This window comes from Pseudochaenichthys georgianus, unplaced genomic scaffold (genome assembly GCF_902827115.2).
Source record: "Pseudochaenichthys georgianus unplaced genomic scaffold, fPseGeo1.2 scaffold_409_arrow_ctg1, whole genome shotgun sequence".
In the NCBI taxonomy this organism is placed as follows: domain Eukaryota; kingdom Metazoa; phylum Chordata; class Actinopteri; order Perciformes; family Channichthyidae; genus Pseudochaenichthys; species Pseudochaenichthys georgianus.
The window spans coordinates 88,067-232,245 of NW_027262974.1; the positions used below are offsets into that span (position 1 = coordinate 88,067).

Below are 144,179 nucleotides of genomic sequence, written 5' to 3' on the forward strand. Positions count from 1 at the left end.
GTGCAGGGATGACGTATTTCCGTAGGCCGTCCCTGAAGCCAGCATCACCAGGGCTCCCTCTACAAAAGCCAATGGGATTTTTCCATTGGGTTTTGAAATATTACAGAAATTAAAGGTGGGGTAGGTTCACTTCAGAAACACTTGTTATAGTCCATGGAACGCTCTTAACATCCCGATAGCAATGAATACATTAAATGCTTTGACAATAAATACATTTATTATTTACAGTTTTATTCACTGGTATATTTTATGTCGTAGAACAAAGCGTTAACATCTAATACTAAGAACTTTATTGAGTAGGTGTAACTGTATTAAGGGTTAAACGCATAACTTTATAACTTAGGGTTTAATGTAATTGTAAAACCATTGAGTCACTGAAAAGACACAATAACAACTCAGGAGGAAGCCAGTCTCGATTTCCTTTTGAGGGCCACCAGCTGCAGAGAGTTAACTAATTAAAGGGACGTGGCCCCACAGCTGTGAGAACTCAGCAATCAGGTGTCCATTTTAGGTAGCTCTTTCCTGGAGCGTCAGACAGACGAAGACATTAGAGTCCTGCTGGGGTCACGAGGAGGCAAAGAGGAGGCAAATCCTACTTTGATTGAGCTAAGTATCGCTGGTGTTTTATTTAGCTTTCTAGCCCCTCATGCTATAATCATGTGTATTTTCTCCATTCCTGTTCATGTGTCTTCTCGCAATTATCACTGGCCCCGTGTATCTCATAATCGCTATAACCGGCCTGCTCTCGTCTATCCCACGTGCTCCACTGAGATCCAACATCTAGTTTCAGGCGGCCTGTGGAACTGCCAGTCAGCTGTTCCTAAGGCTGACTTCATCTCTGGCTCCGCCTCCCTGCAGACCCTGGGTTTCCTTGCTCTCACTGAGACCTGGATTACTCCATCCAACACATCCACCCCAGCAGCTCTCTCCACAGCATATTCCTTCTCCCATACACCCAGACCCACTGGCAGAGGAGGTGGCACTGGTCTCCTGCTCTCTCCCACATGGAGCTTTCCCCTCTTCAAGCTACCGAACTTCACTCCTTCCACCTTTGAATTCCATGCCGTCACAGTAACCCATCCTATACAATGAACCCTTGTTGTTCTCTACCGTCCACCAGGCGCCTTGGGGGACTTCTTGGAGGAATTGGATAATCTCCTATCACACATCCCTGAATCTGGTCCTCCCGCTGTACTTCTCGGAGACTTCAACCTCCAGACGGGGAAGATAGATGAACTAACATCTCTGTTAACCGCCTTTGCTTTCTCACTGTCTCCGTCCCCACCAACTCATAAAGCTGGCAGTGTCCTTGATCTCATATTCTCAAGGAACTGCACTACTTCTAACCTCTCTGTAAACCCGCTCCACACATCCGATCACTTCTTCATTTCATTCTCTCTACCCCTTTCTAAACATAACAAACTCATCTCTACTCATCCTGCACCTGTCCGCCGTAACCCTCGTTCCCTCTCCCCCTCTACCTTTGCCTCATCGGTGCTCTCAGCCCTCCCTTCCTCTGACTCGTTCCAACTCCTGCCTCCAAACTCTGCTGCAGAAACTCTCCTCTCTACTCTCTCATCCTCTCTGGACTCTCTCTGTCCTCTCACATCTCGGCAGGCTCGTCAGTCCCCTCCTGCTCCCTGGCTAAATGACGCACTGCGTGCTAATAGAACCGTCCTTCGGGCAGCAGAGCGGAAACGGTGGAAAACACCCTGACGACCTCCTAACCTATCAGGCTCTCCTCTCCTCTTTCTCTGCTTCGATCTCTCAGGCAAAAAGCACTTTCTTTCAAGATAAGATCCAATCTTCCTATTCCAATCCTAAAAAAACTATTTTCCATCTTCTCCACCCTCCTGGACCCCCCCCAAAGCCCCTCCCCCTCCTCCCTTCTGTCAAGCGACTTTGTTAACCACTTTGAAAAAAAGGTTGATGATATTCGCTCTTCTTTTTCTGACTCACCGCTGGGTCACCAGACCCTCCTTCCACCCACACACTGACCTCCTTTTCCCCTCTCTCTCCAAGTGAGGTTCTTACCCTCATTACCTCTGCCCGCCCTACCACCTGTCCTCTGGACCCTATCCCTTCAAACCTCCTTCAGACTATCGCTCCTGATATTCTACCGTTTCTCACCCATTTCATCAACACTTCTCTAACTTCTGGTCACTTTCCACACACTCTCAAGGAGGCGAGAGTAAAACCTCTCCTGAAGAAACCCACTCTCAACCCGTCTGATGTTATAAACTACAGGCCTGTCTCTCTCCTCCCGTTCCTGTCTAAAACACTTGAACGCGCTGTCTTTAAACAACTCTCCTGCTATCTCCATCAGAACAACCTTCTGGATCCGCACCAGTCTGGTTTCAAGGCAGGTCACTCCACAGAAACTGCTCTCCTTGCTGTCACTGAGGAACTGCACACGGCTAAAGCAGCCTCCCTCTCCTCTGTCCTCATCCTGTTGGACCTGTCTGCTGCATTCGACACGGTGAATCATCAGATCCTCCTTCACTCTCTCCAAGAACTTGGAGTTTCAGGCTCTGCACTTTCCCTCCTCACCTCATACCTCAAAGACCGCACCTACAGGGTAACTTGGAGAGGGCCGGAGTCCGACCCTTTCAATTAACTACAGGGGTCCCTCAGGGCTCTGTTCTTGGTCCCCTCCTCTTCTCTCTGTACACAAACTCACTCGGGTTAGTCATTAGCCCGCATGGTTTTTCATACCACTGCTACGCTGACGACACCCAATTGATTCTGTCCTTTCCCCGCTCAGAGACCCAGGTCGTCGCACGCATCTCTGCTTGTCAAGCGAACATCTCTCAGTGGATGTCCGCTCACCACCTCAAGCTCAACCTTGACAAGACTGAACTGCTTTTCCTTCCGGGAAAAGATTGTCCCACTCTTGACCTGACTATCAACATCGGCCCCTCTGTTGTTTCCCCGACTCAGACTGCAAGGACTCTGGGCGTGACCCTAGATAACAACCTGTCCTTCACTGCAAACATCGCTGCTACAACCCGCTGCTGCAGATACACGCTTTACAGCATCAGGAGGATGCGTCCCCAGCTGACCCAGAAAGCCACGCAGCTTCTGGTCCAGGCTCTCGTCACCTCACGCCTAGACTACTGCAACTCCCTCCTGCTGGTCTACCTGCATGTGCCATCCGACCTCTGCAGCTCATCCAGAATGCAGCGGTTCGCCTGGTCTTCAACCTTCCTAAATGTTCCCACACCACGCCGCTCCTCCGCTCCCTCCACTGGCTTCCGGTAACTGCTAGAATCCACTTCAAGACACTGGTACTTGCGTACCATGCTGCGAATGGATCTGGCCCTTCCTACATCCAGGACATGGTTAAACCGTACACCCCAGCACGTGCACTCCGCTCTGCATCAGCCAAACGACTCGATGCACCCTCGCTGCGAGGGGGACCCAAGTTCCCATCAGCAGAAACACGTGGGTTTGCTATCCTGGCTCCAAAATGGTGGAATGAGCTCCCATTGACATCAGGACTGCAGAAAGCTTACACACCTTCCGGCGCAGACTGAAAACTCATCTCTTTCGACTCCACTTCGAGCGATAGAACTATTAACAAAGCACTTATATACTAATAAAGGACTGGCTTATCTAAAGCCAGTTGAGTAGCACTTGAAATGTTTAGCTCTATGAAACCTGATGTACTTATATGATTCTGTTTTCTTCAAGGTTGTATTTTGTTGGTCGAACGCACTTATTGCAAGTCGCTTTGGATAAAAGCGTCAGCTAAATGCAATGTAATGTAATGTAACTACATTCAGACCTCAGAATGACTTTAGTATGTAAATGACACAGCTCAGTTTTACTGGAGACATTCCACCATGGGCTGCTTAGGGCTGCTAATGTCAGTCAGATAGAACCTTCAGGTTAATGTTGAAATTGAAGCGTGGAGATTAAAGATTATAAAATAAGTTTCTCTATCAAACCTTGTTATGATGAGAAACATAATTATTTCATGAGGAAAACATAATCAAAAAATAAATAAAGAATGGGACACACTATCCTTTACAACCTGATAAGCATACATTAGGTAAGCATTACATAAAATCTAACATTTGTATACGTTTTAAATAATTAAATCTGGGCAAGGGCCTAACTTTGTTTTCAAAGTGGAACCACTTTATAACTAAGATATAATAAGGATTAGATTTTTAGTATGTGTCCCAATATGCAATAAAAGTGCCCTCTTGGTCTGAAACTGAGTGACCATGAATGCATCACGACTCTCTGCACATGTCCTGAAATACTGTGTCCCTCTGAGTCTGGGACGGGACGTGAGGAACTAGTAGGACAGTTTAAGGTCGTGTGTGTGTGTGTGTGTGTGTGTGTGTGTGTGTGTGTGTGTGTGTGTGTGTGTGTGTGTGTGTGTGTGTGTGTGTGTGTGTGTGTGTGTGTGTGTGTGTGTGTGTGTGTGTGTGTGTGTGTGTGTGTGTGTGTGTGTGTGTGTGTGTGTGTGTGTGTGTGTGTGTGTGTGTGTGTGTGTGTGTGTGTGTGTGTGTGTGTGTGTGTGTGTGTGTGTGTGTCCCCACACCACCATAACCCTGAAAGGACTGACCTAGTAAAGCATATTAGCTTTTGTATGGGAACCTTACTGTTTCATCAGCAGTCGAGTGCAATAAAGGACATCTTTTAAACTCATCTTCTCTTGTGTGTGTTTTGTTTCATTCCATTTTAGAGATGTTAGATCTGTGAATACTTAAATCATACACATATTGTTTGCCACTTTTTTTCATTTCAAGCTGCATTTTTCTATATTTTTACTTCAACAATGGGTCAAAGTGTAAAAGAGGTGGCTCGAGGTGACCAATCATAATGATCTGAATCTGCTGTTCCACTTGAACCCCCTTTAGCCTCTTTCCGTTCATTATTTAGTGTGAAATAAAAGACAGGGCTTTGTTTCAGTATCTGCACCTTGGATTGCAAGGTTCAATTCTAACTGTATTTTCCAAGTACTTGTACTCTGTGCAATGACCATAAACCTGATCGAATGAAAAGAAATAAGAGTTAGGTGTTTTTCTCAGAGCTATATGGAGTTGCTGAACTCAATGAATTCTAATGTTGCTCTGTTTCTCCTGCGACACAAAACTGTGCGTGTGTGTTTTGGAGTGCTTCCCCCCATCGGCCAACAAACTAAACACAATGATCAGAACATGCTTTACGTTTCATAGTAAGGCTATACAGCATATGGACACATCACAAACCCTCTGGAGTCTGAGGGTATTTTCTCGATGTTTAGATGTTTTCTTAAATCACCTTTTAAATGTATTTCTTCTCACATGGCACCCCATGTGTTACATATCAAAATGTTCAGGACAATCTCTGGTCTTGCTATATATGCACATTACTCACCTTGGAGCACTGTTTGATGAGATAAGTAGCTCAAAAGCTTAAAATGTTACATCCGATTTTCGGAAAATCTTTAAAACTCTTGTGAAAACACAAATGTACTCATGTGATCGAATTGTTTTGGTGTTTTAGATTTGGTTACCAAAGTCCTAGGATCACAAAAGCAGTGAAATATTTGAATTACACTGTATATAAATGTGTAATTCATGTCTAAAATGAAAACAAATTCAATTCGAATTTTGAGTAAAACAGGTGTTTATCACTCTACTCTCACCACAGCAGGGACTGAGATACATTAGGGCTGAATAGTGACTTCATATTACATACCAAGGTTCATGTAATGTGTACAAATACTAATTGAGCATTCAACCTTTTTTTTTTCAATCATCAATTTATTATAAATATGTTTTTTTCAACCAACTATTTATATAAATATAAGAAACTGGAAAATCTCACTATTTACAAAATTGAACATCAGAACTTTCAACCAACTATTCATTATAAATGTCAAGACAGTGTCAAGGTCTTTGTCTGTCTTCCAAGACAGTGGGTCTGACTGCTGTGTAGGTGGGGGTGATGGTGCATGGGCTGCTGTGTAGGTGGGGTGTACAAGTGCTATACGAGACCTCCACGAGACCCCCCAGTCAAGCTGCTGTGCCCTGGTTACAGTCTCACAGGAGATACCACTGGAAAGCTACTCTTCCAGCGATTCCGCGGATATCTGAATCATGTTTCTACTCCTTATAATCTAAAATATATGATTAATTACGTAAAATGATGCGCACCTGGACGCGCCGGCGCGTCCACCGACTCCAGAGGGGTAACATGTAGTCAGTCAGGCAGATGTGGAAAGTCACTGAAATGAACTGTGTCAAATCTATTAGGTGCCAACATTTTGTTTTCTTTTCACATTTGTGTTTTCTTCATACTTTATTATCTAAGGCTCATCTATCTATTTGTCTTTAAAATGTTGAGAGGAATATAATCCATTTGCATGTTTTTATTTTATATATTTGTTGTTTTAATGACACATGTTAGACTTCACGGTTCCTGCCAGATTCCTTACTAGTCCTTTGTTCATGTGCAATATATACTTTTTACTGTTTACTTTTGTTATGAATTGCTGCTACATCTTCTCTTCTTTGTCACTTTGATATACTTGATTTGTCTTTCAGTGATGTGGTTGCCTCTCTATTTAATATGGTAATCTACTCATTTCATTTGGCCTTCTTTCCGAACTCTCCCCTTTTGCTGTCACAATGTTCATTTCCCTGTGTAGAACTAAAGAGTTCTAATTGTGATTAGTTGTAAAATGTTAAAACGGACCTCAAATCCAGTTTCAGTTAGTATCTTGTAGATGTGAAAGTTTGGAGTTGTGCTGTCAGAAACCTGCAGATGATGTTACATGTATATATATGTATGTATATGATATACCTTTTTCTGCAGGCCCAGGAGGAAAGAAGTAGTACAGCGTGCAGTGTTGAAGGCACTGCAGGCCTGATCTGTGTTGGTGTAGTAATGCTGCCATCCAGAGGACATCATGTGACACAGGCTCAACCAATGGTGGAACGTATCAAGAAACACAGAGGCAGGGAAAGATAAGAGATAATATAAGATAGTACTTTATTGATCCCAATTTGGGACATGTTTGTGTCACAGCAGCATAAAAAGACATGGCATTGTACAATACAAAATTAAAAGACAAGAAATAAACAAGAAAGTATAACATATACATGTTGAATTCACAAATTAACAATAACAATATATAAGCAAGGCATTATATTTACATAAGTATGTGACAGATGGAATATTAAATATTAGCCTGAATATATAAATGTAAAATTATTGCAGTAGGCAGGAATGTGTTCCTGTATGGGTCCTTGTGACAGCAGAGCTGCAGCAGTCTGTTGGAGAAGGAGCTCCGCTGACTGTCCAGCTGCAGGTGGAGAGGATGGGTGGGGTTATCTGTCTGTCCACCTGCAGGTGGAGAGGGGGGTGGGGTTATCTGTCTGTCCAGCTGCAGGTGGAGAGGATGGGTGGGTTATCTGTCTGTCCACCTGCAGGTGGAGAGGGGGGTGGGGTTATCTGTCTGTCCAGCTGCAGGTGGAGAGGGGGGTGGGGTTATCTGTCTGTCCAGCTGCAGGTGGAGAGGATGGGTGGGTTATCTGTCTGTCCAGCTGCAGGTGGAGAGGGGGGTGGGGTTATCTGTCTGTCCAGCTGCAGGTGGAGAGGATGGGTGGGTTATCTGTCTGTCTAGCTGCAGGTGGAGAGGATGGGTGGGTTATCTGTCTGTCCAGCTGCAGGTGGAGAGGGGGGTGGGGTTATCTGTCTGTCCAGCTGCAGGTGGAGAGGATGGGTGGGTTATCTGTCTGTCCAGCTGCAGGTGGAGAGGGGGGTGGGGTTATCTGTCTGTCCAGCTGCAGGTGGAGAGGGGGGTGGGGTTATCTGTCTGTCCAGCTGCAGGTGGAGAGGATGGGTGGGGTTATCTGTCTGTCCAGCTGCAGGTGGAGAGGATGGGTGGGGTTATCTGTCTGTCCAGCTGCAGGTGGAGAGGATGGGTGGGGTTATCTGTTGTCCAGCTGCAGGTGGAGAGGGGGGTGGGGTTATCTGTTGTCCAGCTGCAGGTGGAGAGGGGGGTGGGTTATCTGTCTGTCCAGCTGCAGGTGGAGAGGGGGGTGGGTTATCTGTCTGTCCAGCTGCAGGTGGAGAGGATGGGTGGGTTATCCATCATGGACAACAGCCTGTTCAGTGTCCTCCTCTCCACCACAGCTTCAAAGGGGTCCAGCTTGATGCCGATGACTCCTGATCAGTTTATTGATCCTGCTGGTGTCACCGGCTCTGATGCTGCTCCCCCCCCCCCCAGCAGACCAGCAAAGAAGAGGGCACTGGCCACAACAGACTAGAAGATCTCCAGCATCTTGCTGCACACGTGGAAGGATCTCAGCTTCCTCAGAAAATAGAGTCTGCTCATCCCCTTCTTGTACACAGCGTCAGTGTTGATCCTCCAGTTCAGCCCATTGTCTAAGTGCACTCCCAGGTACTTGTAGTCCTCCACCACAACAACACCCTCTCCCAGAATGCACAGGGGCTGAGGAGACGTCCTCTTCAATGTTGTTGTTTTTTTTGCAGCTGTGTGGAAGAGGTGCTGCTGATTGGTTGCAGTGAGAAGGATGAGGAACAAGTGTGCCTGTGCAAATAATGTGTACTACCAAGCTTCTGCTGCAAGACATACATTTAGTACTGGAACAAAGCTCATGGTTTTAGCAATGGATGGTTGTGTTTTTAAAGTAGGTAATTTGACCACCCCCTTACCCTCTGGAAATCGTGTGTGTGTGTGTGTGTGTGTGTGTGTGTGTGTGTGTGTGTGTGTGTGTGTGTGTGTGTGTGTGTGTGTGTGTGTGTGTGTGTGTGTGTGTGTGTGTGTGTGTGTGTGGACAATTACTGCTTCTCATATGATGGCAGGTTGAAGCATATACATGCTACACTGCAGCAGAATAATAATATCTTTATAATATAATATTATATATTATAATATTATATAATTTAATTAAGGAATGTAATACATTTCCCCTGAAATAAGGCCAGTGGCTGTGTACCTTCAGTACATCATAAAGTGCAGGGATTCTCGTTCACCTTAGTAGAATTGCGTCACAGAATTGGACTGGCAGTTACGGAATTGACGTTAATGTTTAGACGTAGCAGAGGCCCGGTGGAAGGAAGTGGTCCCAGTGTGAACGAGAAGCCACCAAATCGCGACAGCAAGAGTGAATGACAGTGAGGAAATCCAACGAATGATTTGAAGTATTTTTATCCAAGACTAAAATTGAGAAAAAATACACCAGGTGAGATTATGTAGCACATTCTATTATTGGTCTTCCTGGAATAACATTGCTATTGTGCATGTGTTGGCCTTATTAGCCATTAGCTAGTTAGCAGGCGGCTGTCTGACATGGTGCATGGTGGCTGTAGCCGCTGTCCAGACGTTGTTTAGCCTTACACGCTGTACATTTCGGGTAAAGCCGTTTTCAGTTAAGCTCACGGGAGCAGGCAGGCACACTCGCACATGAAGTTAATGACCATTAAATAGCCAGGCTAAAAACTAGCTGCTCAATACAGGGACTAACCGTTAATGTAACGCTCGCTAGCCATGCTAGGCTAACTTGTTTAGCGTTGTTTCCATTGCAGTTATGAGTCTTAGCCCTGTTGCTATGTAAGGGGCTAATAGCACACTTGTTGGCTACTTTATTTGTACCAATACATCACGGTATCAGGTAAGATAACGCAACGTAAATAAGCTAATTATTTATGCTAACGTTAGCGCCCAGCTGTTAGTTAATGGGAGCTAGCGTCTTCAGTTAATACTTTGACACCATAGTGAGGCCAGGGGTCGTGTTGCTCTTTGGAGTCCAGGTTATCTCAAGCAGGCATCTCTAAATAGTTAATAACATAGCTTTAAGGTGACGGCCATGTGTATTACATCAGCTACTTATGAGAAATGGAGCTGCTTAGTTGCTAGCTAGCCAATGTTACTCAGCGTGGTCTCTACTTTAAGTACTTGTTTGACATACTTGAGTATTTCAATGTAATGCTACTTTATACTTCTTCACTACATTTCAGAGGCTAATATTGTATTTTTGTACTCCACTTAATTTATTTTAAAACTCTTTATACATATAACTTACTTTGTACATATCATATTAAAACACTGATCTACACAGTATTTCATGTATATACATTTGACAATACAAACTACAATACTCAAATGCTCTGACATGTATACAAACAGGATAATATAATAACTGTAATAATATATTACTGCATAACTGGGAGTTTTACTTTTGATACTTACAGTGCTTAGAGATGTACGATTAGCTGATACTTCTATACTTTATACTATTTTGAAATGCACCATTTTTCATTATGACTACTTTTATTTACAGTACATTTGAGTGCTAATACTTTTAACATTTGAAATCAGAACTTTTACTTGCAGCAGAGTATTGTAAGACAATAGTATTTGTACTTTTACTTAAGTATTTCTTCCAACACTGATTCTATGAACACAACACAGGACCCCCCTGACAACAGCCCACCCCACATACATTATGCATTTCAGAAATGCACATCATGTACACATGTTGTTCTTCTTTTAATACTTGAGCCAGTTTCATGTTCACCTCTCTGAATACCTTTTGCACATTTCTATACATCCTCATATGTGTAAACGTACCTGGAAATACACTTGATTCGGATTAACTACAATACTTGAGTAAATGTACTTTCCACCAAAGTGACTTTCCACCATTGAATGTAATGGTTACTGAGCGAGGAAAGGCTAATGCAGAATTAACACAGTTTCAGAGAATCAAATATATGAATGTCAAACAAGCCCTTGTTTATTTGGTTACTGGCTGGATATGATGCAGTAAAAAAGGTTTACTGCATGTTTGTCTTGCTTGAAATACCCCTAGCATATCTATCTCTTTTTCTGGCAGCAAGACGGTGGGACAGTGGCACAGGTGTTAATGATTCAGTCATTTACAACTGACATTAGGATCAATGTTACCGTGTGATCTGGTGTTCTATGAATACAAGGGATAGACTTCTAAGCACCAGACGTATTCATGTCTTCGTGTCAGGAGAAGATGTTTTGGAGTGAAGCAAAGGTCAAAAAGTGGCAACATGTTTTGACTGTTGTTCAAATGGCATGTGCTGATCCTGGTCGGTCATTTCTGATTCTTATAATCTTTTGGCCTTTATTTTGCACATAATTCATGTTCTGTTTTTATATACCATTTCAAACTGGCCTATACTGATACTTTGTGACATGTGACACTGATGATTATGTTATGTCGCTAATGTAATTGATATTTGAAGTTTAAAATAGATAAAGGCCTCTTATATGTCGTATGTCACAAGTGTTTTCTGGCAGATCAAACCTGTTGCCGTCGGCAGCTGGGGCTCAGGGTGTACAGACTGTCTGCAGGGTCAGTGCTTTGATCCCTTTGGCCCTTCCTATATTCATACTCTGTTTTCACTTTGACTAGTGCTATGTAAATAACATTCTGCAGGCACATGGCAAATGAAAGAAATAGTGGTTTTCCAAATATAGTCAACTGGTTTAATACACACAAACAAAAACGTTCACGGGCTTGCTATTTTGTGAAAGAAAACAGAGACTTCCCATGGAGGCAGTTTTCCAGGTGACCGTGCGGTCGTGTGGATCTTTTGCCCCTCTGTTTACACCTTTACAGATTAGATATGATGCGGACAGACAGTGTTTTCTCAGACGCACTGATCCACATACGTTCCTCTGAAGGGGCTCAGCAGTACATACACCGAGCAAGAACAGTCCAGGATTGGTGAAATAGTTGTAGTAACACACACGTCTGTCGTTATAGTACAAGTCCTTTGCCCTAACCCAGACGAGAGGAGGGCAGCACGCCTGGCCCCGGACAGCTGGGGCAGGGAGACCTAAAGCTGCCCAGGCAAGACCTCATGCTGCCACTAGTTCATCTATGGAGACTATGTCAAACACAATGCTGAAATGTGTTGCCAAACATACTTGGGGAGGAAGAGAAACACTGTTATCGTGATGGATCCATCCTTCCTCCACTCATTGCACCCAGCTGTACCCAGTACCATTTTAATTTTGCTCTGCGTTTAGTGGGCAGCTGTGGCTCAGGAGGTAACGCAGTCGTCCTCCAATCAGTGTGGTTAAATTCCCCTGCAGTCAACATGTCGTATCCATGGAGAAGATACTTAACCCTTAAAACAGTGTTTGAGTGAATGTTAGTGTCCTTGCACGGCAGCCTCTGCCTCTGTATGAATGTGTGTGCATGCTGACCTGTATATGTGAAAGTGCTTTGAGGTCGTAAGACTGCAAAACACTATAATAATGCAGTCCATTTATCATTGCTTTTGTCTTTGCAGAGCTGAGGAGGACCCATCCACAGTCCTTGACACTTCTCATTTGTGTAGAGGTGAGTGTAATTCTTATATTAGTCTAACAGTACTCCATTAGCATCAGCAGATGCAGTCTCTGTGGAAGCTAACTCGTATCCTTCCTCTACATACCTAGCCATTAAGTACACTGTAATATAGACTTCTATATGTCTGTCAGATCTGCATTGCAAACTGTATAACAATGTTCTCTGTTTGGTTCTCAGGTCTGTTACCTACTAAATGTGGGGCATCATCAGTACTTGATTGAGAGCCGTTTTATCATGAAGCCCAGATTAGGTGTTGTCTGCTTATTCAAAAAGTCACACTTATTACCTGTAAGTATATTTCCTAAGAAATTCCTTCTTATTGACCGAATAATTTCCCCCTTTAGAACTCACGCTGTTTTCTAAACCACATCTTCTTCTCAATATCTAAGCTACATCATGTTGCAGACAAGAGCCACAACATCATTTTATTATGAATACATTATGATGACATTAAACAGTTCTATCACCCAATACTCATTCCAGTGAATAGAGTGGAATGTGTCACAGTGTCAGTTATCCAGCACACCTGTCGCTAACAGCTATCTTCGACTCACTTCTCTTCCGCCTGACTTGCTGTTCCCGACGTGGCAGAGAAATCATATGGCGTGTCCCCTGGATTGGTCAATAGTGCATTTATTGCGTTGTGTTGGTTTTGAAATGTCAGCCATTGGTAAAGTCGGTGAGTTTTGAGCCCTGATCCGCGGTACTGAAGAAAAACAAGTGTCGTCACATGTTTGTTGTACAAAGGCATCGAGATCGACTCGGGTTCAAATACTTTATGGCAGGTACCATTAGAAGGTCCATTCTTTCATATTCAATGGAAGCATCCAATCTTGTATCACATTTCCAGACCAAGCAAACCACATTTCTACATTTCAAACTTAATTTGGGAAAACAAGAGCTCCAAAGAGGCTGTTATCAAGTTCTGAGCAGGTGCTTTATCAAACTCCAAACAAGCCATTTTCTAAACAAGCTTCACTCAAGCCCTTAGCAACCACTGTCATGTTCTCAACCATCACCTGCTGCCCTTCTCTCAGGGACATCCAAAGCACGTGATCTGCAAACAAGCGGCCCTTTCCCCAAACACGTTCTAATGCAGCTGTCCTCACGCTCTGCTCTCATGTAGAGGCTCTTCCATGGCTGCGGTCGCACTGTAAGCTGCTGTAGAGCTCTAAATAACGCTTTCAGGCCCTGAGAAGCCACTTGGAAGCCGTTGTCTGCTCCAAGTGGTTTGCATGCACACTAGAGCTCATTGTCTCTAATCAGGTGTGTGTGGCAGAAGGTCTCACACAGTCCTTCCTCTCCCCACAGTGAACCTCTGTAAAGGGTTATGAAATGAGATAAAGTGTACGACTGGAGGAGCACTGCCCCCCCCACCTCCACCTCTTTGAAGCATGGCAGGCCTACAGCTGGTCACCCCTGCCACTTCACCCATGGGGCCTTTCTTTGGTCTGCCGTGGCAGCAGGAGGCTATCCATGATAACATCTATACACCAAGGAAATATCAGGTGAGGAGGCGTGTGTGTGCCAGCTGCTATGTGTTGGATACGTCTGTCGAGGATAAGTCGACACAAAAGGCAAGAGGCGATGGAGTGTTGCGTCTGTGACGGTATAAGACTACAGTACTGAACCATTGAAGTAGAAGCATCAGCGTATGATTGATAATAGCTGTATAGAAAGGGGCTAGTTAATGCCAACTCGTTTTGGAGCTGTAGGACACATTCCTGTTGATTTGTTTTCATTGGTTAGAAATGTGTTTATTAAAGACCTGTCACCTTGACCTTTCCTCCACAGGTAGAACTTCTTGAAGCAGCTATTGAACAAAATACTATCGTGTGCTTGAATACTGGCTCAGGGAAGACCTTCATTGCAGTTCTTCTAACAAAAGAGCTCTCCCACCAAATCCGTGGACGTTACCAAGACAATGCAAAGAGGACTGTTTTCCTGGTGAACACAGGTACCTGCTGACGTGCAACAGATGCTTGTTTGCCTTAGTGCGTCTCTTTTTCTCAAATACCTTTTGGAACGCCACTGGTCATTGCCAAATTTGACCAAAGTTATTTTTCATATACATTTTGATGTATGTTTGATTTGACATGCTTCTCTCTGGCCCACAGCTCTGACTGTAGTTCAGCAGGCCGCTGCAGTCAGGACTCACTCCGACCTCGCCGTGGGAGAGTACACAGACGTGGAGGAGGCCTCGGCATGGACTGAGCAGCGATGGCGTCGAGAGTTAATCCAGAATCAGGTGTGCTGCTTCTTCAGTACATTAACACTAGCTTCATGCTCGTTCCATGCGTATGGATGTTGGGACCGCTTTGCAGACTTTGACAGGTGTAAGAATTGACCATTAGGTAATTGTACGTGTGTTGTTCTTTGACAGACTTGTTAAAGTACAATACATCAAATGACATTGTGGGTTTAACTCGGATTAATAACTCATTATATAACTCTAATTGAGCATAATTGGGCTATTTAGAGAGTGCTGCAGTGATGATGTATTGTTGTAGGCTGACCCGGAAGGTAGCATACCTGGGGCTCCCTGAACAAAAAGCAATATTATTTTCCCATAGGATGTTGGAGTATTGCAGAAATGAGCTCTGTGGCAAACAAAGGTTTATGATACCTACGCGTTTTGTTCAGCAGGATCATCTCCACATGTTAACACCCATTTTTGATTTCTTTTAAAGCGTTAATACAATAAATAAAAAGGGTTCATGCTAAAATGCTAACGCATGGCTAAGAAAGTCCTAAGATAAAGGTGGCTTATGATGCATGTCATGGCATTTGGTAGTTTACTTTAGACACTTGTTAAAGAGCGCAGTTTTTAAGACTCATAGAGACTTCAGACATTATCCAGTGGTGTGTATTTACTGACATGTTTTAGTTACAGAACAAAACATGAACATCTCTTAAGCTTGTTTCTAACCACAGACCTAGTTTCAGATATTTAACAGAAAACAGTTCTAACTCATTTCTGAGTTCTGGACTCCTTCCCGCACCACTCTATTTGCACCTTCATTCCAAAGTCATTGCTGAAATAACATGGTCTCCACTCTTTGTTAATACTCTCTTCTGCAGGTGCTGGTCATGACCTGCCACATATTCCTTCACGTTCTAAAGAATCACATCTTGCCGTTGTCTAAAATCAACCTGGTGGTGTTTGACGATTGTCACCTGGCCATCACAGAGCACCCGTACTGTGAGATCATGAAGGTGAGATTGTTTTTGTTTGAGTTGTTTTGTATTTTGCCGGAAAGCGGTCCAAGACAAGTGAGAATGACTCGACTCTGTTCCCTTTCTGTGCAGCTGTTTGAGGGCTCCTCATGCTGCCCTCGTGTCCTGGGTCTCACAGCCTCCATTCTGAACGGGAAGTGTGACCCGTCAGAGCTGGAGCAGAAGATCCTGAGTCTGGAGAGGGTCCTGAAGAGCAATGCTGAGACCGCCACTGACCTCGTGGTTCTGGACAGGTACAAAGCCCTTACTTCTGATCTATGTCTTTATTAGGATCCCTGTTAGCACGAGCATGAGTATTAGCTATTCATCCTGGGGTCCTCACACAAGCAGTCAAACACACATTCACACACTCAATGAAGTAAACACTCTGCACTTACAGACGTGTTAAATACCCCAAAAATAAATAATAGTAAGCAATGAATATAACATGTAATTATCTGCAAAGGAAGATATATACTTTTACGCTTGTTTTCATTTTTCTCGAAACCATTTAAAAAAAACCCAGGAGTGAACAGCTACAGTATATGTACGGTGTATGTGTGTCAGCTACCACTATACATAGTGACAAGAAATGTCCTTGGTAACACTTAATTCAAACGGAAAGGTGATCTCCCAATGAATGGAAATGAATGACCCAGATTGGCCTGCCAGTAACCTACTCTGTGTTGTCTTCAGATATTCCTCTCAGCCCAGAGAAGTGGTGCTGGACTGCGGCCCCTACCTGGATAAGAGTGGTCTCTCTCAGTGTCTGCAGGAGGAGCTGGAGAAAGCGCTCCACTTCCTGAACGACTGCAACCTCTGTGTCACCAGAGAGGACCGGGACCCCACCTTCATCTCCAAACAGGTCAGAGCTAGCAAGACTAACTATTGTTTTTACAATGTATTTCAATTTGTAATCACAGTGCTGTTCGGCCTTATACTCGGCTCCAGTATTGCTTATAGCTTTTTTGAGAACCGCTTCTAGAAACGACACACTTGACACTGCACTGACTGGGATCCAGACAGACACAGTTAGAGACTCGCTGTGGAACACTCAGCAAGACACAAGCTAAAAGAAGAAATCATCATGTGGACACAAACAGAACTCTTAATGTAAAAGTCTGTTGCTCACTAATGTGTAAAAAAGAAAATCTGTTTGCCATCTTCTTTTTAATACTAATACCTAGGGGTGCTCCGATCGGGGCTTTTGGGGCCAATCACCGGAATCAGTATCAGCCGATACCGATCATAGGGTGGGTGGGGGCTATGGGGATGTTTAAAACTCAGTTCATGGGGCTCGTTTTTATATTCCTTCAGTTTATAATCGTAACAGATGGAAAAGTTCAGATGAATTTTTCAATACATGATGCGTTTCCACAAACAACAACCAACATAATTATTACATTCAAATGAAGTACATTATTCAAGTTTACATTAAAGGAATGGTATGCTCATGACACTCATTTTTAAATAATTATCATCCGATAAAACAGACCAGTCTCTGCCAGTCTCTCTCTCTCTTTTTTTTTTTAATCCGATGACATTATCAGTGATTTTAAACTGATTATATACCGAAATAACATCAACACTGTGGGCGCCGCCATTTCCCGGACGTGACGTAAACCATGCGTTTGGTTTTCGAAGACACGTTGATCTCCATGTTATTTACTGTAGTTTCTCTCTTCAAATATGCCTCACCGTATCGCGAAATATTGCCACAATTCTGATAGGAACAATCCACGGAATGCTCGGTTCCATCTGTTGCCAAAAGGTAAGCGTAAGAAGTACATTCGGAGGCAGTGGCTAGCGAAATGTGGCCGGCCCGAACCGAAAGATTCACAGGCTCATGTATGCAGCGAACATTTCAAATTTCCGGACGACTACTCTGAGAGTATGATAAAACATAACATGGGATTTATGGAACAACCATTACTCAATGGAGATGCAGTACCATCGGTCTTTCTGGTGTCATCACCGACCAGGACACCAGTTCGGCCAGTTGAGAAATCGCCCTCTGCAAGTGTGAAGCGACGGAGGAGCAGAAGTAGTGCTCGGAGTAAGAATAAGGTATGTTATAGCGCATTTCCATTGCAGCGGCTAGTCCCGTTTTAACGTCCTTTAGCGTCCAGGCCAGGACAGTTTTTGGTGGCCTTTCCATATAGCGTAGTACCGGCTAGTGTGTATTTTCCCCCAGCTTTTCCGGCCCCATAAAATCGTGATTCTATGGCCAGGGACAACGAAGCTGAGTATGCTAAACTAGAGAGGGAATCGCTAGCAAGGGTGGTACTACATGCATACATATAGTATCTTATATCATCTTCCCATTATACACACATGCATTTCCAAACATCTGGACTACCTATGTTGCAAATGTATTATCTTTTCAATTTATACACGGCATCTATTGCACGTCTGTCCGTCCTGGGAGAGGGATCCCTCCTCTGCTGCTCTCCCTGAGGTTTCTCCCATGTTCCCTTTAAACTGTGGGTTTTCTTCGGAAGTTTTTCCTTGTACGATGTGAGGGACTAAGGACAGAGGGTGTCGTATTGTCATACTGATATGTATGGCTGAATTCCCCCATCCAATCTCTTCACATTGGTCAAAACTTGTTCCTCTGCTGACGAGTCCGAACTGAAATACTCCGCCATGTTTCCGTGTGTTGACAAAGTGAACGCATGGATGACGTCACGACCATCACGTGACTACTGAAAATGGCAAACATGGTGGCGGCCAGACGGAATATACAGGTCTTGATAAAAAAGAGCTATAAAATCATTATTTACCGGGGAATATCGCTGATTTCTTCAGGGTATGGTTTAAACATAACGTTTCACTAAATACTGAAGTTTTGATTAATTATCTAATGAGTGGACCATTCCTTTAACTTTGGATAATAACTCATGACATTTTAAACGAGAGTTGGAGAGTCAGAGCATTGTAAAGGCTGAAAAGATTAGTTACTTTTCTGATATTATTTCTAGTAATTTAAACAAACTGTGTTCTTTTTAAAACCATTGATGCTATGTTAAACTCTCCTTTATCCACTTGAATTGAAGCTTCAACTGAGGTGTGTGAAAGATGTCTGCTATTTTATAGACAAGATCTCCACTATTAGAGCCTGTATCCTGCCTCCATTGACATCACATGCACTGCTCTCTTCCAGCAGTTTGGACCTGTGTCGTTGTCATCTCTCAGTGACATTGTTGCTAAATTAAAACCCTCTTCTTGTCCCACAGACCCAGTCCCTCCTCCACTTTTTAAAGAGATATGGGACACTATTGGATCTAATGTCCATTGTCCATACAATTATAAATAGCAGCCTAGAGTCCGGTTCCGTGCCAGTTTATTTCAAACAAGCGGTTGTAGCGGTCTTTTATACATGCACACAATATTTTTGATATGTTTCAGTCCGGTTTTAAAGCGCTTCACAGTACTGAGTCTGCCCTTCTAACGGCCCGTCCACACAGCGGCGTGCGTTGAAGCTTGCCGGCGGGGGTGTCTGAAACTAATCACCAATCACATGAATCTCCCGCCCCTGACACACAAGCAGCGGTTTGATTGGCTAGAGCTTGTATTGGCATATGATTCCATTGGCTGACGTTTCTGCAGAGGCTTCAAAAGTTGAACATTGCTCAACTTTTGCAGCGAGCCACGCCAGCAAAGCTCCGCTTCGCTTCCCACAATGCAGTTCGGCGAAAAGTAACGTCACCCTATTCAAAGTGAATGGTGAAGCTTTCAACGCACGACGCTGTGTGGACGGGCCGTAAGAGTGTTCAATGACCTCCTGGTCACTACAGACTCTGGTGACTCTGCCATCCTTATGCTCTTAGACCTCACAGCTGCTTTTGATACGATTGACCACTCCATCCTTATCTCTCGTCGAGAGCACTGTGTGGGTATCAGGGGCGCTGCCTTAGAGTGGTTCAGGTCCTATCTGTCCCAGAGATCCTTCTCTGTTAGGCTTGGTGACTTTACATTGTCTTCTGCTCCCCTATCCTGTGGAGTTCCCCAAGGTTCTATTTTGGGGCCCATTTTCTTTTCCTTATACCTTCTCCCCCTTGGACTGATTTTTAGAAAACATGGCGTCTCCTACCACCTTTATGCGGACGACTCCCAAATATACCTTCCCCTAAAACAAAACACCAGCTCTCTGATGCCCCTGGTTGACTGTCTTAATGACATAAAGGCCTGGATGGCGCTAAGCCTTTTAAAGGAATGGTCCACTCATTAGATAATTAATCAAAACTTCAGTATTTAGTGAAACGTTATGTTTAAACCATACCCTGAAGAAATCAGCGATATTCCCCGGTAAATAATGATTTTATAGCTCTTTTTTATCAAAACCTGTATATTCCCTCTGGCCGCCGCCATCTTTGCCATTTTCAGTAGTCACGTGATGGTCGTGACGTCATCCATGCGTTCACTTTGTCAGTATTTGAGTTCGGACTCGTCAGCAGAGGAAGAAGTTTTGACCAATGTGAAGAGATTGGATGGGGGAATTCAGCCATACATATCAGTATGACAATACGACACCCTCTGTCCTTAGACCCTCACATCGTACAAGGAAAAACTTCCGAAGAAAACCCACAGTTTAAAGGGAACATGGGAGAAACCTCAGGGAGAGCAACAGAGGAGGGATCCCTCTCCCAGGACGGACAGACGTGCAATAGATGCCGTGTGTAAATTGAAAAGATAATACATTTGCAACATAGGTAGTCCAGATGTTTGGAAATGCATGTGTGTATAATGGGAAGATGATATAAGATACTATATGTATGCATGTAGTACCTGTTGTGGATGCACTGGGACACTTCCTTCTTTGTTGTTTGTGGACTCCAGGGTATGACATATTCGAGGCCATAAGTGGCGGACGCAGGTAACTCAGTGTGCCCAAACTGTCTAAAGCTATCTTATCTAAACATGTTGACGACTCTCTCTGAAACCAGTTAAATGGGCTGACAAGAGAGAGGCGCTCCAGAATTGACGTGGCAACCCCCCGTGCAGTCATACCGTGACTGCTGTGACTTGTGATGTGAATTCTCCGGCCGTACCTCCTAATAAATCATCAGTGCTCTGACATCAAAACTCCTGCTCTACCTTGTCTCCTTCCTGAGTCGGTGACTCCTCAAACATTGCTACACAGAAGTTTCCACTACAGTACCCACCCTTGCTAGCGATTCCCTCTCTAGTTTAGCATACTCAGCTTCGTTGTCCCTGCCCATAGAATCACGATTTTATGGGGCCGGAAAAAACTGGGGGAAAATGCACACTAGCCGGTACTACGCTATATGGAAAGGCCACCAAAAACTGTCCTGGCCTGGACGCTAAAGGACGTTAAAACGGGGCTAGCCGCTGCAATGGAAATGCGCTATAACATACCTTATTCTTACTCCGAGCACTACTTCTGCTCCTCCGTCGCTTCACACTTGCAGAGGGCGATTTCTCAACTGGCCGAACTGGTGTCCTGGTCGGTGATGACACCAGAAAGACCGATGGTACTGCATCTCCATTAAGTAATGGTTGTTCCATAAATCCCATGTTATGTTTTATCATACTCTCAGAGTAGTCGTCCGGAAATGTGAAATGTTCGCTGCATACATGAGCCTGTGAATCTCTCGGTTCGGGCCGGCCACATTTCGCTAGCCACTGCCTCCGAATGTACTTCTTACGCTTACCTTTTGGCAACAGATGGAACCGAGCATTCCGTGGATTGTTCCTATCAGAATTGCGGCAATATTTCGCGATACAGTGAGGCATATTTGAAGAGAGAAACTACAGTAAATAACATGGAGATCAACGTGTCTTCGAAAACCAAACGCATGGTTTACGTCACGTCCGGGAAATGGCGGCGCCCACAGTGTTGATGTTATTTCGGTATATAATCAGTTTAAAATCACTGATAATGTCATCGGATTAAAATAAAAAAAAGAGAGAGACTGGCAGAGACTGGTCTGTTTTATCGGATGATAATTATTTAAAAATGAGTGTCATGAGCATACCATTCCTTTAAAAATAAATGAGAGCAAAACGGAGGCCATTGTGTTTGGACCAAATGGTGATCCATTGACCTGAGTTCCCTGCAACCATATGCAAAACCCACTAATCTGGGCGTCAAAATCGACAGTGCTTTTAAATGAGAAACAGATAAACTCTGTGGTTGAGTCCAGTTTTTATCACTTGAGGCTCCTGTCCAAAATCAAACCGGTTTCATCCTTTTTAGACTTTGAGCGTGTTATTCATGCCTTTTTGTTTCTACTCTTCTAGATTACTGTAATTCACTTTATTCCGGCCTAAACAAGACTTCGCTGGCCCGCCTGCAGCTTGTACAAAACGCTGCGGCTCGGCTGCTTACAGGAACCCGCAAGCATAAATAAGCACATCACACCAATTCTGGCTTCCCTCCACTGGCTTCCTGTCCATTTTAGAGTTCATTTTAAGATTCCGTTTGTTTTTAAATCGCTTAATGGGCTGGCCCCTCTGTACACCTCCAACCTCCTAAAGGTGTACACCCCCTCAAGGGCTTTGAGGTCGGCTGATCAGCTGCTGCTGGTAGTCCCTAAAACCAAGAAAAAGACCAGGGGAGACCGAGCCTTCTCAGCGGTAGCCCCCAGGCCCTGGAACGACCTGCCCCCCCATGTCAAATTGTCACCCACCCTCCAAACTTTTAAGTCCCGCCTAAAGACCCACCTCTTTTCCCTCAGTTTGAGCGATGTTTTATCGATTTGTATGCTTTTATTGTCTGTCCACAGCCTTTATGTACCTTGTATTCATTCTTATGTGTGCCTTTTATCTATTATTGTAATATTATCTTTTATTATAATGTTATGTTTGCTGTGAAGCACTTTGGTCAACCCTCTGACCCTCTGACAGCCAGCGGCACAGCAGTAGCTACATGTGTGTGTATTTCGCGGGTTTCTAAATGTTTTGTGCGTGTGTGTTTATGTTGACAAGGAGGTTTAATAACTGTGTGCTACACAAAACGTGCAGTCGGTTTCATTTCCATCGCCGTTTGTAGTAGAGTTAGCAGGGTATTTTTATTTTAACTCTCGTCCCAAAATTATTTTGTATCCTCCCCGACACTATTTTTTCCGGCCCCGGGACGACGGGATGTCCTTAAGCTCGAGCCCTGAATGTAGCCCTGTAAATACGATGTCCTTTTGTGTTATCTGTTGATTTATGTTCATGTTGTAACCTACTTGCTGCCATGTTGGACAGGTCTCCCTTGAAAAAGACATCGATGATCTCAATGGGACCACTTGGTTAAATAAAGTTTAAAAAAAAAAATGTTCTTACATTTTTTTTTTTTTTAAATCGCGGTAGATTTTGTCAGTCTCACGACGGTATTGGGACGTTTATTTATCGCGATATTCGGTATATCGTATATCCTAACTGGAGAGATGTTGTTTTGTCATAACTGTGTCTGGGAACGCTACTGCCATGCAGCAATGACCCTTTAGAGGGCAGATAGGGACTGTTACCCAGGTGCTCAATTTAGATCCTGTTTCCTCCAGTTCATCAGTTCATATAAATGTCTCTGTCCATATCAGGTCCTGGGTGACTTCCTGGCCGTGCTCATGGTTTTAGGGCCCTGGTGTGCAGATAAGGCTGCAGGCATCATGGTGCGCGAGATCCAGAAGTACATCAAACACGAGCAGGAGGAGCTCAGCCGCAAGTTCCTGCTCTTCACCGACACCATCCTGCGCAAAGTGCATGCCCTGTGCGAGGAGCACTTCTCCCCCGCCTCCCTGGACCTCAAGTTCGTCACCCCCAAGGTCCTCCGGCTGCTGGAGATCTTGCACGAGTACAAGCCCTTTGAGCGGCAGCAGTTCGAAAGCGTTGAGTGGTACAATAACCGAAACCAGGACGACTACGTTTCATGGAGCGACTCTGAGGATGAAGATGAGGATGAGGAGGTGGAGGTCAAAGAGAAGCCTGAAACCAACTTCCCCTCGCCGTTCACCAACATCCTTTGTGGGATCATCTTCGTGGAGAGGCGCTACACGGCTGTCGTCCTCAACCGGTAGGCTGGCAACCACTACACACATAGTGATTTCAACTAAAGACAATGAAATGTTTGTTTATAATATTGTTGCATGTGTTTGTTGGTAGCTCTTAGTGTGAAGTGAATCGCCCTTATTTTTGCACCCTGTGGAATACACTATTTATAATCAATAACTCAGAAGTCCACTGTGAGGACTCATGGATTAGGGATAATATGCTGTCAGGGTCTTTTTTTCCTACAATGACCGGCCTCGCTGCATATTATCCTGCTTTTAACACGGCTACTTGCCAAATAAATCATCAATTTCACACAACATATTGATTTAAAAATGATTATTTTGCTTCAGCTAAGCAAAGTAGTCTGTTCTATTGCAAAACAACAGCTGGAACTGCGGCAACAGCAACTTAACTTAAAATGACAGCAGCACTGATGGAGGTTTTCAGTAACTGTCCAAGTCTGGACATATTTTATTTCAATGAGCAAGTCTTAAAACAATGCAAGAGCCAATACCCTGTTCCCTTTAGTGTCTACTTCCTGTCTGTCTCCTTCTGCCGTTCGCTTTAGTGTTTACTTCCTGTCTGTCTCCTTCTGCCGTTCCCTTTCGTGTTTACTTCCTGTCTGTCTCCTTCTGCCGTTCCCTTTAGTGTCTACTTCCTGTCTGTCTCCTTCTGCCGTTCCCTTTAGTGTTTACTTCCTGTCTGTCTCCTTCTGCCGTTCCCTTTCGTGTTTACTTCCTGTCTGTCTCCTTCTGCCGTTCCTTTAGTGTTTACTTCCTGTCTGTCTCCTTCTGCCGTTCCCTTTAGTGTTTACTTCCTGTCTGTCTCCTTCTGCCGTTCCCTTTAGTGTTTACTTCCTGTCTGTCTCCTTCTGCCATTCCCTTTGGTGTTTACTTCCTGTCTGTCTCCTTCTGCCGTTCCCTTTGGTGTTTACTTCCTGTGTGTCTCCTTCTGCCGTTCCCTTTAGTGTTTACTTCCTGTGTGTCTCCTTCTGCCGTTCCCTTTGGTGTTTACTTCCTGTCTGTCTCCTTCTGCCGTTCCTTTTAGTGTTTACTTCCTGTCTGTCTCCTTCTGCCGTTCCCTTTAGTGTTTACTTCCTGTCTGTCTCCTTCTGCCGTTCCCTTTAGTGTCTACTTCCTGTCTGTCTCCTTCTGCCGTTCCCTTTAGTGTCTACTTCCTGTCTGTCTCCTTCTGCCGTTCCCTTTAGTGTTTACTTCCTGTCTGTCTCCTTCTGCCGTTCCCTTTAGTGTCTACTTCCTGTCTGTCTCCTTCTGCTGTTCCCTTTAGTGTCTACTTCCTGTCTGTCTCCTTCTGCTGTTCCCTTTAGTGTCTACTTCCTGTCTGTCTCCTTCTGCTGTTCCCTTTAGTGTCTACTTCCTGTCTGTCTCCTTCTGCCGTTCCCTTTAGTGTCTACTTCCTGTCTGTCTCCTTCTGCCGTTCCCTTTAGTGTTTACTTCCTGTCTGTCTCCTTCCGTCCAGCTCTCTCTTCAGTTGTATTCACTGTGGATAGTTTAGCCATCATGAATCCAACGTTTTGTACATATATAAATGAATATTTAAGAAGTATTCCAAAGTGTTTTCTGATGGATAAATGGCAAATGAATATGTTTTTGTGGCTTCTTTCTGTGTATTGACTAATGATCAGTGGCCTTTGAGGAGCAGTCTGCTTTTGAAAAAGAGCAGATATTTGTTAAGAGCAGAGTATTTCCCATGTTTTGAGAATGCCAGTGCATCTTAGAGAAACTTCAACATGTATGTCTGTGTTCCTCCCTCAGTCTGATCAAAGAGGCGGGGAAGCAGGACCCGGAGCTGGCTTACATCAGCAGCAACTTCATCACCGGCCACAGCATCGGCAAGAACCAGCCGCGCAACAAGCAGATGGAGGTGGAGTTCAGGAAGCAAGAGGAGGTATATATGCTCATATGATTCACACTGCAGGGGTAGACATTAAGGGCCGGTGGAATTGTGTTATCACTGGCCCCACCATTGTAACCACTGGCCCGGAGCATTCGTCCAAAAAAAATCGACTAATAATGAAGAAAATTAACACATTTGTTGCAATAGTAATGTATGCACTAACTACATTACTACTTGTACTACAACATTTGAATCATCAGTTCTTCCTCATTTCCCTCAATTGTTCATATTTGGTTTATTAAAATAATGATATTGTGGTCATTGTTAAAAAATGTCTGCTATTATTATGAGTATTATTATTTGTATAATGCACTTTCTGCCTTCCTGTCATTAGGAGTTAGACATGTAATGGCCATGTAATAGATTAGATTAGAACCTTCATTATCCTAAACTGCTGGGACATTTCCCTACAGCCAATACCTTTTATATTTTCTACTCTTCACTTACTTGTCAGCACACAGTTGGTCGGCATTGATGTACAGATCCGACAGAAGACCTTGTTTATACTGGCATCATATTGAGAGGTGCAGTGACGCGTCCTGAAACCAGGAAGTAAGCTGCTGGTTCCCTCCACAAAAAGCAATGGGATTTCTCCACAGGGTTTTGGAAAATAGCTGGAAATAAGGTCTGTGGAAAACAAACCTGTTTGATAAATGCACGTTTTGTTCAGCCGGATAATCTCCACATGTCTACCCTACTTTTATAATTTTCGAATCATAAATCTAATCAATAGATTATAAAAGGGTTTTAGGACGTGTCACTGCACCACTCCATAGAAGCCAACTCCATCGATCAGATGGCTGAAACTTTCTCTCCCTCTTCTTCTCATGCTCCCTGTCACTCTCCTTTAACTCCTCCGGTGACTTTCTTTTATTTGAAGTTTTTTTCCCGGCGCTTGGCCGCTGGTATTAAAAACATTTTGACGAATGGTTAGGTGGCGCGATAGTCTGTAGTGAAGGAGCGTGCGCTCTGCAGCAAACAGCTGTTTTCTTTTCACCCAACAACGACAACCGCCTCACGAAACGCTATGTTGTAGCGTTGATAAACGAAGCAATTTAACACAATTGCTAGTCAAAATACCAATACCACAGGACCCTTTTTTTTTTTTTAAAAAGCAATATTTTTAGTGGCCTGAGCGGTCAAGTGGAAAGTACGTTATGCTGGCCAGGGGTGTCTAAATATATATTATAATATATCGACATTTATAATGTCGAGCCCTGCACTGTACATAAATATACTGTCATATTTTGATATATGTAGAGTTATCGCGTTTGATTGCAGGACCTAGCTACCACTGAGCTCCCTCACAGATTAGTCACTTTCTAGGGATGCTCCGATCGCCAATTTTGGGGCCGATCGCCGGAATCAGTATCGGCCGATACCGATTGCCGATCCGATCACCGATCCGATCGAGTGGGCGGGGCCTAAATGGAAGATTTAAACATCACTTTAAATCTTCCATTTAAAGTGATGTTTACTCCTGTGCCTCAGAAGAAAAAACAACACAGCACATTTCACCGGAGCCTGCAGCTCAAAGACAGAAAAGCACACTTCCCTGGAGAGTGAACCAAAACAACATGATAGTGTAACCTCACACAGCCTGCAGCCCAAAGACAGAAAGGGAAAGCTTACCAGTTGCACCCTTTTAGACATCACAAACACTGCCAGAGTTGGAGATGACAGAGAAACAACAGAACTGGAAAATCCTCTAGCTTCCCTGAAGTCACCATACAGCAACATCTTTGCTTTAATTCTGATCACACTTTAAGAAATGAAGTTAAACTCTGTAAACACAACGTTTTTCCACCAACAAACTCTCTTATGATGTGAAAACCCTCCACTTTTACTCTCTGCTTGGGGCCACACAATATAAGTAAGCGAAAGAAATTGCAGAGAATGTCCTTAGCCAATCACTAAGAGCCAATGTGTTTATCCAACTGCCAACACTAATGGGCTTGCACATGAGTTGCGCTTCTTGATGGGATTCATAGGTTTGTCCTGTCCCTTCAAGGTAGTGAACATTTACATTTAGTAGTTTAGAAAGCATTTCTTAAAGACTTTCTATTGCTTCGGCTCGCCTGTTTCTCTCACAGGTTCTTCGCAAGTTCCGTGCTCATGAAACCAACCTGCTGATCGCCACCAGCATCGTGGAGGAGGGCGTGGACATCCCAAAGTGTAACCTGGTGGTGCGCTTCGACCTGCCCACAGAGTACCGCTCCTACGTCCAGTCCAAAGGCAGAGCGCGAGCCCCCGTCTCCAACTACATCATGCTGGCTGACAGCGAGAGGACCAGAGGCTTCGAGGAAGATCTCACCACCTACAAGTCCATAGAGAAGGTGACACTTTCTTTAGTCAATGGAGGATTATTTGAATAGTGTTAGGAGAAATGTAGAAAGTTCAATTGTGAAGCTGAATGATGATGATGATGATGATGATGATGATGATGATGATGATGATATTACTCTTCTGAGCAGATCTTAAGGAACAAGTGCTCCAAGTCGGTGGAGGTAGGTGAGTATGAGCTGGAGCAGGTTCTGGACGATGACAACATCATCCCTCCCTACGTGCTCCGCTCTGAGGATGGAAGCCCCCGGGTCACCGTCAACACGGCCATCGGACACATCAACAGGTCGGTGAAGTCTTCAAATCCTCAATCCATTTAGGAAACGCTCCTAAATGAACTTTTTAAATGTCCTCTCTGCTCTGGTGCTCAGGTATTGTGCTCGGCTGCCCAGCGACCCTTTCACTCACTTAGCCCCGAAGTGCAAAACTGCAGAGAGGCCGGACGCACGCTTCCAGTCCACGCTCTACCTGCCCATCAACTCCCCTCTGAGAGTTCCTCTTAAGGTGAGGAAGAACATCTGCATTTGTAACAGTGTTGGCAATGGTTACAAGGCCTGTGTCCACATAGCAGCTTTTTCTGACCGCCAACTAGTGTTGTCACGATACCAACATTTTGGTTTCGATACCGATTCTTTTTCGATACTTTTCTTTTATTATTTTCATGATCAATACAATCTGTTAAGTGTTTTCTTACAACATGGTCTCTTCTTTATACTTGAGTTTATATGATTTCTTTGATAGTTAACTTTATATTTTATTAACATGTACAGTAATATAAATAATTATTATTGACAAAATCAATTATTGACGGCGACGTAGTAATCCGCAGCGAACCGCTTCAACACGTGTACTTCGGTGTATTCACGGCATTCTTTTTGTTATTCTACAGTATTGTTGTTTTATAGTTATTTGTTAATGTAACCCAATTTGTGTTCTTTGAAATTGAAAAGGATATCGCATTGTGTTTGTTACTTTCGTTGCAGTTGTATATGTCTTAAGTGTAATTTGGCTTGGCTTCCTATTTATGGGCATGCTTTTATTTTGAAGGCGAGTTAGCGGCGCTGTTGACAGGAAGTTGCTTTGGAAACAACGTGACGGAGATTAACTGAGAAAAGTAATATCTACATATAAAGACGGAGAAAGTAAACCATAACGTTTATGGTTAAGTGTTAGCACCCCCGAAGAGGCACAAGCTCTTACGTTGATATTGGAGATTTCAATCAATTAAATTTGAGAAAAAAACTGGGAAAAACAAAACGAATATCCGAATAGTACTCCAACGAACGAATATTCTGATATTCGGGTACAGCCCTAGTATGTACAGTGGGGCAAAAAAGTATTTAGTCAGCCACCAATTGTGCAAGTTCTCCCACTTAAAAAGATGAGAGAAGCCTGTAATGTTCATCCTGGTACACTTCAACTATGAGAGACAGAATGGGGAGAAAGAATCCAGGAAATCACATTGTAGGATTTTTAATGAATGAATTGGTAAATTCCTCGGTAAAATAAGTATTTGGTCTCCTCCAAACAAACAAGACGTCTGGCTCTCACAGACCTGTAACTTCTCCTTTAAGAGCCTCCTCTGTCCTCCACTCGTTAACTGTATTAATGGCACCTGTTTGAACTCGTTATCAGTATAAAAGACACCTGTCCACAACCTCCAACAGTCACACTCCAAACTCCACTATGGCCAAGACCAAAGAGCTGTCAAAGGACACCAGAAACACAATGGTAGACCTGCACCAGGCTGGGAAGACTGCATCTGCAATAGGTAAGCAGCTTGGTGTGAAGAAATCAACTGTGGGAGCAATTATTAGAATATGGAAGACATTCAAGACCACTGATAATCTCCCTCGATCTGGGGCTCCACACAAGATCTCACCCCGTGGGGTCAAAGTGATCACAAGAACGGTGAGCAAAGATCCCAGACCCACACGGGGGGACCTAGTCCATGACCTGCAGAGAGCTGGGACCAAAGTAACAAAGGCTACCATCAGTAACACACTACGCCGCCAGGGACTCAAATCCTGCAGTGCCAGACGTGTCCCCCTGCTTAAGCCAGTACATGTCCAGGCCCGTCTGAAGTTTGCTAGAGAGCATTTAGATGATCCAGAAGAGGATTGGGAGAATGTCATATGGTCAGATGAAACCAAAACTTTTTGGTAAAAACTCAACTAGACGTGTTTGGAGGAGAAAGAATGCTGAGTTGCATCCAAAGAACACCTACTGTGAAACATGGGGGTGGAAACATCATGCTTTGGGGCTGTTTTTCTGCAAAGGGACCAGGACGACTGATCCGTGTAAAGGAAACAATGAATGGGGCCATGTATCGTGAGATTTTGAGTGACAACCTCCTTCCATCAGCAACGGCATTGAAGATGAAACGTGGCTGGGTCTTTAAGCATGACAATGATCCCAAACACACCGCCTGGGCAACGAAGGAGTGGCTTCGTAAGAAGCATTTCAAGGTCCTGGAGTGGCCTAGCCAGTCTCCAGATCTCAACCCCATAGAAAATCTTTGGAGGGAGTTGAAAGTCCGTGTTGCCCAGCAACAGCCCCAAAAATCAGACAATGTGATTTCCTGGATTCTTTCCCCTCATTTTGTCTCTCATAGTTGAGGTATACCTAGGATGAAAATTACAGGCCTCTCATCTTTTTAAGTGGGAGAACTTGAACAATTGGTGGCTGACTGAATACTTTTTTGCCCCACTGTATAAATAAATACTAGTGACAGTGACGTGAGCAGTTATGTGGAGAAAACACCCCAGATGCTTCGCTGTCGTTTCCTGAATGATAACCGGTCGCTTACTGTTGTGACCCGTTATCCCCCGGTGTACCCTAGTCAGCGCCCCTAGTTACACCAATCAGCATGCGATTACCGTACAGCCAATCACAATGCGTGACGTCATTGGTAAGCAACGGACCCCGAACACATGTAGGGCGAACACATACTGACACAGGCACGGCTGCAGTGCAGGAAGTGGAAGCAGAGCGCTGAACACACACGGCTCTTATTAAAATGGCGCTTTCTGACCCGAGTACTTTTCCCCGTCATTCTTAAAGTACCGATACTAATGAAACTGAGGAATCGTAACGTTTTTAACGGTAGGGTATCGCGGTACCTTTCAAGTACACCGTGCAACACTACCGCCAACTTGTTTTTTAACGTGGAGTGATAGCATGCTGCACTCGGCTCCTTCTGCCATCAATGCGGCAGTTTCGCATTTCTCCAGTTTGTGTGTATGTCAAAGTACAGTATCTGTGGAGGGCCGCACATTTTAAATCTATTATATCGTCGCCTTTTTACTCCTTGATACTAGAACATACATCAGTATTTACATTGACATTAGACAATGCATATACTTGGTATTATTAATGATACTGTATAATACAGAGCACTTCTATAAATGAATTTTACTACAGCACTTTCCGACAGAAAAGTTGCCACACGGGGCTTTAGGCCTTGACACTCGATAGATTACATTAGTGTAAACGTATAGAATGTAGTAATAACTGAATCAGGTTCTTCCTTTGATCAATGTGTCACTGTCTTTGCAGGGTCCTATAATGTTCTGTGCCAGGCTAGCAGAGAAAGCAGTTGCACTTCTATGTTGTGAGAAACTCCACAAAATAGGTAAAACCAGAATGAGATTTTTCAGATGCATGATGGGAAACTATTGAATGTGAGCCCGTATAGAACTCTCCCCTGCATCCTCTTCATCTTGTTATGCTGCTTTCTTTACCCCAGGTGAGCTGGATGATCACCTGATGCCGGTGGGAAAGGAGACGGTGAAATATGAAGAGGAGTTGGACCTCCACGATGAAGAGGAGACCAGCGTACCAGGCCGGCCCGGCTCCACCAAGAGGAGGCAGTGCTACCCTAAAGCCGTAAGGAGGCTCGCTCTCTCTCATTGCACACACATTAGCATCTCAAAGCAGAAGCCATATTTCTACACTTCATTTCCATGTTTCTTTATGGGACAATCCCTACATTTCTTTTACTGGCTTTTTGGATGGAAAATGTGTATGTTATGTATTAAAAAAAAAGATGCTCATCATCTTCTACTCTGGTTTGGAAGTTGCAATTATTGAGCAGAAACGTCTAGTAAGAACTAATTCAGAATCTTTGATTTGAGCATAATAACAGATTTCTATTTCCAAATACACATTTAGATACGTGTCACTTTAAGGTCTTGGCATTCATGTTTATCTTCCTATCGCTCTAAAAACATTAGAAATGTTCCAAATGTTTAATGATGTCTTATTATTTATGACGTGCTTGTTACAAACGGCGAGCATCCTGTTGAATTGTTCAATGTTTTTCTGCTTCACTTCCCCTCCTCAGATACCGGAGTGTCTGCGGGACAGTTACGCAGTGCCAGAGCAGACGTACTACCTATATGTGGTCGGGATGGTGCTCACCACCCCCCTCCCTGATGAACTCAACTTTCGCAGAAGGAGGCTGTACCCACCGGAGGACACCACCAGGTGCTTCGGCATCCTGACTGCCAAACCCATACCTCGAGTACGTCACCTCCCATTATTCTCTCACGTCAGACTCTTAAGGAAAGAAAGAGAGAAATGGCTGTCATTGGTTGTAGATGGTAGCTGATGCTTCTTTTCTGTCCAGATCCCCCATTTCCCGGTGTACACCCGCTCGGGTGAGGTGACCATCTCCATCGAGCTGCAGAAGTCCGGCTTCACGCTGACCACCGCCCAGCTGGACCTCATCACCCGCCTGCACCAGTACATCTTCTCCCACATCCTCCGCCTGGAGAAACCTGCACTGGAGTTCCAGCCCACGCTGGCTGACTCGGCCTACTGCGTTCTACCTCTGAATGTTGGTCAGTGCAATCACTCTGTCAAACGTATTGCATTAATCTCCCCTAAGAAGTGGCACTCCAACGTCATACTATGTCATACTATGACGTAATTAAGCCCAATAAGACTTGTTTCCATTGACTTGCATTGGACACTAGATGTCTGGTAATTAGAGTATTGTATATATGTGTTTTTTTACTACTACTACCTTAATCAACTACTCATGGTTAAATTATCATCATCATTGTGCGATTAAAGTCGATGGACCTTGTTCTACAGTTTTCGGGTATTTCAGATCCAAGACTATCAGGACTGATACCAGTGTTTCCCGGCAGGCGATACGATATGATTATGCTTTATTGTCAGATCGAGTCTGACATTTGTCTTGCATCAGAGCAAAACAAATGTGTGGGCTGTTGTCGTATACCTGCTGTAACTTCAGGTGATGCTTCCAGGATACATGTGTTACCCTTGCTCCAGAACCCATTGAGCTGTTGATGGTAGGGCTGCCCCCTAATAGTCAACTAATCACTAGTCGACTAATAAAGTCTAAATCGAGCAATTTTTCATTAGTCGATTAGTTGAAAAAATAAATAATTATATATATATACAAAAGATAATTCTATAAAGATAGAAAAAAGCTCCATCCGTGCGCTGCATGTGACGCGTCAGCCGGAAACCCCCTCAGACTTCATTCAGAGCGGAGCCTTGTCATTGAGTTAATTTGGTCAGGCAGGAAATCTAAAGTGTGGATCTTTCTGAGCGAGTAAAGGACGAGTCCCACAAGGTGACATGCAAACTACGATCTCCTCCATATCCACGCTATCACAGCGCAGCTTCCTGAATGCCGGCTTCATAACCAAACACGGAGCTTAATTATCCGACGACGTGTGTTGCTTTCTCAGACTGAGGAAGACAGCAGCAGTGAGTCAGGCAGTATCAACATGTATAGACCTATAATATATAATCATTCTGACCTCAGAAAACAATAAAGCTTTCATTTCATGATGAGGGATTTTTGTTCCAACTTCAAGTGTGTGTTTTGCTCCGCTCAGCGGTCCGTCACAGTGCACAGAGCTGCAGGTCAGATCATAGAGCTGCATCATGTAGAGCTGCAGGTAGGGGTGTAACGGTTCACGGAAGTCACGGTTCGGTTCATACTTCGGTTTGGGGGTCACGGTTCGGTACGGGTTCGGTACAACAAGGAAAAGCAAAAAAAAAATTGAACAGTAGTGCAAGTTTTGGTATGAAAATAAGGAACTCTAACATTTGGAATCATTAACTGTATTACACAGTTAAAAACAAACCACAAACAGTAACACACACACACTCAGATGGCCATATTATTTATATTGGCTCATGTCAAACAAAAAGGTTAAATAAGCTGTAAAACTAAAAAGAATATTAATATTAAAATAAATAATAAGAAAGTGTTGCGTATTGACTCTTCTTGTCTGTCACATAAGTATTGCGCTAAGGGGAAATTATTTTGACCGGAGAGATTTCGATTTGCCGGTCTTCAGCACATTTGACCGGTTATAGTCCGGTAATTACCGGATAACGGAAACTCTGGTTGTTATATTCAGATATGAATAATGGAAGCTAGCTCTAAATGTGTGTGTTCTCGCTGCTTGTTCACACACATAATAAGAATCCTTACCGGAGCTTCTGCTGTTTATACCGCTGCGTCCGTGCGCTGTGACTACATTTCATTTATATTTCAAAGGTTCATTATTAGTTTTATTTTATGTGAAGCACAACGTACCATGCTGTTATAATATCACTATCAGCCTTTGAAAAAGTAAATAAAAATAATAATATAGCTTTATAAACATAATGTATCCTAAACGTGTGCCGATTAGTCGACTAATTACCTTAATTACGACTATTGGTCGACTAGAAAAATGTTTAGTCGAGGGCAGCCCTAGTTGAGGGTGTCCAAACATTGAAGGTCCAGGTTTTGGAGCCATACAAAAGGATGGTCTCGATGGTTGTCCTGAACACATTGAGTTTCATTGTGTTCAGCACATCAGAAGTCATATTTAAATCATCAGGTCCTAGAAGTTGAAATATGTGCTAAAAGCTGAATCCAAAGCTTATTGTCCTCTCTATTGATTTGACTGAGCCGAGAACGGCCAATACGCTACTGTGAACGAGCAGATTGGAGGCGGGGCTTACAGAAAATGCTATGCGCATGCTCTATGGGCCCGGATCCAGTGAAGGTCTGATATTTTTGTTCTCGACAGTTGGCCCATTTTGACTTGAAGTGCCACTGAGCAACTGTCATTGGAATAAATGGGTTCCCTTCATACCTTCGTGGTGAAGGTGTTTATCTGTTACCTTAGCCCAGGGGTCTGCAACCTTTCTGACCCCTTTTCCACCAATTGCTTTTGTCTGGAGCCGCAACACATATTTGATAGCTTGATAGCTTATAAAGTTGTATATATTGTTACATCATAGACAAAAACTACAGTTTTTTTGCATTTATTATTTATTACATTATAGAAAACCGTTTACCTCAAATAAGAAACAAATAACTCCTATAAGGAGAATAAAATACACAGGCCTACTTTAAAATAAATCAACAGCACTTGGGGAGTCCTCTGCATATTTGAAGAAAAGGAATGTAATTCAAATGGTCCCACTTTGAAATAAATAAAACATATAGCTGCACCCTAAAAAGAGTTAACTGATGGAATGATGACTGAAGATCGTCAGCTGTCTTCCTCTTCCGTGTGTTTCCTCCAATACGTAAAGGCACCTTCGACCACTTCTCTCCACATATCAAACATACCGGTAAGCCAGCATCGTTTGCTCTGAAAGTAGATAACTCTAACCACGCAGAATTAAATCATGTGTTCCTCCGGTACTTTTATTTTCTTTGATTTATCCATAGTTCGCTCATCGAGCCGGGGGTCAGGTTATTCGCCTGCAGGAAAAGGCGCTGGTGCGGGACCGTAGCAGGATGTGACGCATATTTGATGTGACCTAATTAAAACTGTGCTTTTTTAATCTGTCACAATATCACCTCAAAATAAAGATACGAAACATTTTCAACCATGTAACAAAATATAAATAGTCCTACAAATATTTGTATTTTATTTCCTTCTTATTTTTGTCTAAGCTCAAGGGAGCCAGAGCAGAGGGCTTAAATAGCTGGGGGTTGCCGACCCCTGCCTTAAACCATCCTCTCTCTCTGCTTCTCATTCAGTTGAGGACTCCAACACACTAGACATGGACTTTTCCTTCATGGAGGACATTGAGAAGTCTGAGGCCCGCACCGGCATTCCTACCACTCAGTACACCAAGCAGAACCCCTTCAGCTTCAAGCTGGAGGACTACCAGGATGCTGTCATCATTCCACGGTACCACTGCGCCATGTGAACCTTCAAACCACTTTTACTATGCTTACGATGTCTGAGCGCCACAATGACTCTCCCTGCTCTCTCCCCCAGGTATCGTAACTTTGACCAACCGCATCGCTTCTATGTCGCCGACGTGTACACAGACCTGACGCCGCTCAGCAAGTTTCCCTCTCCAGAGTACGAGACGTTTGCTGAGTACTACAAAACCAAGTACAACCTGGACCTGTCCAACCTGAACCAGCCGCTCCTGGATGTGGACCACACCTCCTCCAGGTAGCAGCACAAGCTCTCCACTCATTAGTTTGCTCTATTTGCTATTTTAACTGATAGGAATTTTCAAAAGCTCAAGGTTAATTCTTATAGTTTTGTCATTTGTCCTGAGTCTGTGCAAGAGAACAGGTTTAACAAAGGGTCTCAAAGGAGAACACACATTTTTCACATCCAAGTGTGCTTCAAGATGTTTGAGAATTAGTACAACAGGGGTGCCCGGGGTGCCAATGGCCCACAGCCAATTCTAAAAGTATAATGGAATTTGGCCCACACATGGAACTTGTGCTTGACTATATTATACATCTTAAATATATGAAAATATGTTACACAGTATTCCTGTGTTAATAAGCCCACTTTTCAAACCTCGAGTGAGGGGCTCAGCCCTTTGTATATTTGTCTGTATGTGGCCCTCATTGAAAAATGTTTGGACAGCCCTGTAGAAAAGTAGTATAGCACCTTTTGGGCCCAGAGAGAGAGATGTGTTGAGTATGAGAAATTGCCTCAAATGATGTCGCTTGAGGCAGCTTTGGTCGGGACTAAAGTGGTCAAGTGTAAAAAGTAAAGTATGTGGGGTTGTAAAGTTAGAAAGTAGTGTTCTTACAGAGATCTGCTGCTGGAAACATCGCCTGCTACTATCTTAACACCAGAACTGAACTGGTTGCATTGTGGGTGATTATGGTCAGAATCCAAGTAATACAAAAAGCTCAGTTTTTTGTATAAATGTCCAATGAACTGTACAGTTCTCTGTTAGAGATGTTCAGAATATTTTGATACAATATTTCGATTTAGCAAAGGTCACATTTGAAAGCAAAGTGATATCAAGTCCCAGTGTAATGACTGCACCTTGTCCATGACCATTATTTTGGTCATGTTCCCTCTGCTCTCAGACTGAACCTGTTAACCCCTCGGCACCTGAACCAGAAAGGCAAAGCTCTGCCGCTCAGCAGCGCAGAGAAGAGGAAGGCCAAGTGGGAGAGTCTGCAGAACAAACAGGTAATAAAACAGTGATGCCACTAGGCAGGTCCAGGAACAGGAGTCCGGCTCTCGTACCAACAGTTGGTAAAACTCAGGCACCAACAATCTGATTGGCCAGCACCAAGAACTGAGAAAGATTTTTTTTATTATTTGAATACAAATTATATTATGAACATAGCAGCTTAAGGTAAAATGTCCAATCAAATCTTAAATGGAATACAAAAAATGCATATAATTATAGGAAATTCAAGTTCCAATATGCACATCTACACAATCTCCTTATATGCATGTTTATTACAGTGTAGACAGAGGTGTATACATTGGAGTAGTGATAATAATTAGGGCTGTCAAGTTAACGCGTTAATAACTAATAATTAGTGGCGTTAATAAAAAATGAACGCCACTAATTATTTTAACGAGATTAACGCATGTGTACTTTTTGTCCTCGGCCGCCCCGTAGTTTCAGAGCGCATCGAGTTTAAAATACATTCTACAAGCTGATGCTGACAGCGCCGCTCCTGCCGCCTGCTTGTGGCAGACCACACTTCCACGCTCACCAGCAGGCACCGACTGGCCATCGGGAGGACCGTGTGTGTGTGTGTGTGTGTGTGTGTGTGTGTGTGTGTGTGTGTGTGTGTGTGTGTGTGGCGCGAGCGAGCGAGGCATACCTTACGTGTATTGCTGTTGTTAGCATCTGGTGCTAGCTAGTTGCGCTAACGGATATAAGGAGCTGTTTCAATGAAAACAGAGGAGCGACATTTCGCCGACAACTGCGCCGAGCACTTGACTTGATGCAGGAAGCCAGACAGTGGGACATTGTAGGAGAAGTCAGCACACTCAGCACGGATAGTGCGCAACATGATTGCAGCGTCCAGGCAGCTCCGGTTCGAGCATATGCCTTGAGTTGCACATAGCTCCAACGATCCATCACGGTGTCTCCACACACACACACACACACACACACACACACACACACACACACACACACACACACACACACACACACACACACACACACACACACACACACACACACACTATATTGTATTATGGTATGAGAGGTTCCAGGTTGAATTGAGGCGAATATTTGTAATGTTCAGAGGTTGTTGCGTTTAATATTCATTAGAATATTTGTCATTGTTCAAATGATAATAAACACACATATAAAGCATATTTGTCCACTCATATGTTGATAAGAGTATTAAAAACTTGAAAAATATCCCTCTATGGTGCATTTAGAACAGATACAAAATGTGCGATTAATCACGATTACCTATGGACAATCATGCGATTAAATATTTTAATCGACTGACAGCCCTAATAATAATATATGAATGCTTAACTGCACAGTTTAAAAATGTTTGACTGCTGGTGATGAAGTAAGACCATTGTCTCAGAGTGCCTGATTTAAAAGATTTACTTTTTATTACATGTATGCATTTTCATGATTGACATTTTTGAACAAACGCTATTATGGATTGATCATGACTCGTATTGAACTGCAATGAAAACCATCTAGAAGCCAATGTCGTCCTGGTATGATTCTTAAATATTAGACATGAGCTTCCACACTCTGAGCTGCAGCGGTGTAACATTGCATTGTGTCTGTCAGATCCTGGTTCCAGAGCTGTGTGCCATCCACCCCATCCCCGCCTCTCTGTGGAGGAAAGCTGTGTGCCTGCCCAGCATCCTGTACCGCCTCCACTGCCTCCTGACTGCAGAGGAGCTGCGGGCCCAGACCGCCAGTGAGGCTGGAGTGGGGGCTCAGACCCTCCCCCCCGACTTCAGGTCTGGTTTTACCCACTAAAGCACATAAACACAGGATCAGTGCTTAACAACAGCGAGACATTGTCAGTTATTCCAATTTATTTTCTCTACTGTAGCACGAACTCTGCACACGACACGCCCTGCTTATTCTCTCAGTGATAGACTGCAACAAATGAAGTATGCTGCCCTTTGCTACTCAGTGTGCGAAAAAGTACACGTCCCACCATCCGGGACGTGTTATTTACAATATCGGACAAGTGGATCTTTCAATTGACTTGTCCGGTGGACAAGTGACGTTTTTCGCCCTGATTTATTGATAAATTATTGATACATTCAGTTTACAAAAGGCAGAACTCATTCGCAAATTGTACGTGTCCGCCATTGTTCGTTTAGAAGTGTTAGTTTCGGTTCTGCTTGTAGATTCCTAAGGAAATGCATCTCGCGGGGGCGGGGCGGAGCGGGCGGGAAGTGTAGCACAGTGGCCGGGCTGGGAAGCAACACTCGGTTCCGAGTAGGAACAAATAACAATTGTCCGGTACCGGGATTAATAAGAGTTGTGAGGACAGGAAGCGAGGCCGAGCCCCGCGGACTGCAGCTCTCTCTATGCTCCGTATCAGCTGATCGCTGCACGGTGCAGCTCAGCGTCTCTCTCTTTCTACACACAGCAGATCCGCTGCCCGTTTAACAGCCTCATCTTTGTCAAACTTTCTTATGTTCTTTCTCTAACACGTAATGAAGGTTATTAAGCGTTTTAGCTCCTGTGTTGTTAATATTGACCACCATTTCCTTTATGAAGTGAAGCAGCCTCCCTGTCTGTCCTCGCGCTGTCCTCACATCCCCGGACCCCCAGACTCGGAGGAGCAGGATGTCAGTATTGTTTATGAAGCAGGGTATAGAAAGTACATTATTGAAATGAAAATACTATTTATTTACTTTTACAAACAGTGAGCAGCTGGGCAGCTGCAGCATGTGTATTGCAGGACATGTGTAAGCGTGCAAGCGTCTTTGAGTTGTAGAAAAGCGCTAGGTCTATAGGCTATAATATAATATATTATTATTATTATTATTAGGTTATGTATGTCCTATGTGTTGGACATGTGTGGTTGGACTCTGTCTCACAGGCAGTGTAACATCAGAGGAGACTGGGCCAATTGTACATTCTCAAACTGCACCACTTAGAACTAACTAAACAATGCAGAGATTATTTTTATATAATTGTATTCAATAACCGTAAGAAATTAAACGGTATGAAGTGATTTGTAAATAGGAATACAGATTTGACTTAATGTTTTCATAAATATATTTTTCTCCCAGTTTGTCATGGGACTGATTTTGACCCTCTCAAAGAACCGGAATCGAGAACCGAAAATAACCGGAATCGAAAAGCAGAACCGGAATCGTTAAAATCCAAACGATACCCAACCCTATGTGTGATGCAGTAAAATCTTACCGCTCACTTACGTTAGCGGTGTCCTAAAACCGTGGGAAAATGTAAAATACGATGACGAAGAAGAAGATTCCAGTGGCCCCAATTTTTGTCCATTCTGGACAAGTGAAAAATGTATTCGGACAAGTACATTGCCAAACTCACTTGTCCGTGGACAAGTACTCTCTAAAAACGTGTTCTCACACTGCTACTGGGCAGACGCTAAATCTGTAATGGTGCGTTTGGAGCAGACGCTCAACTGATTCTCGCAGGAGAGGAGGACAACACGTGTCATCATCATCCATGGCAAAAAACATGTAGTCTCATGTCTTCCGAGCGTCTTGCTTCAAAAGCGAGGCAAGAATACTTCCTAGCATTTGGAAAACGAAGAGTGGAACAGGCGAGCAAGTGTGCAGGTGTGCGTCATATGAGAAGCCCCGCCTTACATTTTCCGCCACAGATTTGGGGAAATTGGTCCATGCGCAAAGCATTGTGGGGATTTTAAGACCGCGGAGTCTACACTTTAATAGCACTTTTAAATTCGACAAGCAGGTCAGCACCGTAGTAAAATCCTGCTTTTTTAAAATAAGACTATTGGCCAAAACCAAGTGGTATTTATCTTTTAAAGACCTGGAAAGGGTTATTAACGCCTTTGTGACCTCAAGACTGGACTATTGTGGGTATGGACCAGGCATCAATTTAGCGCCTGCAGCTAGTCCAAAGCGCAGCTGCACGTCTCCTGACTGGCCACAAAAAGCGTGACCACATCACCCCAATTCTAGCCTCACTACACTGGCTTCCAATCCGGTTCAGAATTCATTTCATTTAATTTCAAACCTTTATTTAACCAGATTGGTCCCATTGAGATCATAGATCTCTTTTTCAAGGGAGACCTGCAGAATTGATTTTAAAATCCTTTTATTTGTATTTAAAGCCCTAAATGGGCTGGCTCCGGCCTATATAGCTGAACTCCTCCAGCGCTACACCCAGCCAGAGCTTTAAGGTCTGCTGACCAGCTGTTGCTGGTAGTGCCCAAGACCAGGCCCAAAACGCGAGGGCACCGAGCCTTCGCAGCAGCTGGCCCCAGGCTCTGGAACACTCTCCCCTCCATGTGAGGTCGGCCCAGACCCTAGGGGCTTTTAAATCCACACTGAAGACTCACTACTTCTCTCTGGCCTTCTAGTTTGAGTGGGGTCACGACTCCTGACTGTTCCATGTGTTGTTTTTATCTGTTGTGATTTATTGTGATGTAATGTGTTTTTATGTGTTTAAATTACATGTACAGCACTTTGGCTCGACCAAAATCGTTTTTAAATGTGCTCTACAAATAAAATTAGATTTTGATTTGATTTACACATGTGCAGCCTCGAAATGTCCCCAAACGAAGTACGCTGGGCTCGGTAGAATTCCAAGTATGCTGGACATTGGAACAGTACTTCGGCGGCACTCCATGACGTAGTATGCTTGAAATAGTGGCTCTGGAGCAGCTTTACTCGACATTGAGAAACACCCCCTGTCTCTAGCATGTCAAAAGTGGGCAAATGTAAGAAAGCAAACATACAGCTTCTTAATAAATATTCTTAATATATTTTTTTATTAATAATTAATAATCAGATATTCTTCTAACAGTAAAAAAAAAAATGTTTTTTATCTTTTGTTTTTCATTCATTACATTCATTGTGTCTTCTGTTACAAATATTCTTAACAAAATATTAAACAGTAATATCAACAGTACATATTTTCTGTGATTTCTGTCTTAATCACAGGTTCACGTACAGCTTGTGGGTTCAACCTCACACTAACACTAACTCCCACACATACCCATATATATCAGTGTCTACGTCACAACTTCCCGCCCTCCCCCGTCTGCTCCCCCAACCACAGGCCCGCACCTCAACCAGCATCACTGTGCAGCTCTATGATTGGCAGAGAGATGGGGGATGCCTGAGTGACACCCTCAGCATCCTATACAGGGTCGCTACAATAATATAATATTCAACAGTAATATGAACAATAAACATATATTTTGAGCATTTTTGAAAGTTATTTCTGTCTTAATAATATATATATATATATATATATATATATATACATACTATTCAACAGTAATATTAATAGTTAACGTGTACAGTATGTTTTGTTTGTTTTGCCATCTATTCATTACATTCAGTGTGTCTTCAGTTATAAACAGTCCTTGTCATTTCACTATGTGTGTCTCTTTGTGTATACCTGTTCCCTCACTAGTGGGAGGGGTGGGCTTGGTGGCTCCTACACAGTTTATCAATCCTAGGTTTTAGGTTTGTCAGTGCCAGACTTGCAAACGTGCTCTGTGCTTTGTTTTCAATACCTTCAATGTAGAAAAGCCAGACTCGCAGACGTATGTGGTGGCTAATGGAAGCAGGGATTTAAGAGCTCTCTCAGCCAGTGCAGGATAGTCTTTTTTGACATAAAGCCAGTACTGTGAGAGTGAAACAGCTTGAAATGTCACCTTCAACTCCCATTCATTCGCCATGTCTATAGTTGTATTCTGAAATAAATCTGATGTATGCAAGCAATTCTGCGACATTTGCTCCATCCATGCTCTCATCCAGCTGCAGAGCGAAATATTCGCTAGCTCTCACTTGTTCCAAAAGCTGAGCAGATACATCTTGAGCCATGTCACCAATCCGTCGGCTCACAGAATTATCTGAGAGTGGTACTGCGTTGATTTTGCTGGCAGCATCCTCACCTAGCATTTCCGAACAATATCGATGGTAGCTGATATAATTAAATCCTCTCCTATTGTGTGTGGTTTCTTTGCACGGGCAATGTGGTATGATGCTAAAAATGATGCCTTCAAGGACCGCTCAGGGACGCCGGCTTGCTGCTTAAAAGTAGCCGATTGCATCACTAGGTGCTCTTCTTTTCTTTCAAAAAAGTCTATTGATTTATTAGCTTCTGCTGGGTGCTTTTGTTTGAGATGTCGATCAAGTTTAGATGGCTTTAGACCAGTGCTTCTCAAAGTGTGGTCCGCGGATCACTGGTGGTCCGTGAGCGCGGCAGAGCGCCCCCTAGTGGTCCGTGAGTATATTGGTAACATTTCACATTTGAAATTAATTAATCAATTTAAGTTTTCCGCACTCTCGCGGGAATATCTCCGCAATGGAGCAAGGTTAAGTTTCACTTTCGATTGCATGATATAGCCCGGCACAACACCTTCATCACACATGTTGCCACTTGTTTGTACCATTTTCAGGCGATTTGTAATCTGTTCTAGAAAAATGATGTGTTTTTTTGATATTTGTGGAGTTAGGTGGTCCGCGAGTGTTTATTTATTGGTTAAGTGGTCCTTGGTATGAAAAAGTTTGAGAAACACTGCTTTAGACACTCGTTGGCGAGGATCTCGAGGCAGAGAACACATTTAGGTACATCACGGCCGTTCTTACTTGCCGCGGTAAAACCAAACTTTATGTATGATGGCTCATACCTCCGAGTTTTAGACGGCCAGTGGCTGTGAATATTTTGCAGCCGGGACATCTTCATTCTGATCGTCAGATGGTGTTTTTCTTTTAAGATATTTGTCCATTTGATCCTTTAGCAGGAGGTAGCTAGCTAGTGTTCACACAGCAACTCAGTTACACTCTCAGTAGCGACAGCTCGATTCTGATTGGCTTGAAGGGCGGTCGTGTTGTTTAATGTTTTTTTTATATATTAAACAATTGGGCATCAATGGACACATAGATTGATAGATATGCAATTATTAATAACATCTAAAAAAACATTTTTTTTTTTTACATTTTACCCCCTTTTTTCCCTTTCCCTCAACAATTTCGCGACCCACCCCCTGGCGCCCACTTTGGAAAACCCTGCGCTAGGTTACTGTGTGGAGCACATAAAGCAGACCCTTCACGCGATAGCGAGGGGTAGAGCGAGGGATCGCAGATGCCGTCGTGCTCGCAGATGCCGTCGTGCTCGCAGATGCCGTCGTGCTCGCAGATGCCGTCGTGCTCGCAGATGCCGTCGTGCTCGCAGATGCCGTCGTGCTCGCGGACAGATACAAAAAATTAAAACTAAATGGCTCGCAAATTATACTCCCACACATTATACTATCGCTCTCTCTTTCAATGTTGGTGCGCAAATGCGCTTTTTTTTTTAAATCATCCGGTGCTCTTTTTTTGGCGTTTTTTTGGCATGCACACCTGCGCACCAGTTATGTGCAGCCCTGATCATAGGACAGTAAAAAAAAAACAGTTTAAAAGGGGAGTGATCAGTAAAATATGCATAAATAAAAAGAAAGAATGCTAGTTAACATAAGGTAAGAATAAACAAGTTTAAATGATTTGTTATTGGTTGTGATCCTATTCTAAAGATGTTTATTATTATTATTGAAAAGTATACAGCTCTCTTTCATCTGAGTGTTGAGAGCTGTATCTATAAATTCATGTTGTGCTCAAAGTGCACCAGATTGATGCATTTCACTTCAACATTTTAAAACACATCTTCCTGGGGGTGCATGCCCCCGGACCCCCTTAGAGGAGGTGAGGTCCACCCCCAAATAAAGCAGGTTAAAATAATTAAATTGCATACATTTTATTTTGATTGTTTATGTGGATGTGTATTTGTGTTACTGTACGTTCAATAAAGGTGCAAAACACACCTGTAGCGCCTCAAGAGCCTTTCTTGTGCTGGCAGACACATAGAAACAAATTGGCGGGGCGCACTTCGCACACACTAAAAAAATTCCACGTGCTCCGCGCTAACATTATGCTGGGCCCGCGTGCCTTAGCACTGCTGCTATGACTCCATCCTAGGGGAAACACTGCATAGTGTATTGTTTATACGCATTCACTATTAAACTTTGATTTCTTTCCAGTCTGTAGGAATATGAGAAAGTGTAGAGCTTTGATGTTTTGTTTTCTGTTTCAACGTTTGTACGTCATTGATGACGGAGGAGCATGTCATCACTGATAGGATGCTGATATGAGAAATGATATGTTATAGAAATGCCATAGTTCAGCCTCTTCAGATATTGATCCAAACATTCTTTTGTGGTTGTTGTTTATTTGGCAGGTATCCGAACCTGGACTTTGGCTGGAAGCGATCCATCGACAGCAAGACGTTCATCTCCTGCCCTGACTCCTGCAGTGATGATGATGATGCTGATGATGATGAGAATGAGGGTGAGGGTCCCTGTGAGTACCAAGAGACTGTAACCCCTGAACCCAACTCCCTAGCGCGTCCCAGCAGTCCCCACCCCCTCGTGGGCCCTGAGCCTGAAGAAGAGCCTTGCACCAGGACCCTAACCAACGGCACGGCCCTCAGCACCAACTGCGATGACGACGGCCCCCAAGACGAGCACCTTCACCAACAAGATAACTGCCAACGTTCCCGGCCCCGCTCCCCTGGGCCGCAGAGCCCCCATTCAATACAAAGCACTACCTCACTTCCTGTGCAGCCCCCCCCTCCCAGCTCCAAGAAGCCCAGCTCCAGTCCTCCGCAGCCCAGTGACGAATGTACGCCAGGGAGCACCTCAAATCCAGCTACCTCAGTCTGCTGCCTGCCGGCTCCCGCAGCACCTTCTGATCAGCACGGAGCCCCGGCAGGAGACCCCCTCAAAAGCCTCGGGCCCAACCCTGGTCTCATCCTGCAGGCGCTGACCCTCTCCAACGCCAGCGACGGCTTCAACCTGGAGCGCCTCGAGATGCTCGGAGATTCTTTCCTTAAACACGCCATCACCACGTACCTGTTCTGCACCTACCCCGACGCACACGAGGGCCGCCTCAGCTACATGCGCAGCAAGAAGGTCAGTTACAATACAGCGTTATCTGTAAAGCACCTAACAACAAACACACAGCTCGGCTCACAAACCATACAATAAGTACAAATACAAATAAAGAGGTACAAATAAACAAGAATAAAACGATAACAGCCATGAAGTAAAAACAATAAACCATTTAAAAGCAACAATCTACAAGTGTTGAACTCTTTATCACGTCGATCATGTATCATAGGTGCAATGACTGGAGTGTTGCAGGAATGAGTCCTAAAACCTAGAAATAAGTCCCTTGTCTTGAAGTCAGCCATGTTTTTGGTTGTTAGTCTGAAATAAGGTCTGTGGTTAACACACGTTTTGTTCTACAACATCAAACGCTTATTTTTTGATGTGTCGAAAACATTTTGGTTTCCACCGCCTTTAGATTTATATATCTGGTGATTGCATTTAGGCTTCAAGGATCATAACGTGGTGTTAATATGTGGATATTATCCTGTTGAACAAAACATGCAAGTATCATAAACCTGTTTGCCACAGATTACATTTTCTGCAATAATCCAATGGAAAAGTCTCATTGCTTTTTGACAATGTGACGTCCAGGGATTGGCCTAAAAACACATTCACTGTACATTTGGCAAAACTTCTCTTTAACTCACTCAAAATGTCACAGGAACTCTTTAGAAAACTCTTGACATGTTAAGGTATAATTACAAACCGATACACAACGGACATCCTACCTCATAAATGGGGAGAAATCGAGGACCAGAATACTGGGAATTCCCAGATATGTGGGTGGAGACAAAAGCAACCCATCTCAGGATGCTAGATTAAGACTGTCTCGTAGATCACAGTTCACAGTTTTACATTTTAAACACCAATGTAAATAAGAAAATATAAAGTACTTTTCAAATATGATGTCGATTTGAACATTACCCACTTTTATGCTTTTAGTCAGTCCTTGTACGTGAATGTAATACAGTCTTTCTAATCTTATTACATATTTGAACATCCTTACAGACCCTGAGTTTCCTATTCACTGAAACATGTAGCATGCTGTCAGTGAATAACCTTTACCCTGTAACATGTCCATCCAGGTGAGCAACTGTAACCTGTACCGCCTGGGGAAGAAGAAGGGCCTCCCCAGCAGGATGGTGGTGTCCATCTTCGACCCCCCCGTCAACTGGCTGCCCCCCGGATACGTGGTGAACCAGGACAAGAGCTGCACAGACATACTGGACTCAGAGGAGGTCAGTGCACACTTTCTCACTCTTTCTTTATACTCACTGAAAAATGTAAATTAAATAAAACTAGGGATGCTCCGATCGATCGGCCGCCGAACGATATCGGCCGATACTCACTCTGCCGATCGATCGGTGCTCTCTAAAAATGCCGTTCGCGAGAGCCGGTCGCATGATGTAAAATACATGACACTTTTCTCTGTGCGCGGCAAAACAAGCTCTCCAAAATGGCTTCACCGGTCTGGCATTATTTCAGGGTGTCAAAATGACAATAAAATAGCGGTATGCAACGTGTGTGAAGCAGAAATCCTGCAGCTCCACCCGCTGTGACACACACTAAGAGTTAGACCTAACACACTTATTACTATTTGATCTACCTCTGGAACAAGCTAAACTAGTTATAAATATATTCTTCACTGTCGGGTCACTCATTACTAGGGTTGGGTACCGAGAACCGGTTCCAACATTTCGATTCCAACGGCATCTTTTAGAGATGTGAATTTCGGTTCCGCTTTTCGATGCCTGAGGAAATGTTTCTCGCCACTCTCCGTAGCCTACTGTATGACTGCGGGGGGGCGGGAAATGTAGCGTTGTACCTACACTTCCTACAGCTCTCGTTGCCTTAAGAAGGCAGTCAAAATCCTCAAGGACCCACACCACCCGGGTAACGAGCACTTCGTACGGCTGCGCTCAGGCAGGCGCTTCCGCACCACGTCTTCCCGGACAAACAGACTCAAGTTCAGTTTCTGTCCCAGGGCCATATGTGCACTACACGCTGCTAATGTTTAAATGATATAAGCCTTCCGTGCAATACGAGGGGAATCGTGCAATTTAATTTATTTATTATTTATTTATGTACATATTCCCTAACATGTCTTTTTTAAGTCCCATTTATTGTTTTTATAGTGTCTTGTTGTTTTTATATTGTCTTGTTGTTTTTATATTGTCTTGTTGTTTTTATATTGTCTTGTTGTTGCGTGTTGGCACCTTGAGTCTATTGTAATGTCGTTGTACCTGTACAATAACAAATAAAGATCTATCTGGCACCCGCAGCTCACAGCCAAAGTGAAAGCGTGGGAGGGAGAAAGGGAGGGTGCACCCGTACCAGCGCTGTGGTTATTAGCATCTGGTGCTAGCTGCTCTAACGGATATAAGAAGAAGATGTGGTATAGGTATATATGTAACTCTAGGTATAAATACCCTTATTACTTATCGTATCTGCACAAACAAGATATCGATTAGCAAGCTGAGATTCCACAGATTCCAGAAATATTAGTATCATCACTGAGCGATCCGAACTCGCGACAGGGGAAGCGAAAACAGACGTCACAACACGTAGCTTCACGGAGCAAACACGGGAGAAATTCTTACCTCAGCTTTTGTTCTGATCAAAAGTCGTGTTCAATGGCATCGAAACGATGATAACGCTCCAATGTGTCTGTCACTTTGAAATGATTTCTGATAATCCATCTTCATATTTACTAGTTTCAGCCTAGGTTTCAGTTTTCAGAGCATAACATAGGTTTCGACTGCGTGCGCGTCACACTAACTCCTCAATGGTAACGTGTGTATGTGGAACTTCCCCTTCGATTCTATTGGCTCTAACAGTTCAAAAGAGGTGTCAATCACCCAAATGACCCCAAAAGTGTGTTTTTGGTGCTAAATCTCTCTTAAAAAGGTCAAATGTCACTTGTTTTACATCAATCTTGATACAGGGTACTTATTATATGGATTCCTAAAGCTTTTAGTCCACTATCCCATCATTCAAGAGTGGTTTTCACTGTAAGTAATGGGTTTATTTTTGGACACACTGTAATTTACATTTTTTGACCATGTTCAATCTGAATTTACTTTAAAATAAAACAATTCTATATTGATTCTGACTTTTCTACATCCAACTCACAGGTTCATCATTGCTTTGAGAAAAAAGATTATTAATTTATCCTTTTAGAAGGGAAGATATGGTCATTTGTTCTGGGAATGTCATTTTCAAGCCTGAGACCTGAAAAACCGGCTTTGGGCTTAAGAGGTTAATCGACCCGGGCACTGTGTTTACTATAAAAATGTAAGAGTTGGACATTTAGAGCACACTTTGTGATAAGCCGTTCACAGTGAAGTATGATCTTCATTAACTAGTGTCATGGATGTTGTGAGTGTTATGATGTGGTCTGGCCACTAGAGGGCAGGCTTCCCATTTGTCTGGCAACACAACATGTTTGTGTTGGTTTACAGCTGATAGAAATAGAGAGGGGTGAAAGAAACATTTCAACTCACAGCGTCCAGCAGCCAAACAGCCCAGAACACAGAAACTGGACAGAAATAACATCCGTTATAATAAGTATTTTACAAAACAATAAAATCACTTTGCTTTTAATGATTGTTCTTATACAAGACAAAGCAGGAACCACAAACTAAGTCGTGGGAGAAACTCTCATTTCACAACCAGTGCTTCTGGTCCGCTTACCTGAAGCTGAAAATTGTACTGAAAATAAAACGCCTTTTTATGTTTGCCTTTCTTGGTTCATATTTGTATGTTAAAGTGTCAAAGATAAATTGTAGGTAATGAATCATTTCTGTTCTATAAAAAAAAGTGTATGTATTCAGAACCTGTCTACATCACGAAGCCTCATTTAAATAACAAAAAATAACTTTTAAGGCAGGTTTTAAAAGTGAATACTAATTAATTTCCTTTTTTTCTCCTTTGAACTCTGCTTTCCTTCCTGTTGGCCATCATCAGGTCAAAGAGGAGCTCCTGGCCAACGGGCAGTCTGGAACGGACTTTGACGAGGATGATGAGGAGGCTGAGGAGTGTAAGGAGGTGGAGGAAGAGGAAGAGGAGGGGCTGATGCTGAAGGAAGAGCCGAAGGACGAGGTGAACGTGGAGGACGATCTGGAGTACTACAAGGAGCACATCAAGTTCATCGACAACATGCTGTTAGGGTCCGGAGCGTTTGGCAAGAAGATCTCTCTGAGCAGCTTCCCCCCCTCCCTCACCCCGTCCTCGGCTTCCGCCCCTGCTACGGAGACCCCATACGAGTGGAAGCCCCCGAAGAAGCCCCACCATCCCACTGCAGCCCACAACCCCCCTGAGCCGGCGCCCAGCGGGCCCTCAGCCGAGGAGTTTGACTACAGCTCGTGGGATGCCATGTGCTACCTGGACCCCAGCAAGGCGGGGGAGGAGGACGACTTCGTGGTGGGCTTCTGGAACCCGTCGGAGGAGAACTGCGGGGCGGAGCTGGGCAAGCAGTCCATTTCCTACGACCTGCACACGGAGCAGTGCATCGCCGACAAGAGCATCGCCGACTGTGTGGAGGCTCTGCTGGGCTGCTACCTCACCAGCTGTGGAGAGAGAGCCGCCCAGATGTTCCTCTGCTCCCTGGGCCTCAAGGTGAGCCACAGGCCAATCATTCCATGTTAATAAAGGGAGTCTCATACAGGCAAATTATAAAAGACACATTAAAAAGATGAATAAAAGAGTCAAGGACCATGGTGCTGATGTAATTCATAGCCGGTTTTAGCCACATTGTGCGTGGTGTGATTAGAGATGTGCTGGTTACCATGGTGAAACACTCCATATAATATTCAAATATAATAACAACTCCAACTATTTATTTTTCTGCAAATACTGTGATTATTGCCATTTTCAGATGGCACTGTGAACCACCTGTATAACATTAGCTGGGGAAGGGTTCCTAAAGTTCAGTGTGGGAGATGCAGGTGTGTTCTGAGACTCACAGAGGAAACTCCGTCCAGTGTGCCTGCTCCACATCTTGGGACAGGAGGGTTCACAGCTGGGGCTCAGACAGCAAGGACATATTTTAATATCCCACACCTGTTCTGGTCATATTTTCTGTGTTTATTGATCAGCTTAAAAACAACTGATAGGAAAGCTATATAACGATTGTCATTTTAAAGGCATGGAGGTTTGTCTTTTATTGAGAGTAGCATATGTGACCCGCTCTATTGAAATCAGTCGGAAGTCGCAACGGCTCATTTCAAAATAAACGTGGATTTGCGTAAAACAATTGTTTTTCGGGGTTCGTGTGTTTTGTTTGTATTTAAATAAACAAAGTCTTGGCTTTCAGAATATGAAGCTTTTATTTCCAAAATCACACGATAAATACATGTTTGAAGCTCGTAAAGGGAAGAAGACAGGCACCTCTCACTCGCCACTCTGCTGTTCCGCAGCTCTGCTTCCCCTCTCTCCCTCCACACACACTCGCGAGCTTCCCCCAGACCAGTAAAAGGAGACTAATTGAGTCTCTGAGAATGCTCAAATGTATACTTTTAATTAATAAAAAGCGCGGTAATGTTACAAGCAGAAGATGGTTCAGTCAGAAAAACAGCTGTGTTCTGGCTCTCGTGGAGCGAAGGGAAGAGAGCGAGCTCCACCTTTCCAGCTGTTAAATATCCTCTGCTGAATCCTCCCTGTGGGCCGGTTGGCGCTGCTGGGGATCGGCCCTCCACGTCTCCAATGTCCGTTGTTGCGCATTACAGAGGATTCAGATATTGCACATTACATATATAACTAAACACGCCTTTTCTCCTCCTTATCTCTTTCATGACTTTTCATTTAATACATTTTAAACGCTGTAATCAATACTCCAAAAATACCTCACGGCTGGTATCATTTCCGGTAGTTCCGAATGTTGTCTCATGCTACCCACGTCTGTAAACAAACGTATTCAAATAAACTGTACCTTCATTTAATATTCAGCAATACTAATATCTCGACGTCTATAGTTGTAGTGTTGAAATCAGTAGGTTTCGGTGTGCAACACTCCGTGTCATATCGCTACTAAATTCACCTCTATAGTAAATGGTATATTAGCCACATGCTAAATGCTAACCGGAGATTAAGGATTTTCAGAATAAAAGCTTAACAACTGGTTGTGCACAAGAACTTCTGGTTTTTCAGTATAAAACAGCATTTAAACTGACGGTATGTTTCAGGTACTTTTTGCCATCAAAACATTGATTTTAATTTCTAACAAGTCCCATTCAAATCCCCCGTGTTCCGCCACCTGCTGCACCTTTTAATTCTCCATTGTCCATTGTGATACTGCACTTTATGTACTTACGTTTCAAAGGCTTGTAAGCTACAGTTTGCACTGTTTCAATAAATTAAACTAATTTTCTCACCACATCTTTTGATTCATTTTGTCCAGCATTTGCAAGCTGTAGACTCTCTGTCAGAGCCATATATTGTATAATTGATGCTTTCAGTTGAATTAATTCAATCCAAGTCAATGGAACACTCACAAGATGTCACCAAAATCACACTGTCCCTTTAAAATCTTTCAGAAAATGATATAAGTGTATCGAATCGTATCTTTGCTGAATATCGTGATATATATCGTGTATCGTATCGTGAGATTAGTGTATCGCTACAGGCCTATGTGACACATGGCTGGACTTCTATCAATGAAGCACAGCTTTGCAAATTGTTCCCGTTGTGATTATAAGTTATTTGAGATGATCAAATGTGCATCAGACTTTCTGCCGTTTACCGTTTGTTTACTCACTAATCACATCTCCCCTGGATGTAAGGCTATTTTTTTTCAATACAACTGCTTTCATTGTGACGCAATGTTTACAGTGAGAACAGCTGCTGAGGTCAGTGCAGAAAAGGTGTCTGTTGTAATGAATATGCCGCCAGCAAAGGGCGTTGTTGGACTAACAGTAGGTGTGTGTGTGTCTGTTTGTGTGTGTGTGTGAGAGAGAGTTGATGTGCCAGGCAGACAGGCAGGTCTCAGTAGCTTATCTGACATAATTGGTCAAAAATGGTACATTTTCCGTTAGCCTACGAGTTCACCGTTTGAGCGAAGGACTATTCCTTCTCAATGTAGCATGACATTGGATATGCGCTGAAGTTGTCCTGGATTGGATTTTTTCCGATCATTCCCCTATGAGAAGTTTGCAGAAATGTCCTTAAAATGCATGAAAAACGCATATTTTTGAAAATGGCCAACTTTCTGGGGGGCGGGGCTAATGTAAGGCAATTTGAAATATGTGTGCAATCATAATGGCAATATTTATACAGCGTTTCGTGAATATCGGAATAACTATATCCGAGTAGTTTGGAGTAATTTGCGCCATCTAAATCGTCAAAAATGGTGTATTCGCTGTTAGCTTATGACCTCCACGATTGAGCTATCAAAAATGTTCTTCTCAATTTAGCATGATATTGGATAGGGGCTGAACGTGACCTGGATTGGAATTTTTCCGATCATTCCCCAAGGAGGAGTTTGCAAGAATGTGCTTAAAATGCATGAAAAACGCAAATTTTTCCAAATGGCCAACTTTCTGGGGGGCAGGGCTAATGGAAGGCAATTTGAAATATGTGTGCAATTATAATAGCAATATGTAAACAGCGTTTCGTGAATATTGGAAAAACTATACGCGAGTAATTTGGAGTAATTTGTGACATGTAAATCGTCAAAAATGGAAAGTTCTCCGTTCGCTTACGAAGTCCTCGTTTGAGCGATCGACTATTCCTTCGCAATTTAGCATCACATTGGATATGGGCTGAACCTGTCCTGCATTGGAATTTTTCCGATGATTCCCCTAGGAGGAGTTAGCAAGAATGTGCTTAAAATGGCTAAAAAACCCGCACATTTTTCAAAATGGCCGACTTTATGGGGGGCGGGGCTAATGGAAGGCAATGTGAAATATGTGTGCAATCATAATAGCAATATGTGTACAGAGTTTCATGAATATCGGAATAACTATATCCGAGTAGTTTGGAGTAATTTGCGACAGGTAAATCGTCAAAAATGGTGTATTCGCTGTTAGCTTACGACCTCCACGATTGAGCTATCAAAAATGTTCTTCTCAATTTAGCATCATATTGGATAGGGGCTGAACGTGTCCTGGATTGGAATTTTTCCGATCATTCGCCTAGGAGGAGTTCGCAAGAATGTGCTTAAAATGCATGAAAAACGGACATCTTTCAAAATGGCCAACTTCCTGGGGGGCGGGGCTAATGGAATCTATTTACAAATATGTCCGCAATTCCATGAGGAATGTGTGCCAAAATTCGTGAAATTATGAGAAACTATATGTGACTACCACACAATAGTGAGCAGTTTTTTGGAAAAATTACGTTTTTTTTTACATTCCTCGAAAAGGTCGTGGGCTCTGACGTGTGTCCCAAGTTTTGCGTCCGAAGCTTATTTTATGCTATCGCAATTTAAAAAAAAAAAGGTATAGGCCACGCCCACATTCTGAATTTGTTGTAACACTTTAAAGAGCCTGTGACAGCATCCCAACAACTGTTGTGCAATGAAATATTGGGCTACTAGTAATCTCGAACCGTCAGTTTAAAAAAGAAAAAGCGATACCGTTCCGTTAAATATCAATCATTTCGAACATCGTGAGGAAATTCCTTCGACTCATTTTGAAGTTTTGGGGGAAGCCGGAAGTGACGTCAATGCGGGAACGCTTCACTGTGCGGCGAGAGAGACAAACACGGACAAAGTGTGTTGTCATGCGTAGAAATGGTGAATTACTGAGTTTAGGCACGTTAATAACGTTTTAATGAAGTTGACTACAGTATATTCATAATCGTCAGTGCCTTCATGTCAATTCGGCGAACATAAACAAATGATCGTGGTGAAGATGATGATTAAATTAGGATTACAAATCGGGAGTGAGAGCTGCTGAATTTCCTCCCGTAGGATGTGATATAAAAACAAATCGATTATTTTTGTAGTTGTAAACTCAAGTGGATGAAACTACATTTATTAGTGCTTTCATGTCAATGCGGCGAACATATGATACATTAAATGATGAGTGAGGATGATGATTAAAAATAGTTTGTTTCTGCCGGTCTGCATTTCCTGATGAGAAAACAAACCGATGCTTTTTGTAGAGTACACCAACATGGATTAAACGTGTGTTTTTTTTACCACAATGTTGGGGAAATTAATGGATAAAATGCACGGATTATTATTATTATTATTCCCACTCCGATCGGGACACTAGGTCCACCGTTTCCCCGCAGCGAGGCTCCCCCCGTTGACAGTTTACGTGGGCTGGGTGCAGTGGCGGACTGGCCATCGGGACGAATCCCGATGGGCCGGTACCGAAGTGGGCCGGTCGGATAAGTCACTAGCACATCCCCCATAGGCGGCGCGTGAGGCTCAGGTTTGAGAAGGCTAAATAACTTCTTTTACCTGACGCTGCCCGCCTCCGGCGTCTATAGAAAAGAGATCAACTCAGTGTGCGGAGTTTAAATCTCTCAAGTCATATTACAGGATCAAGGAAATACAGTTTAAACTGCCGTATGCAGAGAAGACGCCGACGTGTCGCACTTATCATTCATATTACATCATCAATCAGATCATCGATCATATAATATCATAATATATCATATATCTCCTGATCTGAGTCAGCTGAGCCGTATCTGGCCGTGCAACACTTACAGTGTCACATACTGTATGCAGAAGTATTATTTTAAGCAACACATTATGTTGACGAAACACTCGAGACAAATGTAATTTAAAGTCAGATCCACTCGTGTCTTAGACGTGAACGCGCTCTCAGCTGGAGAGAGAAACCCTGGCTTGATTTACCGAGTTGATAACCAGCGTCGTACCACTTAGCGAGATCTCGTGTGTTAGTTTGTTGTTGTTAGTTTGTTTGTTACTCAAACATATCCAGGGTCTGTTGAACTGGCTTCGTAGTACAGGGCACACAGGTGGCTAGCAGCGCTGAGGTCAAAGACACAGACATTATACATTATATTTGTATTTTACCAGGATGCAGTGACACAAATATTTACATATTTACATTTACTATCTACAGCACCCGCCACCCCTGACATCCCCCACTCCCCCCGTTGACAATTTACTAGCGGTACCGAAGTGGGCCGGTCGAGAGTCCCGGGATGATTTGTAGTCCCAGTCCACCACTGGCTACATGACCGTATGATCGCCCATATTGACGCACCTCATTCCTAAACTTCTAACAGATACAACATAAACCGATCCTTCAGCCTCATATGAGCTCTCAGACACGTTCAACATGAACCTGTCATCGCTGTCTGAGCGTGCTGCTGTGTGCGCCGTCGTGCGTTTACATCTGACTGTATATATATAAAGGTTTACATGCAGATGCTGGGATCCTGGACGGTGCAGCTGGAGCGCTGTGCCCGCAATGACGTCACCCATCATTTGGCGGGACTTGAAGAATCCGCGAGAAGATCCAGAAAATTGTCAACATTGAAGGCAGATTAATGGTTATCAAAGTACAAATATCCAAAATCAGTTCAGTAACGGTTTTCAAGGGGACAATATTTACTCAAATTGATTGGTTTGGATGATGGGGGAAACTCGTGTCACAGGCGCTTTAAATCTGAGTTCGTAGTCACCCCGAGAGTATGTGTAATCCGCTCTTGAGTTATAAATTGGTGGTGTTTTTGGCGCCCCCTATAGTCCAAAATAAAAGTGCTTTGGTGTGCATATTCCCCAAGACAGACTGAACCTATTTACCAAAATCTGTGATGTTTGGATACATTGTTGAGTTATGAGCATTTCTTTCTAAGCCCCGCCTTTTTGCGAGTATGTTTTGATTGACGGCGGAAATATTTATCGTTCTAACATGCTCATTTTCTACGGTAATGTGTCTGACCCTCCACCGATGCTGAATACGAGGTTTGGTGTTGAAAAACTGAAAATGTAAATGTAGGCAGAGCTTAGGGTTCCAAGAGGATTATTTGTAGAGCAGGGGGGTATACTACGAAGCAGGATTTTCGCTTAGCCGGCTAAATTCAGGGAAAACTCCGGCTTTCCGGTCCTACGATGCTGGTTCTCTTTTTAGCAGGCTAGATCTCCATGGTAACTTATGCTTAGCGGCTAACCTGCTGACCAATCAGAGCTCAGTGTGCGGAGTTTAAAGCGATCAAGTCATATTACAGGAGAAAATAAATACAGAAAAGCTGCCGTTGCAGGAAAGACGGCCGGCAAAAATCACCGACTGTGAACGTGAACATTAATAGAATATCACCTCCATCTTCAGAGCAATCTGACTATTATAACATTAGCGTTAAGAAAGCTTACTTAAATATCTGCCACAACATAAGTAACCGGATCAGAGTAACATTAAGTACAGTCCGCGGCATATCACTTCATAATGTTCATATATTTTCTTATCTGAGTCAGCTGAGCCGTATCTGGCCGTGCAACACTCACTGTATGCAGAAGTATTATTTTAAGCAACACATTAAGTTGACGAAACACTCGAGACAAATGTAATTAAAGTCAGATCCACTCGTGTTTTAGACGGGCAGTGATATCATAAACCTGTTAATGTATGCATTCAAACACTTGTTCTGTTGCCAGCTGTGTTCACCTTGCAGGTGCAGCTATGTGGCTTTGATCCTGATCAAGTGTTTAAGTCATGGATGTTTAAAGTTTAACTTCTTCATATGTCTAATATTATAGTTGACTTTTCATTCAGGAAGTATGACGCTGCGCTGTCGGCATGCTTCTCCATGTTTGTGATTGGTCGAATGCTCCAAATACCACCCCTTTCATGTGAACGCGCACCTAACTAGATAGGACACGGCTGGCTTGAGCGATCCACTTGATAACACGCGTCGTAGTACAGTTTAGCGAGAGCGCGTATGTTTTGGATTAGGCCAACCGGCTAACTCTAACATATCCAGGTTAGGTTGAACAGGCTTCGTAGTACAGGCCCCAGGTCCACCCGGATATGTGTTCAAAATGTCAGGTCATTCGGAGTTACGGTGCGACTTTGTAAATGTATTCCGAAATGGGATTTTGATAGGTGGCGCTAGTGAGCAGGTTGCAATATTTAACCCATTGACTCCAGAATATTGAATTTTTCACCGGTCCTGGCGTCCGTGCAAAATTATACAACTTTTGAAGCATCCTAAAGACCTCAAAAAGAGGAAACACTGACGCTTTTAAAGCAACTTCGAGATTTTAAAAGTATCAGGGGCACGCAGGCCATGGTGGCCGTAGGACGTTCAATTATTTTCGGGGCTTCACGGCCAGACCGGCCGTCATGGCCGCCGTGAAAATCCTACCCTGGTGCACTATCACGATAGATATGATATCTCTGAAAAGGCATATCGTGGAGATCTAATATCGTGGAGACCTAATATCGTCTCGACGATATACATCGTCATATCGCCCACCCCTAACGCAAACACATATCATATCTATATTATGCAAGCCTTAATCAGACCTCTTAACACAAAGAATTTCCCTGAGCTTAAGGCATACATAAAACTAACCACACTACGTGTTCGCCTCAGCCTGGCTGTTCACATTTATTTAAAGAGTTTTTCTGACTGATTTAATACACGTGTAATTGTGCTAAGGGGAAACTATTTTCTTCTGACATTATTATCAGAGAGACTTACATTGGTGACTTCAACAGATGTTCCTGCTCAAAGTCAGGTTAATACCGGCCATGGTAAACACTGCCACCGTCCCCATGTCTGGCCCAGGTGATGGCTACTCCTCCAAACGCAGATATTCACAGTTGTTTTTGATGTTGACAGGTGTTACCGATGGACAAGGGGGCTCTGACGGGTGCCGTGGTGCTAAGCGGTCAGACCAACACTTTGGACCTGAACTACGGCTGGCTGAAGATCCCCCCCCGCTCCGTGCTGGACCATCATCCTGACCCAGAAGGAACTCTCACCCACCTCATCTCCGGCTTCGAGAACTTTGAAAGAAAGATCAACTACACGTTTCAGAACAAGACCTACCTGCTGCAGGCCTTCACTCACGCTTCCTACCATTACAACACCATCACAGGTCAGAACCATGTTCACTGTAGTGTTACCAGCACAGGTCAGAACCATGTTCACTGTAGTGTTACCAGCACAGGTCAGAACCATGTTCACTGTAGTGTTACCAGCACAGGTCAGAACCATGTTCACTGTAGTGTTACCAGCACAGGTCAGAACCATGTTCACTGTAGTGTTACCAGCACAGGTCAGAACCATGTTCACTGTAGTGTTACCAGCACAGGTCAGAACCATGTTCACTGTAGTGTTACCAGCACAGGTCAGAACCATGTTCACTGTAGTGTTACCAGCACAGGTCAGAACCATGTTCACTGTAGTGTTACCAGCACAGGTCAGAACCATGTTCACTGTAGTGTTACCAGCACAGGTCAGAACCATGTTCACTGTAGTGTTACCAGCACAGGTCAGAACCATGTTCACTGTAGTGTTACCAGCACAGGTCAGAACCATGTTCACTGTAGTGTTACCAGCACAGGTCAGAACCATGTTCACTGTAGTGTTACCAGCACAGGTCAGAAAGAACCATGTTCAAGAACTAGAAGTATATGTTGATAAAATATGAGTTATTTATAAATGATAATAACAGTGCTGCAATACATGTTGAGACACTGAGATCTGAATGTTTATTTAGATTAAATGCAACATGACTAACATTCAAAATAGTTTTTTCATTGGACATTTCCAAATTAAAGTCCAAGCTAGTTCAAATACATATTGCATTTACACAGACTAAACTGACCGGTGGAACCGAACTAAATGAAAAAACTTTGGATTACTGGAAATGGTCAACAAACCTAGGGTTCCAAAATTCCAGGAATGTTCATGGTGAAAACTCATGAACATAAAAGAAACATTTAATTGACTGGGTTATTTTCTTAGGCTGAATTGACCGTGTTCTATACAGATAGAAACAACCTCTTACAATCATAAGCACCTCTTTTAGAGAAATGAAAACACTAACATTATCATGTCTGACGTCTATTCTTCCTCTTCAGATTGTTACCAGCGACTGGAGTTCCTCGGCGATGCAATTTTAGACTACCTCATTACAAAGCACCTTTATGAAGACCCCCGGCAGCACTCCCCGGGCGTGCTGACCGACCTGCGCTCAGCACTCGTCAACAACACCATCTTTGCCTCTCTTGCCGTCAAGTACGACTACCACAAGTACTTCAAGGCCATCTCGCCCGAGCTTTTCCACGTCATCGACGACTTCGTTCAGTTCCAGCTGGAGAAGAACGAGATGCAAGGCATGGACTCTGAGGTGAGTAGACCGAAACACATCGAGCAGCAGTACTGAACAATAAAACCTATCAGTCAATCAAAGTATGATCATAGAGCACAATATCACTTTTGTTTCATTTACAGTGTGTTAAGTCACCAAACAGCCTAAGCCTCTCGCTGCATAACTAAACCTTGAACCAGCCCTACAGATGTAGCACCCCAGATCAGACTCAAATGGGTGTGTCCCAGTCAAAAGCCCAGCAGATGCCAGTGGCTGGGGGTGTTGCCAAATTGTAACTATAAGCTTTAGCAAAACATCAAGTGTTAAGCCTACTCTTTCATGTGTAATTGATGCTGTAGTGTTTTCCCATTTCAATAAGCATCAGTATTCCAAAAGATCCTCCTGAATAACAAGGCTGTTTCATATTCCCATGATTTCAGCACTAAAGACAAAATGCAGTTGGATTGAATTTGTCTGGAAAGGGCTATCTTAGCACCAGATTCTTCTGCTGAGGGACTTTTTATGCCTTAGGGACAGCAGGCACATATTACACAAACATACAGGAAGTACAGCAGGAATAATGTGCTGTACTCACTAGCCTGCTTGAAACTGTTCCATGTAGTGACCCACAGCAGATCATTCTCTACAGGTTCTTATTTCATGCTTTTTCAAGAACAGCATGAAATATTGGGTTGACTTCCGTTCATATAGTTCAAACACGTTTAGGGTTGTTTGATCATTTCCAAATCAAGATATGTTTGGGAGTTTTGGAATCTTTGCACAATTTCAACACTTTTTGATTGTTAACTTATTTTGTATTGAAAATACACATAAATGTATTACATACATTTATATTTACCTTCTTCTGCTAGTTTTTCTGATCCAGCCATTACCGTATGTGTGACGCTTGATTGAGCATCCTAGTTTATCCTTAAGTTTGCAACAGCCTGTTGTTAGCTCCACATTTCAAGTAGCATTCCCCATTAGCTAACTTGCTAGCTAGCTAATGTACCACATTTGACACTGTATGTATATGAGAAAAGAATGTATTTAATTAGCCAATTCATTCATTTTTCATTTAATGGTTTATTTGGCAGGGACAATGCACAGTAATGAACACTTAAGACATTATAATTAGAGCCGGGACTCGATTAAAAAAATTAATCTAATTAATTAGAGGCTTTGTAATTAATTAATCGAAATTAATCGCATTTTTAATCAAATATACATATTTGACCTGAGAACAGTGAGAAGCAATTTTCACATGGATTTTACTCCAAGTGGTCTACAGTCCAAGTGCATGACATTAAGGATTTTGGGAGATGGCCCTGTGGGCCATCTAAGCTCATTTACAGATGGCCCTGAGCCCAATAGAGATTGCCCTGAAAAATGCACGCGGACGAAATGGCACGAAGGGTTTGGGGGGCCTCCGTCCCCCTAGAAATGTTTGCAGGTCTTAGATGCTGTCTGGTGCATTCTCTAGACTGAATTATAAGATGAACCACCACAATATTATATTGTACAATTTCAATTTTATTCTTCATTTCACTTGTTTGTTTGTTCTTGTTTGTGTTTGCTCGCTTGCATGCCCTGCATAGCTATAAGAAATACTTAAGTTGTTGGTCAAAACACTTTCCATCTGATGAAGGCAAATGCCTTCCCAGATGGAAACAAGTAGAAAACATTACATTCAGTTATAACTGCCAAAACAAACATTATTTACACTATTATGGCCCCTGTTAAAAATGTTTGTAATGTTATCTACTGTAAGTTGGTCGAACGAATGCCTCCTCATCCGGAAGCTGACCGAGCAGACCCGAGCAGCAGTCGAGAGGAGCCGAGCGCATCCGCGAAGCACACGTCAGAGTTCCCGTTAGCCGGCAAATCTAAATATCTTCGGTCAAAATAATTTCCCTTTAGAGCAATACCGCTTCAGTTGCGCCACTTATGTGACAGACAAGAAGAGTATGTGACAGACAAGAAGAGTATGTGACAGACAAGAAGAGTATGTGACAGACAAGAAGAGTATGTGACAGACAAGAAGAGTATGTGACAGACAAGAAGAGTATGTGACAGACAAGAAGAGTATGTGACAGACAAGAAGAGTATGTGACAGACAAGAAGAGTATGTGACAGACAAGAAGAGTATGTGACAGACAAGAATAGTCAACTCTAATGTCTAACACTTAATGTGGAGAAAGAGATGTCCTGTATGGGTTGATTGTGCGTTGATCTGTTGGTAATGCCTCGGGGTTCCGGTGGGCATGTAAACAAATGCATAATGCTGCGCTATACTTTGTGGCCTCACCCGGTTGCATAGCGACACTTATTGTGTAGTTGTCTTTTAATAAGCAGGTAGTCTATCATTAGCTAGAACTAGCTGGATCTGATCGATATGGACATAAACGCGAGTGAAGTCTAATCTGACGGGAGAGAGAGATCAGCTGCTGCTGACGAGTCGAGACTCGACACGCAGCTCTGCATAACCACATGCAGCGGTGAGCGGAACAAAACACACACTTCAGGTTAGAATATCACACGTAGCTATTTTTAATGACCTCTCAAACTACCTAAACTAGTTATAGATATGTTTAGTTTTACTGTCGGGTCACTCATTACTGGATCCGCGAGCTGCATGATACTGGCATAATAGATTGCCCGATCGGGCAACCAGCAGGTGAGGCTTCATTGCCCGAGCTAAATACTAGATGGCCCCGGGCCTTCGGGCAGTCCTTAATGTCGAGCCCTGCTTGAGCCTCAGTGCAGTCCAGTGAGCCAGGGAGCTGGTTATTCTCTCAGACGTGGACTTACTTATCCTGGCCCTGAAACCAGTCGTCTGGTTGAGTGTGGGTTGGGTCAGGGTGTGGTTCCTTGCACTCGGAGTCGGGCTAACGTCCACGCTAGCTGCTACACGCTAGCTGCTACATGCTTTGCATTTAGGTGATACTTTAGGCTTGATGTGCTGCGGTGATATGCAAATTCTTTTTTGCACAATTTGCACACAACCGTGCTCTTGTCGACGCTTCCATCCGTCCGTTTTTTAAAACATGTCCCATCCACGGGGCCGACCAAAGCGGTCTCATCAGCTTGTTCGTTCATGTTTGACTATTGTTCACCGTGGTTTGTTGTTGTTTGAAGTCCCATGCTGAAGTCATGAACGTTAGTTGGTGCTCCAGTATAATCGGTACGCCTGAAACTCATCCAGTGAGAAACGTTCCGCTGTGCAAAAATAAGTGCGATTAAAATGCGTTAATTTGTTTAACGCGTTAATTGTTGTGTAATTAATTCATCTTAATTAACGCGTTAAAGTCCCGGCCCTAATTAAAATGTGTCAAGCGTAACAGTGCCAGATTTAGCTTTGAGCTCATTTCCATCCGCAGTCCCTCACATAAAACATTTAAGAAAATTATATTTTACAAACATAGCAAAAACAAAATACATGATATGCAAAAGAGCAAGAGCAGCATACAGTACAAGTATTTACCACATGGCAGTACAATATAGCAGCTACGACAGGGGTAGGCAAGTAAGTTTGGCCTTGGGCCAATTTTTTGCTGAGCCACAAGATGGCGGGCCAGAACATAATCAAAGCCTAATTCAAGGAATTGATGTTGGTAAGAGGGCGCAGCACCCCTGTTCCCTGGTTCAGAAAAAACTCTATCGCTGATAACCCTCCCCATCAACACTCTGATGCGCAGTCAGATCCGCTGATTGGTTCACTGATGATATAGGCGCCCAATCCAGAGCCTCTGGCTAGACCCGCCCAGAGAGAGGCTCGTCCTCTCTATCCCCATTTCAGTCCCAAAGCCAGGGCTATTATCTGTATTTTAACAGACTTATCTTTTAAATTGAGGTGTATTTATTGTTCTCTTCAAAATTTATTTTTCTATGAAATTTTAGGGAGGATGGTCCTCCCTTTCCTCAATGGACGAGCCTCCACTGAGTAAAGTAGAGTTATTAACTAGGTAGCAGTGTTATTTAACATTTAACAACCTTTTATTCTGATTAGTATTGTCAAGTTCTCTGGGTTTTTGGCATTTATTTGAGTGTTTGCCCACATTTGAGAGGCTTGAGGGGCAACAGAGGACGCATGGACAACTGGAATCCTTTTTCCTTTTCTTTATTTCAACTTTTCAAGGACACATTAGGATTCTTTCAGGTTGAAAACCTTAAAAATATCAAAGGACAAAATAAATCAATTACAGCATGTTTTGCTTTGCAATTTTATATAGTATAACCTAAATTAATCAGTAACCAAGTATTTTACTCAAACTCAATGTATTTAATATAGGGCTGTCAGTCGATTAAAATATTTAATCGCCATTAATCGCATGATTGTCCATAGTTAATCGCGATTAATCGCACATTTTTTATCTGTTCTAAATGTACCTTAGAGGGATATTTTTCAAGTTTTTAATACTCTTATATAACATATGAGTGGACAAATATGCTTTATATATGTGTTTATTATCATTTGAACAATGACAAATATTCTCATGAATATTAAACACAACAACCTCTGAACATTACAAATATTCGCCTCAATTCAACCTGGAACCTCTCATACCATAATACAATACTGTGTGTGTGTGTGTGTGTGTGTGTGTGTGTGTGTGTGTGTGTGTGTGTGTGTGTGTGTGTGTGTGTGTGTGTGTGTGTGTGTGTGTGTGTGTGTGTGTGTGTGTGTGTGTGTGTGTGTGTGTGTGCGCGCGTGTGTGTGTGTGTGTGTGTGTGTGTGTGTGTGTGTGTGTGTGTGTGTGTGTGTGTGTGTGTGTGTGTGTGTGTGTGTGTGTGTGTGTGTGTGTGTGGACACTGTGATGGATCGTTGGAGCTATGTGCAACTCAAGGCATATGCTCGAACGGGAGCTGCCTGGACGCTGCAATCATGTTGCGCGCACTTAGTGTGCTGACTTTTCGTACAATGTCCCACTGTCTGGCTACCTGCATAAAGTCAAGTGCTCGGCGAAATGTCGCTCCTCTATTTTCATTGAAACGGCTCCTTATATCCGTTAGCGCAGCTAGCTAGCACCAGATGCTAACAACAGCAATACACGTAAGGTATGCCTCGCTCGCTCGTGCCACACATACACCCACCCTCCCGATGGCCAGTCGTTGCCTGCCGGTGAGCGTGGAAGTGTGGTCTGCCGGGTCTGCCACAAGCGGGCGGCAGGAGCGGGGCTGTCAGCATCAGCTTGTAGAATGTATTTTAAACTTGATGCTCTCTGAAACTACGGGGCGGCCGAGGACAAAAAATACACATGTGTTAATCGCGTTAAAATAATTGGTGGCGCTAATTTTTTTTTGCGTTACCGCGTTATTAACCCGACAACGTGACAGCCCTAATTTAATAGTTAAATAAGTACTTTAATTGACCTGGTTCCCCACAACCACACATTTGCCATATGTGACCCGCTCTATCGAAATCAGTCGGAAGTCGCAACGTCTCATTTAAAAAATAAACGTGGATTTGTGTAAAAAAACTAGTTTTTCGGGGTTCGGGTGTTTTGTTTGATTTTAAATAAACAAAGTCTTGGCTTTCAGAATATGGAACTTTTATTTCCAAAATCACACGATAAATACATGTTTGAAGCTTGTAAAGGGAAGATGACAGCTCTCACTCGCCACTCTGCTCTTCCACAGCGCCGCTTCCCCTCCCTCCGCTGACATTATGAATGTTAGCGGAGGGAGAGAATTTATTTTACCGGACAAATTTGAAACTTACCGGTCATGTTTCAATTATAATAATAATAAGAATGGTGTAGCAAAGTTTCCGTTAGCAGGTAATCACCGGACTATGACAAGATATGCTGATGTTTAAAACTCAGTTAATGGGAGTAATTTTTATATTGCTTCAGTTTATAATCGTTACAGATCAAAAAGTTCAGATTCATTTTTCAATAAATGATTCCACAAACAACATAATTATTACATTCAAAAAAACTACTTGTAGTAGATGAAGTACATTATTCAAAAGTTTACATTAACTTTGGATAATAACACGGGAGAAACGGATCCTCTCTTTTCCCCTCTCTCTCTCTCTCTCTCCTGACAGCCCGTCAGTTTCTCATGCAGCGCGCTAAACAGTGGGGGGGGCTTCAGGTGATTATGCAGCAGCTGATCTGATCTCTCTCTCGGGTCCGGTCATACTTCAATCGCGTTTATGTCCATATCGATCAGTTCCAGCTCTCCTGATCGGCCTTTATAGAGAGCCCCGATCAAACTATTAAGAGTGAATATCGGCCGATAATGACCGGCGGCCGATCGATCGGAGCATCCCTAATTATTACCAGACATTTTGACCAGCAGGTTTTGAATTTACCGGTTTTTAATGAATTTTACCAGATAAAAACCGGTAATTACCGGCTAACGGAAACCCTGATGTGCGACTCTCGGTCCTGTTGTGAAAAAAAAGTCAACATAATATTTTATTTTTCATTCTCAAAATTACAGGCCAAATATTATTGCTGGCGGGCCAACAATGGCCCGCGGGCCGCCTGTTGCCGACCCATGAACTACGACATATAAAGTGCAAGAGAAGATAAAAGTGCTACATAAAGTGCAAGAGGAGATAAAAGTGCTACATAAAGTGAGAGGAGGTAAAAGTGCTACATAAAGTGCAAGAGGAGATAAAAGTGCTACATAAAGTGCAAGAGGAGATAAAAGTGCTACATAAAGTGAGGGGAGATAAAAGTGCTACATAAAGTGAGGAGATAAAAGTGCTACATAAAGTGAGAGGAGATAAAAGTGCTACATAAAGTGCAAGAGGAGATAAAAGTGCTACATAAAGTGCATGAGGAGATAAAAGTGCTACATAAAGTGAGAGGAGATAAAAGTGCTACATAAAGTGCAAGAGGAGATACAAGTTCTACACAAAGTGCAAGAGGACATAAAAGTGCTACATAAAGTGCAAGAGGAGATACAAGTGCGACATGAAGTGAGAGGAGATAAAAGTGCTACATAAAGTGCAAGAGGAGATAAAAGTGCTACATAAAGTGCATGAGGAGATAAAAGTGCTACATAAAGTGAGAGGAGATAAAAGTGCTACATAAAGTGAGAGGAGATAAAAGTGCTACATAAAGTGAGGAGATAAAAGTGCTACATAAAGTGCAAGAGGAGATAAAAGTGCTACATAAAGTGAGAGGAGATAAAAGTGCTACATAAAGTGAGAGGAGATAAAAGTGCTACATAAAGTGAGAGGAGATAAAAGTGCTACATAAAGTGCATGAGGAGATAAAAGTGCTACATAAAGTGCATGGGGAGATAAAAGTGCTACATAAAGTGAGAGGAGATAAAAGTGCTACATAAAGCGAGAGGAGATAAAATTGCTACATAAAGTGCAAGAGGAGATATAAGTTCTACACAAAGTGCAAGAGGAGATACAAGTGCTACATAAAGTGAGAGGAGATAAAAGTGCTACATAAAGTGAGAGGAGATAAAAGTGCAAGAGGAGATAAAAGTGCTACATAAAGTGAGAGGAGATAAAAGTGCTACATAAAGTGCATGAGGAGATAAAAGTGCTACATAAAGCGAGAGGAGATAAAAGTGCTACATAAAGCGAGAGGAGTTAAAATTGCTACATAAAGTGCAAGAGGAGATATAAGTTCTACACAAAGTGCAAGAGGAGATAAAAGTGCTACATAAAGTGAGAGGAGATAAAAGTGCTACATAAAGTGAGAGGAGATAAAAGTGCTACATAAAGTGCAAGAGGAGATAAAAGTGCGACATAAAGTGAGAGGAGATAAAAGTGCTACAGAAAGTGAGAGGAGATAAAAGTGCTACATAAAGTGCAAGAGAAGATAAAAGTGCTACATAAAGTGAGAGGAGATAAAAGTGCTACATAAAGTGAGAGGAGATAAAAGTGCTACATAAAGTGCAAGAGGAGCTAAAAGTGCTACATAAATTGAGAGGAGATAAAAGTGCTACATAAAGTGCAAGAGGAGATAAAAGTGCTACATAAAGTGAGAGGAGATAAAGTGCTACATAAAAGTTCTACATAAAGTGAGAGGAGATAAAAGTGCTACATAAAGTGAGAGGAGATAAAAGTGCTACATAAATTGAGAGGAGATAAAAGTGCTACATAAATTGAGAGGAGATAAAAGTGCTACATAAAGTGAGAGGAGATAAAAGTGCTACATAAATTGAGAGGAGATAAAAGTGCTACATAAATTGAGAGGAGATAAAAGTACTACATAAATTGAGAGGAGATAAAAGTGCTACATAAAGTGAGAGGAGATAAAAGTGCTACATAAAGTGCAAGAGGAAATACAAGTTCTACACAAAGTGCAAGAGGAGATAAAAGTGCTACATAAAGTGAGAGGAGATACAAGTGCTACATAAAGTGAGAGGAGATAAAAGTGCTACATAAAGTGCAAGAGGAGATAAAAGTGCGACATAAAGTGAGAGGAGATAAAAGTGCTACATAAAGTGCAAGAGGAGATAAAAGTGCTACATAAAGTGCAAGAGGAGATAAAAGTGCTACATAAAGTGAGAGGAGATAAAAGTGCTACATAAAGTGCAAGAGAAGATAAAAGTGCTACATAAAGTGAGAGGAGATAAAAGTGCTACATAAAGTGCAAGAGGAGATAAAAGTGCTACATAAAGTGCAAGAGAAGATAAAAGTGCTACATAAAGTACATGAGGAGATAAAAGTGCTACATAAAGTGAGAGGAGATAAAAGTGCTACATAAAGTGCAAGAGGAGATAAAAGTGCTACATAAAGTGCATGAGGAGATAAAAGTGCTACATAAAGTGCAAGAGGAGATAAAAGTGCTACATAAAGTGAGAGGAGATAAAAGTGCTACATAAAGTGAGAGGAGATAAAAGTGCTACATAAAGTGCAAGAGGAGATAAAAGTGCTACATAAAGTGCAAGAGAAGATAAAAGTGCTACATAAAGTACATGAGGAGATAAAAGTGCTACATAAAGTGAGAGGAGATAAAAGTGCTACATAAAGTGCAAGAGGAGATAAAAGTGCTACATAAAGTGCATGAGGAGATAAAAGTGCTACATAAAGTGCAAGAGGAGATAAAAGTGCTACATAAAGTGAGAGGAGATAAAAGTGCTACATAAAGTGCAAGAGGAGATAAAAGTGCTACATAAAGTGCAAGAGGAGATACCCCTGCGTTAAAGTGTAATTGATTATGTCTATTTCAAAATGATTTGCTTCAACTAGATATGCCATGGTAAATACAGCTATATGGGCTATCCCATATCACAGTAGGCCCAATATTTGGTAAAAACAAAAAAAGTGAAAATATCATTATTTGTATTTTATTGTGCTGCTGACGAGAAGTCAGTCATTTACAGACTTAATAAAACATCTTTGTTTGGTAAATATCTGCAATCAGTCAAGAAAATCTAAATTAGTTCATTTTTCCCAATTGTGCAGTCCTATTTTGTTAGCGAGCTCTACACATTTTGTGTGTGTGTTATGATCTGGTCAGCTAACGACTGCGTGTGTTTTCAGCTGCGGCGCTCAGAAGAGGACGAGGCAAAGGAGGAGGACATTGAGGTCCCGAAGGCCATGGGGGACATCTTTGAGTCGCTGGCCGGAGCCATCTACATGGACAGCAGGATGTCTCTGGAGACCGTGTGGCAGGTGTATTATCCAATGATGAGGCCACTCATAGGTGAGGAGGAGTGGAAGCGTCTTTTGTTTCTATTTGAAGCTAATTGTAGTTATCAGTGTGAGGATGATTCTGATGCCTCGCTCTCCATCCCCCGCCTCTTCCAGAGAAATTCTCTGCCAACGTGCCACGCTCTCCTGTCAGGGAGCTGCTGGAGATGGAGCCAGAAACTGCCAAGTTCAGGTGAGAGGAAAACATTTCTCACAGGAATATGAAGATGTTCTCTTTTCTAACTTCATAATAATCATTGCAACAATGCACAGATGAGAGGACCGCTTAATCATAACTGAGTTCATTTCATTTGAGCAAGAAGTCATGTTATATTCATTTTATAGCCTATTTTAGGAAATGTATCCAGAAAAGCTGTCACCTGCTTTAACAGCCCCCCCCCTTCTTTTTAAAGGTGTCAGGTGTGGGATAGGGATGTTAAGCGTAGATAAAAAGTCAACAGTTAGCTAAATACAAAGGTGATGATGCGTTTTAGCTCTGCGTGTCAGGTTGTAAATCAGAATTGACTACTATCAGCTATTTTGCTTCGATCATTATGACGGGACTTAGGGCTCTGCAATTTAATCGATCCTGCGATATATATCGATATTTAGTTTTCCGAGAAAGTATCGATATTTCAGCCGCGGGTATCGATACATTAAGTCTGATAACTGTGTTCGTTATTCTCGCGTCCAGGAGAGAAGCTTTAAAAAGGAGACTAATTGAGTCTCTGAGAATGCTCAAATGTATACTTTTAATTAATAAAAAGCGCGGTAATGTTACAAGCAGAAGATGGTTCAGTCAGAAAAACAGCTGTGTTCTGGCTCTCGTGGAGCGAAGGGAAGAGAGCGAGCTCCACCTTTCCAGCTGTTAAATATCCTCTGCTGAATCCTCCCTGTGGGCCGGTTGGCGCTGCTGGGGATCGGCCCTCCACGTCTCCAATGTCCGTTGTTGCGCATTACAGAGGATTCAGATATTGCACATTAAATATATAACTAAACACGCCTTTTCTCCTCCTTATCTCTTTCATGACTTTTCATTTAATACATTTTAAACGCTGTAATCAATACTCCAAAAATACCTCACGGCTGGTATCATTTCCGGTAGTTCCGAATGTTGTCTCATGCTACCCACGTCTGTAAACAAACGTATTCAAATAAACTGTACCTTCATTTAATATTCAGCAATAATAATATCTCGACGTCTATAGTTGTAGTGTTGAAATCAGTAGGTTTCGGTGTGCAACACTCCGTGTCATATCGCTACTAAATTCACCTCTATAGTAAATGGTATATTAGCCACATGCTAAATGCTAACCGGAGATTAAGGATTTTCAGAATAAAAGCTTAACAACTGGTTGTGCACAAGAACTTCTGGTTTTTCAGTATAAAACAGCATTTAAACTGACGGTATGTTTCAGGTACTTTATGCCATCAAAACATTGATTTTAATTTCTAACAAGTCCCATTCAAATCCCCCGTGTTCCGCCACCTGCTGCACCTTTTAACTCTCCATTGTCCATTGTGATACTGCACTTTATGTACTTACGTTTCAAAGGCTTTAAGCTACAGTTTGCACTGTTTCAATAAATTAAACTAATTTTCTCACCACATCTTTTGATTCATTTTGTCCAGCAAAATCACACTGTCCCTTTCAAATCTTTCAGAAAATGATATAAGTGTATTGAATTATATCGAATCGTATCGTTGGCTGAATACCGTGATATATATCGTATCGTTGGCTGAATATCGTGTATCGTATCGTGAGATTAGTGTATCGCTACAGCCCTAACGGGACTGTCTGATGAGCATTCCCCATGGCGTAAAAAAAGCAGACATTTTTGGGATGATACCAGATTTTCTGCTAAATGTAAAATGATTTGCCTAGAAGAGCTGTGTGAGATTTAGGTCACCATTAGCCAGCTTCTGACCCCCCTCTTGCTCTGTGCAGCCCTGCGGAGAGGACGTACGACGGGAAGGTGCGGGTGACCGTGGAGGTCGTGGGGAAGGGCAAGTTCAAAGGAGTGGGCCGCAGCTACCGCATCGCCAAGTCTGCGGCGGCGAGACGAGCTCTGCGCAGCCTCAAAGCCAATCAACCTCAGGTCCAGAAAAACTGAGCTCACCCTCCGAGCTCCCAGCATTAGCACCTAAGCTACTGACGCTAACGGAGGAAAATCAACACCGGCTTCCAACAGAGCGCCATGCAAGCCCTGCATCTTCTGCCGAGGCAGCCGGGGAACACTGTGGAGACGCAGATGAAGAAGCAGACTGATCTCATTACCATTTCATCAGATCTTTTTTTTTTCTTTTTCTTTTTTGCGCCTACACAATCTTTGCTTTCCCTCTCTGTGCTTTATTAACGTTTAGCAGTGTGTTTAAAAGAAGGTCAGGTCGCATCGTCTGTTCCTCACCGTTTAGTGTTTGGTTAACCTCTATGCTGATGGTATGACGCTTATGCTTATTGTGTAGTATTAGATTGTACATAGTTCAATCAAAGGTGTAAATCAAAGTATGTAGGAAGAAGAAAAAAACGCTAAACTCCTCAGCCTGTGCACTCGTGCCAGTCAGTTTGACAGCGGCGGACGTGGCTAACAGAAACCACTGGAGCAAAACGCTGGTGGCACTTCTGTCTGAAATCTGTCTTGAAATGGTATTCTTAATCATTTTTGCACTTATTCCATTAGGGTCTGTTACTTCAAGAATTGTGTGGTCACATTGACACCAGAATCATATACGTAGCAAAGTCTATACATATATATAAAAATAATAAGATACATGATTGGTATTCTTAGCCTTAGTTGCTATGATTCACCCTCATATCCTGCAAGACGGATAGGAATTCCAACATTCCCAGTTACTGTAATTTAAAGTAGTTTATAAAGCGCACTTGAGGTTGCATGTTCTTGTAGTTTATGTATAAACCATGACAACTGGATTGCTTCTATAAATGTTCTGGATCTACGGATGTATCTAGAGTGTGAGCGCAACACTCGATGTAAACGGCATTACCTTGATGATTTGGTTTAACATGTTTTGATATCAAGAATGGAAGGAATTGAACATTCTTGCGCACTTAACGTCTTTCCAAGGATCATCCAGTTTTGATATACGAAGAGAAAGACGTATCACACGTTCAATATGCTGCAGACTTTTCTATATTGGATACTCGTCTAGGCTCAAAATCTTTTCAAATACAGTCTTTGTGAAAAAGGCCAACTCATTTCAACACACACGTGTTGCTCACATCCCGTACCTACCAAAGCTCTAACAGATGTGACACTATGAGGTTAAAGGCGTTTCCTGCGGAGAAGACACCAGCCTTTTTCTTTTTTCTGTTCTGACACATTTTGCTTCTCGCTAAATGTCCTGTCCCCCCTCATCAATAAGCCCTTTTTTCACTTGAATACCTCAGTTAATTGCATGCATTTTCTTGTCTTTATATATTTTTCTTTTCGTTTGGTGCTATGTTTTTGTATTAAGCTTGAATTTCTCATCTTTTTTTGCACTGTAACTATAATACCTCTTTATTTGACCTTTTCATTATTTTGGAAATCTGTTTGGTTTGGTTGTCCCGTTGGCCACCCCCCCCCAAACTCCAGGTTGATTGGAGTGGATTATTAGATTTCCCCTCCTTCACTAGCTTTTCATTGAATCGGCTGAAAATCTGCATTTGAATTCTGGGTAAAAACAAACAGTATTGACAAATGGGTAAAAACCTGTAGAGGTAATCTGATTGCACTCTTAAACATTTGTATTTATATATAGGCAGAGGGTAAACTTGTATTTGTCCATAAAAAAGGGTTGGAAGAGACACGTGCCTGTGTGGTTGCTTAACTGAGTAAAAGAGTGGTGCGGGAATGAGTCCTAAAACGGCATTTAAGCACTTCTTATAGCTCGTCTCAAAAGAAATGTGTTTTGGTTAGATGTCTGAAATAAGGTCTTCGGTTAACACAAGCGAAATACTTTTACGGGTATTGTTTTACGACATTTTATGTCCGTAAATACAACCGGTGAATGTCTGACGCTTCCATGAGTCATAAAAACTGTGGTTGCTAACAGGTTTCTAAATGAGACTACTAAACGCCATCACAATGAACATTAGCCGCATTTAGCTTAGCGGTGGAGACGCGCAGCCATGTGACTGAGATGTAGTTAGCTTACAAGCTAACGTTAGCTTTTTATATCATCTTAGCTTTATAAGCTAATGACGGCTTTTAATTCTGGCTATTGAATTCATGTTTCAAAAATCTGTGAAAGTATATATGTTAACCAGATATTGAAGACCTAGAGATTCTCTGATTGGTGAAATCCTTCAGTTGCTATATTTAAATCCATGTGACTATGAAGCGTTACTACATCTCGAGTGAAAGAGTGCAGTCTGTCATTATCTCTCAGGGCAATCCATGTATAAAGAGCTAAAGTCAGATTGGTACAGTTCTACATGGGTTCAACTAACTATTGTGTAGGTCCCAGATGGGGGGGTACTACAAATAATGTGAAATCACTCATCTGGTGCCACAGCCGCTCTATTTTATGTCTGTGACTGATGGAAACTAGGATCATAATTCATCTTGGCACCGATATCCAGCAGCATGTTTCTATTCAGGAGGGAGCAGTGCGATAGTCAGAACGGACTACGTTTTCTCGTAATGGCAATTTTCTTTTTTTTGTATATGTAGCACAATTGAGCATTGCACTTGGGCGCCATACTTTACCTCATGTCAGAGTGAAAGGGAGTGAAAGGTATAGGAAGGCGAAGACGTGTATATATGATGTTGGGAGGACTAACTGGTTCAGGCTTGGCTGCTGTGTGGATGCTGGTTTAGCTCAGAGCTATTTAAAGAGACAGCAAGGGGCTGGGGGGGGCTCCAAATGTGCTGCGAGGCATCATGTGACAAACACACTGTTAGAAGAATCTCTAAACGTGTATACTTCCTGTATCCTGCCTCAAACAGCTGTTTGGTGAGTCGGACTGGCACGTCCAATCATGAATGGGATCTTGGTTCAATTCACTTCTGGATTCTCCCTCGTTTCTTCTTCTGTGGTGTGAGTTTGACTGACCTTCCCCTTTATCAGAAACTCAAAGGAAAAATCCACCCTAATGTGCTTCTGTGATGAATCCTGAGCCAGGGTGACTTCACATGCACCACTTTGTGAATTCCTTTGTACTGGAGCTTTTACTTTTCGAAACGAAACAAATGTCCAATTGTTCAAATTCTAAATGTGCAATCTGTTATGTTTAAGTGCAAATATCTCAAACATGACAGGCTCCAGAATGTGACACTGTGTTCCTGTACGGAGTCACATACAATATCGTACATTGTATTTAATACATAACATCATACATCTGTTGTGCAGCTCTGATACATGTAGTGCAACAGGAAGTTCACTGTATCCCTCAAATGAAAAGGAGTAGCTGTAAAATATTAGCAGTCAATGGAAATACTAAAGTACAAGTACCTCAAAGTTTTAACATTAATTGTACTTTATCCCAGCTGGTGTCAGTTTCCTTAGCTGCTTATCAGACAAGGAAATGCCGTCGTCCTGGTGCAACATGATAAGAAACCCTTCTGTTGGTGGTTATGTGAAGAAGTGCTTTTCTGCCTCGTGTCTACAGTAGAAGACCTACACAGTCACCACAGGGACTGGTGTGTGGGGCCGTGCTGCAGAATGATGGGACTCAGTACGGCTGTCCTGAATCAGGGAAACGATCCGATCCTCATTTAGTTTAAGGATATTTCTTAATCATAATTACATCCACTGTGAATGAAAAGTCCTGAAAGGTCACTTTTGAAAGCTGCTGTATCTGAATGTGATGTGATACATTTGGCCATGTATTGACAGGAAATGCATCAGCTAACAGGATGTTGATCCCTGATAAGCAGCATGTGTTCCAACAGAAGAGTTTTGGGTGGATTTTTCCTTTAATGATCGCTCATGATCAGTGTTGGCAGAGAACAGACATGCCTGATGACAATGGGAGTGTGGGAGAGGAGATGGAAGCCAGCATAGACCCCTTGTCTGTTTGGGGGGTGGTCACGGAGCAGCAGAGCACCAGCAGGGTGGGCTAAGCGGTCGGAGCTGCAGTGTAAGGGACATGAACAGGACTCCTCACTCATACTGTAACTGCTGCAGTGTTTGCGGTCTGCACCTTATGGATCATAAAGACCTTTAATTGTGTTTGTTTGGACTTTTCTTTTTTTATATAATTGTAGCCCAGTATATCTACAATAAAAGTAATGGTATGGTCATCATCTTTGCTTCCTGTGCTGTGTGTTGCAGATATACAAACATTTAGTAGTGCACGATGACTCAGCAACTACTGGAAATATTCTATGGTATTTGCTGAAACATGGTAAATCGTGTTCCCCGGATCATTCATTTGATAAATTAGCGATTCACTTAAACTTTATCTTACACAATTTGGCAACAATGTCCACTTACAAAATGATTTTCATTGATCCCTTAGACCAGCGGTTCTCAACCTGTGGGCCGTGGCCCCCTAGTGGTCCGCGAAGGCATTGCAAGTGGGCCGCCAAATAATTGTATTTTTTTTTTTATTATTATTTTTTACAGGCTAAAGACACAAACATGGACATAACGATAACATATTGGAGATGACATCACCATCTCAGACAAAAACAGAAGAAATAAAGATACAGTCAGTAGGATCACTTCAACATTTCACAAACTAAAATAGGTTGACAACCAAAAACACAACATGGCAAGCATATGTATTGTTCCTTTAATGCCACTCTTCGTTAGAGCTAATTATTTCCCATGTCATCGTGTGATGAGCCTTTGATTTTTTGTAGCAATAATTTTTTCCAAAATAAATGGTATTTTTTTTATCTAATCTTCAAACTCCTTAAAGAGCCTGTGACACGGTTTTCCCCCATCATCCAAACCCATCAATTTGAGTACATATTGTCCCCTTGAAAACCGTTACTGAACTGATTTTGGATATTTGTACTTTGATAACCATTAATCTGCCTTCAATGTTGACAATTTTCTGGATCTTCTCGGGGATTCTTCAAGTCCCGCCAAATGATGGGTGACGTCATTGCGGGCACAGCGCTCCAGCTGCACCGTCCAGGATCCCAGCTTCTGCATGTAAACCTTTATATATATACAGTCAGATGTAAACGCACGACGGCGCACACAGCAGCAAGCTCAGACAGCGATGACAGGTTAATGTTGAACGTGTCTGAGAGCTCATATGAGGCTGAAGGATCGGTTTATGTTGTATCTGTTAGAAGTTTAGGAATGAGGTGCGTCAATATGGGCGATCATACGGTCATGTAGCCAGTGGTGGACTGGGACTACAAATCATCCCGGGACTCTCGACCGGCCCACTTCGGTACCGCTAGTAAATTGTCAACGGGGGGAGCGGGGGATGTAAAATACAAATATAATGTATAATGTCTGTGTCTTTGACCTTAGCGCTGCTCGCCACCTGTGCCCTGTACTACGAAGCCAGTTCAACAGACCCTGGATATGTTTGAGTAACAAACAAACTAACAATAAACTAACAAACGAGATCTCGCTAAGCGGTCCGACGACGCTGGTTATCAACTCGGTAAATCAAGCCAGGGTTTCTCTCTCCAGCTGAGAGCGCGTTCACGTCTAAGACACGAGTGGATCTGACTTTAATTACATTTGTCTCGAGTGTTTCGTCAACATAATGTGTTAAATAATACTTCTGCATCCAGTCTGTGACACTGTGAGTGTTGCACGGCCAGATGAGGCTGGAGAAGCTGACTCAGATAAGGAAATATATGATATATTATGATATTATATGATCGATGATCTGATTGATGATGTAATATGAATGATAAGTGCGACACGTCGGCGTCTTCTCTGCATACGGCAGTTTAAACTGTATTTCCTTTATCCTGTAATATGACTTGAGAGATTTAAACTCCGCACACTGAGTGATCTCTTTTCTATAGACGCCGGAGGCGGGCAGCGTCAGGTAAAAGAAGTTATTTAGCCTTCTCAAACCTGAGCCTCACGCGCCGCCTATGGGGGATGTGCTAGTGATTTATCCGACCGGCCCACTTCGGTACCGGCCCATCGGGATTCGTCCCGATGGCCAGTCCGCCACTGCACCCAGCCCACGTAAACTGTCAACGGGGGGAGCCTCGCTGCGGGGAAACGGTGGACCTAGTGTCCCGATCGGAGTGGGAATAATAATAATAATAATAATCCGTGCATTTTATCCATTAATTTCCCCAACATTGTGGTAAAAAAAACACACGTTTAATCCACGTTGGTGTACTACAACTACAAAAAGCATCGGTTTGTTTTCTCATCAGGAAATGCAGACCGGCTCAAACAAACGATTTTTAATCATCATCCTCACTCATCATTTAATGTATCATATGTTCGCCGCATTGACATGAAAGCACTAATAAATGTAGTTTCATCCACTTGAGTTTACAACCACAAAAATAATCGATTTGTTTTTATATCACATCCGACGGGAGGAAATTCAGCAGCTCTCACTCCCGATTTTTAATCCTAATGTAATCATCATCTTCACCACGATCATTTATGTTTATGTCGCCGAATTGACATGAAAGCACTGACAAATATGAATATACTGTAGTCAACTTCATTAAAACGTTATTAACGTGCCTAATCTCAGTAATTCACCATTTCTACGCATAACAACACACTTTGTCCGTGTTTGGCTCTCTCGCCGCACAGTGAAGCGTTGTCGCATTGACGTCACTTCCGGCTTCCCCCAAAACTTCAAAATGAGTGAAGGAATTTCCCCGCGATGTTCGAAATTATTGATATTTAACGAAACGGTATCGCTTTTTCTTTTTTAAACTGACGGTTCGAGATTACTAGTAGCCCAATATTTCATTGCACAACAGTTGTTGGGATGCTGTCACAGGCTCTTTAAATTAAGATTACTCCTTGATTGACTTTCAAAAATATGTATTTTAGCCAGAATAATAGTTGTATTTATTAACTGTGTGCGGTCTTCATCTAAAAGCCCAAATAAAATATTAAAGGGTGTAAATGTAAATTCAATATTTGCCGCCAAATAATTAGCAAAACATGATTTGTGTGGAAACATTTTCATTATTAAGATTTATTTTTTATTTGAACCTCTTTTCCTTTCTTTTTCTTGATCCTCCTTAGCAACGGTCATTACAGTCCTTGGCAGCGGTCTGTTCTACTGGATTTTCAACGTGTCACATGTTCTGAATTGACAAATCAGAACTTTATTAAGCCTCCGTATTGTTTATGGTTGAATGTGGGCCGCGAAAACATTTTTGATTCTTAAGTGGGCCCTGAGTTGAAAAAGGTTGGGAAGCGCTTCCTTAGACAAATACTCAACATATAAAATCAAATATGAACTATTCATCTGTACATTAATAACTATTATACAATGTATAAGGTTTTGCTGATTTGTCGCAGCAGGGTTACTGTGCGGAGCGCATAAAGCTGACCCTTCACGCGATAGCGAGGGGTAGAGTTAGGGATCGCAGATGCCGTGGTGCACGCGGACGGATTAAAAACAATTAAACCTAAATAGCTCGCCCAAGTAAAGTCTGTGTGTGGGAAACCCTGCTATCTTACCAGTTCTTATGCAACTTGCAAATATCTCTCTCGCTCTCTCTCTGCGCCTTTTTTCAAATGATCCGGGTTGCGGTCGGATGATCCAAAAATCGGCTCCTATCGTCTATTCCTTGACCTCTGAGTGAAAAGTCACGGGGTTAAGGGATAGTGGATAGGAGAATTCAAAAGGACTTAGGAGAAGAGACTGCGGTACTTTAGAGAATCGACTGCACTTTCACTATCTGACATGTTTATGATGCGCCAGCGGACGTCCTGAATGTGCGTCTGCTGCTGTGGGGAAACCATGGAAACCACAGTTTTCTATACAGCGGACTACAACATGGATGTTTAATAAGAACGAGGGACTACTGTAAACTCATCTAGAGACTCTGCACCGTGCTCTGATGCTGCTGCTTTGCTTTATGAACGTGGACAACAGAGAAACATATTCTTCAGGACCAAAGTTGGAATTGAAATAAAAAAGGAAAGTGAAACTTCTGCTCGTCACCCTCTCCCTCCGGTCCACGTTAATACAAATGATCCCAATGCGTATGATTGTATGAACTAAAGATCTTAAAATCAATACAAATGTATTTATTATAAACGTTAGTCCTTAACATCTATCACTGTGTACATCACCATTCAAACATCTTTTAAAAGTTGAACAAACCCCACACAGCTCAGTAAAGACTGTGAAATGTTGACTTTATTTGATAATTTCAGTGAAAACTAACGTTCATATTTCTCTTTTTGATTATAATACTGATGAACGTTCAGAACAAAGCACTTTGGCAACTTACCACATACGTTTTAAAATGCTTAATAAGCACCGTAACTTTCATGATATCATTTCTCGGTCATAATCGGTTGTTTCCGTGAACGGCCGAATGTTGTGTGACGGCAAATGCTGCGGCTGCAAGGCATTGTGGGACAGCACTTTCTCCTCTCCTGTCGGTTAGGGAGGTCCAGTGGTTCCTAAGCTAAAGGAGGTTATAAAGGAAGTTTGAAACCTCCTTTCCTTTCATCTAGAGCATTGCTTCTCAACCTGGTGGTACGCCAGCTCCCGCTAGTGGTACAGAGGAATTACGATTTTATGGGGCCAGAAAAACTGAATTAGGACCCGCTAGCCGGTACTAGGCCAAGTGGAAACGCAACCAAACACGGGCCCCGCACGGCTCGGCACGCTTAAAGCAAGCTCCGCGCTGCAGTGGAAACCCATTACATCACCAGAAGTCCTAATTTAAGGGGTCATTTCTCCCCAAACATTTTTTTTACTCACTCTATCAACAGCCCCACCAAAAATGTTTTACACCAGCCGCCACTGGTTATGACGATGAATATAATATTTCCAATAAAAATATGGCGAACACACTAACCACTCCGCCAACGCCACAGTCACCCCCGCCGGGTGGGCCGGATGTGGCCCGCGGGCCGCCAGTTGATGGTCACTAGTCTAGACTAGAGCATGGATGTATAATAAGAACTGGATACAGCGTGGGAGGCGGGGCCTAGTTCATTCCTATGAGAGTTGCTCATTGGGGCATGAAGACAAAATGGCCCAACTTTTGAGAGAGCGAAACATCACTAAAGTATTCATATAATCATATAATCCGTTCTTATTGTGCATCCATGGGTAAAGGTACAACTCATGTAGTACTGAACACGTCACATGAACGTGCCGGGCGGCGCGGTCCCGTGGGTTAGATCCATGTTCATAATGCCGAGGAAAATAACTCATAACGTTATTAGCACATTTTACAACTTGAGGACCGAATGCTTTTAATAAGGGCTATACACGTGTTCATACTGGATAGTTTATTTAGTTTAAAAAAAAAATATCCAACGATTTACAGACGTCTCTCTCCCAATGGGAAAAAGTATTTCCGGGCCCAGCTACTGATACGGAAGTGTAGTACTGCCGTTTGGTCACAATGAATATTTTCTGAGGCAGCAGAAAAACAGAGGTCTGTGATGTATTTTGTGAAACAGAAGAACAACTAAATAAATGCAACGGCCTCCCAAGAAGAGCTCGCCTCTCTCCAGTCATTCCGATAAAGTGGGTTATTGCACCTGAAGCTTGTTGCTTCTGCCCTGGGAGACGACAGAGAGTCATCCCCCGTTTCCTCGGCTACGGTCTGGGAGCCGACAGGAAAGTTCAACACACAGATGGTCAGTCCGCCCCTTTGTAGCATATTATTTCGATGAGAGATGAGGCTTTCAACTAAATACACAGCCACGCAAAAACTGCGGCATTTGTACAGCTCCTTGTGGGTGCTGCAACTAGTGAAGTGCTTTCCTCTGTGGTGAGACGATCTGCACTGCCCCACGGAGGAAAGCGGCAGAAAGTCACCTGGAGTCAAAGGGCCCTTCTCACTTCGGTTAAATGGATTCCTTGCTTCCCTCACTTGCGTCGTTTCCCTGCGACTAGTCCCTCCCACCAGGGAAGCAGGAGAGACGCAAGGAAACCACGAGAAGCAGGGAAATGAGTTTTAAGAGCAACGGGACGTCCTTTCCTCCGGAGCGTCACGTGAAGCGACGTCCGTTTGTGATGACGCTGCACAGCTGATCGTCTGACAGCAGCTCTGTCCCCGTTGTGTTCACAAACACCCCCGCCTCTGTAGTACACATTTACTGACACAAACATTTGTATCATCTGTTGTGGACCCAAATAAATAAAATCAAATAAGAACTAATTCTCAAAAAAGATAAACGCCATTCTTAAAATGTATAAACGAACATTAGTTTGATTAATATTGATTAGAGTGCACAATAGAAATGTTATCTATGAAAACCCAGTTAGATTAACATTCATTGGACTGCACACTTTGTGTGTTTGTGTGGATATGTAGCACATTCACATTTTAATAGCACTTAATGACTGACTGAATGGAAATGACAATAAATGAAAATGTAAAACGAAAAAAGTGATCATGAAAATGTTTCCTATAAATGAATAAAATGATTTGTGACCACGTTGTTGTTCAGATGTATCACATATTTGTAACTAAATGAAACATGAATTGAAACAAAACACGGTATAAACTGAGGAGTGAGTCCCGTGAGGTTCATGTGTTTTCTTCACTCCGCTGGGAAACTGCTCTCATGTCAAGAAGCATCAGATCAGTGCATGTGCTGCATCGTCCAATCAGTGAGCGATACACAGTAAGGGGGCGGGGCGAGTGTCTGAGGATTTCATCGAAGGATGGTCTGGTGGTTCCTCGGTTATAGCTCCTCCATTATCGCTCCTCGCTCCTCCGGCAAGAATAAGGCCATTGGGACGCTACTCAAGACGGCGCAGACTAATCAGCCTGATCAGAATTCTACTAGAGATAAAGTTAAATTCTGCTGTGATAAAACACCATCCTGTTCTAAACCACACCAAGGATTATTTCTGAAACAGTATGGAGCTCAAATGCCTTTTCTCTTGCGGGTTTATCACAAGGGTCAGTTCCTTTTTTGATTTCCTGCTTTTTAAACACATGTGCTCTTCAGGACAGGTTAGTGTTAGTATGAAGGTAGATATGGTGCAAAATGTGAGAGCTTGTAAAACCTGATGTGAGCACTTTCAGAAAATAAATCTGAGCTTGAGTGCATACATTTACACTTGTATAAAATATCCACGTAACTGTGAACCAAATTTGAAGTCACAGAAGAAGAAAAAAGCGTTGTAGCTTGTAGGAAAAAAACAAACGTATAACAATACCTCCCTATGAGTTAGCTCAGAGAGGCTAAAAAGTGCTCTTTGCTGTGACGTATGGGCAGAGATATGTCTCATAATTATTTGTGTGAACATAAAAATAATTTGTGTCTAAATATGTGATTTGTAAATGTAAAACAACATCCACAAATGCATTTAAAAGATTTGCAAACTCACAAATAAATGTGCAAGTGTATAACGGATCTGCAAATACGCTAAATATTTTTCACAAATAAAAAAAAGATCTGTGAATATCTCTTTAACATTTACAACTTTCGATCAGGCATTTGTGAATCCATTTTGTATTTGTCGACCAAAAATGCGCTCAAATCTCTGCTCGTGGATCGTCTTTTTACACACACGGAATTTTGAGACATATTTTCCGCCGGTCTCGGCTAAAATCTACTCTACATGATGGCCTGCTGATGATGACATTTCCGCATGATTTCAAAGTAAGAGCATGATGGTTTGTTTAATGCTCTGTTTTTTTATTATAATGAACAGCGGAACGTTAGATGCATTCTTTATCACCATCATCATCATCATCATCATCATCATCATCATCATCATCATCATGTTATAGTGATACAGTTAGTTTGTGTTAGTTTATTGGTTCAATACAGCATATATCGAGCACATGTATTGATGTGATGTGTAAATATTATTTTCCACTTGTTACCATTGTGAGTCTATTTTTATGCAGCTCTGTGTGATTTTGTGGCTACAATTCAGGCTAATACGCTACCAGAGGTGGACTAAGTACTCATATATTGTACTTGAGTAAAAGTAGAAGTACTGAGATCTTGTAGTGAAAGTAGAAGTACCAGAGTGTAGGAATACTCTGTTACAGTAAAAGTCCTGCATTCAAAATGTTCCTCAAGTAAAAGGTTATATGGGAGGCCCAGTCTACTTACAGATGGTTTACTCATTTTGAAATATTAAACTTAGCTTTATTTTTTTTCTTTAATTTGTCATCCTCATGTAGAATGCTATTATGAAACGCACATTTGGTTGTTTATAGCATAAAGAACATCTGATTTAATGTGAGGTAGGGAAATAATCATTGGAGTATAAGTATGTGTATATAAATATGTAATTTACAACAGCTGTAAGATGCTTGAAAAACTTGAAAATGCACCTTGAAAATGCTTGAAAAGTGCTTGAATTTGACTTTGGAAAAGGTGTAAGAATCCTGCTCAATCCGTCCACACTGAATATGAGAGGGGGAAATGAAAATAATAAATGCTTAATAAGAAATATAAAAGTGAACCGTTGAGTTGCTCAGTTTTTTTAGATTGTCAATACTATTACTGGATAACTAATATCTCAGGTTAAGAGGCACCTTCAAATAAAGATTGGTCTTTAAATACATGTTGTCTCTTGAATTGTTTGTCTAAAGTCAAGGATCTAGAACTGGTACTTAGTTTTAATGATACAGTCTGGTTATTATGCTGTTTGGAGGAGGCCTCACAGGTAAGAGCACTAACTAGCTCCCATCACATGTACCTTAGCTTGACTTAAATGTATTAAACGTAGAGTTAAGTGATGGCAAAATATAAATAACTAATGTCATGCAAACATAGTAATATTTCCTTGATTCCAGAGTTGAATTTAGCACAATTGCATACAAACGTTAAGGGATTTTAAGATTCTGAAGTCTTCGTTCTAAATAGAAAATAGCATGGATAATTTACAAAGGCTTTAAAAACACAGCAGGAGCCCAAGATAATTACAAAACTTGTCATTATTTCAGTACAGTTCAATTGGTTTTATTTTCATAAACGGTTATCAACCGTTAGTGCCAAAGCAGTAGGCTATACTATATGAATTACTGCTGTATAGACTACAACCACTACTTGTTTAGCTAGCATAAACTCAACAAAGCTAGCGTTAGCTGACTAACAGACGTTATTTCGCCGCTAAACTGCACGATATAAAACAGTGGTCTTCAAAACAGATTTAATCCTCAATCACAATAATAATATTCAAAGTAATACTGGGCAAGTAATGAGCAAAACTTACCGTTGATTGACGCGCCATGTCAGCGGACTGGTAGTAGCGACACGAACCGTTAGCCCCGCAGTCATCCGGTTCGACCTGACTGTGACTGTGACTGACCTGAGCCTCGTCGTTCTGATAGCTCCGCCCCTTCGCTCCAACCCCCCTCCCTCCCCCCACATCTACAGGTGAAAATTACTTTTGCAACACATTTATCGCAAGAAGTGTAGCAAAAGTCAAGACCGCAGATTCGTCGATTTATACTGCCACAGAGCAGATTCGTCAAGTTGTAATGACTGATTTGAGAGGTTGTATTAACCAAGTTGCAGTTGTAATGGAAAATATATTTTTCTGCAAGTGAACATTTCATCACTAAGTTCATTTTTTATATGAATACAAAACTTTTTTTTTTCTTCTGTGACTTCAAATTTGGTTCACAGTTACGTGGATATTTTATACAAGTGTAAATGTATGCACACAAGCTCAGATTTTTTTCTGCGAGTGCTCACATAAGGTTTTACACGCTCTCACATTTTGCACCATATCTACCTTCATAGTTAGCGAGGCTTGCTAATATACAAAAATACCATATTACGTCCAAAACACGTCAGGCATTGTTTCTGATAGCAACTCTCTGTGGGTCCAGCATCCGAAATTACATAATATCGGCAGCAAATCTGTATCCGCTCGTTGTACCCCCGTTTTTTTAAATATGTGGGGTACGGAGGAAAAGAGAAATTATTTTATTTTCTGACTCTGCGTGAGTTCCCCGACACACCGGGGACACACATTTATGAATAAAAGACATAAAAAAGTGCATTTTGCATAATAGGTCCCCTTTAATATTTGGTCAGTCTTAGAAAAAATAATTATATTTAATTGATTTATGTATTTGTATTTAAATGACACATTAACTTTTAAAGATATATTATATTTGCATGTCAGTATTTATTTCTCCAGTCTTGTCTTCAAATTATGAATCAAAAAAGTCATTGCAAAATACATCAATATTCTGGTTGCACTTTCGCAATGATGAGCTTTCCTCTGCTGCCACCTTCTGGTCAAAATGGAAATGACTCTTCTTGTGGATTTCTGTAATACAGTAGGTAAAGATGAAACAAGTGGTTGGAAGTCATTCAACCACACTCGACATCGATGATCTCAATGGAACCACCTGGTTAAATAAAGGTTTGAATGAATAAGGAAATATTCAATTACGTTTCATTGTTATGCTGACGATACACAGTTGTACCTATCTTTCAAGTCAGATGAACAATATCGATTATCAAAACTACAAGAATGCGTGTCAGATATATAAAAGCATGGATGACCTGCGAGTATTTATTATGAAACACTGACAAAACCGAAGACATTTTACTTTCCACCAACATATCCGGAAAGAAGCATCAATCAACATGGTATTACCTTTCATCTCCGCAATATCATTTATTTTTCAAAACGATGCAGAAGAACTCATTCTTTTGTAACATCTCGGCTGGATTACTGCAACTCCCTTTTATCATGCTGTCCCACCACATCCATTACAAATCTCCAACTGGTACAAAATGCTGTTGTTTACAACAAACAGTAAAAGAGAAGAAAACGGTTCCAGCAGCCGGTATGACCTTTTGAAACAGGAGAGAGCAATATAATAATATAGCCAATCTATGAGTGATACGTGTTCTCAGCTGAGGGATATATGTACACCTGCTGAGCAATAATGTTAGGATAATAATACCATAACATTAAAGCCAGATTATGGAAGATATATGGTACATTCTCCTATGTTCCTCAGAATTAGTTGAGTGTTATATGTTTTTATTATATTGATATAGTATTATGTCTCTGGTGATTTGCCCACACTGGCTCTGGATATCACATGTGGTACAAGTTCTGTAAACCATAAGCTTTGCATTATGTCTTTATCATCCTGAAGCACGCTTTTAATATGCTGGTTTAATAGAGCACCAATTACACAATTGATTGTCAGACTCAAATGTATTCTTCAGTATAAGATTTCAATCTTCTGCATCAAGTTTAAACAGTTTAAGAGGTGCAGAATGTGCAGTTGTAATGTTAGAAATATTTGGGAGACAGAGTAGGCCTACTACATATATATGTTGCTTTTGATTGACACGATAAGTACATTTCTGCCAGTATTGCTCTCGCAGCAACAGGTTGCCATAGACCTTCACATTATTTTATTATTCTTGAAAAGCGGGAGTCAGCAGGGAAAACTCCCCTTCGGGCGAGAGAAGAGTCACATGATGAACCAAGCGGCCGTTCTTATGAGAATACGCACAGAGAGGAGGAAAGCCAGGGATACAGAGACAGTTGATAACCACAGAAGAAGAACGCCGTGTTAAAGAGGCCCTATTCTATAAGGCTTTGTTGCTATTGAAAATGACTTATCAGTAAAAGACCTTGGCCAATTTGAATTCCCACGTTTCCCTGTATTCAAACCATCACTCTTCCAATGTTCTTCCTCATTCATCTTTTCATTTATTATAGTTGATCAGAGGACTTGGATGTAAATAAATTAAAATGCATTGAGCTCATTTTGCAATAAATGTTTCTCTAATTCTCTGATCATTTCTAAGGGCTGATCTCAGAGCAGCTTCAGCGTTCACCAGCTGCACTCAGACAGAGACAGAATTAGCCAGATAATCAACACAACGTCACCTTTTATGGCTGCTGCTTTTTGTTTGTGCGGAGGTCGCTCTGTGGAGACGTCCCCCCCCCCCCCCCCCCCCCCCCCCTCCGTCTGATGCAAATATGGGAATGAGACGGGGCGTCGCAGGCTCGGCAGCAGCATGGGGACGCAGGGAGAGGGGCTCCATAATTAAAAACATCATTTCAGCCCCTGCTCCACCTATTTCCATCCAGCATTACACCGTCTCCACAGGTGAATTGCTCCCTGTTCTCCTGCCATGATGGTAATCAGCCGTGCTCAGGTCTGACACCACGTCTCTTTGATTGAACCTAAATGAGAAATATGCCATCAACTGGGGGGGGGGGGGGGGGGGGGGGGGGGGGCTCAATCATAGGGACTTTAAATATGATATGAGTCCAGCGGAACGAGAGGGGGTGAATCACTCTGAAGTGTGATATTAGGCCGGCTGATGGAAAGGGACACTCACACACACCTCTGATGGTGTGTGTGTGTGTGTGTGTGTGTGTGTGTGTGTGTGTGTGTGTGTGTGTGTGTGTGTGTGTGTTATCACTTTAGTCGTGCCAACTCTCTTGAAGAAGAACCTTATTATACAGATAATAATACGTCCAAAACACATCATCTCCGGCTCCGTCATTGTTCTGGCTCTCACTCACTGCATTTCAATTAATAATTCACTTCATTCAAACACAAATATGATTTCACCTCCTCCCACAAGAGTGTTCATCTTAGAAGACACTTTATAGACTCAAAACTGCGACCAATGACAAGCCTCCAATAACCAGATATTCAACAATAATGAGAGCGCTTTCTTATTGCTTTTTTGGTCAAATAGAGGAATTTACCAAGCCTTTAAGTGTTGTTACAGTTTTGGTCTTCATAAATCTTTGCTACGGTGGCCCTGAAGGTCAACACATTTCACAGAACCCAATAACATTTTAAAAAGACAACATTTCAAGACTAACTCAAATCAGAAAAGGTATGTATTGGAAATGATTCCTCCTCACTGATTGGATGTATTCCTTTTTTGAAAGGTTGTGTTTTGACCTTCAGGGCCGCCGTACTTTACCATGTTTTAACTCTGGTTAAATCAACACATCGGAGGCAGGCCTTTTTTTATTCTGCTTATTCAATGTTAAAACAGAAAATGCATGTAACAGACAAGCAGACTAAATGAGTAGAAGGGGAGGGCAGAAAGACAATAGCCCTCCAGTTAGTGCTCCAGTGTCAATGCTTTTGGTCAGGGACCCAAATATTATAGCATTTTAACTTCAAACTCAGGAGGCAGATTTCCACGTGTATCTCTCTCTCTCTCTCTCTCTCTCTCTCTCTCTCTCTCTCTCTCTCTCTCTCTCTCTCTCTCTCTCTCTCTCTCTCTCTCTCTCTCTCTATATATATATATATATATGTAAATATGAATGTCAGGAAATTATGAATTACAGAAAACAACCCTTTTGGTTTTAGAATCATAAAGTGCGACGCTGGGACAGAAAGGAAGAGTGGCAGGTGTGTCATGGCCTTGAAACGTCGTCACCTGTTTGATTTCCTTTGTTCCTCAGATAGTCTCCGTCTGTTTTCACTGAACAAAGCTGCTGTTGGGAAACGAAAAACAATAAACTAAATGGCATCCATTTGATCAATTGTTAATATAAATATTAGGGCTGTCAAGTTAACGCAATTTACATTTTTTAACGCCACAAACTATTTTAACGTGCGATTAACGCGTGTGTATTTGTCCTCGGCCCGCCCCGTAGTTTCAGAGCCCAAAGGCTTGACGTTGTTGTTGTTGTTGTTAGTTGGATGGTGGCAGATTCTAGCGAGAGAATAAAAGGTGTTTAAAACAGCAAGCCAAGCACACAGCTGACGCTGACAGCCCCGCTCCTGCCGCTCGCTTGCGGCAGACCACGCTTGAAAGTTTGCCGGGGAGATCCTGGACACGGCGTCTACGAGCAGCTAGCTTTCAACAGCGATAGCTAAATGGGGGGTTACAGCTTAACACTGTGGAGGACGAGGGGCCGCGTGAGATCATTCGGATCGCATCCAACGTGTCGACTGCACATCACAGCGCATTATTCTGACCCCTGTGGGAACTTCAGTCTCATGCTTGTTCGGGGCCATCTTCGTGCGAAATTCACAATTCCATATTCGTGTGTCCATCGGGTGTCAACTTCGTGTGACAGGGGCTTAAAGCATATTTGTCCACTCATATGTTGATAAGAGTATTAAAGACTTGAAAAATATCCCTCTAAGGTACTTTTAGAACAGATACAAAATGTGCGATTAACTATGGACAATCATGCGATTAATCGTGATTAAATATTTTAATCGACTGACCACCCTAATAAATATTCATAACATCCCCCCCCACCTCTGTGGCATCAGGTCAGCTGACGCTTACATACTTCAGCCAATCCCCCCAGATAGTCTAGTTGCCAGCTCGTAGAGTCCGGTTGTCAACCTGGAAATATTCAGCACCCCAAAGTGTTATGTTAGATATTTATAGAACGGGCCCCCAGCACTCAGAAACAGCCGGGTTCTAACTTGCTTATGTTGACTCAGCATCCGCAATAACCCACAAAAATACTTGACATTTTTGTTTTACTATTGTTTACATAGGCTATAATCCCATTCATTTTAATTAACGCACCTTATGCTAATTGTGCAAATTGCTCAGCATATTCAAGTTAGCATCGGCAGTTTCTTTGTGCTGGGACCCGTAGGCCTACTTTACATTTCTATCGTAAAACTTTAGAGATAGTTCACAATAGAACTCTATGAGCTGGCAACTAGACTAAGATACATAAAGTTAAAGAAGAATTTCCATGGGGACAGCAGAGCTGGCTTTAGTGGAGCTGGCAGTTTTTATTTTGTCTGATGTTCTCCATGACTGACAGTTTGAAGCCTCCCAACCACTGAAAGGCACGTACTGCACTTTATTACATCAACCGTCTCGTTCCAAGATGGCCTGGTGCCTCTAGCTAGAGGAGCTGAGCTTAATATTTCCACTGTGTTAGCCTATGATTATTAGTCATTTGTAACTCAAGACCAAAATATTAGCTTGATTGTGTGGGGCGCTCCAGGCGGAGCACGCTAGCAGCAGACACGCATTATTAGAAGAGAAACTAAGTCGAGTGATTGTTGTGTGCTCTGAGCGTCGGACCACAGCAATCGACCCGTCACTTTCCATCAGACCCTGAACACATCAAGACCCCCGTCTGGGGATCAGATTCACCATCACCAAAGAGAGGGATTGGCACTCACGTTAGGGGGATTTCATTGTGTGTGTGTGTGTGTGTCTTTACATAGTGAGTGTATCTTGGTTAACACACTGATAATAATAGTTCCAGTGGTATGATTCCAGCTTCTCAGAGTAAGTACATACACTAAACACAGTATTGTAATGTCTAAGTCATATTCGTTTATGGTACATGTATTTTAAATGTGCTCTTAGGGTTTTATTTGCATCTTAAGACGACTTTGGCTCAGAAACATATTTGTGAGTTTCCCTTGTGGGAATCAATAAGTCTTATGTTATACTTTATTATGAACTTATTCCATGTGACATGTATATGTTTTCCCAAATAACAAAAGGTCGAGTCATGTTCAGGGCTTGCCAGCAGGGCTGTTGATGGTTATAGGTCGACCTGTGTTGTCACGTTAGCAAAGACGTGTACAACAAACACAACAGTGACAGCTATTCCACCATTGCCTCTGTATGGAGCAAAATAAAGTCATACAAACAAAAAAAACATACCAACAAACCAACATGTCCAAGTCTTCATTAGTATGTGTGAATATGTGATGTCAGGGAGCTGTGGTTAGAAACCAAAAAGTCAGCCAAAGGGATTTCTCCATCACAAAAGTCAGCTAAACATACCAGGGAAACAATTCAAAGATAAAACAAGTTCACTGAACAATACAGAAATGTGATGCGTACATTGGTCCACACAGTTGTTGGGGACCTATACTCAATTTACAAGGATCCTTGACAAGTATAAAAGCTATTAGTTCCTGTTCCCTGCACCCCTTGGCATCACAGAGTCAAGAAAAACAAGAGCCATGTTCCCCTCTTGTTTTCTTCTTCTCATGCTCCTGCACCTCCTTTTTCCTCGTTGCCACACCTCTAAGCACCACTCATGGCTGGACTCATGGCTATCACATGACAGTTCACCGTGCACTCTGATTGGAGGCAGATATTCCTCCTTTTCACAGTAGAGATGCATAAGAGTGCCTAAACAAGCTAAGCTAACAAGATAAGTCATCTCTTTCTATATAGCTCTTAATTTGTTTTAATACAGTGGCAGAAGAACCCTATGCTAAAACTTCATCGGCCCGTCGCTGAAGCCCCAGGGTAACGTGTGTCTGTTCCTCAGGTGGAACAAAAGGTTCAAGTTGGGTTACCAATGTTCCAGAACAGGAAATGTACTTCTCAGATTATCATGAATCTTCAGTGGATACACCCTTCACCATTCCAAATCATTTGAGTTACCTTTGGTTTAGCACCACCATGGAGCAAACATCTCTGCGTTCATGAAAGAATCCAAAGGGTATGGGACATTTGGATTGATATTCATTATAGGATGGACACTTTCTGTACGACACATTGACTTTCCTCTGGCACCAATCGGGTGATTTATTGCCTTGACTTGACCATCAATCAACTATTATGTTTAATTGTAATGATCACAATCTGTCCTTAGCCTTAATATAAAGTTGCCATAGAAAGAGACAGAACAAATGTAAACATTGGTATTGTATATTGAAATATGTTGTCATTGAATGTTAGCTGATTTTGCTGAATTGTGTAATGTGAACACTGGTGATAGGGTTTGATATCTCATTCTTAACTTCAGTGTAACATGACCTCTTACACTACTCTAAAGGCAATAGATATCCCGAGGACATTGTGTTTCTTTGTTGAATAATTTCCAATTGTGGAATATAATGAACCCTGCTGTATTTGGAGAACAGGGTCACTCTCAAAAAAACATTTACTCAACGGTTGTTCATAAAAACCAAAGCCAAGTTCATGCAACACGATTTCAGAGAGCTGTACTGTTCACATTACAACCACTTGTAATTGTGAGTCTTGGATACATCGTGGTTCGAACTAACCATTAACAGAGTCACACACTAAGACGAGGTCTGCTCTCTAAACTACGTTTTGTCACGAAGAGAGACACAAGAATTACCACAGTAAATATCATAATACAAACCCCAGAGTCACGCCCAGGGGCGTCGCCTGGACCTGGAAACATTCGGGGCTTAGCCCACAGTGGCGGCGGCCGCGGCGCTACAGTGGAATTTTCTACTGCAACACTCCCCACACGCACAGTACACCTGCGACTGTTACAATGAAGGCTCGATAATCAGGCAGGGGTAAAGTGCTATTTTTTATGAGTGGGGGGCGGACCTCACCTCCTCTAGGGGGCCCAGGGGCATGCTCCCCGGGAAGATTTTTTTTTAAATATTGAAGTTAAAAGCATCAATCTTGTGCACTTTGAGAGCAACATTAAGAGATCTATGGATACATCTCTCAACACCCATATGAAACAGAACTGTAAACAGATTTTCTTTTTCTTTATGGATATTTTACAAATCACTCCTTTTAAACTCTATTCTTGTGTTACTGTCATATAGACTATAATGATCATATGAAGGTGTGCCGCGGAAATAATCTTTTGAATAATTTGTGACCAAACCGTTTGAGACCCACTGAGATAACGGCACATTCACACCAGCCTTTTATAGTCCGGTTGAATCTAACCCTGGTGCGTTTAGTCGCTTGGTGCGTTTAGCCGCTTGGTGCGGTTCATTTGGGTCGGTGTGAACGCAATCCGAGACCTCTGAAGTGAACTAAACAACCGGACTCTGGTCCGCTAAAATAGGTGGTCTCGGAGCGCTTGCTTGCGAACTCTGGAGCGGTTCATTGCTGGTGTGAACGCAGTCCGCACCAAAACATAGGAAGCGCAGTATTTACGTGTCAGAAGAACGCGGATATCTTCAAAAATCTTTAGTGAAAGAGTCTTTCAAGACAACCGCGGTTGTTAATTTAAAGAGTGAAGCAGAATGAAGTGTTGAACAGTGTCGTGTAAAGTAAAAATGCTCCGTCAACTACATAAAAGTAAGAACACCTGTCGTCGGTGAAACGCCCTCCTGACTACAGAACGTCTCATTATGTTATAATGTTTTTTAACGGACGTTGTCTGATTATATAATCATATGCGCAGGCCGCTAGTGTCTGTTGATCTCCAGATTAACAGCAGCATGAGAATAACCTGCCGAAAGTCCCGATGCTCCACGGCGGAAGCTCCGGTAGACATTGCCGGGATTTGCGTTTTTACCCCCTTAATGTCTGACCAATGGGTGAACAGCATTTCCATGCACATGACTTGTGTTTACAGTTTATAGTCCGTTTGAGTTTTGCCTGTGTGAACGATGTTAACTTCTGGGTTGGCCTACAAAAAATGTTCTGTACCACATAATAGGGATAGCACAAGAGGACAGCAGTAGTAGCCTAGTAGCCCTAATAGTCTGTGTAATTGTACACGGAGCATACTGAACATAGAAGCAGATTAAAACAAAGAATAGCCTCCCCAGTGGGTGTAAGCAATCAGGCAGTGAGTTCCTCTCCAAGTCAAAATGCACTCTGATGTCAAGAAGCTCCAAAAAGGGCTGGGAGTGGAAAATCAGGCCTAAAGTCTTGTAGTGCGAACTGATTGGCTCTTAACAGCCGAGGACTGCAACAAGCTAAGCTGTGGAAATCTTTCCTGGCTATCCACACTTTGGCTGATCTCCCATGGCCACTGAGCTCTGAGGATACAGCAGGGACTTGTTGATCGAGCATGACATGTTGCTTAAAGTGTGAGCGAGTCATGAAATGGAGCGTGAAGGAAAAGAGCTCTACATTTTTACCTCAAATACAAAGACGGAAGGTAAACCTCTGGAATTCGGATCAAGCCTGTGGTGACTGCTGAGGCTGATGAAGATGAAATGGACGTATCAGTCCAGATGGCTCTGCTGAGCGTGTTGGTGACATTGATACCACCATAGATAAGCCGCAGCATCTCCTCGTGTGGATATACCGCAGCAGTCTACGTGGAGCTGTTGTGATTGGTAATGTGGGACAGCTGTGACCATGAAATCAGGACTTAGCGTAATTAGTCACTTTGAAGCGGAGATTTAATACCAAAATCTTGACAAAATACCAGGGGATCTGGTGCTACTTAATGATAATCTGATATCCAAGCTTCTCATCTCATGTATTTTCCTTCTTAACAACCGTGCCATTTTGGAACAGAGAGATGGGACCTGGGTTCCATTTGGACCGTCTGTTCACAAGCTAGACAGAAAAGCCACGGTGCAATACCCTCAATTCCTATTTGTAGGGGGGAGACCAATGTGACACATGCACTTTTTGAAGGAAAAATACAGAGCGTAAGTATAATATTACAGTGTTATTAGGATGGCTGTAAATACCTCTGTGTTGGCCCCATACAGCTTTAGCATTGAGTTGACTTGCAGTGGTGTATCTGCAGGAGGCTTTTGACAGATGCATGCAGGCAACAGAATGCAGGGTGGGAATATTTCCTTTTAGTCTTCCTTTGCTTTTGATTCCCGTAGCTTTATGGACGGCTCTCTGATGTGTGTAGCATTCCAAAAGGTCTGGTGTTGCCGGTCGGGGACAGATCACACAGAGTTGAGACGGCAACATTATTGCTGCGTTTAAATTAGCTATTTTGAGTCCATATGTGCTTCCAAATGTAAAGTATGGCAACATTCACATTGAGAACCTGGATGGTGCATTCATACTGATCAGAAAGTTAAGTCACTCGTCACACTCCGCAATCTTGGCTAGGTAACTGATGTTGAAAGAGCACCCGATGCTCCCAGTAAAAAATAAACTATACTTATACATTTCATTTTTGTTTCTACATGTCATAAGCGTTCCACAATACTGGTGTTGAAAAGAAGCCACTTAATGTTAAAGTGTTAATTGAGCTGTCTGTATTGATTTGCTACAACGAATGCTAACTTTGCTAGCTAGCTTTCAGCAGGGATTGTCACTTCCACTGAGTTCAGCAGGCGTGTGTGATTGAACCAACACTCCACAGTCACGACCCACACACTGAGTGTGTTCACAGTGGGGGACGTTCTGACCCACACACTGAGCGTGTTCACAGTGGGGGACGTTCTGACCCACACACTGAGCGTGTTCACAGTGGAGGACGTTCTGACCCACACACTGAGCGTGTTCACAGTGGGGGACGTTCTGAGTGTCGGAATAGAGACTCAGCTAAGATTCATGCTACAACATCTAGCTTGCTACCTAGCTACAATCATTGTAAACAGTGACAGGAACATGGTGCCTAGCTTAGATGAGATTGATGTATTTGCACAACTTGTTGGAAGATGACTACAATTTTACATTTAAATATTTTAAAAGGTTTACTCGATTCAAAACAACAACGAGAGCAGTTCTATTATCAGAGCAGATTTGGGGTTACAGGTCTACCGATACAAATTGTGATGACTTTAAAACCCCAATTCACTTTCAAAATACACTTCTTAACCAAAAGCTACATTTCAAACAATGTGTCATATCCTAGCCTGTAATCTGGCTAACACGCTGTTCTATTTCATTTTAGTGCAATATTGCCTGCATTATAAATGTATGCAGGCATAAAGAGAGGTTTCGTGGACCAAAGGATTCACTTTTATTCTTTTCAGATATGACTTACAATATTCCGCTGTGTTCGGCTCCTCTGCTTTTTGTACTAGTTCTGCTTGTGGAGACGATCCAGCTGAATTGTTTCGGACAAAGTAACCCTTCGAAACTTGCAACTGGTTGTTTGTGCAATATCCCTAAACGGCATCAAAGCTCATTTGCCCGACATGGCTCTCCTCCAGCGCTGTAAGCCGAGCCCCCCCCCCGGCCCATCATGAGGCAGAAAGACCAAATCAAGGCTGGCCTCTCATCTTTCACACTCAGCTGGTTACTGCCTACCCGGAGTAGGGGGGGGGGGGGGGGGGGGATCGCTGCAATGAGGGGGACGACCTAATGAAGTACTTTCAGAAGGAAATACATTTCAGGCCCCCCCCCTTCTAGTCCCACAATAAGACAATTAGCTAAATTGTCCAGGCCCCAATCCTAAACACCAACGTTACAGACCCCCACTCAACCCCCCCCCCCCAGGGCTGTGCATGTTTAATGAAGCTGTGATGTATTTACGAGCAGCCAAATCCCGCTCTAATCCCACCTCTGATAATCACTGCGCTCTAACGGCCTTCCTAGAACATGAATGCTGGCTGCAGCCTCGCTGGGTATTACTCACTAAACTCATTTGCACTTCTTGCTGTGTGTAATGCACACCGGTGTAAAGAGGGGGGGGGGGGGGCTGGGTGTAGCGGAGCAGGTCAGTGGCAGGCTGCTGCATTGTGTGTGTGTGTGTGGGGGGGGGGGGGGGGGTGGCTCTGAAAAAAGGGGGTCCTGTTTGCGTCACCAATGGGCACCTGGAGGGGCTGCGGGGGCAAAGGCAACACGAGGGCCGGCTCAGCGAGTAACGACGTGTTGCTGGAGCTGCTTTTTAGAGTCCAATTACATCAGAGCTCATGAGAGCCATTGTAAACAGGCATAAACCTCGCTGGGCTCCAAAACGATATTTGAGAGAAAACAATAATACGCCTGTACCAAAATGACGTAAAGGCATTAATACTGTGTTTTAAAAAACATTCTGAGATTTGTGTTGGCAGAGATAGAGGTGATTTAACGTTTCTCCACTAAAGACTCAAATGGAATGGACATAAACATGTCACGTCTAACACCGCTGATATGATGCAGGTTTTATGTGCTGTTAGTCCGGTTAAGGCGGCATGGGTTATACACTGAGGTGAAATGTGTTGCATACTTACACACAACAGGGACTTCCAGGCATACACACATTTCAAATAAATCCCTTTTACCCCCCCCATGTTCTGAAGATACAAGCGCGTCACTGCACTAGCTCTGTGCTGTCAGCTGGTCCAATGCAGGATGCCTCATTTTTCTTAAACTTGCATTTAAGAAGGAAAACAATTTCAACAATTTTAGTTTTGTACACTTACATGTTCATTACATACATCTGTCACCACGTTTGCTCACCTGAAAATACAGTAACACTAACACATCACTGCAACGCAGCCACACGCTGTCGGCTCGGTCTAATGCGTGATGCATCTGCCCGAACATTCATGGAGTGCTTTGCCCCAAACATTAAAGATCAAAATGTCTGCTTGCAATTAACCAGAACACCACAGTAACTGACGATACTCAGCTCACATACACATTGTTCATTAGCTACAGGGGGGAACACGCTGGTATTAGTCCATATTAGCTATCATTGTTTCACACAGCACACTCGTCCTTTAACTGTTAAACATGTGACATAATACTCATATCTGCACTACTGCTAGTTTCAACACTAACACGTACAACATACACCTGCTTCAGTGCTGACATACACCTGACAATACAGACACACATGCACTTCCATTCACTGACAATACAGACACACATGCACTTCCATTCACTGACAATACAGACACACATGCACTTCCATTCACTGACAATACAGACACACATGCACTTCCATTCACTGACAATACAGACACACATGCACTTCCATTCACTGACAATACAGACACACATGCACTTCCATTCACTGACAATACAGACACACATGCACTTCCATTCACTGACAATACAGACACACATGCACTTCCATTCAACGAAGTCCCTGCTGTCGGCCATCTGCTTGAAATCCATCAGCAAAACACACTTACTGATGATATTCAACACACACAACGTATTATGTAGCACGCTACAGGTGGTTACACACACACACACACACACACACACACACACACACACACACACACACACACACACACACACACACACACACACACACACACACACACACACACACACACACACACACACACACACACACACACACACACACACACACACACACACACACACACACACAGTTTTGACGTTAGAGAACACTATTGATCACAGGAGAAGAATGTGTTGCCTCTATTCATCTAAGAAAATACATGTTCGATCCAGAGGGCACATGTGTTCTCTCCACGATAGAAGACGGTCTATCTTCACAGTTAGACGGGTGTCTGGCTTCTGCCCTTGCAATAGACAGGCATACGTCTGATAGCAGGTCAGGGTGCGTTTCCCCTGTGACCCCTGAACCCTGTGTACCCTTAACGTATTGTAACCATAACCTGACATGTGTCATAGTTGCTTTTGCACGTGAATCTATATCAGATCATTACTGGTTAATAACATATAACAAAATAATAACAACATCCTACAGGATCCATTTCCTTTAGCATTCTGGTGCATTATTAGGCCCAACATCATGTAAGACAAATAGCTGAGTCATGTAACCTCTGATTACACTCGTATCACATAACATGCTTCATATCCACCCATGGCCAGCATGACTTGGCCTCCATGTGAAGGGTTAATACAGACGCCTGTTCTCTCTGTGTAGTATACGCTTCCATCGTCCAGGTATTACACACCTCCCTGGCAACGTTCATTTAGTCACTCTTGATTTATTGTGAAAGATGGAGCCCCTCCCCGGTCACATGGTCAGAAGAGAAACTGAGGGTTAATATGTGTGAAAGGATTTGAAAACGGTGCCCTCGCTTTAGAATAGTTTGCATGGATTTACACGTCGAGTTTGATGGTGAAAAGACTGGTTTGACACCTTATGAAAAAGAAAAGGAAAGGAAAAAGGAAAGGATTTTCACACAAATTGTATTAAAGACGACCTCGTTATTATGTGCAGATTTTAGATGGAAAAAACACTTAATACTCCTCGTTTTAGTAAGGCCACCGTGCTGAGCAGGATCTCCTTTCTTCTGTACACTGTTACTCTACTTTCTGTAAATATGCACATGAATACATATGGATTTATATTATGTATTCATGTATGCATGTATTTATATAAATATATGTGCCAAATCCCCTAGTCCTTGAAAAAGAAAAGCATCACCAACTACTCAAATTCACTTAAATAACAATACTAGATAATTATCCATTTACTGTTGTTTAACTCTTAAGTGCTAATAATCAATAGCTTCAACATATATATAATATATATATATATATATATATGTACACAGTATCTTTTTTCCCTTTACTTTATTTTGGATTTAAGGCATCCAATAAGGCATGTTTCTTTGACTTATTATACTGGCTGTGTGTAGAAACATTTGTATTTTGAACAAAGTACACATATGGACAAACTAAGTCAATACATAAAAGCATATTAAAAAACAATACCAGATCTGATCTGAGGTCAGAGGGAGGTGTGTGGGGGGGGGCTCTGTGTGAGACTTTCACACCTGAGCTGTCAGAGACCCTCAGCCTCAGTGATGTCAGCGGGCCGTCAACCTGAGAACTCCCAGAACCCCCCTCTGCGGACTGTTGGTGCCATTTCCAGCACGCTGTTTATTTTCACCGTTTCACACAAGAATGTATTTTAATTTCATCGTCCTTTCATTTCTCCTGCCGACACTGACCGTTGTTTAAGGATACCGCTGCTCCCCGGGCAATTACTGTGTCAGGGAGAGTGAGCTTAAACATCTGCAGCCGAGAGAGGGGCTTAGCTGACCCCCCCCCCCCCGGACCGGGTTATAGTTGAGCTCTATGCAAACCTCTCATCAGCACAACATGACAACCTGGGGAAATACAGAGGTGTAAAGTAACTAAGTACATTTACTCAAGTACTGTACTTAAGTATAACTGATATAAGTGAACAGTTGACTTTAATTAAATGAAATATGTTAAAAGATTTCACATAACTGTCTCAGGTTAGTTGAAAGCAATACAATTAAGTTTCAATATTAGATTCAACTTAATATTTTTGTTTTAACTAACCTGATACAGTTGTGAAATGTGTTGACATGATTTATTTAATTAAAGTCAACTTTTCAGTTTCTTCAGTGTACAATTTAGAGAGACTTGTACTTTACTTGAGTATTTTAAATTGTTGCTACTTTGTACCCCACTACAATTCAGAGGTGAATGGTGTACTTTTACTCCACTACATTTATTTAATACTTTACTTACAGATTTGGATGAATGATTACCAGCTTTGATAAGACTTTAATGATCAATAATTAATTTTGATGATAATACTTTTCTACTTTTACTTGAGTAACATTTTGAATGCAGGACTTTTACTCGTAACAGAGTATTCCTACATGTGGTACTTCTACTTTTACTCAAGTAAAAGATCTGAGTACTTCTTCCACCTATTCTGGTGAAATATAGAATAACTTGAGAAAAAGATTGTTATTCTTGAAATCAGCAGAACAACAGGTTGTTGTTTGCCCAACACCAGCCGGAGAGTGAGTGTGGATTAGCACTGTTAGCTGAGAATAGCTCCCTATTACCCTCTTACACTGTGACACTTTCTGGGGTGATGCTTTGGAGTATTTCTTTGTTAAAGCTCCCTGCCTCTCCTATAGGAGCCTCCAGCCGCACGCACATGGCCAGTGTCAGCAGTAATTAGCTTTGACAGGGGCATTTAGTGGTTGTAATTCAAATCTAATTCAGAACATCTTAACCCTGAAGTCTGTCAAGACACTTGAAATGCACTGGAACACTCATGGTCCCAATCAGGTCTGCGTTTGTGTGGCGGCACGCTGATGCGTCAACAAGGCCGCTTAGAAAAACAGGCACAGAAACTCATGTACTGTACCGACCGGATGGGCTGGTTAAATCCTCCTGCGGAAGAAAAAAAGCAACATAAATAATGATAAATCTGCTTCACATTTGGGCCGCAGTGATTACCTCTGCTGCAGGAACCTTTTACCTTCATGCTCCTCTACCTTTTGAACCTTCCACAATACGACACCAGCTCTTCTGGGCCGGTGGAAAAGAAAACACGAAGGTATGGTCGGGGGGGAACCTTCGGCTGAGGAGACTCTTTAATCTGTTCTGCTCACACAGCACTTATCCTACAAGGAGCACTCTGGATTTGGTTCAATAATTCCACTTTTGAATTATTTTCTGTAATCCTCGACTTCTGTCCCAAAGAAGTCACCACACTTATATACATTTGCTGTTAACTAATCGTTAACAGAAAAACATTTATTTTAATCTGCTTCTAAAATGTCAAGGAAAGAACGCTCTCTTTTTTCATTTCAAAGAGACAGTGGTGTGTCGGAGAAGATTACATTAAATGACAATAGACTGCATTAGGGTTAGGGTTAAGGGCATGTGCTAATCTTCCTCTGTAATAAAGGAACTGGTGTCCACAGTTTTATTTAAAAAGTCTATTAAAACTGCTTCACATCAGTATGGAAGCTCAGAGGGGCCAACACTGTGAAAACCACGTGGAGGGTCTCTCATGATCAGTCTATAAAAACGACTTTCCCTTATGCTGGAACAAAGGGCTTTGCCACTCTATATTATGTGAGAATGAATATCTAGCAAAACGCTGTACAAAAGCATTTAAGCAAACAGGAGTTAAACGAGATTATAAACTTCAAATCTTAATGTATGCTTAAGTAATGTCCGCCATGAGGATTTTTCCAATGTGTTACTGTATATAAAAATGATTTGGATATTTTACTATTGTTTAGGATAAACAACGGGCAAAGATGTCGGGATGTGGGGAAACAAGGGGTTTTGCCCTGCCATATTTTCTATTCTCTTACACATTTTGAAAACACTGCTCATTAATAAAGACGCACACGCATAAATACACAAACACACACACGTATACACACACACACTCGTGGGCTTCCCCGAGACCAGTAATCCAAGCAAAATATCTTCCCTCCGTAGTATTTTGATCATTTGCTCCGCTAATCAATCAGATCGATGGATTCCAGAGGAGAGGAAACTTTGAAGGCCTTTTTCTCAAAATGATGACTCGGTGACAGTCATTATATAATGTGACATATTTCGCTTAATATTTGGAGTACAACAACAATCCTGATATCATTAGAAAGCTAGGAATCTCCTCTTTCCAACGGTGTATACAACTCAAAATGTGTCTTCGGGTCAATGCGACTGATTTCGATGGAGCAGGTCACATATTACGCATGTCATCCATTCTGTCACCACCTTTCAACTCTGCCGCTCCAATGAGGGCCTACAATTATCTTGTTTTAAACATTAGGAAACATTCATCAGAAATTCTTTATTATTTTTTTTTAAGTAGCAGTGTCATGAAGTACATGAACATATAAAGTGACTGAGGATGTTATAACATTACTAAATTGTACAAGAAGGTACATTATACATAGGCAGAGGTATTGGATAGCAGTTTTATGATTGTGAATTCAACAAAACATACCTGAGAAATGATATTACCACGGTTGTCCTTCATCACTGTGTTTGGTTGGTGGATTGAATATTGAAACACAATTATTAGGGAAGATCCACAACACTTTATACTGTCTCTGTCTTCCTGTCTGTCTTCTATAACATCCATAAATCTGTCTATTTTAATAATACCCCACCTTGTACCCCTCTGTTTATTGGTACCTTACTTTGACCATCCGTTCGCTGTTATTGATCATTGTGGAGAGCAGGCAGACGTGTTGTTTTGTATTGTAGCAGCTATCGGATGTAATCAATACATGGGCTGCACTGGTTGTCATGTCCGACTATCACAAGTAGAATCATAATGAAAAATACACCGGTTAAATGTGCCTGTAGAAAACGGCTTATGCCACAATAGGATAGCAATAGCAAGTAGTCAGTTTAGCTTCGGTTGCTATGCTAACTTCACCCATTTTATACCAGAGAAACTTTCATAACAGCGTTGTGATGCCAAACAGCGTCAATTCAGACTGACACACATTCACTTAAGGGGTATTGGGGATATGTATCAGCTGCTTGTGGACAGTCAGGCAGTGAATACTTTACAGCTGCCGTGTGAGCTAACCTGGAGCTAACGGGAGAATAAACTCCGGTGGAAGAGCAGCACTGCAGCGGTCGGTAAATGGCGCAGCTGCGGCAGCACCAGTCGGGCTCTGGGCGGTGTGAACAAAACGGGGGCTGAAAAGAAAAAACGGTTCCGAACCAGAAAAGCTTCGGAGCTAGAACGGGAACCGTGTTGGTGTGAAAGGCAGTAGCGTGGCGTGGGAAAAAAATTAGGGGAAGCCAATAATACCTCCTTTCTTTTGGGTCGGGGGTGTGGTGGTCAATGTAATAACGTAACCAGATGAGTTACCTGGTATAATTTTACACACATTTGTATCATACAGATGCAGGACTTACACACGCCTGTTATCTAACCGACAGGTCCGCACGCACTCTCCAGCCGAAACTCTAATAAGCATTCATTCACAAACTAAATCAGGATACCTTTAACGTTTTACGTCCGATTCGCTCCTTTTTTCCTCGCTGTACACAGCTCCAGTTTGGGCATCGGCCTGTCATCAGATTGTATTTTAGTTGCTGCTGTAGCGGAAGTTTAGTACAATTATTTTTGATTAAACACTCCAAATCTCCATCCTCCATAATTGCACTTGCTTCAGCTGCTTGCTACTTTCTAACGGCGGTGAGAGTGGTGCAGTGACGCTATCTATCTTCTATCGATTAGATTTATGATTCGAAAATTATAAAAGTAGGGTAGACGGAGCCCACGCACAATAAGGGGCACACTCTGGACTTAATGATCTCAAAGGGTCTGAATATCTCTAAGGTTGTGGTGACTGATGTTGCGCTCTCTGATCATTCCTGTGTTTTCTTTGAGAGCTCTATTTCTGTTCACACAAATGTTCAAAAAGAGGTAACCACAAAGCGATATTTAACTGAAAATACTAGGGAAATGTTTACTCAGAATTTTTCTTCCACACTTGCCCCTGCTAACATCTCAGTAAATGAGCTAGTAGATCATTTTAATTCAAAAATTAAAAATGTTATAGATGCCATTGCTCCAACTAAGGTAAAGGAAGTGTCTGGCAAGAAAATATCTCCATGGAGAAAGGCCATGACCGTGAAAACAGAAAAAAGAGAATGTCGAAAAGCTGAACGCAGGTGGCGAAAAACAAATCTTCAGGTTCACTTTGAAATCTATAAAGAGAGACTTGGCCTTTATAATTTGGAATTGAAAAACGCACGACAATCATTCTTCTCTGACATCATTAACAAAAACAAAAACAACGCACGTGCCTTGTTTGCTACCGTCGACAGACTAACTAACCCCCCAGTGTCAGTAGCCTCTGAATTTCTATCCACCAGGGCGTGCAATGATTTTGCCTCCTTTTTCACTGACAAAATTCAGAAAATCAGACAAGCAGTCAGTGCCTCTGCATCACGAATAGCAAATGTGTTGTCTCTGTGTCCACTTAACATCAATTCAAACATCATGACACAATTCCATCAGATTAATGATAAAAACCTAGAGGACATTATACAACTTCTGAAATCCTCCTCCTGCTGCCTTGATATTATTCCAACAGGATTTTTCAAAGATGTTTTGCCTTGCATGGCCTCAGATCTACTTCATATAGTAAACAAATCTCTTCTCTCAGGTATTTTTCCACAGGCCCTGAAAACTGCAGTCATTAAACCGCTCTTAAAAAAGAATAATCTAGATGCTTCAGTAATGAACAATTACAGGCCCATATCAAACCTGCCATTTCTAGGTAAAATCATTGAAAAAGTTGTTTTTCAACAGTTGAGTAATTTCTTGCATTTAAATAACTGTTTCGATGTGTTCCAGTCAGGCTTTCGTCCAAACCACAGCACTGAGACTGCTCTTGTAAAGGTCTTTAATGACATCCACTTAAACACAGACAGTGGCAGAACTTCAGTGTTAGTATTATTAGATCTCAGTGCTGAGTTTGACACTGTTGACCACAGCATATTACTAGACCGACTGGAACACTGGGTGGGACTTTCGGAAACAGTTCTAAATTGCTTTGAATCCTACCTACAGGACAGAAACAACTTTGTTTCTATAGGTAAATACACATCTGAGTTGACAAATATGACATGTGGGGTTCCTCAAGGCTCCATCTTGGGGCCTCTTCTCTTTAACCTCTTAAGCCCTGAGCCTGTTTTTCAGGTTTCAGGCTCGAAAATGCCACTAACACAACAAAGACTATATCTTCACTTCTAAAAGGGGTAAATTAATAATCTTTTCTCTCAAAGCAAGGTTACATCTGTGAGTTGGATGTAGAAGTGTCAGAATCAATATAGATGTTTTTATATTAAAGTAAATTCAGATGGAACACAGTAAAAACATGTAAATTCTAATGTCCGCCTAAAATAAAACCCATTATTTATAGTGAAAACCACACTTGAATGATGGGCTAGTAGACTAAAAGCTTTAGTAATCCAAACTATAACATATGATAAGTACCCTGTATCAAGATTGATGCAAAACAAGTGAAATTTGACCTTTTAAAAGAGGTTTAGACAAATAAAGTCCAAGCGGACTCACCTCTGGGTAATTTGGGAACCATCAGTTCCATTTGAACTTTTTCACTGTAAAAATCATTTTATTACTTTGAATTATCACTATAGGTATTCATTCCATCCAAATACAACTGTTGTGAAAAAAAATTAAAAAAAATAAAACATAGGCCTACTCTGTTATCCTCTTACAGTGAGCCTCTGAATTAGCCCTGAGCAAAAAATGCTAACCTATTACTGCACCGAAAATCACTCCTAGCTCCCTTATTACTTATCCTAGCTGCACATCCAACACATTGTTTATGATCGTAAAGACACAGAATCTAACAGTGCCCACCTCAACACTGACAGATACAAACTCGCGACGTTATCAAAAATAACGTACATCAAAACAAGTGGCGCTAGCGCTAATGCGCTAGGCTAACATGGCTCACCTTCCTCTTTGTCTGGTCTAAACTGGTCTTCAATGGCATTAAAACGATAACAAACGATGATGTAGTTAATCCATAGGTTAATATCCAATGTGGCTGTGTCCCCTTTGAAATGTTCTGATAATCTATAAGCAATACAACTGCAATTCCGTTATCTGCTGTCCGCTCCGTGCTCAGAGCGGGTCCTGCTGCAATTCCTGCTTCCTGACATAGTAAACAATAAGTAAAGTCTGCTGCGTAATGTACTTAAACTGGCTGGCATTCTTTATACTTTATGCAGGACCATATCTCTGGAACCCATTGGTCGATTTGGGTGATTTACACCTTCCCAAATCCACGTAAACATTACCATTGCGGACATAATAGAGAAGCATACGAAACATATCTGAAAGTACAAGCCTGGACGGCAAAACTTTATACCCAGTATATTGCCATAAATATGATGATGGATTATCAGTAAAAATGTCTACATGACACAAAGACATTGGATTAACCTTGAGCGGCGTTTTTATTCCGTTGAACATAACTTTTGATCACAAATCAAAAAAGGTAAGACGTAATTATTATAATATTTTTGAAACCGGATGTTGTTTACTTTCTCTTTTCTGGCTGATAGCTCCAGGAATTCGAGGTCGTACAGTGATGACATTACATATGTGGAATCTGTGGAGTCTCAGCTTTAAATCGTATATCTTGTTTGTGAAGTTAAGATAGTAATAAGGGCATTTCTACCGTGAGTTCTGTGTAAAAAAGCGTTAGCATTAGTTAGCATTTTTTCACTCAAAGCTAATTCACAGGCTTGGTATTACTCTTGTGTTTTTTTTAGCTAACCATTGTTCTTATTGTCAGTTAGCGGAGTTTCTTACCTTTAAAAGGGTATGAAACATTAATAGTTTCATAAATGTGAAGAAGCCCTGAGACATAGTCTCGTAAAAAAAATGGTGGGAGGGGTCCACTGGGGGGACCTTCGGGCTTAAGAGGTTAACATCTACATGCTACCACTGGCTCAGATAATGAAAAACAACAAAATAAGTTACCATAGCTATGCAGATGACACACAAATGTATGTAACAATTTCACCAGGAGACTATGCTCCAATTCAAACACTGAGTAAGTGCATTGAACAAATCAATGACTGGATGTGTCAGAACTTTCTCCAATTAAACAAAGATAAAACTGAGGTAATGGTTTTTGGAGCCAAGGCAGAACGTATAAAAGTTAGCGCTGAGCTTCAGTCTGCAATGTTCAAAACAACAGATAAAGCCAGAAATCTCGGTGTAGTCATGGACTCTGACCTGAGTTTCAACAGTCACATTAAAACAGTTACTAAATTAGCCTACTATCACCTAAAGAACATATCTAGGATTAAAAGACTAATGTCACAGCAGGATCTGGAAAAACTTGTCCATGCTTTTATCTTCAGTAGACTCGACTACTGCAATGGTGTCTTCACAGGTTTCACTAAAAAATCTATTAGGAAGCTGCAGCTGATTCAGAACGCCGCTGCTCGAGTCCTCACTAACACTAAGAAAGTGGATCACATCACTCCTGTTCTGAAGTCTTTACACTGGCTTCCTGTGTGTCAAAGAATAGATTTCAAAAATACTGCTGCTGGTTTATAAAGCACTGAATGGTTTAGGCCCAAAATACATTTCTGACCTCCTGCTAAATGATGAACCATCCAGATCTCTCAGGTCTTCAGCGACTGGTCAGCTTTCTGTTGTGTCCCATCAATTATGTTAAGTTTTGTCATGTTAGTTTAGTTTAGGTTCCACTTCCTGTTTTATTTTGTACTCACCTTGTCTCATTCCAGGTCCCTTTACTTCCTGCTCTGGTTCCTTTTCCCGCCATCATCAGTGTCTGCCCCGCCCCTGATTGTTTCCACCTGTGCCCACTTACCTCATGTATATATTGTCCTGTCTCCCCTTGTTAGTTGTCGGTTCGTCTTGTTCATTGCTCCAAGAAGTAAGATCTAAGCCATTGTTTAAATGAAAGTCAGTGTTTTGCCTTTTACCCTCCACGAGAGCGCTTTACGTTTGTCAGTTTGTTCATTCCTCTAAAAGAGTGATTTTGTTTATTTGCAAGTAAAGACTATTTTTTCTTCAAAACCTTTTTGTCTCTGGGTCGTGCATCTGAGTCCTCCAAGCTATTGAGTCAAGGTTCCTAACAGAACGAACCGACCAATATGGACTCAGCCGATCCCAAGACGCTCCAGACTGCCCTGTCTGCACAGGGAAACATCATCTATCAGCACCAGGAGCAGCTAAAAACCATTAGCCATGGAGTGAAGGACCTTTCAGATCGCTAGGAGGATTTCCAAACCTCTGTCACGTCGCAGGTGAACCAGCTGGCAGAACAGCTCCACAGAGTCCTCACTCATCTAGAGGCAACTGCTACAGCTCCGATTTCTGCTACGCCACCTGATGCTAATCCTGCTGCTAATCAGGCCGAGGTCAGTTTCTCTCCTGTCCCACTGCGGTTGGCATCGCCAGAGAAATATTCAGGTGAATCTGGCAACTGCAGAACCTTCCTAGTCTAGTGTGACCTGCACTACAAACTTAACCCAGCCGCGTGTGTGTCAGATGAGGCTAAAGTAGCATTTATGGTCTCCCATTTAACTGGCAGAGCTGCCGCATGGGCCACTGCGGAGTGGTCAAGAGACTCCAGTATATGTGGATCTTTCACAGCATTCAAAGACACTATGAGCAGGATTTTTGATCTTACTTCACCTGCCGCTGAGGCCACCCGTGTACTCATGCAGCTCAAACAGCACCCACGGCCAGTGTTAGATTATGCCATAGAGTTCCGTACCATAGCCATAGACAGTGGCTGGAACACCCCAGCATTAATAGACGCCTTCCGGAATGGACTATCTGAAACCATCAAAGACCACCTGGCTCCACTAGAACTACCACAAGACCTGGAATCGCTGATTTCCATGTCTATCCGAGTTGATAACCGCCTCAGAGAAAGAGAGAGAGAACGGCGCCGAACTGCAACAAGACATCCAAGCCACCAGGGGCACTCTCTGGATAAGCAGCCTTCATGGGATCCCTTGTTTCACTCTTCATCAGGCCCAGCAGGAACAGCGCCATCACAGGCACCGGAGGAGCCAATGCAGCTCGGGAGAACAAGGATTTCTTCAGAGGAAAGACGGCGCCGCCTGCAGGAGGGATGTTGCTTTTACTGTGGCCAATCGGGTCACCAGCAGGCGACATGCCCGGGAAAAGGGCATGCTCACCAACCATGAGGAGGGCGTTGGTGAGCAAGATTTCCTCTAACTATCCTCCTCGCACACTCACCCAGGTTAAAGTCACAGCTAACAGTCAGACACATACTCTGGGGGTGCTAATTGACTCTGGGGCTGATGAAAGCCTCATAGACTGGGGTTTAGCTAAACGCCTTAGTATTAAGACTGTCCCTCTCAAGCATCCTGTCAATGCCAGCGCCCTAGATGGCAGACTAATGTGTAAAGTAACTGATTGTACGGAACCGGAAAGTAACAATTGATAATAATCATGTAGAAATAATGCAGTTTCATCTATTCAATTCAGCACAACATCCACTGATTTTGGGGTTTCCTTGGCTAAAGACACATAACCCACAGATTGATTGGGGTTCAGGACACATTTTGGGATGGGGAGGGAATTGTGAACAGTCCTGTAGAATCCCACAAACCGTTGCATTTTCGGTTAGAAGCTCAGATTTTCCTGACTTTTCCAAGGTCCCCTCATGCTACCATGACTTTAAGGAGGTTTTTAATAAAGCCAAAGCTCTGTCACTGCCCCCTCATCGTCCTTTTGACTGTGCCATCGACCTGCTGCCTGGCGCACCCATCCCTAGGGGGCGCTTATACTCCATATCGGGACCGGAGCGTGCGGCCATGGACGATTACATCTCCTCCTCGTTGAAAACGGGGATAATCCGTCCCTCTTCGTCACCTGCTGGTGCAGGATTCTTCTTTGTGAGTAAGAAGGATGGGTCGCTCAGGCCATGCATTGACTACAGCCCATTGAACAAAATAACTGTTAAGAACCGCCACCCACTCCCGCTGATGTCTTCAGCATTTGAACTGCTTCAAACAGCTAAAGTTTTTACCAAACTCGATCTCAGGAATGCTTACCACCTCGTCAGGATTAGAGAGGGAGACGAGTGGAAAACGGGGTTCAACACCCCAAGCGGACATTATGAATATCGGGTCATGCCTTTTGGACTATGTAATGCTCCTGCTGTATTTCAGGCCATGGTAAATGACATTTTGAGAGAGTATTTGAATGTTTCTGTTTTCGTGTATCTGGATGATATTTTGATTTTCTCCCCAGATAGTCAGTCTCATGTCATGCATGTCCGCCAAGTTCTCCAGAAGCTTCTTGAGAATCAGTTGTATGTGAAAGCTGAAAAGTGCAACTTCCATGCAACCACTGTCTCCTTTCTGGGCTATATTGTCACCGCTAATCAGGTGCAGATGGATCCATCCAAGGTCAGTGCGGTGGCCAACTGGCCCACTCTTGATAGCAGCAAAAAGGTTCAGCAATTCCTGGGGTTTGCCAACTTTTATCGGAAGTTTATACGCAACTTCAGTTCTGTAGCCGCACCTTTGCATGCTCTCACCTCCTCTAAAGTCTCCTTTCAGTGGACCTCCCAGGCCGAGTCCGCCTTCCAATGCCTCAAGAAGAGATTCACCACGGCACCTGTACTCACTGTTCCGGATCCCCAGAGACAGTTTGTGGTTGAGGTTGACGCATCCAATGAGGGCATCGGGGCTGTGTTGTCCCAGAGATCCTCCGAGGATAACAGGATGCACCCCTGTGCCTATCTATCGCGTAAGTTGACCTCAGCTGAAAACAATTATGATGTGGGAAACAAGGAGTTACTAGCTGTCAAAGCAGCTTTGGAGGAGTGGAGACACTGGCTAGAAGGGGCGGAGCAACCATTTCTTGTTTGGACTGACCACAAGAATTTAGAATATGTTAGGAAAGCTAAGCGACTAAATTACGTCAGGCCCGGTGGACGCTGTTCTTCAGCAGATTTAACTTCATACTGTCTTTTCGGCCCGGTACACAAAACCGTAAGCCAGACACACTGTCTCGTCTCTTTGAGCCTGAACATAATGCCAAGGAACCAGTATCAATCCTTCCACTGAACTGTGTGGTTGGGTCGCTAACATGGCAGATAGAAACGGATGTGAAGCAGGCGAATGTTGTGAGCCCGGCAACCAGCGAGTGTCCAGGCAACCGCTTGTTTGTCCCTGTGTCTTTACGCTCTCAGGTAATCCACTGGGCTCACACGTCCAAGTTCACATGCCATCCGGGCGTCCGACGAACAATGTTTGCCATAAAGCAGCGGTTCTGGTGGCCGGCCATGAAAAAAGAGGTCTCCGAGTACGTGGCGGCCTGTCCAGTGTGTGCCCGGAATAAGACCTCGTCCCGGGCCCAGATGGGTCTTCTCCAGCCCCTCCCAGTGCCTCAGCGACCATGGTCGCACATCTCCATGGACTTTGTGACTGGACTACCGCCCTCCAAAGGTAACACTACCGTCCTGACGGTGGTAGACCGTTTCTCAAAGATGGCACATTTCATTGCTCTGCTCAAACTTCCCTCTGCCAAGAAGACGGCAGAGGTCATGTTAACTCACGTGTTCAGAATCCATAATTTCCCCAGTGACATAGTTTCCGACAGAGGACCACAGTTCATTTCCAACTTCTTGAAGGAGTTTTGCCAGCTCCTCGGCGCCACCGTCAGCTTATCTTCCGGTTACCACCCGCAGTCCAACGGTCAGACAGAGCGCCTGAACCAAGACCTCGAAACATGCCTCAGGTGCCTCGTGTCCCAGAAGCAGACCACTTGGAGCGATCACCTTACCTGGATAGAGTATGCCCACAACACTCTCCCCTTGGCTGCCACGGGTCTTTCCCCTTTCCAGTGTGCTAATGGGTACCAGCCTCCTCTCTTCCCTGCTAATGAGGAAGAAGTCAAGGTTCCATCCGCGCATGCCATGGTCCGACGCTGTCGGCGGGTTTGGGCCAGTGCTCGGCAGGCGCTACTCCGGACCTCGACCCGGATGAAGTCAGCGGCGGATCGTCAGCGGCGGATCGTCAGCGGCGGATCGTCAGCGGCGGATCGTCAGCGGCGGATCGTCACCGGCGTGCGGCTCCCCTCTACAGGGCGGGCCAGAAAGTCTGGCTCTCCACCAAGGATCTACCCCTACACGTTCACTCCAAGAAGTTGGCACCGAGGTTTGTGGGTCCTTTCCCAATTTCAAGAGTCATTAACCCCGTCTCTGTGCGCCTCAAACTCCCCAGATCTTTGAGGGTCCATCCCACGTTTCACGTGAGCAAACTCAAGCCAGTTCGAGAGAGCACTCTGGTTCCCGCCTCCAAGCCCCCTCCACCACCCCGGATCATTGAAGGTGGCCCGGTGTACACAGTCAGGAGACTTCTGGCGGTCCGCAAACGGGGCCGAGGACGACAATTCTTGGTTGATTGGGAGGGTTACGGCACTGAGGAACGTTTGTGGGTCTCCTCAACGTTCATTGTGGACAAGACACTCATCAGTGACTTCTATGATCGTCACCCTGAGCAGCCTGGGCCCTAGAAGGGGGGGGTACTGTTGTGTCCCATCAATTATGTTAAGTTTTGTCATGTTAATTTAGTTTATGTTCCACTTCCTGTTTTATTTTGTACTCACCTTGTCTGATTCCAGGTCCCTTTACTTCCTGCTCTGGTTCCTTTTCCCGCCATCATCAGTGTCTGCCCCGCCCCTGATTGTTTCCACCTGTGCCCACTTACCTCATGTATATATTGTCCTGTCTCCCCTTGTTAGTTGTCGGTTCGTCTTGTTCATTGCTCCAAGAAGTAAGATCTAAGCCATTGTTTAAATGAAAGTCAGTGTTTTGCCTTTTACCCTCCACGAGAGCGCTTTACGTTTGTTTGTTCATTCCTCTAAAAGAGTGATTTTGTTTATTTGCAAGTAAAGACTATTTTTTCTTCAAAACCTTTTTGTCTCTGGGTCGTGCATTTGAGTCCAAGCTATTGAGTCAAGGTTCCTAACACTTTCTGTCCCCAGAGTCAGAACTAAACATGGTAAAGCAGCGTTCAGTTATTATGCTCCAAATATCTGGAACAAACTCCCAGAAACCTGCAGGTCCGCTGCAACTCTGACTACTTTTAAATCCAGGCTGACTTTTCTTTTTGTCGCTGCTTTTAATTGAACTATTCATATCTTAGACTGCACTGTACATTTTATCCATGTACTTTTTCTTTTAATGTTTAATTGAACTATTCATACCTTAGACTGCACTGTATCTTTTATCCATGTATTTTTTCTTTTAATGTTTATTTTATTAGCTTTTCTTTTTAATGACTGATTTTAAATGCCATTTTCTTAATGTCTTTCATTTTTTGTAAAGCACTTTGAATTGCCTTGTGTTGAAAAGTGCTATATAAATAAACTTGCCCTTGCCTTGCCTTGCCTAGACATGTGGATATTATCCGACTGACCAAAACGTGCATTTATCTAACAGGTTCGTTTTCCACTGACCTTATTTCGAGCTATTTTCCAAAATCCTATGGAGAAATCCCATTGCTTGTTTGTCGAGGGAAACCGAGCGCAGCTTTCTTCCGGGTTTTAGGACGTGTCACAGCAACACTAAGTTGATGCGATTTGATTGGATTGTGAGGCAAGGGAAGCCCAGAGCCCTAGGGCTCTGGGGAAGCCAGCAGCCTCTGGCTTCCTTTGGCATGGCCCTGACCAATCACATGTTGGCAGGGGCGTGATGTCATGTCTGATTGGTCAATCCCTCCATTTTATTTCACCAAGGGAAGCCAATTTCGCTTGGCCTCCTCTCGCAACAGAGTGCAATCTACTGTTTCACCATAACATCTAGAGTGGCGCTGTTTCACTCTTTGTAAAATACTCAATGAGAATGGGGGAGCGACGGGCCGGTGTAGGTACCAGATGTGTTCGGGGTACCAGATGTGTTCGGGTGTATTTCCGTCGCATCCGTCATCCGTCATATTTTACGGCAACTCAAGAGGGCCATCACGGTCAAATTCTGAACATTTAAACATAGCCGACACTTCATTCTTTACTTTGTCCGTTATTATATGAAGAAGATATTAATTTGTTCTCCGTCATGTTGTTTCCATAGCAACAACTTCAAACAATAACAACTAACCGCTAGCCGCAAAGCTAGCATCACAGCCACTGCTCCGTTTTCGGAGACTTTGCACACGTTTTTCACAAACATGTTCACACGCTAGGAGTACTTCCATTCGCTTCGTCTTGATCTGTAGATGTGATTTGATGTGTCGTGTGTCCCCCAACTCCTCTCCAAAGTTCAGATCTTTAATAAAATACTCAGGGGAGTTTCCTGAATTGTCATGCCCAAAGCCAAGCACTAGGCCCTGGGTAAATTAAGAGGCTGATCTCGGGCACTTTTGTCCACTTTCCCTGGTGGTAGAAACTCAAGCCAGACATCCCTGGAATCGTCTCAGAGAGTAGATGATCAGTGGGGCCTTGTTTTTACTGAATGATGTGTTTTTTTATGGGGAATTCAAATATGAGCTTATTTTTAGGATTTTCGGAGACTTTGCACACGTTTTCACAAACATTTTCACGCTAGGAAAATTGGAGTATTTCCATTCGCTTCGTCTTGATCTGTAGATGTGATTTGATGTGTCTAGTGTCTCCAAACTCCTCTCCAAAGTTCAGATACTATATAAAAATACTAAAAGGTAAATAAAACATTAAACATAATGACAAAATAACAACCTGAAAGATATGTATTCTATCTACACATTTCGTAATTATCTACTCTAGTGGCCTTATAAAAGTGTTGGCTAAAGGCAGAATATATATATATTTTAATTGTAAATAATTAGAAACATTATTTATGTGCACAAGTACATGGGACCCCACCATAGCACCCCACACATAACAAGCTGTCCCGAGTTCCTCCGGCTGCAGTTCCGCAGACGGCCGGTGTGTGGCAGCAGAGCGCTGGGAGCAGAGGGAGGTGAGTTTATGACGGATATGACGGATGACGGGTGCGACGGAAATACACCCGAACACATCTGGTACCCCGAACACATCTGGTACCTACACCCATAGAAATATATAAACACTAGATGACTCACCCATAGATATATATAAACACTAGATGGCTCATGGGAGATTTTCCAGCGTAGCTGACCGGCCGCCATCTTGCTACAGTCAACAGTTACTCTGATTCGCGTTATGGTAGCTGTTGTAAGGTGAGTGATCTGCACAAAAATACTCTTAACTCGCTGAAATCTTGACTGATTTACAAACGGTTTGGTTTATTATAAACATTATTAGCATGGCTATGATACAGGATGCTTGGACAACTTTACACCAGTGGGAGAGGCAGAACTGCTCTTTCTTTTCAACATAACTTCAGTTACACATGATTTCTTCCAAGTGGTTTGGCTTGTTAAAAACATCTTGCATTATGATACAGGAATTTGCTGGCTTTGTGTTTACAGAAGTACCTGACTATGCCGGACTTTTGTGCAGCCTAGGGATGCTCCAATCGCCGCTGTCTGCAAACAAGAACCCGTGGGATCACCACATATGTTTATGTTAGCTCAGTCTAATAAACCCATAACATGGTTGTGAAAGAATACCAAAGCTGAGGCTGGACGATGATTGATTGTTGGTGTGCCATGTGTCACCGTGTGTCTTATTGGTTTTGTGTTATACTGTATTTTATTGTGTGTAGCTGGTCCTTATCTCCAAGACACATTTAAAACAAATAACCTTGAACCTTGAAGCCCCATCTCTCCCCACCTGCTCCTGCTTCCTACATTCCCTCCACACCACACCAAGTTGTTCTTCTTAATAATAATAATACATTTATGTTGGGGGGCCGCCTTTCATAACACCCAAGGACACCTTAGAGGGTCATAGGGGCAATATAGGGAACAATTTAAACAGTGGATTTTGTGATATATCAGCCGGGGTGAGACAAGACAAACCACAAATGGACTACAGAAGGACACATAAGGACACATGGTACAGTTTATATTATTCTTGGTCTTTTTTCAATAACATATTTCAAAGGTTCTGGATTTGTTTACAAATCTAGAAACTAAATACAAAACTAGGATGATATGAAGATCTCATGTCAAAAATAATTGTGATAAATTAGACAGAACTGGCCTGTCTGTGAGCACATTTTATGTTGGTTTGGTTCTTCTGATAAAGGTGTGAATATCTAAATAATATACCAACATATGCTATTGTCATTAGTTGTGTCCCTGTTCTTCAAGCTAAGGCATTGCTAAATTAACAACTCTTGGCTTACAGAGTGGTAACATGAGACCGATTTTTATATATAAAATATAAATGTATTTTAATTTTATAATTTATTTATAATTTATTTTAAATATTAACAATATAATAAAATGTATGGAAATATATACACCGGCAAATATTTAATATAAATACCTTGTGTGTGTGTGTGTGTGTGTGTATAGCTATTGCTTTATCTGATTAATGTTATAGGCAATATGAAAGTCCATGATTATAAGTATGCAGTATCATAACTACATCTTTGATGTTTGAAAATTGGTTGAAAATTGAGCAAGCTATAGTTATTTAAATAGTAAACCATAATGTTATGAATGAGAGCACTGCCTGTAGCAAGATGGCGGCCAAGTGGCAACGTCGGTCTCCATTGGCCAGCAGCGCGGGTGAGTCCATAGATATATATAAACACTAGATGACTCACCCGCGCTGCTGGCCAATTTGCAAACATCAAAGATGTAGTTATGATACTGCATACTTATAATCATGGACTTTCATATGCAAATAACATTAATCAGATAAAGCAATAGCTATACACACACACACACAAGGTATTTATATTAAATATTTGCCGGTGTATATATTTCCATACATTTTATTATATTGTTAATATTTAAAATAAATTATAAATAAATTATAAAATTAAAATACATTTATATTTTATATATAAAAATCGGTCTCATGTTACCACTCTGTAAACCAAGAGTTGTTAATTTAGCAATGCCTTAGCTTGAAGAACAGGGACACAACTAATGACAATAGCATATGTTGGTATATTATTTAGATATTCACACCTTTATCAGAAGAACCAAACCAACATAAAATGTGCTCACAGACAGGCCAGTTCTGTCTAATTTATCACAATTATTTTTGACATAAGATCTTCATATCATCCTAGTTTTGTATTTAGTTTCTAGATTTGTAAACAAATCCAGAACCTTTGAAATATGTTATTGAAAAAAGACCAAGAATAATATAAACTGTACCATGTGTCCTTCTGTAGTCCATTTGTGGTTTGTCTTGTCTCACCCCGGCTGATATATCACAAAATCCACTGTTTAAATTGTTCCCTATATTGCCCCTATGCCCCTGTAAGGTGTCCTTGGGTGTTATGAAAGGCGGCCCCCCAACATAAATGTATTATTATTATTAAGAAGAACAACTTGGTGTGGTGTGGAGGGAATGTAGGAAGCAGGAGCAGGTGGGGAGAGATGGGGCTTCAAGGTTCAAGGTTATTTGTTTTAAATGTGTCTTGGAGATAAGGACCAGCTGCACACAATAAAATACAGTATAACACAAAACCAATAAGACACACGGTGACACATGGCACACCAACAATCAATCATCGTCCAGCCTCAGCTTTGGTATTCTTTCACAACCATGTTATGGGTTTATTAGACTGAGCTAACATAAACATATGTGGTGATCCCACGGGTTCTTGTTTGCAGACAGCGGCGATTGGAGCATCCGTAGGCTGCACAAAAGTCCGGCATAGTCAGGTACTTCTGTAAACACAAAGCCAGCAAATTCCTGTATCATAATGCAAGATGTTTTTAACAAGCCAAACCACTTGGAAGAAATCATGTGTAACTTAAGTTATGTTGAAAAGAAAGAGCAGTTATGCCTCTCCCACTGGTGTAAAGTTGCTGGGTGAACTTTGTAATACTAGGTCTCACTCACAGCCGCTTGTCATTAGCCAGCTAATAAATACAACCACATACACAAAGAAAAGCTGCAATTTCAACATGTCCAAGCATCCTGTATCATAGCCATGCTAATAATGTTTATAATAAACCAAACCGTTTGTAAATCAGTCAAGATTTCAGCGAGTTAAGAGTATTTTTGTGCAGATCACTCACCTTACAACAGCTACCATAACGCGAATCAGAGTAACTGTTGACTGTAGCAAGATGGCGGCCGGTCAGCTACGCTGGAAAATCTCCCATGAGCCATCTAGTGTTTATATATATATATATATATATATATATATATATGCCTACACCGGCAGCAACACACAACAAAGAATTTCCGAAACTAAACGAAGTGTTTTTATTTATTTATTAAAATGATAACTACAATCCGAAAAAACAGGGGAAGCCTGGCTTCCCTTGGCCTCCAGGAGAAAACGACACTGGTGAAAGGGGCATCAGAGACTCCGTGTGATTTTCCTTACAGTTAAAACAGTAAGCGGAGCTCCAAAGAGCCGCGGAGCACCGCCTGCATTTAACACCGGCATATTTGCATTTCTCCCATAATATAACACTTGTGTTAAGTGACACATGATTGATGATGGTGCCGCCGCGGCTCTTTAACCCCTGTAAGTGCTCCAAAAACAAATTAAAGCTTTCATCAGTGTAACATGTCTATTACAAGATGTGCTAATAGCCCCTCGTTGTATCAAATTATTTGTGTGTCTAAATAATTTTGAGAAATTAAACTATTAATCATCCCCTGACAAAGATCACGGCGGGCCCTGAGGAACGTGCTGCCCCCCCCCGCACAATACACTTAGAGGTGTTTATGGCTTACTTTAGTGAAATGGCTGTAATTGCTTAATTGCTCATCTGTCGGTGGCTGCAGTGTTTTCTGGGTAAAAGTTACCCTCTGACTTGAGTTTCAGCGGAATTATCCAAAGTAAAACCAAATGTTGGCTTTGAGCTTTTACTGCTCATTTGAAAATGTGAGGAGGGGTTTTTCTGCAGCGCCCATAGGGTATCACTCTAAACTGGAGGTGGTCAAATAAACTGCCAAAGGAGCGTTACGTCCAGAGGGGGGAGAATAACTCAGATCTTGTACTTAGTAAAAGTAGAAGTACCAGAGTAATATGTTACAAGTTAAAGTCCTGCATTCAAAATGTTACTCAAAGTAAAAATACAAAAATATTATCATCAGAATATAGTTAAAGTACCAAACGTAAAAGTAGTCGTTGTGCAGATTGGTCCATTTCAGAATAATATATATAATATGTTTTATAATGATTGATCATGAAAGTGTTCTCAAAGCTGGTGAAGGTGCAGCGAGTCTGAATGACTTTGTATTCTGCAGGGTAGCTGGTGGATTTACTCCAGGTGGAACTAAAGTCTGATTTAACACTTGATTATATTTCACATCATTCATCCACATCTGTGAAGTAACTAAAGGTATTAAATACATGTAGAGGAGGAAAAGTACACCATGTACCTCTGACTTGTATAGGGGTAGAAGTACAAAGTAGCAAAACATTTAAGTACCTCAACATTTGAGTAAAGGATGTGACTTTACACCACTGGTTACGTTAAATAAAATACATTCACAACAGGATTGAGGAGTAATAGATTACAGGTAACTGGATTATGTAATCAGGATACAAAAAAGAAAAAACTATTCCCTTACAGTTACTTAAAAAAAGACGTTATCAGATTTCTGTTACATTTAAAAAAAAAATTGGGATTGCTAGAAGGATTTGTGCTAAAAATCTAAAAAGAGCATATAGCGTTTGTTGTAAAAGGATCAGGTGGTTAGCTATAAATACAATCATTTCTGACCCTACATGTCATGGTTTCTTCTTTTCTAATTGTTCTGTTGTCTTAGAAAATACACTCAAATAAAAAAACATCTTATTGATATTTCTATCCTCTTATTTGCATTGCATTTGATGTTGAGGAAATCCAAAAGTAACTTTGATATTTTGATACCCAGATAAGGTAACTGATTACATGTTCTTACAGGTAACTAGTTATTGTATCAGATTACATTTTGAAGTTACCCTCCCAACACTGCTCAGAAGATGGATTTCCTGCGCGCTTTCGACTGGCAACAGTGTGTTATGATACAGTCAGTCTGCTGATAGGCTGAGGAGGAGAGAAAGTTCACACATGGAGCTGAGTGAGTTGTCGCTCAGAGCCCCGTCCTCTTTGTTATTAAGCAGGCCGGCCCCTCACAAAGGGGTCCTGTGTTTTTATATGAGTAATGCATTAACCTGCCGGGAGAAGTTCATGTTAAGCGTATGGGCTCGGACAGCACAAGATTTATGGCGATGGCTGCAGAAATTATGCTTTTCTTCCCCCTAAAGGCACTTTAATTATGTAATTATTGCCAGCTGCTTTTCATTTGTGGTCACTGTTAATTGGGGGCCCGGGGTCCGCAGTTCAAGTGCTGGCTCTCTCTCCCCCCTCTCTCTCTCTGATAGTCCAGTTGTCCTGCGGCCTGAGATGATTAGCTAAATCCTCAGCAAAACTCATTTGTTATTCAAACTTCGCCGGCAGCCCCGTCGGGGGGGGGGGGCAGAGAGGAGCCGGGGGCCCTCCACATCCTTCTTATCCCTCCAACTCATCAGCCACAATAAGAAGCAGCCATATCTGTTTGCTTTGCTTATTAGGCGCGTAAATGTAGAGAAAACATATCAGCGGTAGGGAGCTGAGGGCCCCCCCCACCCGGACCCTGGTGACCTGAATGAGTCTCTCCACTTTTTACAGTGGGCTGCTCTCTCACAGTCTGAGGCATGAAGCCTGAAGGGTGGTGTTGGTGCATTTTCCTGTGACGGTTTATTTAGTAGAAAAAGCTATTGGGTTTTATATTTCATATGCAACATGTTCTATGTATTATCAACAGGGGTGCACATAAATTGTTTGCCCTGGTTCTCAAAGGAGCACCTGGAGATGTTGCTTGGTGCTCATCCTTAAAATGAAATAAACCGTAACTTTTGAGGGGTCTTGACTTTATTTGCCAGACACACGGCACTGAACACACATGTCGAGGTGAACACTGAACACACACAGAGGTGAACACTGAACACACACAGAGGTGAACACAGAACACACACACAGAGGTGAACACAGAACACACATGCAGGGGTGAACACAAGACAACATTAGCACGACCAGTAATCCTACAAGCTGTCATCACTCCCCTCCTCACTGCTCTCCTCTCTGTCTTCCTCTCTGTTCTCCTCTCTGTTCTCCTCTCTGTCTTCCTCTCTGTTCTCCTCTCTGTCTTCCTCTCTGTTCTCCTCACTGTATTCCTCTCTGTCAGACATGGTAGCTGATGATGTAGGCCTACTTCTTCCTCTATGGTTGAGTCTGCCATTAGCTGCTTGCATCCACAAGTCAACAGCTGGTTTTGGGTCGGAAGTCTCTGTTGTCATCTTAGAAAAGTGGATGTAATCAAATAAGTATGTGAACATAACCAATAACCTACCATAGCCAATAACAAATGAATATAACTTATTTTATTTGTGTTGTTCATTCATATCTTATTTTACCTTAACATTTATTTATTTATGCTTTTTTTTTGTATCTCCAGTTTTAAAGGATATTTTTGGTTACTGTCCTATAGTATGCATTGGAATGATTTCAAACCTGTTTATCCTAATAATTATAAAGGACCAAACTGAGATAACTTAGACTACAGTGAACTATCTAAACACTGAGAGTCCTTTACCTCACTGAGCTGTAGTATCAGCCTCTCAGTCTGACCGGAGAGGACTCTCCCTCCACATTATTGTAGAAACATCTTCTTATATCCGTTAGAGCAGCTAGCACCAGCCGGCTAAACGGATTGGATGGCCTACCTGCCTGTCAGCCTTCCATCGGGGCACAAACTTATCTCGTGCCCTCATTGGTCATGTGCGCGTTCGTGTGTGTTGGAGGAGGGGCTCTGTAAGGAAGTGGCAGATTTTCTCCGGTTGTGTATTTTCAAATTCTAGCGATCTCGAGCCGGTTTCTCAAACTTACCTACCCCACCTTTAAACTGTGGGTTTTCTCCGGAAGTTTTTCCTTGTACGATGTGAGGGTCTAAGGACAGAGGGTGTCGTATTGTCATAGGCCTACTGATATTCTGTACAAACTGTGAAGACCACTGAGACAAATGTAACATTTGTGATATTGGGCTATATGAATAAACATTGATTGATTGAGATTATTATATGGAATACACAATTCGATATATGATTATAAAACATTACATTAATTGCATTATTTTATTCAGCTTCATGTATTTAGCTTATTTATTCTGTAAAGAGAATGGGCTCAATGGCTCTGCTAAACAGAAAAACATGAAAGATGTCAATGTGTATTTTTGATATATATATATATATATATATATATATACAGATGTATATATATGTGTCAGCCAGAGGTGTATGGTATTCAAAAATATCACATAATCATTTGTGTATGATAAATGTACATTTTGCTGTTTTAAATCTGAATGTATAAGGATGGAGTCTCACTAGGATCTGTATTGGGCCCTTATGTTTTCATATTATATAATAATGTGAATTAGTCTGTTTTTAAAGTCCTGCCCTTTCTTCTGTTTTACCGGTTATAAAATGTGTTTTGTTTTTGAGATGACTGAACCATATTTTTTTATATTGTTAAAAATAAAATGGTTAAAGAGAATAAGTGCTTTCATATAAATATTTTTTTTTTATATAGTTTAGAGCATTATAAAATGTATTGTGTTTGGAATAGGAGACATTGAAGTGAGAGAGAGAGTGTGTGTGTGTGTGTGTGTGTGTGTGTGTGTGTGTGTGTGTGTGTGTGTGTGTGTGTGTGTGTGTGTGTGTGTGTGTGTGTGTGTGTGTGTGTGTGTGTGTGTGTGTGTGTGTGTGTGTGTGTGTGTGTGTGTGTGTGTGTGTGTGTGTGTGTGTATTAGATGTCAGTATATTGTTGGTGGTGTCGGGTGAATGTGTACACTGATGTTACTGAATAATGAATATAAATGTTTAATTTGTTTTTACATATTTTATTCTCCTTGCCTATATTACATTTCTCATAATTTTCCATAATTTAATTCATAATTGTAATTTTAATATAAATGATGAATGAATGATGGCTTAATGTATAATCAGTTGTTAAAGAATCACAATCGTAATCATTTCCCAACGAGAACTTAGTTATTCACTTTTTTGTAAGTAGTATATTTCACGGATTATATTTAAATTGAAATACTTCAGGCTTAACTAAATAACATGTAAAACACATACAACATCAAATGAAAGCCTGATTTAAGGGAGAACAATAAGCCATGTGTCAGTGAGAAACTCAATAAAGAAACTCTGCAAGAAGGAAGGAAAACAAAGCGGACGAGACAAATGACTTTCCTCCACAAACCTCTTCAACCCAAAGTGTGTGTTCGAGCTGCCAAGAGAAAACCAAATGACTTCTCTGGGGCTAAGTGCTGCGGGCTCTGCAGCCGAACGGTAAACAAGTGAGGCGGGAGGAGCGTCCCGCCGGCCCCCCGAGTGTTTTCTTTCTCCCCAGGAGCCATTGCCTCCATTTGACAGTCAAACAGAAAAGTCAACAATGAAAAAAATACATATCTTTGAGTTTGTGTGTGTTTGTGTGATGGTGTGTGTGAGCGCTGACAGCTCTGACAGGGGCTTGATATTTTACTCATGGAAATGATGCCCTCATCCAGCCATCAGTGTCACGCAGTCTCCCTGGTTGTCCATCACAGGCTTTTGAGCGCTGAAAAAAGCCCAAAGGAGGGAAAAAACATGTTGTAAAAAGGATGTTTTTTATGTTCGGAGTGGCCGGCCAATTGGCCTGTCAGGGGGGAGTGGTGAGGAGTGACACACATGTGATTACCTATGCATTAGGGGAGATGATAAGGGCCTTACAGCTCAGGAGACTTCAACAGACCTGTGAACATTAAGGCATCCAGCGTCGCATGCCTCACAGTATCGCTCTGTTTATCTGAGGCTTATGTATTCCAGCTTCCACGATGTGTGTGTGTGCAAACACAAGGGGTGCATTATGAGGCTTTGTGCTCAGCCCTGCTCACTCAGAGGATCCATCTGCAGCTACAGTGTGGCTATTGCAACTCAAACACATCAGCTGCTTTGATGCAAGGTAAAGCATTTTATTTAACTGCTTTCAGCTGCACTAATTCATATTTGTATGCATGAACAATGACAAAAGGAGTATGTGATGTTTAAAAGGGTTTGCTTGTCGTGATGATGATGATCAGTACATCTGTAATCTGTTTTGGTTTCATGATGCACAACTTTACCAATGTGTTTAATCTCACTGCTTGTTACAAACTCGCTCCAGCAGCAGACCCCGTAGAGACTGGGTGGTGATGTCCTGTTAGCGTTCAGCAGCTAGAAAGACCAAACCAGAGCTACACGAGAGGAACTACTGCGCGTATTCCCTGCTGGTCAGACCGTGTACTGCATGTCATTCCACTTCTTGCTTTCTACCACGAATGCAGCCTGTCAGAGAGCTTCTCATGTCCACGCTAACAGGCTCAACCAATCACAGTGAGCTTCAGTGTCATGTTACAGATCATTCTCTTTGGGTTGAAGGTTAGAAAGGCTTGAGTAGAGATTTGAATGGTTTTGATCTGATTGGAGGTGGAACACAGGCTGGGTCTGAGAAGATGAAGATAAAATACAAAGCAATACCCAAACCAACGTCTATCCTTTTATGAGGAGCTCCCCCTCAGCCTTGAAAGATGGTGGTCAAAAGTTGACTTTACTAGAACTGAAGTGACCCTTTTATGCATGTTGGGGTGTTCCCTTTCCTGAGTGTTAGGTGTTAATGCATGTGAATGGTCTGCAAAGCTATACTCCCTGTGTTTCTCTCCCACACACACTCCCCCCTGTCTGAAACGCCCCCTCCATTGGAATCCTTTGTTTACTCCAGGAACATAGTAACATCACTATGTAACACTTGCGCTTCTACTGGCTAGCACTCCAACACATTGTACGTGATGGGCTAAGGGGCGGGACATCTCTAAGCGGTCGACCAATCACAACAGAGCCGGCCAGCTAACCAATCAGAGCAGACTGGGCTCTGGTTTCAGGCAGAGGGTGAAAAGAGGTGCTGCAGCACAGTTAGTATGAGACAAATATAGAGCTTTTTGAACCTTAAAGCATGGAGACATGTCCCAGTAGAGACACTACATACTGATATACACCTGAGCATCAGCAAGAGAGGACTCTTTAAAGTAGAGACACTACATACTGATATACACCTGAACATCAGCAGGAGAGGACTCTTTAAAGTAGAGACACTACATACTGATATACACCTGAGCATCAGCAGGAGAGGACTCTTTAAAGTAGAGACACTACATACTGATATACACCTGAACATCAGCAGGAGAGGACTCTTTAAAGTAGAGACACTACATACTGATATACACCTGAACATCAGCAGGAGAGGACTCTTTAAAGTAGAGACACTACATACTGATATACACCTGAGCATCAGCAGGAGAGGACTCTTTAAAGTAGAGACACTACATACTGATATACACCTGAACATCAGCAGGAGAGGACTCTTTAAAGTAGAGACACTACATCCTGATATACACCTGAACATCAGCAGGAGAGGACTCTTTAAAGTAGAGACACTACATCCTGATATACACCTGAACATCAGCAGGAGAGGACTCTTTAAAGTAGAGACACTACATACTGATATACACCTGAACATCAGCAGGACAGGACTCTTTAAAGTAGAGACACTACATACTGATATACACCTGAACATCAGCAGGAGAGGACTCTTTAAAGTAGAGACACTACATACTGATATACACCTGAACATCAGCAGGAGAGGACTCTTTAAAGTAGAGACACTACATACTGATATACACCTGCACATCAGCAGGACAGGACTCTTTAAAGTAGAGACACTACATACTGATATACACCTGAACATCAGCAGGAGAGGACTCTTTAAAGTAGAGACACTACATACTGATATACACCTGAACGTCCGCAGGAGAGGACTCTTTAAAGTAGAGACACTACATACTGATATACACCTGGACATCAGCAGGAGAGGACTCTTTAAAGTAGAGACACTACATACTGATATACACCTGAACATCAGCAGGAGAGGACTCTTTAAAGTAGAGACACTACGTACTGATATACACCTGAACATCAGCAGGAGAGGACTCTTTAAAGTAGAGACACTACATACTGATATACACCTGAACATCAGCAGGAGAGGACTCTTTAAAGTAGAGACACTACATACTGATATACACCTGCACATCAGCAGGAGAGGACTCTTTAAAGTAGAGACACTACATACTGATATACACCTGCACATCAGCAGGAGAGGACTCTTTAAAGTAGAGACACTACACACTGCTATACACCTGAACATCAGCAGGAGAGGACTCTTTAAAGTAGAGACACTACACACTGATATACACCTGAACATCAGCAGGAGAGGACTCTTTAAAGTAGAGACACTACATACTGATATACACCTGAACATCAGCAGGAGAGGACTCTTTAAAGTAGAGACACTACATCCTGATATACACCTGAACATCAGCAGGAGAGGACTCTTTAAAGTAGAGACACTACATACTGATATACACCTGAACATCAGCAGGAGATGACTCTTTAAAGTAGAGACACTACATACTGATATACACCTGCACATCAGCAGGAGAGGACTCTTTAAAGTAGAGCCACTACATACTGCTACACACCTGAACATCAGCAGGAGAGGACTCTTTAAAGTAGAGACACTACATACTGATATACACCTGAACATCAGCAGGAGAGGACTCTTTAAAGTAGAGACACTACATACTGATATACACCTGAACATCAGCAGGAGAGGACTCTTTAAAGTAGAGACACTACATACTGATATACACCTGAACATCAGCAGGAGAGGACTCTTTAAAGTAGAGACACTACATACTGATATACACCTGAACATCAGCAGGAGAGGACTCTTTAAAGTAGAGACACTACATACTGATACACACCTGAACATCAGCAGGAGAGGACTCTTTAAAGTAGAGACACTACATACTGATATACACCTGAACATCAGCAGGAGAGGACTCTTTAAAGTAGAGACACTACATACTGATATACACCTGAACATCAGCAGGAGAGGACTCTTTAAAGTAGAGACACTACATACTGATATACACCTGAACATCAGCAGGAGAGGACTCTTTAAAGTAGAGACACTACATACTGATATGAACCTGAACATCAGCAGGAGAGGACTCTTTAAAGTAGAGACAGTACATACTGATATACACCTGCACATCAGCAGGAGAGGACTCTTTAAAGTAGAGACACTACATACTGATATACACCTGAACATCAGCAGGAGAGGACTCTTTAAAGTAGAGACACTACGTACTGATATACACCTGAACATCAGCAGGAGAGGACTCTTTAAAGTAGAGACACTACGTACTGATATACACCTGAACATCAGCAGGAGAGGACTCTTTAAAGTAGAGACACTACATACTGATATACACCTGAACATCAGCAGGAGAGGACTCTTTAAAGTAGAGACACTACATACTGATATACACCTGAACATCAGTAGGAGAGGACTCTTTAAAGTAGAGACACTACATACTGATATACACCTGAACATCAGCAGGAGAGGACTCTTTAAAGTAGAGACACTACATACTGATATACACCTGAACATCAGCAGGAGAGGACTCTTTAAAGTAGAGACACTACATACTGATATGAACCTGAAATGAGCAGAATATGTCGTATAATGCGAGAGGATACACCTCTAACTCTACATTGTGGATGTGAAAGTTAATTGTGACCTGCTGAACTGTCCAAAATGAAAGGAAATACCCTGTAGGCCTACTGGGTTGATTTGTCCAAGATTAGTTCCAGTCGTGTTGCTGAAATGCAACTACTGTTGTTACAAATATATGACATGACGTTTGCAATGAATGATCCTTCCATATATCCCTGTAAAGACCACAGACTGGAGTAATGTACTGCTTATTTTATTTATTTCCCCAAATAAATAGTGGGACATTGTCCACGATAAATAATGAGGAATCTGGAACTTTTTAACACAAAGGTTGGTGTTGTTTTTGGCTTTAATATGGGCTAAATAAACGCTACATGTGAAAATAAGCCCTGTAAAAATGAGAAAAAAATAATCAGAAAACAATAAGCTATTTTCATAAATCCCCTAATGCACTTACATTTCTTCGGGTCACAAATCACAGACATACTTATGGCAACGTGTTGCTGAGGAATTAAAAAAAAGTTGTGCATTAGCCTCATAATGGAAAAAAAGGGATTAAGTGTTGTATGAAAAAAAGTGCAGTCTGGTTTCCAGCAGATATACGATAGCCCTCTCTGGGACTTTTCAATCCACTTAGCCCAAGCTTTTCAACAAGCAGAGTTATCAGTAATAGTCCACATATCATACAGCGTTGGATTGTTGGGAGAGGGTCATTCAAAGGGAGCATTAATCAAATGGAGGTTGACTTACGCCTGATGGCCATTTCCAAATACCTCATTAAGATTCTCAGACTAGGACATTTTGACTTGTGTGTTTTATAAATGAGCTTTCATGCAACATGTGAAGGTCACTCTGCCTTCAAATGGCAGATTTGTAAAGCTCTCAAAAGGAGTGCAAAGCAAACAACCGCTCAGACTCCGATGCACAGGCCAGGGGCCTCATAACGCCGTGCGTATTTCACGTGGGAAGGTTGCTTACGTAGTAGAAATCCAAAAAATAGGTACAGAAATGTTCCGACATTTTCCGATTCATCAAAAATTGCGCACCGGCGAGGAAAGTGCGTACAGCACTTCCTACGCCGGTTTCCCTTTATAAATCACAACCGACTCGAAATGCGGTGCAGCTTTTGCGGGCTTCACGTAACGCCCATATTTGCCTATAAATAGTCAAAGAAACGCCCATTCATTCATTCTGACTGACTGCAGGAAGGAGAGCAGGAAATGACGACAGAACAGCCAAAACAGACGTCTCACATCGTGTCAGATTTTGGTTATTTTGGGGACATCGAGATAAATCACATTGTTTGGTGGATGCCGTTTGAACCAGAGTAGCAGCATGGAGGTCGGATCGTCACCAACATAAATAAATAAATGGCCCGAAAAAGGTTAATGACAAAAACAATACACATAGCCTTCCTCAGGCAGTGTGTTTGTACCGGAGACACCCCTTGATGAGAGACTCTAAGAAGTGATCGGAGAATCCCCCCGGAGTGGAGTCATGACGACTGGATCTGAATTATGTGTTTGTATTTGGTGGTTTGTGTCCCAGCTGTCGATCAGCTGTGCGCAGCGTCTCCGCTGCAGCCTGTGCATCTCACCCCCCCTCCCCCGCAGCAACCCTATATCCACCAGTTACACAACATATTCGAGGTGGTTTTAAATAACATATCCGTATTTATTTATTTCTCCAAGTTATGTGTTTGTGTGCACCGAGGAGTCTCAAACAGGCGTTTGATTAATCATTTTAAGATTGGCTTTAATCAATGTTTGAAAATGAATTCTTCATATATGATAAATGAGAGGTAACGTTTTATTGATGGTATTATTTCCACATATTTCTCTCCATTCTTCCTTCTGCCAACGGTGTCGCAGTTTCTCGTCTCTCCCGTTGTTGTGCTTAGTGCGTACGCATGGGTTAGAGTTTGCGTGGAGGACCGCACATTTTCCCGTCAAGTTAGTATTTTATAAATCGCAAACATTGCGTAGAAACTGGCGTACGCCATCTTTTGAGCGTATATCCCTTTATAAAGGAGGCCCCTGGACTCAATAAGCTGCGGCCGGGATATTTCCTGACACTTCCACAAGTGAGTGAGGAGAGAGAGCGCCTCGGGGTGTAGCATTAAGGGCAACGATATTTCCCTTCCAACGGCCGTCAGTTAGTCGGGTCATCTTTGGACCCCGCTCAGAAAAAATACTTAAAGTTTGAGCTGCTCTCCGTGGACGGCCCCTCACTCCTCACCATACGCCTCGCTCTGCTCTTACTCAAATGAAAAGTAGCCTACCATTGTTGGGAATTAATGTTCGAAAAAGACAAGGGGGGGGGGGGTGGAAAAAAAAGTAAAGAGGAGGGGGGATCTTGATTTTTACAAAGTCCAGGACTCCAGAGCTAAGGAGAAATACCCTTGATAGTTGATTTTACGAGCGGTTTGATGTCCTTGTCTTGTAATAATATATAATGCCTGCCGGGTCATCTGCAGTGAAGCGGCGGCCGTGACCTGGGGGGGGGGGGGCCATTACAGACAGGCATCAGTGGAGCCCCCCCCCTTCGGGTCTGAACTCTCCTGACAGTGCGTATTACTCTGCTGTCAGGGCCCCCCACCGCACGGGCCAAAACCTGCAACTTGCTGATGTTTGGCTCTCGTGAAACTGCGGAACATTATAAATCTAATGGGGAAAAACACCTTACAGAATGGGGGGGGGGGGCGGTTAGTTTTTATTTCATTTCAAACCTTTATTTATACAGATACAATCCCATTGAGATCATTGATCTCTTTTCCAAGGGAGACCTGCTAGTGGTGTGTAACTGAGTAGATTTACTCAAGTACTGTACTTAAGTCCAATTGTCAAGTCACCTAGTGTCAGCAGAAAGTAATGCAAATAATAATTCCAAAAATATGCAAAAAACATATATGTTAAAATATATTTTAAGATCATGTTCAGTCATCTGTTTCGTCTGTACATTGCTGTGTTAGTCTGCGTTCTTCTGATTAGTGTCTACAGCGTGCCTATTGAGCCGTGTTGAGCGATGTGGGGCAAGCAACTGTCAAAATGAATGGGTGCTGTAAAAACGACACTGCGCATGCTCAGAGTATTTTTCTATTCAATGTGTGCGGGGAAAAAAATCACGAGTGGGGCAAAGTGCTAGCAACCCCACCAAAACATCATCTCATAGTTCAGAGCTGATTGGCTGTAAATACGTGTGCCGCGAAAATAGTAGTTGTTTGTGAAGAGGAGACGAGAGAGAGTTATCTACTTCAGCTTTGGTAAATTCATTTGATGTCGTATATTTTGTTGATCCTCTGTGTTTTGCCTTTAGGCTATTGCTCTGCTGGATCGATTGATATTGTGACCTCGGTGATGAGTGTCTGTGTTTTCCTTATACCCCCCCCTCTCTATCGGAACCATAGCCTACAGCTATTTGTTTACGTGTTTAATAAAGCACCAGAAGCTTATACACATCTAAGTTGTTCGTGCCTCACCACTTTTGTGCATATCAAAACGCCACAGCCCACTACATGTATCTAATCCCGCTAGTGACTTCACAGATGTGGATGAATGATGTGAAATATAACCAAGTGTTAAATCAGACTTTAGTTAGTTCCACCAGCTACCCTGCAGTATACAAAGTCATTCAGACTAGCTGCACCTTCACCAGCTTTGAGAACACGTACTGCTGGAAACCTGACAAACATATCGGGTTGTTTTTATGTTTGGGAATGCTTCTCGTTTGCAATTGGTTGATTCAGCTAACACTCTCCTAAGATAAGATAAGATAGAGCTTTATTGTCTCCCTGAGGAGAAATGTGTCTTGGGCATCGAGATAATACACATAAAACATTCAGGTCAATCAGTCATAGATACAGAACAGAGATCACATATCACATGGCAAAGAAACAAACAAGACATATACAGGTACAGCACGTTCCCTATGGCACACACATGGAGCATAAAGCGTGGCTCTCTCACCGTGAAGGTGTCGGCCAGACAGATGGAGGAGGCTGTTTGGATCGGAACACCCCTACCTTTCTTTTCCTTTCTGGCCACCTTTAGCTCGTGATAAAGGTCAAAAAAGCATTTGTGTAAATCCACATGCACACATCCACATGTACACATCCACATGCACACATCCACATGCATCTGTGTGGGCAGTCTGCAGAGTTTACCCCCCCCCCCCCCACCCAGCGAGCTGACAGAAGACACAGTGACTCGTTCTGACAGTAAACGTATGATCGCTGTTTTCAATCCTAATCCTCGCAGATTTATTGGTGCCTTCCTCTGTGTTCATCCTGTGTTTTTACTCCCCATTCTCCTGTTCACCCCGGGCAGGAACTCATAAAGCTTTTACAGGGTTCAGCAGCCGTTTATTAGCTCCAGCTGCCCCACTCCATATACTTTGATGGGATAGTAAGGATCTTCCTCCGCAGGTCGCCGTGTTTCAGCAGCAGCCATCGGGCCGGGTTATGTAACCAATTACTGCTGATGTGGAATCCAATTGGAAAAGGTTCACTCAAATGGGCCAACCTGTCCTTCTCATCTGTGTGTTCTAATAGTTTAATGGTATAATAAACTGTGACAGAAATCTAAATGAGGATTATAAAAGTGAACGGGTGATTCAGGCCGGGAATCTAACAGCAGTTTAGAACAACCTCCACACATTCACAGCAGACATGATGTTGTAAACATTCATTTCAAATGCTGTGGGTATTGTGATCTGTATGCCTACATATCTTTACTAGTACAAAAACAGTGTTTTTAATTTAAACAAAAAGGTAATTGCCCTTCCATCATTAGGGAAAGGAATTGATATGAAATCTGACACATCGAAGGTTTGAGTCGCTTCATCTATTACAGGTGTCCTGTGGCTTTTCTTAAATACAAAGAGAAGAGATACTAACATTCAACCGTTGCACAACAAAACGCAATATGTGTGTCGCTGAGGTGTAACACACGCGATAACCACATTTATAAGTAGATTTTTCTTAAACGTTTGATACCTGCATTATTAACATCCATATTAACCAGTTTAGCCCTGAGCCTGTTTTTCAGGTCTCAGGCTCGAAAATGACATTCCCAGAACAAATGACCATAACTACACTTCTAAAAGGGGTAAATTAATAATCTTTTTTTTCAAAGTAATGATAAACCTGTGAGTTGGATGTAGAAAAGTCAGAATCTGTCACAATTCACATGTTAGGTCACGTTTGTAGTTTCGTCTGTGTTGGTGTTTTTCTTGTCTTTGGGTTTCCTGTCTTATTGTGTAAAGTGTTCACCCCATTTCCTGCCTGTCTGCTTTCTGTCTGTTTCCCTCCCTGATTACCCGATTGTGTTCACCTGTTGTCCTTGTGTTTCTCCTCCCCTGCCCGGCTGTTTCTCGTTGTCATGATTACCCCTTCTTGTATTTAGTCTTGTCTCTGTCTGTGTTCAGTGTTGGGTCATTGTTTGTTGGTGACGGAGTTCACCGGTGAGTGTTCCGGATCTCTGCATTATCTTTATAATAAAGGGTTTCTCTTAAGTTATCTGCATTTGGGTCCTGCTTCCTTCACTCGACCGTGACAGAACGACCCAACCAGAAATGGACCCAGCAGACGATCCTTTTGAGGTGGAGCTGCAACATTTTTCTTTTCCTTTGGCATGTTGCTACGATGGTGGAAGGAAGCATCCAGTGTGCGGCTGAAGGAGGCCGCTCTGGTAGAGGCGCACCGGTTGGCGATGGAGAAGCCCGACTTGGTGGAATTCTTACCTGACTGGATGTTGGACTTCCTCTGGAGGTGTGATTTCCAGCCTGCTGACTACAGACGTCTCGGAGTGGTCCGTCTGGGGTCAACCCATGCTTCTGTCCCAGTTCCTGCTCCTGTTCAGGAGTCATATGCTGGAACTCGTCAGGCTTATGGAGGCCCACGGAGTATTCAGGCGGCTGCTAAGAGGAGTCGTCGCAAGGCCAGACAAGGAGCACGGGCCCCAGCAGCCATGGTTCCAGTCCCAGTACGTGCCCCAGCAGCCATGGTTCCAGTCCCAGTACGGGCCCCAGCAGCCATGGTTCCAGCCCCAGTACAGGCCCCAGCAGCCATGGTTCCAGTCCCAGTACGGGCCCCAGCAGCCATGGTTCCAGTCCCAGTACGTGCCCCAGCAGCCATGGTTCCAGTCCCAGTAAAGGCCCCAGCAGCCATGGTTCCAGTTCCAGTACGGGCCCCAGCAGCCATGGTTCCAGTTCCAGTACGGGCCCCAGCAGCCATGGTTCCAGTCCCAGTACAGGCCCCAGCAGCCATGGTTCCAGCCCCAGTACAGGCCCCAGCAGCCATGGTTCCAGCCCCAGTACAGGCTTCCGCAGCCATGTTTCCGGCTCCAAGACCGCCCCACACAGTCATGATTCAGGCTCCAGAACTGTATCATACAGCCATGTTTCCAGCTCCAGGGCCGGCCCCAGCGGCCATGGTCCCGGCTCCAAGAGCGCCCTATACAGCCATGTTTCCGACTTCAGAGCTGGATCTTATAGACAGGATTCTGGCTTCAACAGCCATGATTCTGGCTTCAATTCCGGTCCCTGCAGCCATGGTTTCAGCCCCAGTTCTGGCCCCAGCAGCCATGGTCCCGATCCCAGCTGCCACAGTCCCATCTCGGGTTCCCTCCTCTGGTTCCTCCTCGAGTCCCCTCTTTGGTTTCCCTCTCGAGTTCCCTTCTCTAGTCCCTCCTCTAGTCTCTCCTCTAGTCTCTGTTCGAGTCCCCTCTCTGTTTCCATCTCAAGTTCCCTCTCCAGTTCCCCCTCGAGTCCCCTCTCGAGTTCCCTCCTTTAGGCCCTCCTCTAGTCCCTCCTCGAGTCCCCTCTCTAGTTCCCCTCTCGAGTTCCCTTCTCTAGTTACTCCTCTAGTCTCTCCTCTAGTCCCCTCTGTAGTCCCTTCTCGAGTCCCCTCTCTGTTTCCATCTCCAGTTCCCTCTCGAGTTCCCTCCTTTAGTCCCTCCTTTAGTCCCTCCTCTAGTCCCTCCTCGAGTCCCCTCTCTAGTTTCCCTCTCGAGTTCCCTCTCGAGTTCCCTTCTCTAGTTACTCATCTAGTCCCTCCTCTAGTCTCTCCTCTAGTCCCCTCTTTAGTCTCTGTTCGAGTCCCCTCTCTGTTTCCATCTCAAGTTCCCTCTCCAGTTCCCCCTCGAGTCCCCTCTCGAGTTCCCTCCTTCAGGCCCTCCTCTAGTCCCTCCTCGAGTCCCCTCTCTAGTTCCCCTCTCAAGTCCCCTCTCGTGTTCCCCTCTCAAGTCCCCTCTCGTGTTCCCTTCTCTAGTCCCCTCTGGAGTCCCCTCTGGAGTCCCCTCTCCAGTCTCCTCTCGAGTCCCCTCTCAAGTCTCCGCTCGAGTTCCCTCTCCATTCCCGATTCAAGCCCCTACGCAAGTGTTGTTGGAGGTTCCGCTGGGGGTCCTGCCAACCCTGTGTCCTGTGCCGTTGGAGGTCCCGCCGTCTACTCCCCTGCCGGGGGTCCTGCCAACCCTATGTCCTGTCCCGTTGGAGGTCCCGCAGAAGACTCTCCTGCCGGGGGTCCTGCCAACCCTGTGTCCTGTGCCGTTGGAGGTCCCGCCGTCTACTCCCCTGCCGGGGGTCCTGCCAACCCTGTGTCCTGTGTCGTTGGAGGTCCCGCCGTCTGCTCCCCTGCCGGGGGTCCTGCCAGCTCTGTGTCCTGTGCCGTTGGAGGTCCCGCCGTCTACTCCCCTGCCGGGGGTCCTGCCAACCCTGTGTCCTGTGTCGTTGGAGGTCCCGCCGTCTACTCCCCTGCCGGGGGTCCTGCCAACCCTTTCTCCTGTCCCGTTGGAGGTCCCGCCGTCTACTCCCCTGCCGGGGGTCCTGCCAGCTCTGTGTCCTGTGCCGTTGGAGGTCCCGCCGTCTACTCCCCTGCCGGGGGTCCTGCCAACCATGTGTCCTGTGCCGTTGGAGGTCCCGCCGTCTACTCCCCTGCCGGGGGTCCTGCCAACCCTGTGTCCTGTGTCGTTGGAGGTCCCGCCATCTACTCCCCTGCCGGGGGGGGTCCTGCCAACCTTTTCTCCTGTCCCGTTGGAGGTCCCGCAGAAGACTCTTCTGCCGGGGGTCCTGCCAACCCTATATCCCGTGCCGTTGGAGTTTCTACCGGGGGCCCTGCCAGCCCCATGTCCATCACCGGTCTCGCCGGGGGTTCCTGCCAACTCCTGGTCCTTTTCCGTGGGGGATCCTGCCGAAGCCTGTCCGACCGGCTCCGGTTTCTGTCCGGCCGACACCGGGTCCTGCCCGATCTCCGGAACTGGCCCATCAGCGTTTTCATGCCCGGCCTCCTGATCCTGTCCGGTCGACACCGGCTCGAGCCCGGCCCCCTGAGAGCCGCGGTCTTCGCCCTCGAGCCCGGCCCCCTGAGAGCTGCGGTCTTCGCCCTCGGGCCCGACCCCCTGACTCTTCCTGCCGTTGCCTTCGCCCTCGGACCCGGGTCTCTGACTCTTCCTGCCGCTGCCTTCGGTCCTCCATGGTCCCCACCTTGGACTCTGTTTTGACCCCGGGCCGTCCGCCCGAGACCCCTTCCTGGTTCTCTGCCTTGTCCCCGGGCAGTCCGCCCGAATCCCCCTTTTTGGACTGTACCTTGCCGTCCGCCCGAGACCCCTTCCTGGTCCTCCGCTGTGTTCCTGGGCTGTCAGCCCAAGACCCGTCCTCCGGAACCCCTCCGCCCACCCTGCTTGGGGTTTTGGACTTTTTTGTTTTTGTTTTTTTTAGGGACGTCTGGAATCCGTCCCTTGAGGGGGGGGTTCTGTCACAATTCACATTTTATGTCACGTTTGTAGTTTGGTCTGTGTTGGTGTTTTTCTTGTCTTTGGGTTTCCTGTCTTATTGTGTAAAGTGTTCACCCCATTTCCTGCCTGTCTGCTTTCTGTCTGTTTCCCTCCCTGATTACCCGATTGTGTTCACCTGTTGTCCTTGTGTTTCTCCTCCCCTGCCCGGCTGTTTCTCGTTGTCATGATTACCCCTTCTTGTATTTAGTCTTGTCTCTGTCTGTGTTCAGTGTTGGGTCATTGTTTGTTGGTGACGGAGTTCACCGGTGAGTGTTCCGTATCGCTGCATTATCTTTATAATAAAGGGTTTCTCTTAAGTTATCTGCATTTGGGTCCTGCTTCCTTCACTCGACCGTGACAGAATCAATATAGATGTTTTTGATTTGAAAGAAAATTCAGATTGAACATGGTAAAAAACTGTAAATTATAGTGTCCGTCCAAAAATTCTTTTTTACTTATGGTGAACACTAACCTTGGATGATGGTAAGGTAGACTAAAAGCTTTAGGAATCCAAAGTACAACATATAAGTACCCTGTATCAAGATTGATGCAAAACAAGTGACATTTGACCTTTTTTAGAGAGGTGATTGACATCTCTTTTTGACCGTTAGAGCCAATAGAGTCGAAGGGGAATTTCCACACATACACACACGTTAACAAAAAAAGGTGGGGGCTTTGCGCATGCAGGTTTGCATGAGAGTGAAGCTATCTCTCGCTCTCACATCTGGAAACGGAAAAGCAGGTTTATTGCTTATGGATTATCAGAAATCATTTCAAAGTGACACAGACACATTGGATTAATCTTCAGCAGCGTTTTTATCGTTTTAATGTCATTGAAGACAACTTTTGACCAGACAACGACCAAGGTAGGCCATGTTGCCGGTTTTAGCTACCTAGTGCCACATGTTTTGATGCCTGTTCTTGTTAATATCTTCGAGTTCTTATCATGGAGTGATGATGTATGTACCGATCGATTCTGTGTCTTCTCACGATGCGAATCGATGGGTTGGACGTGCAGCTACAATAAGTAATAAGGGTGTTATGAGTGAGCTTCTCTGCAGTAATACATTTTTTCGCTCGTGGCTAATTCATAGGCTCAGCGCTAGCTTTGTGGAAAAAAAAAAAAAAAAAAAGATCATTTAGCTGAGTTTTTTCCCGTTACATGGATATAAAACATTCATAGTTTATTGAATATTAAGATGCCCTCAGACGCTGTTTCCTGCAGATGACGCATTTTCCCCCGGTATCGGGGGGGCGGTGTAGAAGAGGTTAACAAGACATTCTTTTCCTCACCATTTGTTCTCGGTGCGTTGTAGTTGTTACCAAACCCGTATGAATGGTGTTATTTACTATATTACATTACAGGTCATTTATCTGACACTTTTATCCAAAGCAGCTCACATGCAGTAGACATGCCTGCAGGAGAGATGTAGGGTTATGTATCTTGCCCAATAGGCGCTTTCACACCGCAGTACTTTTCCCACAAAGGTTAATCAGAACTTAGTTCATGAGAACTCTCTAGTTCTAGAAAAGGGGGTAAAAAAGGTTCTCATGAACTAATTTTAGTTCCGGATCTTTTTTGGTGTGAACGTGACATTTCGGAACTATATCAGAACTAAAGTGAGAAAAGTAGGCCTACTGCGGTGTGAACGTGCCTATTGACACTTCAATATGGTGACTGAAAGGGCTGGGGATCCAACCACTGACCCTCTGATATGTATACGCCCATTCCCCCCGGAGCCCCAGCCACCACTATATATATATGTCATATTTGTTGATAAACAGATAGTTCCTACCAAATCCCAACAAAGTGAACCACTTCAGTCAGGAAAGATGATGATTTGGTTACGATTAGGGAATATGTAAATGCCTCCCAGTTGTGACTCTTTACTTCAGCCGTATAAAACCAAGACCATCATATTTCCCTCTGTTTAGCTGTGCCTATAAAGACTTGATTTAGTCGAACACTGAACATAACATTCAGAATATGCATCAGAATATTGCAATAAACTGATATTTTTTTTAATTACGTAGGCAATATATTCACATGAGTTTTTGAAATCCTGTTGAAATTCCCAGAAACAACAAATATTTCAGCTGTAAAAGTCTTCATGGCTGACAGGCTGTGGAGGGGAGAACTTTGGAGATGTTTGATCTGCAACAATATGAACCGACAGAGACCTTTGTATCAAACAGTTAGCCGCAGCCTCACCAGAGCCTGATTACGTGTTTATGGGTCTGTCCTGGTCTTTGTTCTGCGATGATTGTGTATTTATGCGTGTACTTGTCTGTAATCTGGCGGTGGATTACATCACACCCCTGCGGTTTTTCAATTACCCCAGTGACAGGCGAGGGGGCGTAACGACCTGTGAGCGCTGGGTTCTGCTCTTTGGCTCCGATGGCCCGCCGTAAACCAGTTTGACTCTGGGTGTCTGTCAGAGGCAGCCTGTATTTACACATAACTCAAACAAGCACCCTGTGTGAGGTATTCTGGACCCGCTGACGGGATGGAGGGAAGAGCCCCCTCCCCAGCTGAGACATGCTAATACCAGGAGGCTTCGCTGATGGAAAAGGATAATACAGCAATTTCTTTGTCAACAGCCCGGCGCGGATGATGTTGAGTTGTTTCGTTTGGAGAGGAATTTCTTATTTTCCTCATAAATGCTAACGCCCCGGTGCCCCAGAAATAATTTGGTGAAGTGGTCTCATTTTGATTCTATCTATCCCCTCCCATCCCCGTCCTACTGATTTGTAGGCAAATCATGGCTGTCAGTATAGTAGCGACCCTGATTAAAGTTCAGGGGTTTAATAGATCATTTTAAATAACCCCCAAATTACTCCCCTCTCCCCAGCGATCCACCTGGACCCCTGCCCTGGGTGCATGGCAGTCTTCAGCCGTCGCAGGGCCAGCCAAGTCCAGCCTCGTGGTTCCTGCCTATTCCCCCAGGACGCTGCTGCAGGCCTACACCAACATTCTCAGCTGTGTTCAATCTGCTCTGAGACAAGCTGGCTATGAGAAAATGCAAAGGGAAAAGGCACTTGTGCACACACACACACACACACACACACACACACACACACACACACACACACACACACACACACACACACACACACACACACACACACACACACACACACACACACACACACACACACACACACAGGAGGAGGGACATGGAAAATCCTGGACAGTTAGCACACTTTGTCCACTTGGTTCAGCTGGAATCTGTCTAGAAACACCCTGACACACACACACACACACACACACACACACACACACACACACACACACACACACACACACACACACACACACACACACACACACACACACACACACACACACACACACACACACACACACACACACACACACACACACACACACACACACACACACACACACACACACTCACACGCCTCCACCCCCCAGCTCCCCGGGCGACCGGAGTCCGTTCCAATTAATCGTGTTTAACCATTCTAATCACACTTTAGCACATTAATCCTATTTTCGATCCAAAACACATCTGAGACGGCCGGCATGTGGCCTGCTGATTTTTTTGTTGTTGTATTGCCACCGCAAATCAGATGAAACCCAGAGCCGGCTGCACTCTCACTGAACTTGGACTTTCAATCTCCTTTTTTTTCTTCTCCCTGCTCAACTCATAGGTAGAATTTATAGCATGACGCTGATGCCTTCACTCAAAATATGTCCCTGCAGAATTTAACAATTACCTCGGGTGAGGTAATTGTTAAAGGCTTGGTATGAGGAAGTGCACTTTCTCCCTTGATTAGGTTGTATTATTTGTATCATGTGGACACGGTCCCAGTATCTTATCAGTTTGACATCCTAAGTCACTGGGACAGCCAGATAATTTGAGCACAATCCATCTGTCTGGAGCAGCCCTGGTCATGATACTGTATCTCCACACTCTGCTTTAACTCTCCTGGATACATCTGAGCTGTATCATTTCACTCTGGATCATCTGGAGGCCAGCGGTCATCAAGCAGAGGGAGGCTGTTGTTCTCTGGAATTATGTCTTAGGGGTCTTACAGGAAAAAAGTAGTGTTGTTTGCCTTATTGGAGCCAGTGGACGTGTTCAGCGCCCCCAGGGTTCCCCCTGGAAAGCCGTCGAAAAATCACAGATCTAACGTCTCCTGGAGCTCTTAAAAGCGTACAGCCGGGGGTCCTGTAAAAGGTGCTGGAGCAACGATAATTGAGCTCTGCAAAGCAAAGGAAGCGTCAGAGATGGTTGAACTAAACACACTAAGTTAGGAAGAAAGGGGGGACTATGAATGTATTTAAAAAAATGTATATACGAGTATGTATGTGTATGTGTATATGTATGTGTATGTATATGTGTATGTAAATGTGTGGGTATGGGTGTAGGTACGTATATGTATATGTGTATGTGTATGTGTATATGTGGGTATACATATGTGAGTATATGGGTACATGTATTATTGTTATTATTCTTTATTTCCTTATCTATTATTATTTTTTTAATTATCTTTTACATTACTGTATTTATACCTATATATGTATATTATTTATTTATTTACTTTACTATGTAGGACCGGGAGGGGGGGGAAGGGACAAATATAGACTGTATAAATGTAACTCATTGTGCCTGACTAAATAAAAAATGGTATAAAAATAAATACAAATAAATGTAGTATAATGATAAAAACCCTCACTGTGATTTAAAAAAAAGAAATGGTGTTTTAATGAGCAACCCTCTTACCGCCGGCAGAAGGCTCAGACATTAAGCTAATGTAGTTTTAGAGTCGACACAAAGCTGGCAAAGAGGGATACTCATAGGAAAACAAACGGCTGAGTGAACGGAGTGACATCACTGAGTCCCAGCTCAGCATGTGGGGAGAGTGATGTAATGGGAGCTGCCGCCTGCTATTGACTGCTCTAACCTTGAAGCCAAATACCCCCCCCCCCCCCAATGATGAACCAGCACCAGCCACAGCTCCCACAACATGTTTTAATTCATCAAATGTTCATTAGTATACAGAGGCGAGCCTGCAACTGTTGGACAGGAATACAACGTGTGATGGCATGACAAGTCCTCCTCTAATGTGGCTGCTCAACGTCACGGTGTGAACACAGACACTAATCAGAAGGAAGTGGGAGGGCAGGCGCTGCGAGCTCTGCATCATCTCTTGCTAAACACACGGGAGTGACTCAGCTTCTGTCCTCTGAGGTCAAACTGAGCGCTGCACACACACAGCGGGATGGATTATAATAAGTACCAGTGTTCTGTGGAAGAATATAACAATCCTAGCATATAAATGCTAGGGTTGGTTTTATTTATATATCTGGATCATATTTATGTCAGCTATAAAACAAACTGCATGATAAAACCAAAAGCACAGGTCCACCATACTGTACTTAACAACCACATGCATTGTGTGTTACTGCCTGACAGCATGACATGTCAAAGAATGTTTAGATGTGATGTCTGACTTTCTGCGCCTTCCAACTGTGGACAGATAAAGAGATTCTGATCGAATACTCCTATCATTAACATGTCCCTATTCTTCTCATGTTCAGGTTCATATCAGTATGTAGTGGATACTTTAAAGAGTCCCCTCTGGTGTATATCAGTGTGTAGTGTGTCTACTTTAAAGAGTCCTCTCCTGCTGATGTTCAGGTGTATATCAGTGTGTAGTGTGTCTACTTTAAAGAGTCCTCTCCTGCTGATGTTCAGGTGTATATCAGTATGTAGTGTCTCTACTTTAAAGAGTCCTCTCCTGCTGATGTTCAGGTGTATATCAGTATGTAGTGTCTCTACTTTAAAGAGTCCCCTCCTGCTGATGTTCAGGTGTATATCAGTGTGTAGTGTGTCTACTTTAAAGAGTCCTCTCCTGCTGATGTTCAGGTGTATATCAGTACGTAGTGTCTCTACTTTAAAGAGTCCTCTCCTGCTGATGTTCAGGTGTATATCAGTGTGTAGTGTCTCTACTTTAAAGAGTCCCCTCCTGCTGATGTTCAGGTGTATATCAGTGTGTAGTGTGTCTACTTTAAAGAGTCCTCTCCTGCTGATGTTCAGGTGTATATCAGTATGTAGTGTCTCTACTTTAAAGAGTCATCTCCTGCTGATGTTCAGGTGTATATCAGTATGTAGTGTCTCTACTTTAAAGAGTCCTCTCCTGCTGATGTTCAGGTGTATATCAGTATGTCGTGTCTCTACTTTAAAGAGTCCTCTCCTGCTGATGTTCAGGTGTATATCAGTATGTAGTGTCTCTACTTTAAAGAGTCCCCTCCTGCTGATGTTCAGGTGTATATCAGTATGTAGTGTCTCTACTTTAAAGAGTCCTCTCCTGCTGATGTTCAGGTGTATATCAGTATGTAGTGTCTCTACTTTAAAGAGTCCTCTCCTGCTGATGTGCAGGTGTATATCAGTATGTAGTGTCTCTACTTTAAAGAGTCCTCTCCTGCTGATGTTCAGGTGTATATCAGTATGTAGTGTCTCTACTTTAAAGAGTCCTCTCCTGCTGATGTTCAGGTGTATATCAGTATGTAGTGTCTCTACTTTAAAGAGTCCTCTCCTGCTGATGTTCAGGTGTATATCAGTACGTAGTGTCTCTACTTTAAAGAGTCCTCTCCTGCTGATGTTCAGGTGTATATCAGTATGTAGTGTTTCTACTTTAAAGAGTCCTCTCCTGCTGATGTCCAGGTGTATATCAG

The 144,179-nt window shown here is 42.9% G+C and overlaps 1 protein-coding gene across 2 annotated transcripts; it reads left to right on the forward strand.

Moving 5' to 3' along the window:
- Positions 1–9,080: 9,080 nt before the first annotated feature.
- dicer1 (dicer 1, ribonuclease type III) lies at positions 9,081–76,327 on the forward strand. Of its 2 annotated transcripts, none has more exons than XM_034078303.2 (30): positions 9,081–9,212; positions 12,304–12,353; positions 12,540–12,650; positions 13,674–13,870; positions 14,157–14,319; positions 14,480–14,610; positions 15,444–15,578; positions 15,672–15,832; positions 16,275–16,443; positions 23,126–23,598; positions 25,352–25,484; positions 27,587–27,829; positions 27,968–28,122; positions 28,208–28,340; positions 31,395–31,470; positions 31,585–31,724; positions 32,182–32,361; positions 32,467–32,680; positions 35,869–36,022; positions 36,113–36,295; positions 37,180–37,285; positions 38,880–39,055; positions 45,510–46,242; positions 47,307–47,459; positions 50,188–50,838; positions 58,984–59,242; positions 60,231–60,499; positions 69,927–70,089; positions 70,194–70,269; positions 72,025–76,327. In XM_034078303.2, the coding sequence occupies exons 4-30, from the start codon at positions 13,757–13,759 to the stop codon at positions 72,188–72,190; spliced, it is 5,709 nt and encodes a 1,902-aa protein (XP_033934194.1). In that variant the 5' UTR covers positions 9,081–9,212; positions 12,304–12,353; positions 12,540–12,650; positions 13,674–13,756; the 3' UTR covers positions 72,191–76,327. The 2 variants fall into 2 exon arrangements, with proteins under 2 accessions (XP_033934194.1, XP_033934195.1); XM_034078304.2 differs by lacking the exon at positions 9,081–9,212 and adding an exon at positions 9,621–9,641.
- Positions 76,328–144,179: the final 67,852 nt, after the last annotated feature.

What these genes read in the sequence shown, in the direction of transcription:
- dicer1 (XM_034078303.2), top strand. Translation starts at nt 13,757, where the DNA reads ATGGCAGGCCTACAGCTGGTCACCCCTGCCACTTCACCCATGGGGCCT. An exon ending in TGTTTTCCTGGTGAACACAG is followed by an intron (nt 14,320 to 14,479) that starts GTACCTGCTGAC and finishes TCTGGCCCACAG; the next exon opens with CTCTGACTGTAGTTCAGCAG. An exon ending in GCTACATGCGCAGCAAGAAG is followed by an intron (nt 46,243 to 47,306) that starts GTCAGTTACAAT and finishes ATGTCCATCCAG; the next exon opens with GTGAGCAACTGTAACCTGTA.